This window comes from Heloderma suspectum, chromosome 3, assembly GCF_057233095.1.
Source record: "Heloderma suspectum isolate Gila_16-S chromosome 3, 16-S_ref, whole genome shotgun sequence".
NCBI lineage: Eukaryota > Metazoa > Chordata > Lepidosauria > Squamata > Helodermatidae > Heloderma > Heloderma suspectum.
In genome coordinates, this window is record NC_139460.1 from 74904959 (window position 1) to 75049137 (window position 144179).

Sequence of the window (144179 nt, forward strand, 5' to 3'; positions counted from 1 at the left end):
ACAAAGCTGCCTTATATTGAATCATACCATTGGTCCAACTAGCCTACTCTCTCTGCGTGGACTGGCGTTGCCCATCCAAGATGCTTGGCACAGGTCTTTCCCAGCCCTGCTACCTGATACCCTTTAAGTGGAGATGCTGGGCACTGAAACTGGGACCTTATGTATACAAAGCAAGTGCTCTGCCACTGAGTTTGGGGCCTTTTAAACACACTGGATGGATTGTAGCTACAGATCAGACGGTGAAAAATATCTTTACAAAGCTGAAAGGGGGAGCGACTTCCATGTGTAGAAGAGAAGCCCTCTTTAGTTAGAGGATGTGCAACAGTGTTAATAAACTATCTTGCAGATACACGAAGCTTTGGTAGACATCTCTGTTTTTAGAAACTGCTCTGCGGACAAGCAGTATGCGGTAGATGACTTTTCAAGCTGCAAATGTGACGTTAGCTGTCTGCTTATCTCTGATTAAAATCAAGATCAACAAACATGTTTTCTGATGAATGCTACAGCACAGTCTGCTGTCAGGAAGCTCTGTTCCGCCAGAGCCATCTTCTACCAGTAAACAGTTCAAGCTGAATTTGTTTCTTCCTGTCAGAATGTCACCTTACTGAACTGTCACAACTTTAAGACTGATGTTTAAGTGCTAAGGGTAGCCCAGCCTCAGTTGAACATGCGAAAGGAAATATTCATCCTCTCCCTCACATACAGTTTCATGTGAGTGTGGCACATTAGAACTTTAGGGATATTGCCCCCTGCCCTGCCACTGTCCTTTTATTCCTAGCTATTCTAATTATTCTATTTTTCTGTTTCCAAAATACAAGTCGTCTAGTTCCCTGTATATAAGTAGTAATATTCTTCTAACATCCAAAATACTCCAATCCTAACAGGAAGAAGACTATCGGCAACTGTACTTGAGAGAAGTAACAACTCAAACATCAAATTAATGTTTTCAGTTATGCTCCATGGGGCTGTTTTATACATCTAAATATTTGTAACTATTTGTGGTTGTGGAAAACAAACTTAGAGAATACCAATCTTCAGATACTGATGCCACTATTAATTCTACTACAGCTATTTCTACAACTTCCTTTCTAATTGTGACTTAGCAGAAAATGCATAGAGAGCAGAGACAGAAAAGGGAACGTTTATCAGTTGTCATCGAAATTCTGTTACTGGAACTAAACACAATTTAGCCTTATATAAAAGCTTAAGTGTTAAGCAATGCGCTATCCAGGGCAGTAGATTAGGAGCTGGTGGATAAGCTGCAGAGGTCTGTGAGGTGATGGGTAGCCTATGAGGTCATAAATGAGGCTCAGACATATGAAGAGTAAATTGCCTGCCTGTTTACTTCCGTTCCATTCCATGATGTCTAGTTTAAAAACAAACCATGCAATCTATGTGCCTGTGACCCAGTTCACCCATTTACTAGTCTGGCAAATGCCCAATGTGCACAACCCTTTCTAGGAGAAGTATCACATGTTGTGCATCTCTGTGAAGTGTTCACATCATAGGTGATGCTACCTGTATGGAGGTGGGGTGTGCTGTTCTTCTGGCATGAAGAATTGAAGACTGGAGGAGGAAAGAAAGTTAGAATGAAATGTATGTATGTCCCACATTCTAATATCTTTATGTTTGTTCCTATTCCACATTGATACTGGTACCTTCTTGAGGACAAGGAGGAGCTGTTCTTTGACCCCTGATATAGAATATCAGCCATATTGCATCATTGTCATATTACCAGGTGTCAGTATCGTTAAAACAAAGGCGCAAAACCAAGCTAATATAATAAAAGAACAATGGAAACTGCTGTGAAGGTTCACATTTTGATATACCTGCAAGCTATTTCCAAAATGCTGCAGTACCAAAATGTGCAGTGAATGTGAGTAGGGTAGGAATGTGAAGGACCTGTAACAGCAATATTGGGCAGGCTGGTTGAACAAAGGAATCGAGACCAAGAATATGGAGACATATCCTCAAGGGTATTTTAAGTGCCATCCTTGAAAGGACCTAAACCACACAACCAACACAACAGGCAGCTTGGATGAGAAAGAACAGTGTATTAACAGGTTATTTCCTTCCAAATGCTTAGACCAAAATTACTTCACTTTAATAGGGTTTCTGATCTGTGTTCTCTGAATACCATGGTGGAATGACCCAAAAATAAACCAACTTCACTTTTTTTGTACACATGTCACTGAAATGTTTAATTGCCCAGTCCACTATCCAAATTTGTCCAGCCCATAATGCTCAGCTGTATTACCAACTGAGAAACATTCCTCCAGATGTTTCTGCGTTAGAATGTACAATGAGGTTCTGCACATGTACAGTCAGTGCACCCAGAGCCAGCTGCTTTGTCGGCATGTGACACAGATGGGGAGCCACTGACCTCTGGCTTGGCCAAGCCCATGGAGCCTTTCAATCTGGTCCATGGCTCCTCTTCAGCCTACACTGTCCTCTCTCCTCTGCCCCTCCATGGTCATGTAAGTCTCTATTGTACTGGAGTTCCTGTAAGCCGTGTCCAGCTGTGGCTTCCCTACCTACCCACCTCCTCCTCTGCTTCCTCTGCTCTTCTACAGCAAGAACAAAGGAGGAGAATATGAGGGAGGGGGGCAGTGGCAGATTGGAGGCCTGACCACAGAATGGGGCAGCTAGAATAGCCATTGCACTCTAGCCATTGCGGTCTCTGGTAGACCTCTGAGTAGGGATGGACAGGCACTCCCGCCCTATCCAGGTTCTCCAGGCGCCCGCCCAGCCCCTGTCCCCATGCTTACATGCCGCAGAACCTGTGCTCGAGCCCCACACCTGCTTGTCAAGCCACCTGCACTCACCCAGGCCCCATCCTTCTGTGCTGTGATCACCATGTTGCAAAAAAACATGGTGATCGCAAAAATGCACACATAGACTTTTACATTAAGTGGCGCCGTCATTTACCCATATACGCAAGATTACAGTTGTAAATGGTTTCTTTTTAAAATGTTTTTTATTATACTACCAACAACAACAACAAAGAAAAAGGAAAGAAGAAAAGAGACCCTCCAGTTTTGTTTCTGTTCATAAACAGCACTTTCAGCAAGTTTTTTTTTAGAGCAGAGAAAATGGGGTATTATTTTTGAAAGAAAAAGAAAATGCTGTTTCCACTTGTGTTATTTGCCCTACTCTGCTATACCACAATGCCACTTAGAGGTTATATAGCAGAAAAGCAGGAAAGGAAATGCTCCTCATGTAATGCTCAGATCTCAGTTCTGCGATGAAACCAAAAGTAGATGCAGCAGATTAACAGCTTTATGTAGACAAGCCCATAGTTGGCAGAGAAGGAGATGTGGCCAGAGGATGGTGAGCCCAGAGGGATTTTTAAAGAAAGCTGGCAGGGGAAGCCACCTTGCACTGAGCTGTGGGGGAGTCTGATGGGTGGGAAGAAGAAAGAGATGATCATAACTGATTGAGATTGCAACTGACTATGTCTGTTTTTTTATTTTAAACTTGTCTGCTTAAAGAAATATGCTCTCTCTTTCTCTCTCTGTGGATGTGGAAAGTGAATGGATGTGCATGTGTATTAGAATGAATGGATGTGCAGGGTGGTGAGAGATAGAGGGAGACAAAGAATTGGAAGTAGCTCAGGCTCTATGTGCATGAGACAGAGACAGAGACAGAGAGAGGTATAGGTTGGTGTTGACTGTAGAATCACCACTAGCCCATGGCTTTCTACCCATGTACAAAGAAGATAGACTGGATCTTTCCCCACCCACCACTGGCTCTGGCCCCACCCACCAGTGGTTCATGCCCTGCCCACCACAACATGCCAGCCCTAACAGATTATCCCCAAGAAAATCTGGCCCTAGAATGAAAAAGTTACAGACATTCTGTAATGTTAATCCCTTACTCTCAGCAAAGTTCTTGGTAACTGCTATGAACTACATAACCAGACCATAAAGGTCATATCTTCTCTGGTGGTCAATCAGTTCTCTTGATTAGTTCTTACAAACGTTCAATGTGGTTTTGTTGCCTGTTCAGATTTAAAACACCCTCTTGTTCTTCGTGTGTGCTTATTTGGGGAGTAGTGTTTGGGGGTGGGGGGACAATGGCATTTTCAGGTGGCTATATGCATGGCTGCTGCTATGGGGTGGCCAGGTGGGGTAAAACCAGGCCACAATTTTCAAGTGGCAATATGATAATGAACATGCCCAGAGATCTACCAGTACATGTGCCAATAATTCATGCCAGGAGAGAACTCTCTGACACCTTTGAGAGTTTTCTTTCCTGAACCCATGCTGAAAAACTGAAAGTAAGAGCCCATTCTGAATTGAAACAAGGGTAGTTCACCCAACACTAACTTTCTTCCAGATTATTTAGTTGTTTTAGGAAAAATCAAAACGAAATTCACACATCATCACTAGTTACTTACTATAGGTCAGTACCAATTTGATGAATCTGTAATATGCATGTGACAGTGATCATCTCCCTTGTCAATGTATGGGAATCACAGAAGACAACTATGCAGGTTTGAGGCAGCGTTGTCTTCCAAGATTTTTCTTCTGTCCTTCTCTTCGGATGCTTCAGCCATGTCATAAGTCAGGGGTGCCGAACTTCTTTCAGCCCAAGGACAAGCTCTTCAGGGCCACCTTAGGAGAGGCATTTCAACCCCTTTGAATGAGAGAAAAATCTGCACGAAAGCCAGGAAACACCCAAACAACTGGTGTTTGGGGGAAAGGGAGTGGGCCAACTGGGGAACCCCAGCGGGCCAGATCTGAGCTACAGATCTGAGGTTCAATCAACACCCCTGTCCTAAATACTCTAGAATAACTGCCAGATATAATCCAACAGGTTTCTATTACTAAGCTATTTAATTGGGAAAAGGGCAACTTACCCATGAGCTTGGGAGATCCACGTCTGTGAGAGAGCAAGTAAGACGGGGCTGATGAGAACAGCAAGTACATTTTCCCCACTCGTCTATCCTTGTGATCAAGAAATCACAAGGGCATAGTTGATTATCCGGAAAGGGTTTCCAGTCACTCCAGAGGTGAAATTCAGTTTCTGAACAGATGGAAATATTCCCTAAGTTCAGTCTGGAAGTATAAGATCTGCCCAAGGAAGCAGAGATAAGGTCTGTTCTAGTCTCTGTTTCTTCCTTTCGCCTTGTATTCTCTTTCAATACTTTTTTGTCCTGGGATTTGATTAATTTCATACACGATGTTGGATTTTCATCCTCATCTTCAGAGAGAGAAACGTCTTGCGGTGGTGAATCTTTAAAAAGTTTTTTTAAAAAAGATTGTTATTTAAGACATTGTATTATTCCCACCCCTAACCACTCCAAAGACACAAAAGATCAGAAAGTATGGATGAAACAAATGTTGGAGTAAAGCAACAATGCTTGCGATAAGCCATCTGAACCAGTGGGGGGAGATAGACTAAAGGGAACTTGTTTTCTTCCTCCACTAGTTTCTTCTTGAAACTACACTTTGATGTAGATTGCAACTCTCAGGCTTTACTCCCTCCCTTCCTCCTTCTTCATTGGTAGTAAATGTTCCTGTTTTTGAACACTCAACCTTTACTTCAGAGATTATTTGTTTTCACAGGAGCTATGAACTCCATTGTTTGTTTTGAAGTAGTAGTGTGTGTGTGTGTGTGTTTCTATAGCACCTGCCTTGCACCAGTTACACACTGAAACTATGCAGCTATAACTTACCAAATACAACTCTAACAGAAAATTCCATATTAGTCATGGAGAGTCACGAACACATGGCCGATTCAAGTGATACCTGAAAAGCTTGATCCAGGGATGACTGCACAGTGTCAGTCTGTGGATCTAGCATGTTATGCACATACGGCCATATTTAGATGGACTGCTTTCACATGGATGGCTGAGGACCATGGAAGCAGAATAAGTGCTCCAGCTCCACAAAATGGGCTGGATTAGCTCTTTCATATATTGTCTGAAACAGCTCACAGATATTGTCCTGCTGAAGCAGAACATGCTCCACACTGATCTCAAAATGCTTTGATCTTACTTGGGAGACACTGTAGACTACCCAGTGCATATTTACAGAAGCATATTGACAGAGAATATTGTCATTTAAATTAAGGTTCAGGTTTTGTTGTGTAATTTACCTACATTCTGAACCTATGTTGAAAACCGAATAGAAAACTGTATGCGTACACAGATTCAAACCACGTTGCTTGACTTACTGCGAGATACCAAAACATCCTTGATGTCATCCAAGCTGTGTATACTGGCTTTCTTTGTTCGAACTAATTTCTGCAACCATTTTAAGGTTCCCATAGTTTCAGCTTTATTTTCATCAGATTCCACAACCTAGAGTAGTAAAGAAACAAATGGCAAAAGCACGTTTAAATGTTTTCCCCCATCTTTCCTTTTAAGAAGCAAAGAAGTATTGTTTCATTTCTTATAAATAAACTCTGACATGACTCTGAGATGTTATCGGGGGCACTACAAAAATTATTAATTAAATCAGTTTTCTCACTGATGCAACGGTAGCAGGACTGATTGAAAGCGTCGTTCTAAAAGAGCAACCTGAAAAATTGCCTTGTGGAAAAGGTTGGAGTCCCACAACCCTTTGTTCCATATGCATTCTCTTGGCCTTCCAGACTTCAGAGTGATGTAGTGCTGTGAAAATGTCCACTAAGGATGTTCATGGATTGGCTTCTCACATTCCAAGCAGCATGACACAATATCCTAGTCCCCAGATTATTTGAAAATGTGTCTTTGAAAGATGCTAAAAGTTAGAGTGAAGATGGTTAGCCTTTGGCCCACAAAAAGCAATGGCAGATTAGAGGGCCCTTGAGCATATTGTTTCTGAGGTCCTTAATTTGTGACAGAAAAGAAAGAAAAATGTGTAAGGAATGCTCCAGTTGTGCTTATGCAACTCATATTATTTCACTGCAAATAACTACGTAAGAGCATTTCTATGCTATATGATACTCATTTGTTATTGTAGTTTATTGGCAATAGCATGTCAGATGCCTCATGGAGGTTCAGAAGCTGGGTACACTGGCAATGCTCATCCTCTGCTTTCAATTCTCTGGATATGGTGGTCCAGGGCTGGCATCAAGGGGGGGCATGGTTGGGCACCTGCTGAGGGCTCACACCCCAGCAGGGCCCCACTGCCAAGAGCCCCCTGGATTTGCTGCTCCTCTTCACCACTGCAGTCCGCTTGTTCACCTGCCTTTCACGCTGGCCCAGACCATGGTGGTGGTGAGAAGGAGGAGCAGGAGATGCCACGGCCTGCTTGCTCCCTGGCTCTCTGCCTGCCAGGCAAACAAGTGCTAGGAATGATGAGGAATAGGAGCAGGAGCAGCTGCTGACAACGGAACTGAGAAAGGTGGGGCATTGAAGGTATCTTGCCCAAGGGCCCTCAAAAACCTAGAACTGGCACTGTGGAGGCCAGAGCTGTATTGTCTTGTGAAAACTCTCCCGCTGATAAGACCCCACAGCGCCAATGTAGCATCTCTGCAATCCTTGAAAGAGCACACTATCTCCCAGCCTCAACCTTGGCCTAGGGAGGGCTAACTTATTAGAGAGACCAAAACTTTCTCTATGCCCCCTACCCAATAAATCTGAAATAAATCTAGCTGCTAGCTTCATAACCTTCCCCAATCTCTAGGAAACAAAGCTTGCCTTGGTCATCATCACTTCTCACAACATGGACGTCCAGCTGTCATTCTTCCCTGCCTCTCTCACCCATGCTGTATATAAAGAAACCTCTGCAACTTGGTCTCTCTGCCCATCCTTGGCGTCCCAACCCCACCCATTTCTGAAACACCATAATCACTTTCAGGTGGAGTGACATCAGGTGTAAGCCAAACAGTGTCTCCATGCCCTCATATAACCACTCACATGTCCCACACGTGGGTATCTTGCTTTTTGCTATCAGTAGGCCTGTCTTACTTCGAATAAGTGCATCCTTTTGAAAAAGGATGGATGAAAAAGTGTCTGTTTGCTGTTTTATGCTGAAGAGTGGGTCTTGAATCCAAACCAGACATGGGAGAGGAACCTCTGGCCAGGTGGCCGAAAGTGGCTCACAGCACTCCCCCATCCACCTCACAGAACCTTCACGGATTGCTCCAGAAGCCCTGCCCTCCCCCCCACACCTGGAGGGATCCCTGGTGCTATCTCCAATCACAGATCAGTGATAAAAGGAGGGGATGTGGGGTGGGGTGGGGGACTCAGGCAGCCTTGGGAGCCAGCCAAGTCTGTTTGCACACTGCACCCATGGGAATGATGTACAGTGCGCAAAGCCCCATGGAAGTGCCCGCATGGTGCCTTCCCCCACTGGGGAGGATGCTGCACAGGTGAAGTGTCCCCAGCCGAACCAGCAACTGGAATGTTTCTCCAGCCGCCAACTTGGTCTGGGGGGCTTTGCCTTCATAGAATCCTTCCCAGTGAGGAAAGATGCTGCACAGTTGAAGCATCCCCAGCCAAGCAGGCAGGTGAAGCCCTCCTCCAACTGCTGAATCAGTCAGGGCAGCTTTGCTGAGCGCTAGCCTCCCCCAATGGGAACGAAATGGTGCCAGGGAGTGGGAACGTCAACCAGGAACCAAAAGATGTCAGCTGACATCATTCGGCCTATGGAGGGGTGTGTGGGAGTGTGGAGGTCATCCCGCCCCCATCCCCAATTTAGTTCGTCATCCCTGGGCTATTCACTTCATTGATCCAGGCAGTAAAGTCACTGCTTCCACACACTAAGCTATTGCGATGCAGCAATTCAACACTCAGATTAGGTGAATTTCTCCATCTGCACTGTCAAAAACTCCCTCCTCCAAGAGGTAGGAAGAAAATCTGTGCATCCAGTCTGTGTGCCAAGTTGTTGATGTATGGAACTAGCTACACATCAATATTAGGGATGTTGGAGGAATCTGTTTGGGGGGGTGGAGCTCGATGAGCTTTCATTGGCTCAGCCCCCCCCCCAGACTTCTGTTCATCTTCCGCTAGCTGGCCCAACTCAATCTGAAGCAAGTCAGGTCAGCAAGTGGATTTTCAGTGTTTTTTAATTTGCACAAATTACACCTGCAAATTGCTCAAATTTCAGCCAGAATTTGTGCAAACTGCAGCCAGAATTTGCACAATTTGCTCTTTGTGCGAATTACAGCCAACACACACACATAAAAAGTCCCCAGAGTCCAGGGAAAACCCAAAGCTCAGCTCACAAATGTAAGCCCCCAAAGGGCCAGATTTCCCAGCAACAGAATCCCTAACCAACAGGTTTCCATGTCCATGTGCTCATGTGCCATTGGACTCAAGAGTGAGAGTCATTATAGATATTTAAGACTTTAGATGGCAATATTTCTGAAACAAATGTGTAGATAACCATTACTGAGCAGTGTTTTTATGGAGTAATCAACTCTAGGAAATAAGCTCTCAATGGAAGCGACTAGAGTAATCTGTAAAATACGACGTTTTTGATTCAGCAAATGTTAAGAGTTGGAAAACAGACCGTTCTTCAACTTACACCATGGTTTTCAGAGTGTACAAATCATATGAGGAGTGGTCAGGGTCATAGAACAGGCAAACTGTAATGGAGAAGAGATTACAAAACAATAAGATCCTAAGATGTCATATAACATTACTGATTGTGTTGAACCAAGCATGACCTCCTGAAATAAAAATAATGATTTTACATATCTAACAAGTTTTCATCAGAGCACTGTTTGGAAAATGAAAAGCAGACTATAGTTTTGCATGCAATCTACTTTTATTTGATGCCATCCTTAGCTGGTGCACGCTGACACCACGCAAGTTATGTCTGAGTTTGTGGTATTAGAAAGGATCATGAAATTTCATTCATTCAGTCAGCAGTCTTAACAAGAGATGCAAAAGGCCACATCCGAGGGAAGCATCGCATGTTCATTCAAAATATCAAAGCCACTTGGTTGGCTGTGGCATGTTAGAGATTATAATGCCATTCTGTTCATGGAAGGAAAGTTCTGCAGAGAGATGGGGCATTGCTACACCAGCCTAAAATCCTGCTTTTAAAATGGGGCTTTCTGCTTCCCTTTTAAATGCAGGATCACAACTGACTCCCTTTACATGCTCTTCCTTTCCCTCCTCCTTCTCCCCATAGCTGAGTCTTCTATTATCTTTCATTGATCTAGCGCCTCTTCTTGCTGCTTTAACTCTTTTGATGGAGGGAACTGAAGCAGAACACAACAGGGTAATTTGATAGCTTATTATTTGCAATCTATTTAAAAACGGAACAATGGGCATTTAGTGCAGGAGACGCCCTGGAGGGTCACAGCGTCATGTAAAGAACCTGCAAACTTCTGTGAAGGAGCAATCTCAATCGCGGGATAAAAGCCCGGAGTGAAGGCGCCCATTGAAGGGATCCCTCCATGGGTGGAAAGAGTCCTTCCATGAATGGGAGCTCCTTCTGTTATGGAGTGAAAACAGTGGATACCTTTCCACCAAAAAGCAATGCGTACCTGTGAAGTAGCTTCTTAAAGGATACCTCACAGTGATATATGCAAATATGATCATGACGTTATGTACCTAGAATTACTCCTACCAAAATCAAGAGGTGTAGTTTGTTTAACATATGCACAAAGCCACCTTGAGTCCATAACTTTATGTTAATGTCAAATCATTATCACTCTTGCACTTGGAAGCCTTCCAGCCCAGGTCCCAAATGAAGAAACAAGCTTTTCATTTGTATGATTACAGATGTTTAGGACATTGATTCTCCTCAGATTTGACTCTACCTGCAAAATATGCATCAAGCTATTGTAAAATACTAGTAATTTAATTATGTAATGCTTAATAGTGAAATTGCACAGTTGCAATTATTAACTGAGAGTACCAGGGCCATCCCCTTCATGGATCACTGCCTTGTTGTGGCGAGCTATCGCACAAGGCTAAAAGATATGACACCGGAAGATGAGCCCCTCAGGTCGGAAGGTGTCCAATATACTACTGGGGAAGAGCAGAGGGAATTTCCAAGTAGCGCCAGAAAGAGTGAAGCGGCTGGGCCAAAGCCGAAAGGACACTCAGCTGTGGATGTGTCTGGTGGTGAAAAGAAAGTCCAATGCTGTAAAGAACAATATTGTTTAGGAACCTGGAATGTCAGATCAATGAATCAAGGTAAGCTGGATGTGGTCAAACATGAGATGGCAAGATTGAACATCGACAACTTGGGAATCAGCGAACTAAAATGGACAGGAATGGGCAAACTTAATTCAGGTGACCATTATATCTACTACTGTGGGCAAGAATCCCTTAGAAGAAATGGAGTAGCACTCATAGTCAATAAAAGGGTGGGAAAAGCAGTACTGGGGTACAATCTCAAAAACGACAGAATGATCTCAGTACGAATCTAAGGCAAACCATTCAACATCACAGTAATTCAAGTCTATGCCCCAAACACTGAGGCCGAAGAAGCTGAGGTTGATCGGTTCTATGAAGACCTACAACACCTTCTAGAACTAACACCAAAAAAAGATGTCCTCTTCATCATAGGGGATTGGAATGCTAAAGTAGGAAGTCAAGAAATCACTGGGATAACAGGCAAGCATGGCCTTGGTGTACAAAATGAAGCAGGACAAAGGCTAATAGAGTTTTGCCAAGAGAACACGCTGATCATAGCAAACACTCTTTTCCAACAGCACAACAGGCGACTCTACACATGGACATCACCAGATGGTCAATATCGAAATCAGATTGATTATGTACTTTGCAGCCAAAGATGGAGAAGCTCTATACAGTCAGTAAAAACAAGACCTAGAGCTGACTGTGGCTCAGATCATGAGCTTCTTATTGCAAAATTTCAGCTTAAATTGAAGAACGTAGGGAAAACCACTAAACCATTCAGGTATGACCTAAATCATATCCCCTATGAATATACAGTGGAGGTGAGGAATAGATTTAAGGGATTAGATCTGATAGAGTGCCTGAGGAAGTATGGATGGAGGTCCGTAACATTGTTCAGGAGGCAGCAACTAAATCCATCCCGAACAAAAAGAAATGCAAGAAAGCAAAGTGGCTGTCTGATGAGGCTTTACAAGTAGCTGAGGAAAGAAGGGAAGTGAAAAGTAAAGGAGAAAGGGGAAGTTATATACAACTGAATGCAGAGTTCCAGAGAATAGCAAGGTGAGACAAGAAGGCCTTCTTAAATGAACAATGCAAAGAAATTGAGGAAAACAATAGAATGGGAAAGGCTAGAGATCTTTTCCAGAAAATTGGAGATATCAAGGGAACATTTTGTGCAAAGATGGGCATGATAAAGGACAAAGAAGGGAGGGACCTAACAGAAGCAGATGAGATTAAGAAGAGGTGGAAAGAATACACAGAAGAACTATACAGGAAAGATCTTAATGTCCCTGATAGCCATGATAGTGCGGTCACTGAACTTGAGCCAGATATCCTAGAGAGTGAAGTCAAGTGGCCCTTAGGAAGCATTACTAACACAAAACTAGCGGAGATGACAGTCTTCCAGCTGAGCTATTTAAAATCCTAAAAGATGATGCTGTTAAAGTGCTGCGCTCAATATGCCAACCAATTTGGCACACTCAGCAGTGGCCACAAGACTGGAAAAGGTCAGTTTACATTCCAATTCCAAAGAAGGGCAATGCCAAAGAGTGTTCAAACTACCGCACAATTGCGCTCATTTCACATGCCAGCAAGGTTACGCTCAAAATCCTACAAGCTAGGCTTCAGCAGCATGTGAACTGAGAACTACTGGAAGTACAAGCTGAGTTTTGAAGAGGCAGAGGAACTAGAGATCAAATCGCCAACATTCGCTAGATCATGGAGAAAGCAAGAGAATTCCAGAAAAACATCTATTTCTGCTTCACTGACTACGCTAAAGCCTTTGATTGTGTGGATCACAACAAACTGTGGCAAATTCTTAAAGAGATGGGAGTACCAGACCACCTTACCTGTCTCCTGAGAAACCTGCATGAGGGTCAAGAAGCAACAGTAAGAACCAGACATGGAACAACCGATTGGTTCAAAATTGGGAAAGGAGTATGACAAGGCTGCATATTGTCGCCCTGATTATTTAATTTATATGCAGAATACATCATGAGAAACGCCGGGTTGGATGAATCACAGGTCGGAATTAAGATTGCCGGGAGAATTATCAACAACCTCAGATACGTGGACGATACCACCCTAATGGCAGAAAGCGAAGAGGATCTCAAGAGCCTCTTGCTGAGGGTGAAAGTGGAGAGTGCAAAAGCTGGTTTGAAACTCAACATTGAAAAAACTAAGATCATGGCATCTGGTCCCATCACTTGCTGGCATATAGAAGGGGAAGAAATGGATGCAGTGACAGGTTTTACTTTCTTGAGCTCCAAGATCACCGCAGACGGTGACTGTAGCCATGAAATTAAAAGACGCTTGCTCCTTGGGAGGAAAGCTATGGCACACCTAGATAGCATAGTAAGAAGCAGAGACATCACCTTGCCCACAAAGGTTCGTATAATCAAAGCTATGGTTTTCCCAGTAGTAATGTATGGCTGTGAGAGCTGGACTCTAAGAAGGCTGAGCTCCAAGAATTGATGCTTTCGAACTGTGGTGCTGGAGAAGACTCTTACGAGTCCCCTGGACTGCAAGGAGGTCCAGTCAGTCAATCCTAAAGAAAATCAACCCTAACTGCTCATTGGAAGGACAGATACTGAAGCTGAAGCTGAAATATTTTGGCCACCTAATGCGAAGAGAAAACTCCCTGGAAAAGACCCTGATGCTGGGAAAGATTGAAGGCAAAAGGAGAAGGGGACGGCAGAGGATGAGATGGCTAGATAGCATCACCGATGCAATGAATATGAACTTGAGCACACTCCGGGAGATTGCGGAGGACAGGAAGGCCTGGCGTGCTATGGTCCATGGGGTCACGAAGAGTTGGACACGACTTAAGGACTGAACAACAACAACCCGGGCCATGAATTTGGGGCAGAGAGGTCTGAACTTGCATGATCAAATTGAGGGGACATCTCGAAGTAAAACAGCATATAACCTACTCAGACAATTTACTAATGTATGACGTGTAATCTTCTATGTTTTAAAAGCAGATAATGTGGAGCGGGGAAGAGTTTTATGTTTAGATGAAATGTGACCAAAATAATAAATGAAGTGGTTATGTTTACATAAACAAGCTGCTATGAACACGTTGTTAATGAAAGGGACACTTTTCAAAAGGCTTGGAAAGGTTTGCCATTAAGCATAGCACCAAAATTGTATGGGGCTTCATATTTAAATGTTGCCGAGTTTCCATGATCTAACAAATCAAATGGACAATTTGACACAAACAGGATTCTGAAAAATGTCCAATCATCAAAGTGACCTGGTTCGCATGATCGCAGGGGGGTTAATAAGCCATGGTGGCTTGTTAACCACTCTGTGTGTGCTAGTGGCATGCCAGGGGTTTGCATAATTACCCTTGGCAGCATGGCTTGTTATGTCAAGCAAACCCAGCCAGGGTGGCTTGTTGCCATGGGTAACAAGCCGCCCCAGAATCCTACAAATGCCCATGGGTGGCTTATTTCCCCAGCAGCGATCATACAAACCAGGCATCATACGAGGGTGGAGGGGTGGGATATACAAAGTATCAACTGCTTGTACAGAAGGCAGTGTATGAAAATTAATGAATAAAAATTAAATACTGTATTCTTATCTGGGACAGAAAGTTATTCCTGCCTTTTTAGTTTTATTTTTTTAAGGCACTCAGGATTCCAAGGCAAGAATGACTGAACCTCAGGGCATGTTTATATCAGGATGGCAGACTTTGATGTGTTGACTCTCATAAGCCATATGGAATCTATGCCCACACAGATGTTATTTAATCATTTTCTTTGTTTATTGGTTTATGTTAAAGAGAAAATTAATAAAGAAAATGCATTATGGCATCTCACCATATTGCTGGATGAACTTGAAACATGATTCTGAGGTGGAATCCATTGTTCAAAAGTCATTACCTTGAGCACAAAAGAGTAAACAAAATATATTGGATGGTAGTTTTTCAATGTGAAAAAAGCAAACAAAAGGAATTGTACCAGTAAAGTCAAGATATATTATGAAATGAATTGAGATAGTTGGAATGCATTTATAATAACAGGATACAGATAATACAAACTAGTTTATTCTTTCTCACTTTCTTTGATATTAAGGCCCTTAATTCTGTTATTATTTAAACATTTATAAGTTTAAATAGGAAAATGTAGAAGAAATGGCAGAACTAAACCAAAATTAGAAATGGGAAAATCAGAGCAATGGGATCATTTAATTTCTCTTGAATTGATTTTCAATATAATCTCTCCCACATTCTGTAAAACATCTGAATTGTCAGGTAAATACTGTCAGAAGAGAAGAAGAACCAAAAACAAGGAAGCCAAAATTAATGTTGAGAATCAGATTTTAATATGATACTGCTTGTGGTGAGCTGTACCCATTAAAACGTTCAGCCTTAAGGATTTTGCCTCTGGCTAACACTTGTGTAGGTTTAAAAGTTGCTCTAACCCATTACTTCCACGTTAAGTCTGAACAAGAGATAGCACTACTCTAATGAAGACTACTTATATATGCAGTCCTACTTTAAAATGTGTTTGTGTGTGCCATTCACAACAGACACAACATCTTTGTATTTTGTCCAATAGTAGCTTAAAAGGTGGGCTTCAGATTCTTATATATTTGTTTACACAACCTCCTGGAAAACTTAAGCAGCTTTTAGACACTGCACACTTACTACTTTTACCAATGGGAACTCACACAACTGGAAGCGAATGCTTATGTTCAAGTAATTCCCATTTCCGTGGAAACATGTCTTCGCAGCACCTCAGCAATTTAGGTACAACAGGGATGGTGTTGGGTGTTGCCTACTGGGGTGTTGCCAACAAGGCTGATGTCGGTTGAGCACCTACTGGGGTCCGCAACTGTGCAGGGTGGCCACTGCTGAAAGCTCCCTGCTGCTGGTCATCATCATCATTGCCACTTGCTCACTCATCCACTCTTTCCCTCTGGCCAGAGAGGGCGAATGATGGCAGCAAGAAGCAGAAGCAGCAGCTGTTGGTGCCAATGGCAGTCAGGAGAGGCTAGGCCCACACTGAAGGGCATGCCCAGGGCCCTCCAAAACCTGGAGCCTACACTGTCCCTACGGATCTTCAATCAAGGATATCTTCAATCAAAGATATCTTCACTCCTGTAATTGTATGTAGATCTATAATAGCTCAACACCTGGTTTATGAAGAAGAAAAACGGATAAGGGAAAGGAATCCCCATTTCGTTTCTTTTAATTCCTCCACTGATTTCTTAGTTCATCAATAACTACAGCATCATTAGCAACACCTATTTCTGCTATGTCTTCTTGTTCTTGCTGTTCAGCAACAGATGAATCATTAATTCCTTTTATATTATGATGCACAGGCCCAAGGGTCAGGCTTCATTAATTGCTCATACTAGTGGGTTAATTAATGTAGTCTTCTGAAGAAGAGCGCCTGGAGACACCGTATATGTTTATAAAAAATGAGAAACATTCTGGACACATACACGAAACCGGAGCTTGCCAGATTGATCGAAGCGCTTAGTGTCGGTCTATGTCAGATAAAATTCCAGCAGGCTAATTTAATGGCACCCTAGTTTTATATATATTTAAAAGCATTAAATCCATACGGTCACATAAAAGAAATTAGTATCGTGCTGAATAAGAACATGGGAATCAAGGAGGATAATAATACTTTGAGTATTAATAATAAGTTTTAATAATAAGGATAATAAGTTTTGCTTTACATAGTTCACCAGATATATAAACACACCTAGTGTAATTGTGACATACTCATAGACCTTTGGTCTCTGGCCAATTGTCTGGAAGCAGTTCCCTATTTGCATTTACTTAGCAGAGGAGAGGAATGAAAGAAATAATCTGAACAGGCTTGGGGTTTTCCCCCCTGTCAGCCAGTTTTCTCCTTAGATCAAGTAGAAAAATACAAGCAGAAACAGTGAGGAGCTATAGATTTGGTTCTGGCACTTGGCAGCCCGCATGTAGGGGTGTTTGTGACCACCACTGAACAGTGGTGTTGCAGTAAATTCTGAAGTGCAGGTGCTCATCATGACAGCCCCCACAGCCACACCTCCAAAGTGAGTCCAAAATTGCAGGCAGCTGTGTTGATTCCTATCAACAAACCAGTTCTAGCAGTTTTCATCTCCACCAGGAGCAGCCCTTTTGTAAAGCGAGCAGGTCTTAATGCCCACTCAAGACCATGTATGTTGCATTACAAGAGGGAACAATACCTTGTTGCTGGGAAAATTCATTTCACCCCCAGCTACTTGAGGATTACAGCTAACTCAGAGGGAATAGGGAATTCTGAAGGGGTGGCAATTGACATCAGCATCCCTGCTAATCAAAAGGTCCTGTGAGCCTTGGCTCCACAACACAACTGCTAGCGAACTCACGATCTGGATCTTGTGGATTGTATGAATCAGCACATGTTGCAGAACCTGATAAAAACATGGTCACCATGATTTGCAAGACCACTGTGGATCAAAGAAGGACCACAAATTTCTATTCGGCAGGTCTTCCTCCGTTACGATGGGTTGGATCCAGACTTAATCATGGGACTTAAGAAATTCATGACTATGGCCGAGTCTGAATTCAGCCCTATATATAGTTTGGATATACAAGGATCTCCCAAAGCAGGGTGCTCTGTGGCCAAGGGAGACATGCCTAACTGCATTGTTGGTGGCTGCTATTCCATCAGTAGTACTTAGACAGAGTCTTATGGCCTCCATCAGCATTACAACACAATGTGCTCTATTGTTTGAGGCTGCAGGCCAGTAAGAAGCTGCAAGGCTGCCACTATGCTCGGTGGCTTACTGCTCTCACTATGCCACTAATAAAAAGAGATGGTGGAGGGTGGGAGAGAAATAGTGAGGCTAGAGGTTGAGGGTGTGTGTGTGAAACAACAAGGTAAAGGGTTAGAAGGGAGAGAAAGAGTAAAGCTAGAAGCTGGGAGGAAGGGGAAAACAGGAGGGCAATGGGGCAGGTGGGAGAGAAAGAAGACTACCACAACATTTTCAAGATGTACACACATACACACACACACACACATATGAATGACGGGGCAGGGAGCGGACAGCTTTGTGGGTGTGGCTGGAGGAGCCCGCGGGGTGCCATGGTGCCTGTGGGTGCTGCGTTGAGGACCCCTGTACTATTTCAAATTCCAGAGGGGTAACCATGTTAGTCTGAAGCAGCAAAGCCAAGGAGACGTGTGCTACTGTAAAGACTAACAAAATTATTATTGCAGAAGCTTTCATAGCAGGCAGGCAAAGTTACCTGACACATTGTTTCTTCTATCCTTGTTCCTTGTAGTAAATGAAATCTTTCACCAAAGAGAATGTCTTCATTTATCTCTGAGGAAATTATAAATATGATTACCAGGAAGAACCTAATAAACATTTTAAAACTATATTTCATTGAAAAGAAAAACATTTTCATATAATTTTTATAAGAAAAATGAATAACATATAAAAATAAAACAATTTAGGAATCTTCAAAATGTTTTTACTGCAATAGGGAATGGGAGATTATAAGATATTGCTTTTTCAAAATCGTTTCAGACTTATTTCCTGCTTCCTCTGGGCCTCTTTCCTTCAGTTATAGCAACGTGACAACTTTAAAAATATGAACTGCCTCTTCGGTATGCCATTGATATGTAAAGTAGCTGTGGTAGTGGTGAATCTTAGAGAAGATCAAGACCCCAAGAAGGTCAGAACATATATGTCCCTTGACTATAGCATACTGTATGTATTGTTCTTCAATTTTTCTTCAATGGGAATCATAAATATTTCTGATAATCATCATGAGTTTTTCACTGTTGAAATAAAGTTCCTCTTATGCCTTTGCTCATTTATTTTTGTTTTGTTTTGTATAAGTCAAAAGACATAACCAATAAATAAATAAATAAATAAATAAATATTCATTTATTCTGTAACACCCCAGTCCTAAACCTTTTCACTAGCAAGCAGGTAATTAATGTCAATGGCATTTGTATCCAACCAAGTAGGTATATAGCCTACCACAGCTATACTATAGCCCACTGTGTGGGAAGAAGGAGGGAGAGGGAAAGGGATAGAGAGAAAAGCGGGTGGTAGAAAGAGAAAAGAAGTGATCAACCCACTTTTGACTCTGGTCCTGACCACCACTGGTCTCAGCCCTGCTCACCACTAGTGCCAATATGCAGCCCCTGACAGATTACCCATAAAGCAATGTGGCCCTCAGCAGGGAGCCATACTCCCCTGGTCCAAACATTCTACTGTTCTAGAAAATATATGTTATTCTCCCTCGAAATGTTAATAACAGTTTCATTTGCTGTTACTAGATTTTCAAGAACTGTGAAGCTTTTATCAACCAAAATACTACTTTAAATATGCTATATCATCACCCTTAAAACAAAGCTTGGTGTTCACCTAGGTGATAACAACAACAACAACAACATACAATTATTATACCACTTTTCTTCTTTTATGGAACTCAAAGCAATACATATGTGGTCCCAGCTAGTATTCTACCCAGGCAGTGACCAGAACCAGCCTTGCTTAGCTTCAGCACATTCAGTTCCTATATAATGTCCCCTCTTCATTATCTAAGAGGACAGTGTACTAATGACACCTGGTTTGTGTCATGAGTTCAATTTTTCAAATTCAGTCTTGAGTTCTCTTATTTTTTTATTTAAAGTATTTTTATGCTGCTCCTCAGCCAAAATAAGGCGCCTGGAGCAGCTTACAATCAATCAGCAAAAATAAGACAGTCCCTGCCCACAGGCATACCATCTAAAAGGACACAACACAAAAGGAAAAGGGGCTGGGGAGGGAAAAGGAAAAAGTTAAGGAGATTTTCAGCAGGGCTGGTGGAATGGCCCTGGTTTGCCTCTCATCTCCCAGCGGGAAGGACAGTGGAATGGCCCTGATGTTCCCTCAGCCTGTTCCTGTGTCCCTCGCTCCTTCTTCAACAAGCTTGTTTCCAAGGAGAACAGGAATGAGCCTCCCTTTTCGTATTTCCATCTGGAAGCGAATGGACACGCACACATTTCATCTTGAAAGTACATAGTGGTGAATTCCATCATTAGCCAATGTCTGGATACTTCTAGATCATTTCTGCTCCTCAAATACATGAAAGAAAAGAGTTATACATGTGACTCCAAGCTGAAGGAGTATGAAAGAATTAGAAAAGGGGATTCTGCCACCAGGAAGAACTACAGTGAAAAGAATGATGCCCTTCTGAATTGTGCTATCACAATCTTGTATGATCTCCTGAGGTGCTTTTTCATGTATTCTGCAGAATGCCATTTGCATCTTTAGACGGAGCTGCAAATCCTCCTTCTGCAGAGGTCTAGCTCTTCTTTAGGGAATACCACAGAGGCTTTTTCCATGCTGGAGAAGGGCTGTAACTCAGTAGCAGAGCATACACTTTGCATGCAGAAAGTCCTGGTTCACTCTCTGGGATCTCCTTGAAGGATCAGCTAGCAGGTGATAGGATAGTCCTCTGTCTGAGACCCTGGGGAACACTGAGCTATGCAGACAATAGTCTGACCTGATATAAGGCTGCTTCCTATATTTGTAAGTCAGGACAAAGTACCTGGTGCCTTTTCCCGCTGTAATCTCAGCAGGAAGTAGAGCAAAAACCAAGTGAATTCTACCAGCCACAGAACCAACCTCCAAACACTCTTGGCAATGTAGGAACGCTGCAGAGGCACAAAGGGCCAAGCAGGTAAACTGGGCCCCAAACTTGGACAAGACTCCCATATTGTGTCATGGGCAGTTAAATGGTTAAGGAAATGTTGAAAGCTAAGATAAGCTCACAAATAGCCTATTTGAAATCTATGGCTTTAAGGTGCTTAAAGTTAAGCCTGCGGTTTAGCATTTTCATTCATCAGGTTGGAGCATTCTGTGAGGTCAAGTGCATAATCCTCACACCACCAGTTGTCTTTGGAAAGGAAGGACCAGGAAGGGGAAGGGGGGAAAACAACAACAACAACAACAAGAAGAGGGAACTTACTGTACTTCACAGAAAAGCAAAAAGGCTTTATGCTAAGGCACTAGAGGAGAGTTGCCATGATCTTTTGTCAACTGTCTCATCTAAACTGAGTAGACCACAACTCTGACAGAAGGTTTAAGAGAAAACCGCTGCTCAGGCTAATCTGGGCTGCCCACATATGCAGTGAGGTTTGGTGTTTCATACTTGCCCCCGTTACCAGAAGTGAAAAGGAAGGAACTCTGGAAGGACTTTATAAGAGAGATCTGTAGGAGCTGAAATAGAATCCAGCCTGTGGGCAGAGGAAGACAGCCACTCTGGGTTAAGTACAGCTTACGGTCAATGCTAGAAACTGGCTGTCAGTTTTACATCCCCTCCGCTTTTTTGTTCTTGTCACCTAGCTCTGGCTCAGCTCTGGCAATAGGCTCTTTTCAAACATACAGACCTTTAGAAGGTTTAACAGGCAATAACTAGGATCTAACTAGTTCTCCAGAAACTGACTTCGGAGCACAGGCTCCAAGGTCAGCTCCCGGAAACCCACATATCTTATGGCTGTCTAGCCGCTGACTAGCAGCCATAAGATTGCTTCCTCCCTGCGTCATTCCATTAGTGCAAATGACGTTGCACTAGCAGAAACTAGGTTCCAAACTATGCACAAGAGGAGAATCCAATTAAAGTTACATTTGCACAAGCACAGTTGCCTAAGCAGTTGTGCATTATGTTTACGCAACCCATTGTGCAACTGGTTGCGCATAACTCTTGCATAACCCATTACGCAAATGCCTGTGCATTCTGCTTGTGCAACCCATTGTGAAACTGCTTGCCCAAGCTTAATGGGCAACCACTTGTGCAACAGAAAGATCAGGCAGTGTTCTACTAGCGTTATTTGAGTTTGCAGAATGACATCATGGGACGCTGCCCTATGAATCCTGGGTTGTTGGGGGAGAGTTGTTGTATTTCCCTCAACAACCCAGAATTCCTGGTTCACATGCAATGCTAAACAAGTTTAGCCCCTCTCCCTTGTGGCAAGAGCAATTGGGCAGAGGGAGCCACTCCCACACATTCGCAGCAACCCAAGATTTAAAAGACAACAACTAGTTTATTGTGATGTGCAAACCAGGCCATTGTGTTCAAGCATCACAATACAGGAGATTGAGAGTAATTTGCTAGAGGTGGTGTCATAGAAATCTGATGATGTGCATGGTGGCACCTGCATTCAACTGGTTCTTAGCAATGCAACCAGAGACTTCAAATGTCCACTCTGCATCCTTGTTTGTATGAATTATTCCCTGCAGAGCAATGAAAGTGGGCTGGCTTTGGCAGAGACACTTTGGTGTGATTAGTTCAGTAGTTATCTAAGGCTGTGATCCTAAGCACACTCCGCAAGAAGTCAGCCCCACAGATATCAGTGAGGCTTCTAAACAATGAGACACCTAAACAAAAAGGTTTAGATTGGGACGAATCTCTAATTTTTTCTAATGTGGGCTTCCTCTGAGATTTTTTTGGGTACTTCTTTGTTCTACAGAGCACTTAGCATATGTTCCAAATGAATGTCAGAAAGCAGCTGTCGTATCGACCATCATAGTTCAGAAGAAGAATAAATTGACTGTGTGTGGGCCTTCTACTGATCTATAAGCTACAAGAAGCATTTAATATAAGCCATGCAATTCCTTACTTCAACTTCCTCTTTATTTAAAGTGCATATCTCTCCCTTGGGGAAGAGTCAACCCACCCCACCAGAGGCCTTGACAAATTATTTCACTGTTTTCCTCTGTGCCCTTTAAAATGTTTTGTGGAAAATGCAAAATCAGCTGAAATGCATTTTGCAATTACCTTCAGACTGACAGTGCCTTCCGAAGTACAAATCATTCTCTTGCTTCTTGGGAAGCTGCCCGAGTGTGCCATTCACATTTTTCCTATCTAAAAGTGAAACACAGAAATTCCGTTCCCTAAATCTGTATCATGCTAGTGAAGGAGCTGAAGACTGTTTAATTAGTACTAGGGTGCAAATTGACCGATTCTAATGGGCAATTTCCTTGAGGAAGCTTCCAAAGTGGAAAAGGTGTGGACTAATTGGCATCTGTGCACAACACTGACAGTTCTGTATTGCTGGCATAGGGGGGGTGGACTTCTGGCCCTCCCAATGGTTTGGCCTACAACTTCCATCAGTCTTAGCCAGCATACCCAATGGTGAGGGATCATGGGAGTTGTAGGCCAAATCATCTGGAGGACCACCAGTTGCCCACCCTAGCCTTACACTAATATCAGGGCCCATGCACTTCCTGAATAAGGGTTAGGGTACATCTGCAATACAGCGATGTATAGGGGCATGTATCATAAGCAGTGGAGGCTGGTGGCTCTGATTTCGATGGGGCAATGCATCCACTCTGGGTTTTAGTCAGAACCAACCAGAACTGTAAAGCAGCTATCCAAGGCGCCAAACCTATTTTGGGGATAGGGTTCAGCTCCTTTAGAGTTCTGGCTGGTTCTGACTGAAACCCAGAATGGATACACAGCCCCACTGAAATCAGAGCCACCAGCCTCCACTGATCATAAGATAAGTTAACTTAAGGAAGGTCATGGAAGGAACCCTTCCCTTCCTTTCCTCATCCCTGCAGCCATCTGCAATCCCACAAGAGCCTCTTCAGAGGGTGGGGGGGGGGCTCCTGAACAATGTTGTTTGGGGCGCATGGGGGTATCAGAAACTTTCCTTCCGTGAACTTCCTTAAGTTAACCTATCTTCTGATACAATCCATTGTCTATTTGGCATTTTAATACAAAAACAAATATGGAAAATGGACAAATGAGGAATGTGGAAAAAACACTGAGTGTGTAAGTACTGCCCTATAGCAACATGAGCTAAACTCATCCCACAGTTTCCCCTATCAGTGGTGTAGGAGGATGGGGCCTGGGCAGGAAAAAGTGCCAGCTGAAGTCACTGGTGTGACATGTGGACTACATGGTTCAGATGTGTATTGGATGCACAACTTTCACAGAGACATCCAGAGATTGTTGTTCAGTCGTTCAGTCGTGTCCGACTCTTCGTGACCCCATGGACCGACCATAGCACGCCAGGCCTTCCTGTCCCGCGCTCTCTCCCGGAGTGTGCTCAAGTTCATATTCATTGCATCGGTGATGCTATCTAGCCATCTCATTCTCTGTCGTCCCCTTCTCCTTTTGCCTTCAGTTTTTCCCAGCATCAGGGTCTTTTAAAGAGAGTTTTCTCTTCGCATTAGGTGGCCAAAATATTACAGCTTCAGCTTCAGTATCTGTCCTTCCAATGAGCACTCAGGGTTGATTTCCTTTAGGATGGACTGATTTGACCTCCTTGCAGTCCAGGGGACTCGTAAGAGTCTTCTCCAGCACCACAGTTCGAAAACATCAATTCTTCGGCGCTCAGCCTTCCTTATAGTCCAGCTCTCACAGCCATACATTACTACTGGGAAAACCATAGCTTTGATTAGATGGACCTTTGAGGGCAAGCTGATGTCTCTGCTTCTTACTATGCTGTCTAGGTTGGCCATAGGTTTCCCCCCAAGGAGAAAGCGTCTTTTAATTTCATGGCTACAGTCACCGTCTGCGGTGATCTTGGAGCCCAAGAAACTAAAATCTGTCACTGCTTCCATTTCTTCCCCTTCTATATGCCAGGAAGTGATGGGACCAGATGCCATGATCTTAGTTTTTTTAATGTTGAGTTTCAAACCAGCTTTTGCACTCTCCACTTTCACCCTCAACAAGAGGCTCTTTAGATCCTCTTTGCTTTCTGCCATTAGGGTGGTATCGTCTGCATATCGGAGGTTGTTGATAATTCTCCCGGCAATCTTAATTCCGACCTGTGATTCATCCAACCCGGCGTTTCTCATGATGTACTCTGCATATAAGTTAAATAAGCAGGGTGACAATATGCAGCCTTGTTGTACTCCTTTCCCAATTTTGAACCACTCGGTTGTTCCATCTCTGGTTCTTACTGTTGCTTCTTGACCCTCGTACAGGTTTCTCAGGAGACAGGTAAGGTGGTCTGGTACTCCCATCACTGTAAGAATTTGCCACAGTTTGTTGTGATCCACACAATCAAAGGCTTTAGCGTAGTCAATGAAGCAGAAATAGATGTTTTTCTGGAATTCTCTTGCTTTCTCCATGATCCAGCGAATGTTGGCGATTTGATCTCTAGTTCCTCTGCCTCTTCAAAACTCAGCTTGTACTTCCAGTAGTTCTCGGTTTGCATACTGCTGAAGCCTAGCTTGTAGGATTTTGAGCGTAACCTTGCTGGCATGTGAAATGAGCGCAATTGTGCGGTAGTTTGAACACTCTTTGGTGTTGCCCTTCTTTGGAATTGGAATGTAAACTGACCTTTTCCAGTCTTGCGGCCACTGTTGAGTGTTCCAAATTTGTTGGCATATTGAATGCAGCACTTTAACAGCATCATCTTTTAGGATTTTAAATAGCTCAGCTGGAATACTGTCATCTCCGCTAGCTTTGTTGTTACTAATGCTTCCTAAGGCCCACTTGACTTCACTCTCGAGGATGTCCGGCTCAAGTTCAGTGGCCGCACTATCATGTCTATCAGGGACATTAAGATCTTTCCTGTATAGTTCTTCTGTGTATTCTTTCCACCTCTTCTTAATCTCATCTGCTTCTGTGAGGTCCCTGCCTTCTTTGTCCTTTATCATGCCCGTCTTTGCACAAAACGTTCCCTTGAGATCTCCAATTTTCTTGAAGAGATCTCTAGTCTTTCCCATTCTGTTGTTTTCCTCGATTTCTTTGCATTGTTCATTTAAGAAGGCCTTCTTGTCTCTCCTTGCTATTCTCTGGAACTCTGGATTCAGTTGGATATATCTTCCCCTTTCTCCCTTGCTTTTTGCTTCCGTTCTTTCTTCAGCTACTTGTAAAGCCTCATCAGACAGCCACTTTGCTTTCTTGCATTTCTTTTTCTTTGGGATGGATTTCGTTGCTGCCTCCTGAACAATGTTACGGACCTCCATCCATAGTTCCTCAGGCCTATCAGGTCTAATCCCTGAAATCTATTCCTCACCTCCACTGTATATTCATAAGGGATATGATTTAGGTCATACCTGAATGGTTTAGTGATTTTCCCTACGTTCTTCAATTTAAGCTGAAATTTTGCAACAAGAAGCTCATGATCTGAGCCACAGTCAGCTCCAGGTCTTGTGTTTACTGACTGTATAGAGCTTCTTCAACTTTGACTGCAAAGGACATAATCAATCTGATTTCAATATTGATCATCTGGTGATGTCCATGTGTAGAGTCGCCTGTTGTGCTGTTGGAAAAGAGTGTTTGCTATGATCAGCGTGTTCTCCTGGCAAAACTCTATTAGCTTTTGTCCTGCTTCATTTTGTGCACCAAGGCCATGCCTGCCTGTTATCCCAGTGATTTCTTGACTTCCTACTTTAGCATTCCAATCCCCTATGATGAAGAGGACATCTTTTTTTGGTGTTAGTTCTAGAAGGTGTTGTAGGTCTTCATAGAACCGATCAACCTCAGCTTCTTCGGCATCAGTGGTTGGGGCATAGACTTGAATTACTGTGATGTTGAATGGTTTGCCTTGGATTCATACCGAGATCATTCTATCGTTTTTAAGATTGTACCCCAGTACTGCTTTTCCCACCCTTTTATTGACTATGAGTGCTACTCCATTTCTTCTAAGGGATTCTTGCCCACAGTAGTAGATATGATGGTCACCTGAATTAAATTCGCCCATGCCTGTCCATTTTAGTTCGCTGATTCCCAAGATGTCAATGTTCAATCTTGCCATCTCATGTTTGACCACCTCTAGCTTACCTTGATTCATTGATCTGACATTCCAGGTTCCTAAACAATATTGTTCTTTACAGCATCGGATTTTCTTTTCACCACCAGACACATCCACAGCTGAGTGTCTTTTCGGCTTTGGCCCAGCCGCTTCACTCTTTCTGGCGCTACTTGGAAATACCCTCTGCTCTTCCCCAGTAGTATATTGGACACCTTCCATCCTGAGGGTCTCATCTTCCGGCGTCATATTTTTTAGCCTTGTGATACGTTCCATGGGGTTTTCTTGGCAAGGATACTGGAGTGGGTTGCCATTTCCTTCTCCAGTGTCAGAACTCTCTGCCATGACCTGTCCGTCTTGGGTGGCCCTGCACGGCATAGCTTATGGCTTCACTGAGTTACGCAAGCCCCTTCGCCACAACAAGGCAGTGATCCATGAAGGGAATCCAGAGATTACTGCCAGTATTATGTCAATACTGATGTTGATTAGGCCTTTGCTTGCAATATGACATGACCTAGCAGCAATTGTGGTTCAGGTTTTTGGTTTTGTTTTGTTTTTACTAAAGGTGCAAGTCTTTAGTAAAAGATTTTTACTAAAATAGACCTATGCATGTTTGGACAGAAAAAAATCCTTCAAATCCAATGCTGCCAGGAGAATGCTGGGAGTTGTAGGACTTTTTCTGTCTCAGCATGCATAGGATTGCACCCTTCATGAGTTTTAACACCTGTGATTGTGATGTCTTTTATAAAAAGGTGGCTCCATCTCTTTCATGGTTTGCATAGATTTCAAGATTGTAGTAAGGTCTAGTTAATACTCTGAAATATTTGGGTTCTCCGTGAAACATCCTTTGTGATTTCTCTTGTAGACAAGGGGTACAATTCTTTTGGGTTCGGTCACACTTTACCTTGTTCTAAATCCCCTGTGTGTGGAAAAATAAAGGAAAGAAATGTTGATATGTGGTGGCAATTTTATATTTATTGGTTTTCAAGTAATGCCGTATGATGAAATATGCAGATCTTTGCAATGAAAATTCAGAATTGTGCCTATAGAAAGTATCCTCAGTTTAAATGCAATCCACTCATTGTCATCTAGTGAGACAGAATATGAATGGATGCAAATCCTTCTGAACTGCAAAACCCACTGAGAGGTCGATAGGCTCTTTATGATGGGATTGCTGTGTTTTTGTTTATTTCTATATTCAGCAAAATGTATTTTGAAATTTCTGAAGAAGTCAGTTATAGAACTTGGAATATATAAGTAGAAAATGATTTATTTTTGAAAGGTAGCTGTAAAAAATAGGATATTTTGACCACCACAGTTGAACGTGAAAATAATGATCTTTGGTCAATGACTCCAGAAATTTCACAGAAGGACATCTCTCAAATCATGTTGGTGTTTTTGGCTAGCAAGTGAAAATAACAGTTTTAACAACTGAAAATAAACAGTTTACATTAAATGTGGGACATACTCATAATTGTTTTGTGTATGCATCTACTAGAAGTTCCATCTGGTACTATGCAACATCCATCAGACAGTTGTTTTGTTTGTTTGTAAGTACTCAGGAGGAAATGCGGCCTTGCTTTATTTGCATGGTAAGAAACAATACAAAAGCCAAAATGGAACACAATTTGATTGACTTACCAAATGCTTCATTTTCTGACATGGACTTCTGGATGGACCTAGCAAAAGGGAAAGGAATGTAGAATCTGATCAGTTTTTAGTAGCTTCAGTCTGGTTCTTCCAAAGATTGAACAAGGACTTTAAGGGTGCAATTCTATCTAAATAGGCGGCCGCCTCCGAACTTGGAGGCGACTACCTATCCAAAGCAAGGCAGGAGAAGCTCAGGGGGGATCATTCCCTCCACGTTTCTCCTGCCCTGCTTTTTCTGCTAGATAGCCATTTTCGGCTGTCTAGCTGCGGGGGGGGGGGGGGGAGTGGGAGGGGAGGCTGCTGTACAACACATAGTATGTGTCATACAGGCAGATGCGCTCTCCCCACCCCGGAACGCCCCCAGTCCCGCCTGTTTTCGGCTGCTCCGCACTCCTCTTCCAAGTGAGGAGGATGGGGTTTCTCTGCGCTGCCTGCAAGGCAGCGCAGACCGCAGACGTGAGCAGAGGTCAGTTTTCCAGGAACCGACCTCAAAGTGCAGACTTCGAGGTCGGTTCCCGGAAAACAGAATATCCTATGGCCAACTAGCTGCTGTCTAGTGGCCATAGGATTGCTCCCTCTGTATGCTGTGTTTAAATGAAGGTCGTATACTCTAACCACAGTGAAGCTTTGTGATAAAACAGACTTTACCCTACAAGAACTCATACCATAATTTGTCATTAGACTGTATGTCATGGTCATCAACATTATATGTGCTAATTCAATGATCTGGGTTGCTCAAAAATTGCTGCCCTATCAGAGATATGTGTAGCAGTGCGGTCCCTCTCTGCCCCTCAAAATCCCTATAACTCCCCTTACAGCGCAATCCTACGTATGTTTAGTCAGAAGCAACTTATTCTCCCCATTCATGGATCACTGCCTTGTTGTGGCGAAGGGGCTTGCGTAACTCAGTGAAGCCATAAGCTATGCCATGCAGGGCCACCCAAGACGGACAGGTCATGGCAGAGAGTTCTGACAAAATGTGGTCCACTGGAGAAGGAAATGGCAACCCACTCCAGTATTCTTGCCAAGAAAACCCCATGGAACGTATCACAAGGCTAAAAGATATGACGCCGGAAGATGAGCCCCTCAGGTCGGAAGGTGTCCAATATGCTACTGGGGAAGAGCAGAGGGTATTTCCAAGTAGCGCCAGAAAGAGTGAAGCGGCTGGGCCAAACCCGAAAGGACACTCAGCTGTGGATGTGTCTGGTGGTGAAAAGAAAATCCGATGCTGTAAAGAACAATATTGTTTAGGAACCTGGAATGTCAGATCAATGAATCAAGGTAAGCTGGAGGTGGTCAAACAGGAGATGGCAAGATTGAACATCGACATCTTGGGAACCAGCGAACTAAAATGGACAGGCATGGGCGAATTTAATTCAGGTGACCATCATATCTACTATTGTGGGCAAGAATCCCTTAGAAGAAATGGAGTAGCACTCATAGTCAACAAAAGGGTGGGAAAAGCAGTACTGGGGTACAATCTTAAAAATGATAGAATGATCTCAGTACGAATCCAAGGCAAACCATTCAACATCACAGTAATTCAAGTCTATGCCCCAACCACTGATGCCGAAGAAGCTGAGGTTGATCGGTTCTGTGAAGACCTACAACACCTTCTAGAACAAACACCAAAAAAAGATGTCCTCTTCTTCATAGGGGATTGGAATGCTAAAGTAGGAAGTCAAGAAATCACTGGGATAACAGGCAGGCATGGCCTTGGTGTACAAAATGAAGCAGGACAAAAGCTAATCGAGTTTTGCCAAGAGAACATGCTGATCATAGCAAACACTCTTTTCCAACAGCACAAGAGGCGACTCTACACATGGACATCACCAGATGGTCAATATCGAAATCAGATTGATTATGTCCTTTGCAGCCAAAGATGGAGAAGCTCCATACAATCAGTAAAAACAAGACCTGGAGCTGACTGTGGCTCAGATCATGAGCTGCTTCTTGCAAAATTTCGGCTTAAATTGAAGAACGTCGGGAAAACCACTGAACCGTTCAGGTATGACCTAAATCATATCCCTGATGAATATACAGTGGAGGTGAGGAATAGATTTCAGGGATTAGACCTGATAGACAGAGTGCCTGAGGAACTATGGACGGAGGTCCGTAACATTGTTCAGGAGGCAGCAAAGAAATCCATCCCAAAGAAAAAGAAATGCAAGAAAGCAAAGTGGCTGTCTGATGAGGCTTTACAAGTAGCTGAGGAAAGAAGGGAAGCGAAAAGCAAGGGAGAAAGGGGAAGATATACCCAACTGAATGCAGAGTTCCAGAGAATAGCAAGGAGAGACAAGAAGGCCTTCTTAAATGAACAATGCAAAGAAATCGAGGAAAACAACAGAATGGGAAAGACTAGAGATCTCTTCAAGAAAATTGGAGATCTCAAGGGAACGTTTTGTGCAAAGACGGGCATGATAAAGGACAAAGAAGGCAGGGACCTCACAGAAGCAGATGAGATTAAGAAGAGGTGGCAAGAATACACAGAAGAACTATACAAGAAAGATCTGAATGTCCCTGATAGCCATGATAATGCGGTCACTGAACTTGAGCCGGACATCCTAGAGAGTGAAGTCAAGTGGGCCTTAGGAAGCATTAGTAACAACAAAGCTAGCGGAGATGACAGTATTCCAGCTGAGCTATTTAAAATCCTAAAAGATGATGCTGTTAAAGTGCTGCATTCAATATGCCAACAAATCTGGAACATTCAACAGTGGCCACAAGACTGGAAAAGGTCAGTTTACATTCCAATTCCAAAGAAGGGCAACGCCAAAGAGTGTTCAAACTACTGCACAATTGCGCTCATTTCACATGCCAGCAAGGTGATGCTCAAAATCCTACAAGCTAGGCTTCAGCAGTATGCGAACCGAGAACTACTGGAAGTACAAGCTGGGTTTAGAAGAGGCAGAGGAACTAGAGATCACATCGCCAACATTCGCTGCATCATGGAGAAAGCAAGAGAATTCCAGAAAAACGTCTATTTCTGCTTCATTGACTACGCTAAAGCCTTTGATTGTGTGGATCACAACAAACTGTGGCAAATTCTTACAGTGATGGGAGTACCAGACCACCTTACCTGTCTCCTGAGAAACCTGTACGAGGGTCAAGAAGCAACAGTAAGAACCAGAGATGGAACAACTGAGTGGTTCAAAATTGGGAAAGGAGTACGACAAGGCTGCATATTGTCACCCTGCTTATTTAACTTATATGCAGAGTACATCATGAGAAATGCCGGGTTGGATGAATCAGAGGTCGGAATTAAGATTGCTGGGAGAATTATCAACAACCTCCAATATGCAGACGATACCACCCTAATGGCAGAAAGCGAAGAGGATCTCAAGAGCCTCTTGTTGAGGGTGAAAGAGGAGAGTGCAAAAGCTGGTTTGAAACTCAACATTAAAAAAACTAAGATCATGGCATCTGGCCCCATCACTTTCTGGCATATAGAAGGGGAAGAAATGGAAGCAGTGACAGATTTTACTTTCTTGGGCTCCAAGATCACCGCAGACGGTGACTGTAGCCATGAAATTAAAAGACGCTTGCTCCTTGGGAGGAAAGCTATGGCCAACCTAGACAGCATAGTAAGAAGCAGAGACATCAGCTTGCCGACAAAGGTCCGTCTAATCAAAGCTATGGTTTTCCCAGTAGTAATGTATGGCTGTGAGAGCTGGACTATAAGGAAGGCTGAGCGCCAAAGAATTGATGCTTTCGAACTGTGGTGCTGGAGAAGACTCTTACGAGTCCCCTGGACTGCAAGGAGGTCAAATCAGTCCATCCTAAAGGAAATCAACCCTGAGTGCTCATTGGAAGGACAGATAATGAAGCTGAAGCTCCAATATTTTGGCCACCTAATGCGAAGAGAAAACTCCCTGGAAAAGACCCTGATGCTGGGAAAGACTGAAGGCAAAAGGAGAAGGGGACAGCAGAGGATGAGATGGCTAGATAGCATCACGGATGCAATGAATATGAACCTGAGCACGCTCCGGGAGAGAGCGCAGGACAGGAAGGCCTGGCGTGCTATGGTCCATGGGGTCACGAAGAGTCGGACACGACTGAACGACTGAACAACAACAACAACAACTTATTCTCAGCTAAGCAGGTATAGGATTGCAGCCTTAAAGCATTTTTTCCCCAACAACATGAGGTTGTGTCAGCAGTAACTGGGTGGAGATGCTCATGTATATCCCCCAGGATTCTACAGTACTGGCAAATCTACCCTCCTTCTACCTTTCATGCCACCACCACCCTGCCCAGTCCTTGGTGCAATACTCCTGGGTCAGGCAGGGGCTGTTCTCCAGCGCTAGTGATGAAGGGCTGTTGCCTATTGCTGGTGTTCTCCCAGCACATGGCGCTTGGCAAGCGTCCTCTATTAGATCAGGGGAACATGAGTGTCGCTGCAAAATAATCAGATGCAAAAGGGAACGGGACTCCATTACATACTTCATACAGTTGTATGGACAGGGGAATTTCAGCACTTTTCACCAGTATGAAAAGCTACTTCTCAAAACGTTGCCTTGTATTGATTTTTATTTCTGCTGCTGTTTTTAAAGGTTGTTGCTTTTAATGTGTTTGTTTCTACTGTAATTTTAAGGAACAAAGGAAGCTGCCTTATAGCAATTCGTCTGGCTTAGCGTGCTTCCAGACACAGGGCTCCTGGCACTACCAATTGGAAGGCAATGCGCAGCTATTGTACCTTTTTCTCTTTAATGGGTTTTCTCCAAAAAAAAAAGAAAAAAAGTTGGAAAAAGCAGTGGGAAAACTTGGTAAGGTTACGAGTGGAAGACCCTGATGTCTGGACCCCCACACACACATATTTTGTAAATGAAGCAGGGTGATTACATGATCAAAGCCTTGTCTAGAAGCACCTTTAATATTGTGTACATCAGCCTTCCAGATATTTTGGACTATAACTCCCATCATCTCCAGCCAGCAGAGCCATGGGCCGCCGTTACATTAAAGAAAACATCTGCAGTGCTACCATTGTGGAGCTTTTCCGCATTTATAGTGGGCTCTCAGACGGCGACCACATGATTGCTGAGGGGGGACGTTTTTAATGTTCAAGGTTCCATAGCACTCAATGAAACAGTGCCATCTAGTGGCTGTTTTAAGAGCACACCAATCCGACGTATTTTAATACCTCATTATTTCCTGATCTTTTAAACATGGAATAACCAGGAAATACCTCTGGATGTACCCTGGAGGTTGACGACGTCATGAAAAGGACCCACACACTTCCATGACTGAGCAATCTCAATAGCAGGATAAAACCTCCGTGTGAAGAAGCCCATGGAGGCAGGAGATAATTGAAGCAGTAATTCAACTCATCTGTTGGGTACCAGTTTGGGAAAGGCCCGTTTACACTGACTGCCAGTGGCTCTCTAGGGTTTCAGACAGGAGCTTTTCCCAGCCCTAGCTAGATACTAGGGATGGAACCTAGGATTATCTGCAATGCAAAGCATGAGCTACAACTATCCCCCCCCCACACACACACACACAAGAATCTGAGCTTTCTAAGCATCCCTGGGAACCAGTTGAGAGGTAGTGGTGGGAGTATAAATCCCTAAAATAATAAAATAATCCAACAGTGATGAGAAAAGCTGGATCTGCTGAAATTCCCTTTGCTTCCCAGTAATTGAAAACAAAGAAATTTCTCTCTTTTCACCCCAGCAGAAATCCCTACATGTGAGCCTGGCCTGCACAGTGCTGTGCTGTGCTGTGCGATAGAGCAGACCTGCTTTTAATCATCCATCACGAGCTTTCAGGATGAGATTTCAGTGGAAAGAAATGCACCCTATGAAAGCCTTGCCACAAACTCAAAGTCTTGTGGTTTAGCTCTTCTTCTCTTAACAAAAAATAAATATCAGTTTCTTACTGGTCATATATTAGCACAAAGCAAAAGATTGGCTCACACACATTTTAGTCCGGCTAAGCGGCTGTCACAGGAACGCTTGATAAGATATGCTGTGGCTCGGTGATTAATCCAAATCATTTTGCAAACTAATTTGTACTGAGATAAAGAGGGGGAGGGGAAACTCACCAGAAGATTATCAGGTCGATGGTAAAAACATGCTCTGAAATAGGTTACCATTTAAGTCTTTCAGAAAAACTGACATATGGTGAAGCCAAGCTCAGATTAATGACGTCTCTAATTCAGTTATTGTGGAGAGAAATCTTTGTGACTATAAACAAAATGGCTAATAATAATAATAATAATAATAATGAACTGCAAGCTTATTTTAATTTTCATACTGCCCCAGCACTGCCCCATTCAGGGGGCAATTACATATAATGTCAAAGGAATTGAGGCTAGACTAGTAAACAAAACTAGGAAACTGTGCACAGAACATAGCTTATCTGATGTCTACTTACTTTCTTTTTTTCATTAATGTTTTTTCAGTATCAGAAAATTCCTTTGGGAAAAGGAGAAAAGACTAGGTTAGTTCAAAACTTTAAAACAGTGCATCCTTTAAAAAGATTTTTTTGTAAAGCAACAACCTACTTTTGTTATTCTTACTCATTTGTATGCCAACTGTTGAAGACCAGCACAAAGATGTATTTATTATTCTGCTCCAAGACAAGAACTGGACCAGGGCTGGCCCAAGATATTTTAGAACATGAGGTGGAAAATCCAAATAGCGCCCACCTATTTTACAACTAGATAATGCCCATGAAGCTCCTTGAACACTTGAAAGCACTATACGAATGTGAAATGTTGTTATGAAGTTATTAAGTGGAACTCCCTCCCAAGGGAAGCTAGGTTTGCTCCCTCTCTGCTGCCCTTCTATCTCTTCTAGGTTTGCTCCCTCTCTGCTGCCCTTCTATCTCTTCTAGGTTTGCTCCCTCTCTTCTGTCCTTCTGCTGGCAAACAAAGACTGCTTTATTCAAGAAGGTCTTTGGTCCTGTAAGTGGATCTGCTGGATTGGGTGCTGCTTTTTATTCTGCAATTGTTATGGTTTTTATTGTATTTTAATGTGTTTTATTGTTTTAATCTATTTTAAATTTTTTGTAAGCTACCTTCAGTGCCTTTTTGGTAAGGCCATTTTTGGTAGAAAGGCAGGGTATAAATCAAATAAATTATTATTATTATTATTATTATTATTATTATTATTCAGTTCCTGACAATTTGCTACCCATTAATGGCCCTCAAAATCTACCGCCTCACTTTGTATAACAGCAGCTCCAGGTGGGCCATTAAAACCGATCTTCAAAGGTACTGAGAAACTGCAAGCCAAGAAACTTGGCACCAATTGTGTTCCCCCCTTTCTTAGCCCCCAATGGGGGGAGGAAAGAATTTAGGGAGCAAAGGCAGCTGGGTGGGAAGGTACAACCCTCTCCTACTTGCATGCAGTGATCCTGATCCACACTGGGCACCTGCACGCTTACACTAAACTAAAACTAAAGGGGGGGAAAGGTTAGAATCAACTAGATGCTACGCATTTAACATAGTGTCTAGTTTAGCCTGCAGTTTATGGCATTGAAGGATCCTAAATTACAGTGTAGTTCTAAGTGAGGGGGGAGGGGCAAAGTGGTAGATCCTCCACCACTTCCAAAGCCCTGCCTGTTCACTCCGGTCAGGGTGGGAAGTGTAGGGGGCAGACTTAGCTTTCATTTTCCCCCAGCATTCAGCTGCATTCCCCCCTTCCCCAACATGGAGGTATTAGATACCCCAGCTCCAGGCTGGCTTAGTTGAAGGCCCTGGTATGATGATGACGATGATTATATACCACTTCCCATAGTTAAAAAATATCTCTTGAGGTCCAGCACCAACTACCACCAGTAGTGGAGCTCCACTCTGCTGGCAGGAGGTTCACTGTAGCTAAGCTACCCTTGGTATTCTTAGGATATTTCACAAGATTTTGTTGAGTTCTGTGTCTTCTGGCCTTTGGCCAACTAAATGCAACCGCCCTTTTGATGTTTTTCCTAGAGCTGGGCTGAATGGAGGGCTCCTTGGCAACAGGCCTTAGAACTCCGCAAGCAGCTGGCCATCTTCGAGTGGCCAGGCAAAGCTCAGCCTATGGTGGCAGACTATCAGGATTCTTTGGAGGGAAACCCTTATGGAAAACCAGGGTCCAGCAGTAGATATTGCTTTCTCCCCCTCAGAGCTGTAGCAGCCTGGCTTGGGGCAGCCTGCCAGACTTTAAGTTAAACATTTTATTTCTATATGGGGAGAGGGGAGATTTCTAGCAAATGGAGGTGGGTGGTGGGTGGGAGTGTCATTGTCTTGCCCCCCCTCCTGAAACCCAGGGGAGAAGACCCTAACTCACCCCCCCTCCAGATACTATAAGCTGTTAGCTGAGTTTGCTACTGATGATGACTGAACTATACACACTAGGTACTGTATGGAAAGTCATAGGTACAATTTACCTTTGCTCACCCAGGCTTTCCCCAGCTTGTAATTAAAATTTAAATTAATCTTGCTGCTCCATCTTACTGCTCCTTGTAGTGCTCTTATTGTAATTGGAATTGTTTTTAATACTGTATTTTAAATGTGATGTTAATATTTATATGTAAACTGCTTAGGGATTTTATTATATTTAGTCGTATATAAATATCACAAATAAAGAAATAAATACCACCTGTTCATGGACTTAAAGTAATTCTCTCTCAAATGGTCACACAATGAAAAATATTTTCCCAACCTCCACACAGATTCCCAACCTTGTCCCAATTGCCAACCAGTCTGGAGGCAAAACAGAGCCACCCACAAAACTATGTCAGGAATTCTGGGAGTTGTAGTCCAAAACATCTGGAGGACTCCAGATTGGGAAAGGATGTTATATAGCATCCTGGAGGAAGGCATGGCTGGAGGAACGCTCCTGTTAAGGGGTGGCTATACAATGCAGCGTATTATTGCAGGATCCATTTGATAGAGAGAGACAGAGGGGTTCATCACACAAAGCTTTTATCCTGCTATTGAGATGGCTCTCTCTTGGAAGTTTGCATGCTCTTTAGATGATGCCGGTACCCTCCAGGGTATCTCCTGCCATTTCCTCCAGCCTATCTCATATTTTCCCCAAACGCAAAAAAATTGGTATTTTTTCCAGCCTGCAGAACAGGAGCGCCATGACCTCCTGGTGAAATCCTCCAATAGTTGAAGAAACCGCTGTGTCTGCCTGCTGTGGGCGTTTGTTTTCAGTTGTTGGGGGCGCAGTCAGGGTGAGATTTGACAGGAGCAAGGGCAAGAATTGTGGGCCAATTGTGTCTCCTGCCTCTGCATTTCTCAATTGGAGGGAGAAGAGGGTAAAATGCTTCCCTGCAACGAAGGGAGACACACTGATCCCCCATCCCACCAAGCTCAGAAGCAACATCCTCTGTAGTTTCAGAGCACCCCATTAAGTTCAATGGGGCTTACTCCCAAGTAAGTGTGCTGAGGGTTGCAGACTTACAGGGTGATCTTATGTCTACTCAGAAGTAAGTCCCATTGAGTTCAATGTGGCTTACTCCCACATAAGTGTGCCAAGGGTTGCAGACTTACAGCTCAATCTTACATTCTATGTCTACTCAGAAGTAAGTCATAGGTTTCCAGGGGGCTGCAAGAAAATGGTACAGCAGAAGTTAAGCTATGAAAACAAGACTCCCCCACCCCTCCTTTGCACACATGCCAGGGAGGGAGGGAGGCACTCCCCCAGTTCAAACCACGTGGCTGCCATGTAAAGAAGCCCTTCCTAATCCCGCAAAGAAACCGAAAGCAGGAAGCTCCAGAAAGAATGTGGGGTTTTGTGGGTTTTTTGCTTAATGTAGAAATACCCAGAGACAGAGGTAGGGATGGACGGAACACTTACCTTCCGTTCTGTTTCCGCGGTGGGGGGGAGGCGCTCCGTCCCTCCCCCCAGAATCCTCGACGGAGGGAGAGGCGATCCGGTCCTCCCCCCCGGAATTGTGCCTGGCTGGCTCCGCTCCACGGCCAAGCCGCGGAGCCACCAGCCAGCTCCAGCTGCATGCAGCCGGACATCCGGCCACTGGGCAGCTCTGCAGGGATGCAAATGGTGGCTGTCGTAGCCGCCACCATTTGCATCCCTGTATTTAGCCGTGATAGGCTACAGAAATGTTTACGTAGCCTATCACGGCAGGGGGAAAAAAACCCAGCGTACGCAAATGGCGGTAGCTGCCGCCATTTGCATACGTTGGGTTTTTTCCCCCTGCCATGATAGGCTACGTAAATACTTACATAGCCTATCACGGCCTCTGCAGGGACGCAAATGGCATCCCTGCGTTAGCTGTGGTAGGCTACGTAAGTATTTACGTAAGTATCTACCTAAGTATTTATGTAAGTACGTGGTAGGCTACGTAAGTATCTATGAAGAGGAGGAAGCGAATGGTGGCTGCAGGATGGCCGCCATTCGCAAAGCAGCGCGGACGGGAGCAGGTAAGTGCTCTGTTTCACGCGCCTTTTGTGGGTTGGGGGGGCAGGGGCTTCGTTCCGCAATGGATTTCGGGGGGCCGAATGAACTGGCATTCGGCCTCACCAAGATCCATAGCGGAATTCTCTGACATCCCTAAACAGAGGCTCTCTTCACACCTGGCATTTTATCCCACTACAAACTGGTCCTTTTGATTCCAGATCCTTACACTGGCCCTGTATACAAGCGTCTCTCATAGCGCGTCCCTGCGCATTATATCTTTTCATGGCTGGGCCAAGCTGCACAGAACAATCAGGACAGAAGGGGGCTGCTGGCTCCATGCCCCTCCCCTCCCCTGTTCATTGGCTCCTGTAACATGATTGATGGCTCCGCCCCATCCCTCCACTCCTCCACAGCAGGAGCGAAGTCGCAAGCCCTTCTAGTGATCTGGATGGCAGGCTATTGGAGCTGGTCCCCTTCTTCCTCCAAGGGAGAGAGAGTCTTCTCGGTGGCTTACCCCAAGGCTGCTGGTGCTACTAGTCCTTCTCCGCTAAATATGTAGGGGTGTACGAATCCCCGCTTATCTGACTCCACCGGGTTCCGCAGGTGGGGGGAGGTGATCCGTTCCTCCCCCCCGGAATCCTGCCCGGCTGGCTCCGCTCTGCAGCCAGGCCGCGGAGCCACCGGCCAGGCCAACCTGCAGTGGGGCCTCCAGCCACTGCCAGGCTGGTGCAGACACAAATGGTGTCCTGTGACGCCATTTGCATCCCTACGCCGGCCCATGATAGGCTACGTAAATATTTACGTAGCCTATCACGAAAAAAACCCAATAACAACAGCGAACGCAAATGGCGGCGGCTACGGTGGCCACCATTTGCATTCCCTTTTCTTTCTGCTATGATAGGCTACGTAAATATTTATGTAGCCTATTACGGCAAAACAGGGGTGCAAATGGCGGCCACTACGCCATTTGCGCCCCTCTGTTTTGCCGTGATAGGCTATGTAAATATTTACATAGCCTATCATGGCGGAAAAAAAGGGAATGCAAATGGCGGCCGCCGTAGCCGCCACCATTTGTGTTTGCTGTTGGTTGTGTGTTTTCTCGTGATAGGCTACGTAAATACTTATGGCATTAAGTATTTACGTAGCCTATCACAGCTATATGGAAGAAGCGAATGGCGGCCGCAGATGCGGCCGCCATTCGCAATGCAGCGCGAACGGCAGCAGGTACGTGCTCCGTTCCAGGCCCATTTCGTGGGGGGGGGGTGGGAGGGCTTCGTTCCGCCACGGATTTCAGGGGGCCAAATGCACTGGCATTCGGCCTCACCAAGATCCGTGGCGGACTTCTCTGCCATGCCTATAAATATGGCAGTGTGTGATGGAATTAAATGCAGTATATTGCTTGCACTACTGAGTTTGAAGGGTATACCGATTTCCGGGTTCCCAACTACAGAAGTAAGAAATCCACGAACAGACTTGTATACAGTCAATACACCAAGCCATCCCTAGCAGCCCCCCTCCCGCCAGGCGACCACTTCACGGCGGGACAGCTTCTTCATTAGACCCAGCTTGCTCCCCCCCCCCATGCTGTTGTTGCTCTTCCCCCTTATTCTGGCTTCCCAGTGACCCAGCAAGGTGGGCTAGGAAAAGAGATACTGGCTTGCTTCCCCCCTCCCCACACAGTTGTTGCTCTTCCCCCTTATTCTGGCTTTCTAACAACCCTGCAAGGTGGGCTAGGAGAAGACACAGTCGCTGGCTAGGTGGGTGGGAGTAGGGATGTACGAAAGGTACTTACCTTTCGCGGATTATGCTGATGGTGGGAGGGGAGGTGTTCCATCCCTTCCCACGGAATCCTGGCCGGGGGAGGAGGCGCTCTGTTCCTCCCCCCCCCCGGAATCCTGGCCAGCCAGCTGTGCTCCGCAGCGATTCTGCGGACCCACCAGCCGGCTCTGCCAGCAGCCAGACATCCAGCCGCTGGCTAGCAGGGATGCAAATGGCGGCAGCCATAGCCGTCGCCGTTTGCGTCCCTGCAGTCAGCTGTGATAGGCTACGTAAATGTTTATGTAGCCTATCACGGCTGATTAAAAAAAACAAAAAAACCTGCACATATTTTGGCACATTTTAGTCTATGTAAACATTTACGTAGACTAAGACGGCGAAAATAAGGGGAACGCAAATAGCGTAGCATCTACACTATTTGTGTTCGCCTTATTTTCGCCGTCTTAGTCTACGTAAATGTTTACGTAGTCTAAGACGTGCCAAAATAAGGAACGCAAATGGCGGTGCCCATGGGCGCCACCATTTGCGTACGCGCATGTGTGTTGTTTTTAGTCTGCCGTGATAGGCTACGTAAAGATTTACGTAGCCTATCACGGTGTTTTTTTAAAATCTACCTGTGATAGGCTTTGTAAATCTTTACGTAGCCTATCACGTTTGTTTGTTTTTTTAACTGGGAAATGGCAGCGGCGGAGCCGGTCAGAAGACCCGCCGCTGCCGCCGCACCGCCTCCGGAGCCGCCGCCGCCAGGAAGATCCGCCCCAGGTAAGTCTCGTCCTGGGGGGGCGGGGGGGCAGACCATTCCGCCACCGATTTCAGGGGGCTGAATGCGCTGGCATTCAGCCTCCCCGAGATCCGTGGCGGAATTCTCTGACATCCCTAGGTGGGAGTACTATGGAAAACCACCTCAGCATTACTGCCTTATCTAAAACAACTCCACACCCCTAAAGGAAACTATTAAAAATGACCGTACCAAGCTCTGCATAATGAATTTATTCAGGAGAGGAGAAAAGGTACTTTTAATACCCACTGAAATCCTGACTGTCAAGCCTTTCTCCTGCATGGCTGAGAAGGGAGACTCCCCCATCACCTGGGAGGAAACAAGCCCATCAAACTGGTGAGCAAAAGGGAGAAGAAGCAGTCAGTGAAGTCAATGGGAGGGGGAAATTCTAAGTAAATGCATTGAAGGGGATGCACTCCTATGCATGCCTACTCAGAAGCAAGACACACAGATTTCAATGGCACTTACTCCCAAGAAAGGAAAGCCTTACAGCCAATGGGTTTACTCAGAAGTAAGCATTGCTGTGTTCAAGGGCATCTTGGAGTGCATAGTGGAATGGGAGAGAGGCAGAAACAGTCACTGGAAGCGGTCAGTGACCTACCCCCCCTTCCCAACAATTTGTTATCATGACAATGTTATTCAACACCGCTCAGCAACACCCCCTAGCACACACCCACACAAAGTGGGACAAAGCATTAAAGGGGAAATACACAGGAGAGAAATGATGTTTTCAGTTGCAAGTAGGGATGTATGAATCCCTTACCATTTGCATCTGCGGGGGGTCTACTGGGAAGGGAGGCAATCCTCCCCCCCGGAATCCTCGCCGGCTGGCGTATCACTGGCTGGACTGACGTTCCGCAGATGCAAATGGTGTCTGGCGTAGTGGACTCCATTTGCGTCCCTGCTCTTTGATGTGATAGGCTACGTAAATCTTTACGTAGCCTATTGAGCAAAGGAACAGGGATGCAAATACGCCATTTGCATCCCTGTTCCAAATACGCAAATACACCATTATGTTATCATGTCAAAGCATAATGAGAAGACAGGATACCCTGGAGAAGATGCTGATGCTAGGGAAAGTGGAAGGCAAAAGGAAGAGGAGCCGACCAAGGGCAAGATGGATGGATGATATTCTGGAGGTGACGGACTCGACCTTGGGGGAGCTGGGGGTGGTGATGGCTGACAGGAAGCTCTGGCGTGGGCTGGTCCATAAAGTCACGAAGAGTCGGAAGCAACTGAATGAATAAACAACAACAAATCACGTCAAAGAGCAGGGACGCAAATGGCATAGCAGACGCCATTTGCGTCCGCAGTCCATCAGTCCAGCCAGTGATACAGCAATGGCGGCCGTATCACTGGGGCTTTGGAGCCAGCACCAGGCAGGATCCGGCCAGTGAGGGACTTTGCGGGGAGGCGGAGGTAGGAGATCCAATCCTCCACGGACTTCGGGGGGCCGGATTCAATAGAATCTGGCCTCACTGGGGTCCGTGGAGGATTTCTCCAACATCCCTAGTTGCAAGAACAGAAAATGCTGGGTTTTCCCTGTTCTCAGATAACACGGGAAGAGGGAAAGAAAGTTCTGAGATAGCAGGAAAGCAGCGGTGTCATCTAAAGCCCCCGTGAAAACCAGTGATTAAAGAAGAACGATCCTGCTAAAAATCTCAGGTGTGAAGACAGACAGAGAGACAGAGGCTGGAGGAGGGAGATGGAGGGAGGGACTTGTCAGGATGGAATTCTAACGACATTTTTCAGAGCTCTTAAAGGGACAGATTCCCTGTTGCTTTTGGAATACAGTTGGGCTGCCTTGAAAGCATGAAGCGACAGTGTTCAGATGGCGCCTGACTGAATTCAAAATGAGAGTACAAGTAGGCTAAGTTAATAAGCTTAGACTGCATGTAAGTTGTAGGCCTAATAACTCTCACGCTAGAAATAGCAGATAGAAGATTACACATTGTGCTTCGGCCTAAGCAGCATTTTTCCACAGGGTGCATTGCTGAAACGACTCCACTATTCTCGTTTTCCATTTCTAGAAACTATTTTATAAATAACCATATTGATTCTGCAGCTAGCAGAGTGACACGGCAGACAGCCGTTATTTTTAGTTAACTACTGTTCTAAACATTCCTTAAAACAAAAATGCAGAGATCCAAGAAGGCATTTATGTCTCTCATTAACACTAGTTGAAAGTGTGCAGTTTAACTGATTTAGCATTCTTCTTTTTCTGAAGAAGTATTTTAATTAGTGGTATATTTAAAAAGGAAGTGGAGCATTTTCAAAGCATTCCGTCTTCCTGGCCGTGAAATCCGTGATATCAGCGGATGGGAGCTGAAGTGACGGATTGTTTTGTTTACTGTGGGCTGTGCCTATTGTGTGGGTGTATCTTTGCAGTGCACCTGCTTGCTCTGCGCTGCAGGAACAGTGGAAAGCAGTAATGTCATTTTTGCAGAGTAACATTTTCTGATGCCCATCGAGAATAAATCCCTACCCGCCTCTCATTTCCACAGTTAAAAATCAAACACAAAGTCTTTCAGAATAAAATTATTATCCAGCGACACAAAGCAAGACCCAGCTCCATGTTAAAACAGGGAAGCAAATCCAATCCTAATTCAATGTCCTTCTGCTATCACCACTGGCCTTTTAGGGGATGCTGTGGATATAATGCAGCATGCAACCTCCTGGTTTGTTATAAACCATTAGGCAGAGTGAGGCAGCTGCCTGAAGCAGCAGATGCTGCAGGGCAGGGAGCGGTATATATCTGTCCTAGACCCCCTACAGCAGGGTTCCCAACATGGCACCCACAGGCACCTCCGATGGCACCCAAAAATGGGTTCCCAACATGGTGCCCGCGGGCACCCAAACATTTTTTAAAGTTTTTTTTTTATTTTTTACATTGTTTAAATATACATACATGGATTTGTATGAAATGCATACAACTTTCTAGTAATTATACATGGGCCTCAACAAAAGTGGACCAAATATCCAAATAAGTATCCATTTGAAGGTGGTGTCTATAAGACACCTCTTCAAATATTTAAAGCATTGAAGGTCCTCCAGCCATTGCATTATAGGAGGTGAGTGTTTCTCCTTCCAATGTTGTAATATCAGTCTTTTACCTGTCAAAAGGGTGCAGAGAATCCATTTATGCTGACCATTTGTTAATTTCCATGAAGTGGGTAAATAATTTCAAGGAGCATGTACATCAGTGAATATTAAAGACTGTTCCAATACAAAATTTATCTGTGTAATAATCTCCTCCCCCAAAGAAGCAACTATTGGATATTGCCAAAACATATGTTTAAAAGAAGCATTAGCTGTATTTTATCACCAGCAATTAGCCAAATTAGACAATCCCTTATTAAAGAGATGTTGCAGCATCCAATAGACATGAAACAAAAGTTTTTGCTGAGTAAGATGCAGCCTAAGATCCATAGACGTGACAGGTAGACAGCTAAGTGGCGATCCACTGATTAGGCATTTTGTGGTGGTGCCTACAGCATGGTCTCAAATTCCCAAATGTGCCCATGGGTCCAGAAAGGTTGGGGACCCCTGCCCTAAGGTCTCTGGCTATTCTTAGGTGCGGTGGAGGGTGCTGATTGGTCACCAGTCTTGAAATAAGATTCAGCTGCCAGTCTGGTTAGCTGCTGCTACAGTCACTGGTACACACAATATTCCAATGTTCAGAGAAGCTGTTGCTCACACTTAGTGCCCAGGTTCTCACGACACGAGGGTGGTTAATAAGCCATGGTGGCTTGTCAACCATCCCTGCATGTGCTGGTCATGTGCTGGCTGATTTCTCTAATTACCCTCACCAGGCACGGGTTGTCACGACGTCCAAAGCTGGTGAGGGTGGGTGGCTGGGGTAGTTAACTAACCACCAGAACCCATGAACTGTTGTAGGGTTGCTGCATTCAGATGTCACGACAACCTGCACCCAGCGAGGGTAATGAGGGAAATGAGCTGGCATGTGACCGTATAAGGCAGCTTCCTATGTTCCTAACCCACTAGGCTTATTGCACAAGTTCACTGTTCACAGACAAACAAAAACAGAGTCTGCAGATCTGGAAGCACATATGTAAAGGAAATGTACAAAGATTTGGGACAATGAGAGACCCAACTGAAACAAAATAGGGAAAGGCTATAATTCAGTGGTACAGCAACACATATTTTGGATGCACAAGTTTCCATACTGAATCCCTGGAGTTTTTAGTAGAAAATATGCTCTGGTTAAAGGGCTTGGAAAGCTCTTGCGGAGCCTCTGCCAGTCAGCATGGATAATACTAGGTTAGACCAAACCATAGTAAAGACACAACCCTACGTATGTTTAGATAGAAAAAAGGCCTACAGCTCCCAGCATTCCCAAGCCCTTAGAGACAGATTTGCATGCTCAACACAACCTGTCAAGGGTGCTAGAGCACAGTGTCTACTCCAGCTCTAGAGCTTTAGAACATGACAGCTTGCACGTTTTAACCGTATACTTTTCTCTGATTTTTATGACATTTCTAAATCTAATTTGATTTTGAAGCAGCTGGATTTCACCTGCTGCTTGAGTTCATACATTAGCACCCAGGTACTAAATATATTTACTTAGAAATAAATTCAACTGACTTTTAAAGAATCCAACTTAATGTCAAACTTATGCTTAGGACCAATCTTGAATAGCAAGACTGCTATGAAAATTCCAGTCCCGGCTGTAGAGGAGGTGGGAAAGTTTTTTGGGGGTGGGACACATTGGCCCCGTGCAGAACTCTTGGGGGCCACATACCCATTCAGGATCAGGATCACTGGGAGAGGGAGTTCCCCCCCCCAGTCACTGTTTCTCTGTTGCTATTAACATCTGGTTCCTGCAGCCCAGCTGATGCCTGATCAGCTGGGCAGTATGGAATAGTGGGCAGAGCTCCCTGGGCCACACAGAGAATGATGAAGGGCTGCAGTTGCCCACATGTGGAATAAAGGAATGACAGAGAGTTCAAAACAAAGGATGTGGGTATCAGGGAGGTGAGCTGAAGGAGTCAAAGGGTTCAAAGAGGAGAGCTTTGGGTAGAAGTATGAACCTGACAGCCCTGCTTACTTCAGCAGAATTATTTGAGAATAAGGACAGAATATTGACATTTGGACTTCATCAGCAAGACAAGGTACTCCGTGTCAGAGGGAGAGGACTGCGAATGACACTAACTGAGAAAGAATTCTAGTGGGAATCTATTAGTACTAGTATTAAATATCAGTGCTGCTTTATTTCAGAGGCACTGATCCTTGCAATAGGTCCAAAAAATTATTTATTTTTATTCAAAGCCATTTGACCTTGCTCATTAGCCAGAAAGGCTTCCAGAGTAGCTTAGACAGTTCAGCAGAAAGACAGACTCTGCCCTCAGGCTTACAATCTAAAAGACATGACGCACAAGGAAAAAAGGACGGGAGAGAGGAGAGAAGGCAATTAACATTCTTGAAGTTTAATTTCCTATAACTATCAGCTGGGATGAAAACAGTTCAGGTAATCTGATGGAATGGCTGCAGGTTACCTGACACTTGCAGGAGACAGCCGGTCACTCAGCAGCAATGGCGAAATAGCCCTGCTTCTCTTCTCTCCCTCTGCTCTGCAGCTTGATGGAATGGCTGCTGGCCAGACTAACAGTAGGTACAAGGCCAAATCTGCTACAGTGGCCCTCATAAGGCCAAACTCAGCATTCTTTAAACATTCTCTACTCTCCTGTAAGCACATGCAGCCCCAAGTCAGATCAGGACCATGGCATTCCCGGAGCACAGGGTTTAAGCTCCCCCCCCCTCATTTTTTTCATGAAACCCCCCACCCTACAGGGAGGTTAAAAAGAGGAAAAAACCCTCCATTGACTGCATGGGCTTCACTATGCTTGGTTTAACTAACACTGAGTTCTCCCTCCGCCACTGAACTCTGCCTGCCCATTGTGCAGTTGGCCATTCTCAGCTACATCTCAAGATCCAGGGGAAGGGAACATTCAGCTCTGGGCTGATTCAGAGGGCTGAACGTTGGTCTTAGCCATACATTGGCAGTTTGGATGTTCCCCATCTGGGCTTATTAAGCCAAGATATGCACAGGCCTGTTGCCTGCGCACACTGCCCTTCTCTTCTTTTCCAACTTCAGTTTAATGTTGGTTTTCCCCAGCAAACAGTGGTTAAGAAATGCTCATTCAGAAAACAATGGCAAAGCTAAATCTAACGTAAGCTATCTATCTTCTCTGGCTGCCCTTTGTGGCTGCTTGGCTGTCCCTTAGGCTGCGACTTTAATTTTAGTAACATACATTGACATGGTGACCTGATTTCCAACAGATAACAGAAATAGGTTCATAGTAATACCACGTTCTGTTTGAAAATAACATCTGTTGATTCATACTGCGTTCAACCAAGATCTTGCGTGTTTTCTTTAAAATAATATTGCTGCTGAGCATTGCACAGATGGCTTGTAGTTAGGTTTTATTGGAACTAGAAAGGCCTTCAGCAAGTCAACTTTCAAAGCAACATAGGAAAGTGAATGAGACTACATCATTCAAGCACTCAGATTATTAAAAAATTGATTCCCCCCCCACACTTCCTGGTTTGTGCATTCTTTGTTTTGTCTAGTTATATTGTTTAGACTATTGGCCCAGGTATATGCATGCACCAATGTATATGCACAACTGATGTGGTTGCATGTCTGCACTCTAGTGTTCATCTGACGTCACACATCACACTGAGCACCACTATTTGCCGTGCATGGATATTTGCACGTGACTACAGCTGTAACTGGTCAGCGCTTTCCATTATATTGATCATATACTTGTCTTTACAGGTATTACACAGATTCTTCAAATTAAGCCCAATTCAAGATGGATAACTCTCTAGGGAACGTTAATTAGGAGTCGACTAATTTGGAGAAAATCTCAAGAAGCCACGCCACTGCAAGTGTACAGACTAAAGATACATCATATACATTATGCACAATTTCTAGCAAAGGGAAGATTCAGTTTTGCTCACCTACTCCAGTTTCTCATTATTACAGTTTATTATCTTCAGAAACAAGAAATTACTAATGTAATCCTATAGATCAGGGGTAGGCAACTTGTGGCCCTCCAGATGGTTTGGCCTACAACTTCCATCAGCCCTAGTTGGAATAGCCGATGGTGATGGAAGATAGGAGTTGTAGGCCAAAACGTCTGGAGGATCACATGTTGTCCACTCCTGCTATAGTTTACTCAGAAATTGAATACATCCCACTGTGTTCCATCAATTTTATTCCCTGATAAGTGTGTTTAGGATTGCATCCTAATTCCTGCATGGGCACGTTTAACCCCCGTTCTTCTGATTAGGGATGTGTGTACAAGCAAAACTTGAGCTTGTCAAAGTTCTCCAAATTTCACCTTGAAGCTCATTCCCTATCAGACTGCGAGCTTTGGTTTGTTTGTTTTTTTCGCATAAACATTTGTCTGTATTTTTGTGCATATTTTTCCAAATGTATGCATCATTGTACGTATCTCTGAAATGGATGCATTCTTCTCTCATTGATTACAGTGTGCTTTTCATGTGCATTTTTCAAATGTATGCATGCTGTCCAATGAGTTTATTTTTGTTCCGCAAATCACATGGCCGGCTCAGAAATGTATGGACTTCAATCACAGATGGAGTCCAAGCCCATGTTCTGTCCAGGAGGTATAAACTGGACAAATCCTTATAAAAAACCAACTGAAACAAATTTCTCATACATCCCTACTTCTCATAAACTGCAAGTAAAGGGAAGACTGAGAAGACAGAATAAGACAATGGGCCACTGCAGAGTGGAAGTGAAATAAGAAATGGGTGTCATGCGAAGCACCCGACTAACATGCCTTACAACTGCTTCTACGTTTCTGATGTTAGAACAACAAAACTGTTTACCAACCTTGATAAACTAATATACTTTGAGCATGTGCAGTTTTACATGTAACACACACTTAAATCATAGCACCATCGTGACTGCAGGAATAAAATGGAGTTTGCTTCTGCTGCCCTGATGCCCTCATCACCTGCTGCTCTGGGGGGTCATTGGGGTGGGCGGCTGGGCTGCATGGCCTTGGACTTTGGCCCCAAGGTCCAGCCCTACAGTGTAGGTTGGTGGCTTTGATGTCAGTGGGGTGGTGAATCCGCTCCAGGCTTCAGTCAGAGCTCCAAAGAAGCTATCCAAGGCTGCACCTTGGATAGCTCCTTTAGAGTTCTGACTGGTTCTGACTGAAACCTGGATTCATTGCTCCACTGACATCGGAGCCACCAGCTTACACTGCAGGCCTAGCTGTACCACTGCTTCAGTCAGAGAAGCTCATGTATGAAAGAGAGGTGCTTGTTAAGTCTTAAACTTTTATATTATATTTGCTCATGTTGTATTTTATGGTTTTAATTGTTGTGAAACTCCCAGAGAGCTTTGGTATTGGGCAGTATAGAAATGTAATACAATAAAATAAATTATGCCCCATGGGGGATGCCCAGGCATGGTTGGAACTTCTGCTTCTCATAAGGCTGAGTGGCACATCCCGTGCACACGGGGTCCTAGATCTTGGCCAGCATCTTGATCCAGTGACTACAGGCCTTTATGGAAGTGACCGTGTTTGTTTGTATAAACATGCCACATTTCTTCCTTCTTTTTTCAGAGGTCTAAAGGTTTGCAGAGATTGGATTTGTACATCTGTAAGTTTTAAACTTTATGCCAGTTAGAACAGTTCCATTCCAAAGCAGCCCAAAGGTTTAAAGGAAACACACTGGACATAGACCAAATGACTGTAGTGATTTAGAATCACTTACCAAACACTGAGATCTTTCTGGAGGTCCACATTTCACAGAGGCACTTACTGGGGTGTTAGCCCTGCTGGTCATGCAAATGGTTTCTTGTGGGTCTTGATTTTCTTTAACTGGTTCATATAAGTTGTCCATGGAGCCCTCCTAAAATTTGAGAGTATCGTTAAGTGTCATACTAAAGCAAGTTCACACAGGACTTTGTCCTATTTCTGATATATCTTAGGGTAAGGAGCAATTATCACATATTTCTAGTTCAACAAGAATAGCATACCAAACAGTTATTATTACCCCAGGACTCATGTATAGATTTCCTGGGTAAGAAATATTGTGCCCAATGTGAAACACTATCTTCAAAGATGATCGGAAATCCGTAATTAGTTTTACATTTTGCAGTTGTTTTAAACAGTATTTATCTTAAAGTCCTGTACTCATGTAGAGGCCTTGCCTCATTGCCTCACATCTCCAGTCTTGGGCATCATCAGGCCTTGACATGGCTATCCCTGGTATGTCAAATGTCGATCACTTTTCTTATCTTGGCAGCCATCTCTCCACAAAAGCTGACATCGACGCTGAAATTCAGCACCGCCTGAGCTCTGCGACTGTAGCATTCTCCCGAATAAAGCGTAGTGTTCGAGAATTGGGACATTTGCAGGGAGACCAAAAGGCTTGTTTACAAAGCCATTGTACTACCAACCTTACTGTATGCCTGTGAAACATGGACCATCTATAAACGCCACTCCCAACTTCTCGAAAAATTCCACCAACGCTGCCTCTGAAAAGTTCTGCAAATTACTTGGGAAGACAGACGGACTAATGTGAGTGTACTGGAAGAAGCAAAGACCACCAGCATTGAAACAATGATTCTCCAACATCAACTTAGCTGGATCGGCCATGTTGTTTGAATGCCTGATTATCGTCTTCCAAAGCAGTTACTCTATTCCCAACTTATGAATGGAAAACGGAATATTGGTGGACAGCAAAAGAGATTTAAAGATGTTCTTAAAGCTAATCTAAAGAAATGTAACATAAGCATTGAGAACTGGGAAGCTCTGACTCATGAGCGTTCCAACTGGAGGTCAGCCTATATTAAAGGCACTATGGACTTTGAAGAAGCAGGAATACAGGGCGAAAGGGAGAAACGAGCTCAGCGGAAGGCACGTCAAGCAAACCCTCACCGTGACCGCCTTCCACCTGGAAACCTATGTCCTCACTGTGGGAGGCTCTGTAGATCCAGAATCGGCCTTTACAGCCACCTGCAGACCCACTGCTAGAGATTAATGTGTTGATTGACCTATCTTCTATGAATCTGTCTAATCCTTTTAAAGAGTTATCTATATAGACTCTATCTTTGGAAGACAATCTTACTCGGTCACGAGTGATCGCTGTGATGATGATGGGTATGCCCCACTTGTCTGGCTGAGGTCATGACAGGGCATTGATCCAGGGACAGGACACAGTAGAGGTGGACTGGACAGAACAGTGCTCGTCTTTGATCCATTCCAACTTACATAAAAGGGGAAGGTATTCTGTGCAGGGCATTCTTCCCAGTGCACCATCCAACAGTCCTAATTTTTGGATTGCTGTTTTTACCATGCAAGACTTCATGGTAATAGATTTAAAAAACCAATAACACTGGGACTGGAGCTGAGTATTTTTGCTTTCCTCATAAAGATCCTTTTTCAGTGGAGTCATGTCTGTATACATTTGGAGAGAAACCATCATTCAGTGGTAGAGCACATGGTTTACACGCATAAGGCCTCAGCTTCAGTCCCAAGCATTTCGTATGAAAAGGATCAAGTAGCTGGTGAGATGAAAACACTGAGATCCTGGAGAGCTGTGACCAATAAGATTAGACAATACTGGGCTAGATGGACAAATATTCTGACCAAGTCTGAGGCCGCTTCCTAGGTTCCTATACATTGTCAACATTGACACATCTGCATCGGTGGGGTTGTGGTGGTGGTAAACTGATTTGGGAATCTCACAGACTGCACCGGGGGGCCTCCTCACATGATCTTGGAGCTTCAGACACCCCAACCATTCCAATGGCTGGGAAGGTTTTTTAAACAATGCACCACTCAGGGGAACTGGGGGGAGGGGAGTTGGCCAACTATCAATCTGTGTCATCCTCTTCTTCTCCTACTTCTACCCACGCCAAGGTGTTTGGGATGTTATTATTTAATTAGACCGATCTCCTCTTTTCAATGAGTTCAATAGCATTGGCGCTCCTTCATGCCTCCCTTCTTCCACTCCCTTCTTCCACTTTGCCATCAGCTTTTAGGAGGTGGACTACACTGGTCACATCAGCTGCACTTCCCAACCTTCTAGGATGAGCCAAAGAGCTAATCTCAAGTGTTTAGGAAAATGAGACAACCCCTTAAAATCATGAGATTGGCATGCAAATAATGGGACTGGCAAATAACATTGGAGGGTTTGTTTGCTTTTTGATCTTTGAACTCCAGGGACATTGTGATTTTAAGTTTTACTATGTGACCACACACGCTGGAATTTTAATTTTCAAAAGCAAAATGTCAGATATCTAACAAGAGCCAACAAGACATGCAAAACATGCAAAACATGTTTTAGGTGTCACATGAAAATGAAAAACTGTTATTGAATGAATTTAAGTTCATTAAGTTTGCAAAAATGCTCAGCAGTATTTCAGATATTAAAATATCTGCTCCTTAAATCAAACAAAACTTTTTCAGCTCTAAAACAGCCTTCCCCATCCTGGTGCCCTCCAGATGATTTAGACTACAACTTTCACCATCAGTGGCCATGGTGGTGGCAAATGGGAGTTGTAGTCCAAAACATCTGGAGGGCACTGCGTTGGGGATGGTTGCTCTACAAAAACCAGGAACAAAAGACAGCAGAGCCCTTCAAACAATAGAATTAAAAATGCCCCCCAGGCAACCAATAAATTTGATGCAATGTGCCATAAAGAAGAACCATGAGGGAAAGGAGAGTTTCCTGATTTACATCCTCTCCTCTCCCCCAACATAAGTGTGTGAGAGAAGTAGTAAAAGATCCGCATACAGACCTTCACCCATTCTAATCCACATATGACATTATACAGAATGAGGCAGCAGAATCCTGGACCGCTTCGAAATCTAGGATTCATATTTAGAATGCTCCCTCATGTTAAAAATTCCCTACATGTAGTAAGCTATTGTATCAGGGGAAAGGGTTAGCCCCCTGCCTCATGGAGTGCAAAGTTCTCCTCAAATGATAGCATATTTCAAAATACAATCTCTGCTGCCTGCGGTCTGTCGGGTATAGTCCAGAATTTTATCACCTAGCTCTGTGTCACTCAGGCTGGGCCTACACCCTGGAATGGGGTGATGGAAGCCTGAGGGAATGTATAACACTTCAGCCTCTGGGAAATGAAAGTGAACGGAGTAATGAAACAGAAAAAATAAAATTCTACGCCTAGGAACAATCCTATGTGATTACGCAGCCACCTCCGAACTCAGAGGCAACTGCCTATCCAATGCAGGGCAGGCTGAATGCAGAGGGGATCTTCTCCTCTGTGCTCCAGCCACCTTGCATTGCCAGCTAGATGGCCAATTTCGGCTGTCGAGCCAGAATGGATTGGGGCGGCGGGGGAGGGGGGGGAGGACGGACGGCACATAGGAAGCCTCGTAAAGAGGCTTCTGCTATCTCTGCCTCTCCCTACCCCTGGGAACGCCCTCTTTTGCCCTGCTCTGTGCTGCTCTTATGAGCATGGAGCCTGGGGACGATCCATGCCACCTACAAGGCTGTGGGAGAGGGGCAGGGAGGTGGTTCTCTGGGAACCGACCTCGGAGCATGGGCTCTGAGGACAGTTCCTGGAAACCAACCAATCCTATGGCCATCTAGCTGCTGGCTAGCAGCCGCAGGATTGCTCCCTACTTAAACTGCCACACTGTATTTAATATTAGGATTTACCAGTAAAATTAAGAGCTAACATATGGAACAGCAATGGAGAAATGCAAGAAATCTTATTTGGGTTAATTCTTCCAGCTTCCAGCTGATGCAAACAGACAGTGTATCTTGTCTGCAGGATTTGAAAAGGACATTCCTCTCTTCAGGTTTAAACAAGCCACAAACATGTTGTGCAGTAGCCAGGATAATATCCCCCAGTCTCTCTCTGCTCCACAAGCTGATTTCACATTGGATGCAGAGCCTGACCAGTGCTTCAAGCCAGGTGGATGTGCAATTACAACTTTCTTCTATTGAAAGGTCAACCACACCATTCGAGAACACTGGTTGGTTGGGGACCTAATGGAAAGCATCACTGTACAAGGACAAGGGTTCTACCCTTCAAGGCGGCCTAAAAAAACATTTAAAATAAATAAAGGACAATGAGATCCAGCAGCATCCACAACATCACCATTAAAGAAATAGATTTCTGTCCCTGAACAGACAAATTGTTTTCTGGGCCTTTCTGTACAGAGTTATTGTAAGGAGTTTATACGTCATCCAAGCTGCAGTGTTGAGTGTTCAGGTTAAATGTGGTTGCGCGCACAAATACAGACAGAGCCACTTCTCTGCTTCTCATCATGCCCTCCTTAAATGGCTGTTTCTGTAAAACAGCCAAACAAGGGCCCTGCGTGTATCATCCATTTGGAGCTTTAGGCAATGCACCCCCAGGAGATAATATCGGCTTAGTGCTTAAGGTTGTTGTAAGACTTATTGACATAATGCATTGTAAAGACGTGCTTTGAACATTCATGAAGTGCTATATGGATTTTATTTATTTATTTAGGGAGCAATCCTATGGCACCTAGTCAGCACCTGGGGGCCATACACTCCACCACCACCACCACCCCACAGCTGGCTATCTCTCTGAGGTCAGGAACCCGACCCTGGAGAGGGGCTCAAGGGGGCCTTCCGGGGGGTAGAAAGGGAGGGGACTGGAGAGGCTGGTATATGAGCTATCCTGAAGCCTCTCCAGCTCCCTTCCTCCCCCTCTGACACACCGCAGCTAGAAATGGGAGAACTCACCGTGGTCAGGGTCACGTACCGTTCACCAGACCCCACCAGCTCCCTCCCCTTGCTCGCTGAGTGTGGCAAGTCGCCAGGCAGTCCACGAGCGCCCTGTGAGTGGTGCGCAGCTGCCCGATCCCTTGCTGAACCACCATTTTGTGTAAAAATGGCAGCTTGGCCTTTTTCATAAAGGCCGATTTTACACAAATGGTGGCCGTAAAGTGGCCATTTATGCCAGATTACAGGTGTAAATGGCCATTTACATCTGGCAGTCATTTACCCGCCATTTTGTGGCTCGGCAAGGGATCGGGGAACCCTGTGCTTGCTCAACGTGGCACGCGTCAAGTTAGGCAAGTGTGGGGATCTGCAGACTGGCGTCTAGGGGTCTGAACCAGCAATGTCTCGCCAGGTTTTGAGCCCCGGCCAGATGCCCGTGACATCCGTAACCCGAGCTAGATTGGCAAACAAGCCCATCTAATGAAAATGCACTGGATGTTTGTAAGCCTCTGAGTAAGTCATAGGATTCCACCCTTCTTTATTTTATATCTTGCCTTTCTGCCCAAACTGGGACTCAAAGAAGCTAACAATAAAATATAGATTTAAAACAAATTCTTAATTAAAACAGAACACAAAAACAAAACAAAAAACACAGTTAAACACACACACACACACACTAAAATAAATAATTCTATGTGTTACCATATTGTACTTGGTAGGCGGGCGTGTTCCTGCTAAATCCATATATGGGAAGTAGGTTTGTGTCTACTCCACAGTAGACAAGCTCAGGCTAACATAAACAACAATATCTAGTAAGATGTGTTGAATTAATCTGGAATAGCCATCACACATAGTTCAATGCTGGCAGTGACATAGGGCACAATCGTGCATATGTTTAGACAGAAAAAAGTCCTACAATTCCCAATTGTAGAACTTTTTTCTGTACATGCACAGGATTATACCTTTATAGGGTTTAGAATTCCTGTTACACATGCATGTAAAGGTTAGAGTAATATTAAATGTACAACCTTTGTTATGTGTGGGGAGTCTTAAACACTTGGTTGGATGTTGTTGTTTTTTCTTTAACTGAGGACATTGTCTGTGTTCACCATGGTTTATCATTATGGGAACATGCCTAGTCCCCCCACCCCCCAGGGTTGTGTGCTTCCTTTCTCCTTCTCCGGAATGATCACAAGGAGGAGACTGAAAGCTTTTGCTTCTGTTTTTGGTTAACTGCAGTTTATTATGTCATCTGAACCCTAAACTGTGTTTTGTTGACAAAAGCAAGCCTCATAAACCACAGTTTGAAGTTGGCTTGTTTCAAACAAACCATAGCTACAATTCACCACTCCTTAGAGTTCAGACAACAAGACAAGCCACAGTGAAATAAAAATGAAAGCAAATGTTCCAGACTCCTCCTTACAGCTCTGCCAGAGGAGAGGAGGGGAATGTGCAAGAAGGGTTGGGGGACCCTGTGCCACAGCAAGGGAGGTGGCACTGCAGGCTGCATGGGTAGAAGGGAATCAGCAAAGATGGCTTCCCACCCCACTCCCACTGGCTGGAGTGTCATGAGAGGAACTCCACTCAGGGAGTGCATCGATTGGCGGGGGAAATGCTGGTTCCAAGCCATAGTCAATCAATGGTATCTAAAGTGGAGAAGTCTTTACACTGACTTTGCAGTATCCAGGCCAATCCATGTGCATTTATCGAACCTGCCTCTCTCCCTATCATTTCCATCTATTTTTTGCATCTGAGAGACACAATAGGCAATCCATAAATTAATCATGAAGATTTAAGCCTACTGTTATTATGAGAGGAAATATTTTAGTTTTGACTTTAGTTTTGTAGGAAACTCATTGTTTGGACTTCCTAATTTAATTCATCATGCTACTTTACTTTGTTGGTGGTGTTGTGGGTGGGTGGGAAAGCTCTCAATGGAGTACTTTGCTTTTGGTAGCTAAACGTTGTCAATAAGCATTTCCCAAACTAAAGAGCTCTGTTTTGAGAAAGACTTAGGGGGTGTTTCCATGACAACAGAATGAGAAGTGAATGGAGGAGTACTGGATTTTTAAAAAAGGAATCAGATTTTCTGCGCTTTGGTCCACGCAGGGCTCCACGAGCAGGTTCTCTGCACCAGTAAAAATCACTGCACAGAACACACTTCTGGTGGGGGCGGGGGTTGGAATGAACATCATCTGACTGCTGGGGCTGCTCAACCAATAAGGGAGGCTTCTCCCCCCCCCCCCGGCTCTCCCCCACCATCACTTTCTTCTTTTCCCTGAAGCTCCAAATGCACCTGGATTTCAGGACCAAGTTCATTAAGCACAATGAGAGTTACTTCTGAGTAGACACACATATGCTTGTGCTGGGAAAGGGAAGGGGAATGCAGGGATGGGAAACTAGCCCCCTTTCTAACCTGATGCTGTGTAGGATCTCTATAACGAAGGTGTGAAGTAGTTACTTCCTAAGGCAATGAATCGGAGCCTCGAGATCGCACTTAATCACACTTAAGGAATTGGGCTTTAAAATGTGCTGTGTCATTTGAGGGGCTTCTCTGTTATTTCTGTGGGCATTCAGTGGGCGAGCCTCATTCAGCACAATGGGAAGAAACACCCCCTTGACTGGGGTCACAGTGAAAGGCACCTCCCTGGGCAGGGCTAGCATGCCCGAGGTCAATGCGGGGGTTGGGGCACACAACAGCAATACCACGGAAAACCCGACTTAAGGAAAAGAATCGGACTTTAAGCAGCCTCAAAAATCTGGTTTTTCCCTGATAAGCTCCAGGGTGCCTGTGCTGGATGGCCACGATGTCATATATCCTTAACAACCTCCAAATGCAGCCTGCTCAGAGTAAATTGCTCATGGAGACACCCCCCAGATCTTCACTGTGTAAGCAAGGAAGGGTACACAGCAGTTCAGCTTTCATGATACATGGTATCTGCTGACCAAGGCTATTAACATAATCAAGGAGCCCATTAAATAAAACTAACTGCTCAGAATCAAACTTTAGTTATTAATTCTTTTGTACATATTTCAGATGGAATTTATTTCAACAGCCTCTACCTAATAAAGTTTATGCAATAGCTTCAGTTCTGTTATAAACGCAATCACATTATGAGTCATTGGAAGATGTCCTTTTACGCTGGGCAGGGTTGTCCTAATGTCACAGGCATTCCAAATTGGCTCAGCAATACTTTATGGATGCCAGGAGATGTGGGGCAAAGGGTCCCTTGCAATATCATATAATATGATGGGATGCTAGTCTTGGATTGCAAGGGCACATACAATCCAAGAATTTTGGCCAGCATCCTGGGACATGTTACATACAGCTCAGTGTAGAGGACAAAATACAACCCTAGGTGGGAGAGGAATGCTTCCTTAAAAATTACAATACATTAAAATTCTTTAATGTAATTTAAGAGAGATGATTGTACAATGAAAGACAGGACACTGACATACATTCCTCAGCCACCTCCTAAGTAAGGTAAGCACAAGAACCTTGAATCCAGCCCATAAGAATTTCTCCAAAATTTTCTTCTCCTTTGAATTTCTTTTCAAAAGCAATTTCTGTCATGTTAGAGGGAATGACAATGGTCAAAAGAGCGCTAATAAAGACCATGTCAAAGGAAGGTTTACAAGGACCTAGCTTACGGGCTTCTCCACACCAGGCTTTTTATCCTGCAACTTACCAGGGCTCCTGCTTCTGGATTCTTTGTGGGATTAAGTTCGGCTCCTTACATGGGCTGATACGTGCTTTTTTTCCAGGACCTCCTTTGTCTGCAAGTTCTACATGTTTCATTATACAGCCACTAAATGGCTCTGTGTTATAGCAGAACAGCACAATTTCACACAGCCTATGGGGATAGTTGGCCTTCTCCGAATTCGGAGATGGCCAACTATCTAATGCAGGGTGAGTGGAGTGTGGAGGGGATTTTCTCCTCCGCACTTCACCCGCCTTGTATTTGCGGGTAGTTGGCCAATTTTGGCTGTCTAACTGGGGCGCCTCAGAGCGACGGGGGGGAGGGAGGCCACACAGTGCTTAGGAAGCATCGTAATGGCATTTCGGCAGTCCCCTCGCCACCCCCAGGAATACCCCCTTTTGGCCGCTCCGCCCTGCTCTTTCAAGCATCGAGCTGGGGATGAACCGCACTTCCTACAAGGTGGTGGGGAGGGGTTGACAACATTGTCTTAAGGACCTGAAAATTTCCGTGACTGACCAATCACAAGCATGCAATAAAAGCCTTGTGTAGAAATGCTCTACATATCCTGTGGATTATGTAGTATGTATAGCCACTTGGAGAGGGCAAAATGGCCTGATATTGCAATTAGATGTGCCTCCTTTGTAGTGGAATGCTAAATTTCACTAGTAGATGCAATGCCAAACTTTTAAAAATGTGTCTTTTATGATGATCCCTGCAATGGAAATACATCAAGCCCTCTTGATGGTTAGTTGTTGTTGGGGTTTGTTTTGTTTTTGAAAATTAGGAAGTCCAATCTCATTTATAGGATTTGGAGAACTAGGAGCCACCTTAATGTGTGCGACTCGATCTTTGATCTGACTTCTTAGCTGACTTCTTCATATTCTTAATGCGTTGTTGGTTTATTTAATACATTTGCCATTGTAGTTTATAATGTTTATATGTCCATTTGAGATGTAAGACACTTTGAGGGCTAAACAGTTTATCAAAAACAAATAAAAACAAAATACTTGCAGGTACTAAACTAGATCAAAATGTCACTGTCTTTCTGTATTTCTTTTCCATAAATAAATAAATACAGAATATACACTTCAATAAATATTTCCAGGGCAGGAAGATGATTTTTTTTCCCCAAAAGCGGTAAAGGAGACTATCTTTAAAAATAATTACATTTTGCTTTCACCATACCAAAAGATGCATCTGATCTTTAAAGCATAAACAAAACTGCACATAAAAGGAAATATATTCTATGGAAAAGGTGCATTTTACTGTAGTGCTCACAATGTAACTGTCCAATCTACATTTTAAAAGCTTGTGACATTTATATTGTGAGCACCAGAGAAGTCCGTTACTAGGTCATGATGCAATTGCGTAAGTCTCAATATTCCCAAAACATCCTGTAAGAAATTGAATTCAAATAGCTTTTTTAATACATGCTACAAGCAGAAATTGTTTTATCTTCATGAATAAAAAATGGCTCCACCTTAAGCACTGGGGGGAAAACATCAGTTTCATCATTACCCCACTACTTCTAAACCAAGCCCCTCTCATTCCTAGTTTTATTGTAGGTGTGTTTGGTTTTTAAATTACTTCCTTTACTGCTTTTAAGACTTATTCCCACCTTCCGTTGTCGAGATAGGTAGGTTCATCTACTGTACTCTGACAGTTCTCTTTCTAACACCTTTAATCTCTGTCACCTGACCAAAGCGTACATTTACAAACTCAGTCATGCAATCAGTTAAGCTAAGGAAATACTTACCAGTGAGAAACAGAAAAGATTCATTTTGCTGAGAAAGGCAAATTCTATAGCATTTACAAATATTATCCTGTTTCAAGTCATTCCAGCCACAGAATGCAGCTTCTTCTTGTCCCTCCCAGCTGTTTGAACATTTCTCCCTAGAGATTAGGGCAAGATAAAATCCCTGCAATAATCCACTGATTCCGAGTCCATTATCAAATGAGACGTAGGCTTGCCTGGGCCAGCACAAGCAGTCCCCTAAATTAATGGACAGTGTTTACCAACAAATCCAGGCCATAAAGGGATGGCAAAAGAAGAGCTGGTCTTGGATTTGATTTGGTCTGAACAGTATGCCTTTGTAATTCAAAGGCAAATCTGATATGCTCCTTGAGTGGGCTACAGTTCCACGACCAATATCTAAAAAAGTGTGCTGCCTTTCTACTGGGAGGGCTTCAGAAAAGCAGACATTCAACAGGTATAGTATGGCTGTGCATTCATGCTGGGGAAATCAGGACCTGTTGAATTTCTACCTGCCATATAGTGTTTAAAGGCAAAAGGGTTCTGTCGGGGGGGGGATAACATTCCTAATTACATAGGAATCTGCATTTTATTTAATCGGGCCATTGGTCCATCTAGCTCTGTTCTGTCTACACCAGCCTTCCCCAACCTCATGCCTTCCCAAGCATGAGGACAAGGGGTTTCTCTACACGAGGCATTTATTGTACTCTCATCATTCCCTACTCACAGTTGTTTATGGGATCTTTAGACAATGTCGTGACCCTCCAGTTTCACTTCTGTTTGTAAACAGCACTGTCTGCTGTTGTTGTTGTTTTTTTAGAGCAGGGAAAATGAGGTATTATTTCTGATGGCAAAAGAAAGTGCAATTTCCTCTTGTGTTTTTGTGCTATTCCACTATACGACAGGGCCACCTAGAGGTTACATAGTGGAAAAGCAGGAAAGGAAATGCTCCTCATATAGTGCTCAGATCGCAGTTTTGTGACAAAAAAGAAAGTAGCTACAGTGCATTGACAGCTGTCTTACACCTTCATGTAGAAAAGCTCTGCGACTCCCCAGCATTCCTGACCTTTGGCTATGCTGGCTGGGGCTGGTAGGAATTGATGTCCAAAACATCTGGAGGGCACCAGGTTGGGGAAGACTGCTCTACACTGGCAGCAGCTCTCCACCATTTCAGGCAGGAACCCATTTGGCTCTGCTGCGGATTTCTTCAACATCCCTAATCACAAGCCTGAACAGGAAGGAGGCATGTGACGAGGAACAACGTTTGGAGGATCCTAGCAATCTTGAAGATCGCTCGTTCGCCCGTCCCTAATTCAGTCTCTGGGCCTTTTAAGTTTGGGGCTGGGAGAAAGACTGAATGTTGACACATGTTGGTTATTCAGATGCAAAAGGCATTGTAGTCTTTCAGTTTCTAAATCTGTTACTGTATTTTGAATCTTAGCACTGCTGCCAGGTTTTATTTGGTTTTTATTTTTATTTTATACTGTAGTTTTAAACTTTTTCATTTTTGTATTTTATTATGTTGTATTTTATGGTTTTAATTGTTGTGAACCCCCCCCCTCCGAGAATTTCAGCTATTGGGCAGTGTAGAAATTGCATGTATGAATAGTAGGGCTGGAAGGGGCCTATAAGACCATCAAGGCCACCCCCCCGCTCCATGCAGAGATAGCCTGGTGACTGTTACCCATGCTCTGATAACCTTCTTGTTGGATTACAGCAATACCTTTGAAGATGGCTCAGAAACTTCAGTTGGTTTAAAATGCAGCTCCTAGGCTAGTAACTGGGACTAGCCAATATGATCGTGTGACACCACTGCTCCATCAGATGCACTGGATTCTAGTTCATTTCTGAGCTCAATTTAAAGTGTTGGTGTTGACCTTTAAAGCTCTAAATGGCAGAGTATCTAATGGAATGTCTCCTCCCATATGTACCTGGTTGTTCCCTTAGGTCATCTTTGGAGGCCCTCCTCTAGGTGCCCCCACTAGAGGAAGTTCAGCAGGTGGCTATAAGAGATAGTGCCTTTCTTGTTGTGGCACCTGCTTTATGGAATGCCTTCCCAATGAGGCTTGCCTGGCACCTATTTGTTATTTTTTTGGTGCCAGACAAAGACCTTTCTTTTCTTCTAGCTTTATATAATCAACCCAGATAACTTTTGTTATTGGGTGGATTAAAAATATAATTAAAAAATGTAAATAAACATTTGTATCGCCTCTGGCATAGTGCTTTTCAGTGGAGTCAGCTGCCAACCACCAAATTTAGACAAATCAAGTGACAAACAGGCATGAGTAAAATAGGCCATAGGCATCTATATTTTAAACCACCAATTCAGTATTTCTGATTCAGACATTACTTAAGACACAATCCTATGCATATTTAGACAGAAAAAGCTCTACAACTCCCAGCGTGCCCCAGCCATGTAGGACTTTTTTCTGTCTAAACATGCATAGGATTGCACTCTTGGAAGCCAGAATTCCAGAAGTGAGAATCACTAGCAGAAACTTATGTTTCTTCCCTGCAGCGACTGTTCACAGTGTGTGAGGTCCAAGAATCTAGAATCAATGCCCTGGACATTAGATTAGTCTCACTTGCACTTCTGGATGCCCACTTCTATAAAACATTTGAGTTGGCACTGACTGTATAAGGTCAGAGGGCTTGGAACATTTTGTTCCAGAATGCAAGCATACAACTATCGGCCCTGTGCTGCACTCTGCTAAACCATTTGGAATGGACCCATGGAAGTCTAACTCTTAAATGCCATTGATTTTTTTTAAAGAATTCATTTCCATTTAAACAGCTTTTTAAATTTCTTCTTCTCCTACTCAGCATCAAATTGAACATGGTACAAGGATAATTTTAATAACTTTTTGCTTAAAATATTTCACATAACATTCAGACAATTTACAACTCCACTGATAGGGCTGCTATACTGACCAATCCTGGCAGCTGCTAATTAATTCAAGAAACCCACCCTATTCAGATTCAGAGTTACTTCTAGCTAAATTCAGTAATAAAAATGACACTAATTTTGCAAGATGAGCCAATTATTTCTAGCTAAATCCAGACATTAAGAAGACACTAACATTGCAAGAGGTCCCATTGGTGCTATTTATCATCCCTGCCCTGGTTTGAGGGGGCACATATTTATGTGGAGATCCTGCCTCACACAGGAAGTTATCTGTATGTGGGCGGACGAAGTTCACACTACTCCTCCACCTACTGTTGTAGTGTTCTCCCATGTACTGGGTGTATGGATGAAAGCTAAGTCATCACCTATCCCAAATTTACCATCAATTTTATTGGCATTCAGCTCTGCCTAGGGTTTGCTAGTTTATTCAGAGTCAGAGTATAAGGTTCTAAGAAAGTGATGCAGAACTTCTGGCTTGTGGGCCCAGTTCAGACTTCCAGGTTCCCCACGCTGGCTCACAGAGTCTCCCTGGGTTCTTCCTGTTTTTAATGGATCAGTTTTGGTCACTATCAATTACAAAAGAAGATGGCTATGTAGATGCAGAGGGTGGGTTTTTGTGGGTGCGCAAGTGGATTCATTTCCGTCTGACCAGGTGAGGGCCAGCTGAGTCCTAACTGGAATAATCAATGTATGTGTTAGGGAGAGGAGGCTACAAAGCTGCCCTAAATATGTGACCATTCAAGCCAAATCATGAAGCTGGTTTTCCAGTCAGTTACCATTTTGTTTCTGTCCTTCCCAAGATTTTGCAGCTTTCCCAACACCACAAAACTATAATGGTAGAGAAAAGTTGAAACTGGGGAACCTTTTGTTTGCCTCAGAGACCTTAGGGACAGAGTCACTGCAGTTTGGGGAAGACAACATATATAGGACACACCCATAGCACATTTCATTAAGGTGTTGTTGTTGTTCAGTCATGTCCGACTCTTTGTGACCCCATGGACCATAGCATGCCAGGCCTTCCTGTCCTCCACTCTCTCCCAGAGTGTGCTCAAGTTCATATTCATTGCATCGGTGATGCTATCTAGCCATCTCATCCTCTGCTGTCCCCTTCTCCTTTTGCCTCCAATCTTTCCCAGCATCAGGGTCTTTTCCAGGGAGTTTTCTCTTCGCATTAGGTGGCCAAAATATTTGAGCTTCAGCTTCATTATCTGTCCTTCCAATGAGCACTCAGGGTTGATTTCCTTTAGGATGGACTGATTTGACCTCCTTGCAGTCCAGGGGACTCGTAAGAGTCTTCTCCAGCACCACAGTTCGAAAGCATCAATTCTTCGGCGCTCAGCTTTCCTTAGAGTCCAGCTCTCACAGCCATACATTGCTACTGGGAAAACCATAGCTTTGATTATACGAACCTTTGTGGGCAAGGTGATGTCTCTGCTTCTTACTATGCTGTCTAGGTTTGCCATAGCTTTCCTCCCAAGGAACAAGTGTCTTTTAATTTCATGGCTACAGTCACTGTCTGCAGTGATCTTGGAGCCCAAGAAACTAAAATCTGTCACTGCTTCCATTTCTTCCCCTTCTATATGCCAGGAAGTGATGGGGCCAGATGCCATGATCATTAGGGTGTACACACAGGGAATTAAAAAAAATTTTTTTTAAGGAGAATATTTATTGAATACTCAGCCATAAAGGCCATTATTTTTATTCATCAAACAAAGTAAAGAAATTGAAACTTAACTAATTTTTTTTTTAAATCTAACAACTAAACTTAACTTTAAAAATGCAAACTGAAAAAATGAGATACAAAACACCATTTTTTTTGCATCTTCTTACATAGCTCAAAGAATTTTCTAGAATAGCAGGAGGGGGAGTGGAGGACCAATGGTAATGTGGTGCCGTAGTAGTGAGGACACATACTGCAAGCAAACACAGGCTTCCTATACATTTCTATAACATCTATATTATGCATTTCAGCACTTATTGCATAATACATAATAATACAACAATCCATACTTTAAAACTAAAAGAGCGTATAGTGCAATTAAATTAAAATTAAATTAAAACGCAAAGCCACTTTTTTAAAAGATATTTTTGAGACATTAGGATGTGCATGGGCACACCCAGTACACCCTGTATGCATGTCTATGGACACATTAAATGTGCATAAAATAAATAGGATTGACAAATAACATCTGAACAAAGACAACAGACCATTGGTGGGTTTTAAAATGTGGGAACCTCAATTTTATAGTCTGTAGGGACTATAAAAATGCTAAAGTATAGAATTTTCCAATGATTGTATAGGTTATCAAATCAATGAAAAGGGGACTTGTACTGAATATAGCTTTATGTATGGGGGAGCATTTTTCATTAGTAAAGCCACTGGATCAAATTTTCTACTTGTGTAGCTCCACCGAACCCTAAGAAATGTAGCCCATAATTTTGTTTTGCAATAGAGTGAAAACTGCTAAGTTCCATCTTCAGGCCAATTTATATATTACCTGACAAAACTGATGTCTACCATGAATTATGGGTATAGCAGTCATTATCTTCCAGGAGCACCTTGGAAACGAGATGTCTAATCTCAATAATGCAAGTTTCCTGGTTAAATAAATCCCCTGTGCTCGGCAATTCTGTGCATTTATAGAAGACATGTCAACTCCCCACCTCATCAGACCTTAAAAAACATTTTAAAGCCTCAAGGGGATTTGCATCCTCACTAAACAGAATTGATTTCTGTACTTTACTACTTAGTATTCTCTTAATCACATAGTTCATGCATTTCTGTTCTGTAATGGACTGGAAAATCTTGAAGAGCCAGTCAGTTTTGCAAGCATTTGCTGCAAGAGGTTGGCCTCCTTCTTGTACTCCACCTTTTCGGCACTTGAAATGTCATTTTTTTTGCTTTTTGAATGCAATCGTCAAGAGCATCAGTTTAGTAAATGCGCGCGCGCGCGCGCGCACACACACACACACACACACACACACACTAAGCTTAGACAACAGGCACCTGTCTTTTTAATCCAGTACTAGGCCAGGAATTGGGAAAGTGTTTAAAAATAGACATTTGAAAGGTGTTCGGAGGTATTCCACTCCAGTCTGGAAGAAGGCTTACCTCTCTTCCCCTCTATGTATTTAACTAGGTTAGGGCTTTGTGAGTATGTCCTAATAAGCAGGGCCTGAAGACATGAAGTTTCTGATTTTTCCTGTCAGTGCCATTTCTCACATTACTGTGACAACCCATTAACTGTATAACATGGTAATGGGTGACAAATGCATGCACATGACTACTCACAGGATGCTCTGGAACATAGGAAACTGCCTTATACTGAGTCATATATTGGTCCATGAAGCTCAGTACTGTCTGCACCCTACACTGACTAGAAGTGGCTCTTCCGGATTTCAAACAGGAGTCTTTCCCAACCCCAGCTGGAGATGCCAGGAACTGAACATGAGACTTTCTGCATGCTAAATGTGTGCTCTGCCGCTCGGCTACAGCTCTCATGGGGAACTAGGCCAGACAACAGCAATGAAAATGCTGCACCTTGAGCACTAGAGCAACAGGAGTGGAGGCAAAAGGTGCCTAAAACAGCGCAGGGGTTTTAGATGTTTGTTTATTGTTTGTTTATTCACAATTTCTATACCTTGTACCTCCTCCAAAGCAAAAGCACAACTGCTGGAACACCTGCTGTTGGACTACAACTCCCATCATCCTTGACCTTTACACTTCCGAACACAGGTTGGTTTATAATGTGTGTGTGCGTGCACCACACAGAGTTCTTCACAACTACATACAAAAACTTAAAATTTGAACTCTGCATATAAATGTCAAGCCTGATCTTCCTAGATCAGGCCAAGAAGAAGCTGTTCAGTTCGGCCAGCCAGATGCTTCTGGGCATTCATAAGCAGGTGTGACAGGGATGCCCACCCTCAGATGCTTGTCCTCAGCTTCTCACTATCATGGCTAATAATTACTGAGAGACCTGGCCTCCATGGCTGTGACCCTAGACAACCATGGCACAATGTAACCGTAGGCATTTTGGAAGGTTTTTTTGCTGCAGCCAATCAATCATCCAGCAGAACAGGGAGATGACCTTTTCATTTATATCTGGCTTGTCTGTTCAGTCCCATGATCACCTTCAGTAAAAACTTTCAAACTATTTAGCTATTCTTAAAAATATTTTTAGGGAACACAACCCAACAACATCTGGCTATGTGAGTGCTTCTCCCCAAATGTCAGGGTCACAGCCTGTCATTTCATCTAATATTTTTAAAATATCACCATGACCTTGAGTAGCGATTCCACAAATGCATTATGTTTTGTGTGGAAAAAGTACTTCCTTTTGTTTTTCATGCACCCATTGACCAACAGCTTCATTAGGTGACCCCCAACTCTGGATTATGAAATATGGGGGTGGGAATTATCCCTTTCCACTCTCTCCACACCATTAAGAATTTTGTAATCCTCTATCATGTTTTCCTCAATTAACTATATATCTATTCCCCAGTCTTCCATAAGATCAATGGTCCAACTTTACAATATTTCTGTTTTTGACATGGGGCGCTAGAACTATACATAATATTCCAAATGTGGCTGCACCATGGAGTTATATATAATGGCATTATGAATCTGAAACTTGGTGTTTTATCATCAGTCTAGTCCCTGATCATTCCAAATATTGAATTCATCTCTTTCGGTGCTGCACGTTTTGGCAGGCAATGCTTACTGAGGAAAAATAACTTGATAACAAAACAACTGTGCAAATTAACTCAAAGTCAAAGGTTCGTTGGGAGGTCCCCTTAGTAAAACACTTGGGAACCTCTCTACTACAATAACCTTAGCAAATAGGGAGCATCATGAAAGCAATGCATTGTTAGGCTTTGGGTAACAAAGGTTCCCTCCACAAGTCAAGAAAAATGCATTTCCTGGACACAATCCAAGGTGGAGTCAAGAGTGGTTAAGCCTATTCGTGAATTAAAAATGCTCTCAGTTCATTTCCATAGTATCTTGTACCTTAATGCTTCAACCTAAACTCAGGGAGGAAGAAGAGAAAAACACTTGAAGGAGAAGTGGGAGAAGCTTACTGAGATCTTAAAAGGCTACAGGCAGTTGAGACACTCTAGATCAAAGCCTTTTACATCAAAGGGGTGACCCACCCCCTTTGCTCTTATTTTACCATAAGCCTTCAAAGCTGAGCTCATTGGAATAATATGACATTTTTTATCCTGGATAACCAAGAAGCTGCCAATATTTTCCCCAACTCTATTGAAACAAGATGTAACCCAAACCTATGTTGTTGAAATACACCAAAGAAAATACTGGCTCAGGTGGATGAGGATGTCCACAAATAACTTGCAGACATAGTTTCAGAAGGGGATAATGGAACACATACCTATTAGCTTAGTGCTGCAGAGATATTCTACAATTGCCCAGGGTAGCCGGTGGTTACATATGGCTACAGTGGGATGCCAACAAGGGAAGTTTTTATGTTTGGTTGGTGGTTTGGAAGCAGATGAGATTGGAAGCAGATGTTATAGATAGGAATTTCTTTGTAACTGGTTTTTATAGAACAACATAGAATAAAAACACTTCAGTATAATATAGTATAGTATAATATAACCTTACAGTTAAAAGAGGAGGAAATGCACTGATTATCCTGTTCGAGGCTGGGTCCCTCAAGATACGGTAGCAAGGCTAATCTGGAATCCAGGCTGCAGTGGTGTAGGGGAGCCAAGGCTCACAAGGATACAGTGCTGAATTTTCCCAACAACAATATATTGTTCCCCATTGTAATGCAAAGTATTTGGGGGGTGGCTTGGTTCTGAATGGAGATCTATCAATTAAGATCTCTTAGTTTTACAAAAGACCTACTCCTGACATACACGAAAAGTGCTAGAATGGGCTTGTTGATATGGAACAACTCAACTGCCTGAATTTTTGGAACTATGGAGAATGTTGTGATGAGCACCTGCAGAATTTACCACGACACCACCTCCAGGCTAATTCACACCACAGAGATCAGGATCACAGTCACCTCATATTGGAGCAGTTTACAGAATCAGGGTGGATATGAGGCAACCGAAAGAAGAAAGCCTGAGATACTCCCAGCAATACTCCCGAACCAATTGAGGGCTTAATTCATCCCCCAGCTGTGGCACCAGCAAGGGAACTAGCAATAGTGTCTAAGTACCAGTGCCAGGCGGGCCAGTTGATTGGCTGCTCTCTTAAGCTCTGTCTGCTGTGAGTAGACTGTTGGGACTTCTGGGGATGTGCCCTAATCCTCAGGTGGCAGCTATGGTGGACCAGAGGGACTTACTGCTGTCCTTGGTTGTGGGGTGGTGACAAAAGGTGCTTTTCCACACTGCTGAGGGTTTTGAGAAGGGGTCTTCTGAGTCAGAAGTGATCTTATCAGGCCATGCACCAAGGGAGTCTCTGGTGTGACAGGTAGTTCTGAGGCTGTCTGTGGGGATGGTTCCTGCACCCAGTCTTCCCCATTCTCCACGTCATCAGACCTCTACCCTGGTAGCACGGAGTCTGATAACCAGACCATGGCACTGATGGGTGTTCAGTAATGAATACTGGTAAATATGGGAGGCTAGCACCTAACCTGGTTGAGAAGTCACAACCCAGTTCAAAGCAGGGATGGGTAAATCTGTCAGTTTTGGTTTCTCTCAGTTTTCATTTTTTGTAAGTTTGGTTCATCCCAAACTTTGAGGTTTTTCTTTTTTTTAAATGAATGAAAAATTTAAGCATTTTTATCTATGTTTCTCCTATGCATTTTGTGTGCATTTTGCCTAATTACATATTTTTGCAAGCAATTTTCTTAATAGAATGCATTTTAATGCTATTTCCCCTAATATACACATTTTCACATGCATTTGTTTGATTGAAGAAATCCATTACAAAATCCAGAGGAGTGCAAATTTCAACAGATAACTGAGCTGCAGTTCACATAGTGCTGCGAAAGTGAGGAATTGGGCAAGCTTACATTAAAGTGTGAACCGAACGAATTTCTCCCTCATCCCTAGTTCAAGGCTGAAGTACTAGAATTGCATTCCTTGGACAAGTACCACTGTCAGTGATGTCACTTTCATCCACTGATGCACCGCAAGCTGTAGCATTGCCCAAGGGACAAACGCTGGCCCTGGGCGAGGATGGCAGCAAAGCAGTAGCATCAAGCGCCCCAGCAATATCATTAATGCGCCAGTGCCAGGTGGGTTAGTACACTGAGTACACATGGAGGGGGGACACAGACTGGGTGAGATGCCAGTAGTTTCCCTTAGCAAGTGCATCCCGGATGGATCTCGTCTGGGCCTCTTCATTCCATTGGATGAATTTGACACAGCCTTGAAAGAGATAACTGTTTAGCAGTGGCAGGGCAAGGACTGACAGAGACAGGAGCTGATTTCCTTACCAGATATAAGATGCCATGGTAGCTGCAATGAGGAGAACCAGTGTTTAGAGCTGTGTGCAAATGGCCTCTCAAAATTCTCCAGCCTATTTGTAGGCAGATAAATTGGGGGGCGGGGAATTTAACTGAATTTCTCCTAGGGGAGGAGACATTCTCCAACAGTTTCTCACAGTTAGAGATCACTATTGGCAGGCGTTGTAGCACAGTTTCTTTTTTTCCTAAGGGTTTTTGGTTTATTGCACAGCTCCTGCAATTGGCAACAGCATCAGCTAAGCTGAGGCTTCCACTTTACTGAGACAGAATTTTGAATTTCTTTTGGTTTTTGAGCTTACCCAATCATTGTGAGGTGGCCGAGGGTGCTGTGTGTGTTTTCTCTGTTACACGTCTTTCCATTGATCTGCAGCTTCTCAGACGACCTGCCATTCCTGAACTGAAAAAGCCCCGTGGGAGGATTTACCTCATGATGTCTTCTTCATGATAACTTTAATTGAAGTGTGGGAAGCTGAGGAAGCTACAGGCTGCCACAGAGTTTACTGTACAATGAAAAATGTACACTCCTCAGCCACCTCATAAGTAAAGTAAGGACAAGAACCCCAAACCCAGCCCATGAGAATTTCTCCGAAATTTCTTCTCCTTTGAATTTCTTTTAGAAAGCAATTTATTTTCTATCAAATTGAATGAGAATGGTCAAAAAGAAGTGGGAGAAATTTTCAGCACAGCACTAGTTTATACAGCCAAAGTACTACGTCTGGATAGAAATGGGCGGCCTGACCAATATACTTCAGGGGGTCTATATCAACTAATATCTATGTACTTCTGACATGACTGGGTTATGGATCAGGCTGGAAGTGATTAAGTATTTAAGTGATCGGGCTATAGGCAAAATGAAGAAAGCAATGACTCAAGGTGACTTTCACCTTAACTGGTCATTTCTATGCTTTGAAGTATTTTTGAATTGTTCAGCAGTGTGTGACCTGATACAACCTTAACTCTCACTGAACACATTATAAGTGAAAGTCAGGTTGACGGGAAATGATGTGTTCATTATTTTTTATGCTGTAAAACTGGCATAAACACCAAGATAAATCAAGGTTTTGAAACATAAATTATCTTTTAAAGGGACTTGACCCCAAAATGCCTGTTTCATTGTAAAATCTTTCAGGACTAGGAGATGCATTAGAAGTTACATTGTCATCTGCAAGAGGCTAGTTTGTGACGTTTGGCTTGGTTTGTATTAACAAAATTCTGGCAATGCCACAATTTGCTTTCATTTTCGTTATAGTCTATTATCGCGAATAAAAAAAATCTTCACACTTTCCGTCTTTTATCATGTATAAGCAAGATAAATTGTTAACACTCGACAACTCCCCAGGCAGTAATGAATGACATAGTTTCCTCTGTTTTATCCCTGATAACATTTAGGATATGGAAAGCAGCATAATCCTCTTTCTGCACATTCCCATCTGTACTTTGAGCCAGCATAGTGAATTACTACATTCCATAGCACTGTCTGTAGGCACCATTTCATATTTTTAAAGCCTAGATAATTTATCTCCACAGTATATTTGTAATGTACTGCAAAAAGGTAACATGTCTAAGAAAGCCAAAGCAAATAAAACTGTTGCAGTTAAGAGATAGATGGAGGCTTTCGAGAAAACAGACCATCATAAACATTGATTGGAATACAGTGCTAAGCCAAACTAATCACTTTGTTTTCAGAAAAAACTGTATTGCAAACTCAGACATAATCATTAATTATCTGTAAGCTACTTCAGTGACACAACTGTTGCTGACAAATATGGCTAGGGAAAATCTTTTAATTGTACCTTAAGTGTCCTATCACCCATGCCTAGACGGCACCTTTACTCCACTTTTAACACTATGGCATTCTCCTTTCAGTTTATTTTAATCACATTTTCAGCCTGATCCTCAAATTTGTTGCTGGCCTGGCATATGTTCTTTGGATGGTGTGGACAAGCATGGCATTATACCAATATTGCTGCAATGTTATGGGTGTAGTTGCAGCCAGCCATAGGAGTGGAAATGTTCATGACATTGATGCCAGGGCTATTTTTTCTGAGTAAAATTTGAATCTGGCTAGATTTTAATAGAGTTGTTTAGATATGTCCTTCGTAGGCCGTGTTTCATCAAAGTTAATCAGATGTTTTGGCCTACACCTCTTATCAGCCCTCATCATTGGCTATGCTGGCTAGCCTAGGGCTGATGGGAGTTGTAGGCCAAAATGTCTGGATGTCCCCAAGTTGCCCATCCCTGAAATAGAGGCAAGTGAAGGCAACTAAATCCCTCACTGTGACTTGAGAAAGAATTGGATAAAACTGAAAGGGTTGGATACAAACTTATTCACTCTTAGAGTGGACTCATTAAAAACAATGTGACTTGTTAGTTATGACTAACTTAAGTCCCATTGACTTAATGGCTCTAAGTATAACTAAGTCTAGATTCAATTCAAAATATGTATGAGCCACATATAATCATTAGCATTTTATTTATTGCTTGTTTATACCACCTTCCTCCAAGAAGCTCAGGAGGGCATACAAACCTTTCTCTCCCCATGTGATCATCACAATAAACTTGAGAGGTAAGCTAGTCTGAAAGACAAAGAGTAACTGGCCCAAAGTCACCAAGTAAACATCATAATGGGGTGGACTTTGAACATGGTTGATGAGGTCAGACTCCAAGGTTGTAATTACTGTACCAAACTTCCTTTTCTATATATAGGACATGTTTCCTTATTTATTGACACACGTGTAAAATTCTCCCTTTCCCCAGGACTCTTCAGGGTGGTTTGTATAACATTATATCATTCTAATATGATTGCCACTGAATTTTGTCCAAGGAGAAATTTGAGGTGAAATTTCCCTAGGAATGTTGAAGGAAGTGAAAATAGTTCTTTTAAGGTTAGAAAAAACATTAGGGGAGATACCTTATCTGTAGTGCAGATTATACTGTGAGGGAGTGAGTTGCAGCTATGCGCTTCATGGAGCTGAATCTGGGTTTTCCACACTGAAGCCTAATATACTGGCCACTAATATCATTCTGGTTATTTCTTGGTTACTTCCATATAGTGGATTGGATCCAGATTAAGCAATGGGACTTATATTAGTCATGACTAACTGAAGGGGCGTCTTGTGACTATGCTCCAGTGACTCAGCCAGGGCGTAATCTATCTGAGCCAGTGCTCAGCAGGGCCTAGACTCAGAACATATTTCCCCAACTGTGTCAGATGAAAAACCCTGTACGTTATACAAGCAATTTTGAGTTGTATGGAATTGTGGAGTAGAAATTTGATCCCACTTGCACTCCTTATTATTAAAGCTCAAGTGCAAGGGCAAATGCTTTATGGTACAAAATTATGAGGTTACAATGAGGTCAAAGAACTGGAGGTTGTCCAAAATACATTTCTGAGGGCAGTTTTATGCTTCTCCCAAATACCTCTGCAACTTTTCTAAGGCCAGAGGTGGGAGAATCTTCTATCTCAAATAGCAAGTGTGTGCTTTATTAGACACTGGCTTGAAAGTCAGGAAAGAAGTCTGGCTCAGGTAGCATTCCTTCATGGGACAGCTTCACAAATCTGAATCAGTAAAAGACAGCTGGCTTTCATGGCCAAGTAATTAGTTAATGCTCTGTGGTCTTTCACAAGAACATTTAGGGCTCTTTGGGATGTCAGTTTTAGTGGGGCAGAGGCCATTGCAGCACAGCTTCTTCCTATGCTGCTTCTTGACAGCCACAACTCCATCCACAGAGCAGCCGCTCCCATACTTCTAAAGAGAATGGCACAAAAGAGTCCTTATTTCATTTCAATTATGCCGCACAAAATTACCAACTAATTTAAGTCCAGAATATGGAATATAGATGTACAAATTAGTTTGGTAATGTATCACTTTTTAACATTCATTTATTTAAAAGAAAATTACCCTGCCTTCAGGACACACTGCCCTCACAGGGCAGCTTTCAATATTACCAAAACATGAACGTACAATCATAATTAAACACACATTCAGGAGCAGCCACAGCAGCTAAAGATTTTTAAGCACCAAATGCAGACTGGAATAAATGAGTCTTCAGAGTTGTTTTTTTTAAGGCACCAATGATGAGACCATCAGGTATCTCCTTGGGAAGCATTTTCCAAAGGCAAAGGGGCCACCACTGTGAAAGCTCCATCCCTAGCACTCACCTGCCTAATGATTATTGCTGGTGGGCCAGACAGGAGAGCCTCCAGTGCTGATTTCTGGATATTCATTGTGGGTAACATTTTACAGAGAAACGTACCAACTGGAAAATGATTTGATAAACATTTTCAGTTGAGAAATGTTTCTGTGTACTGCATTTGGTTTTAATTAGGTCTATAATATTTTTGGATAGCTAATTATCATGCTACTTTGACTTATGTTTACATGTTTCTGGAAGTGGCCTAGCGGGAAGTCTCCCTTTTTATTTTTATGTGTTGCTTATAATACACTGAGGTTAAATATGATTTGGTATCAACAATGTTGGATGAGCTTTCAACTTGTTGATAAGGTTCAAAAATGATACCAATGTTTACCACATTGATGGCTTTAGCATTAACAAAAATTAAAGCATGGTTTATAACAGATAACTTATACTTAATTTTGTACTATATGTATTGGCTTATTTCCTTTTTCATCATCCTTGTTTGGCAACGCAAATTGCAGGTGATTGTTGGATGAGTGGAGTGTATGTGTTTAATGGTTGAATGTATATTTGCATGGTGGGTGGCTGTTGAGAGTGTGTGGGTATTTTTACGGTGGTAAGGATGGGCCTAGGAAACTCTGATACAGGGACCCATGGAGGGGGCACCACTATTCCAGTGACTTCGGGCAGAAGGAGATACGGCAAGAGGAGGGGGTTGGGACATCATCGTAGAATGGGTCACAGGTGTTTATGCACTGTTCCTCTTCTACCCTCCTGTTCTAGCTCTCACATACCTGGAAGCTCTTCCACTGAGCCTATCTATCTATCTATCTATCTATCTATCTATCTATCTATCTATCTATCTAATTTATTAATCCTGTCTTGCTGTGCTGCTATTTAACACCAGATCGGTCTGCAGTAAGACTGCACTCATTCACTATTTAATCGTAGATGAGAGGGCTGACCTGGCATGTATTACTGAGACTTGGGTGGGTGAGCTGGGTGGGGTCAACCTGACTCAGCTCTGCCCACCTGGGTACTTGGTGCAGCACCAACATAGGTTGGAGGGTTGGGGGGGGGATTGCCATGGTTCATAGAACTTCCATCTCACTCACCAGAAAACCACTCCACCTTAGAGCAGGCTTTGAGGGGCTGCACCTGGTGCTGGGCCAGAGAGACAGACTGGAGATGCTGCTGGTGTATCGCCCACCTGCTGACCAGCATCGTCCCTGACTGAGCTGGCGGAGGCAGTCGCAAGTGTGGTTTTGGAGGAACCCAGGATGGTGGTTCTGGGTGACTTCAACTTCCACGCTAAGGCTGTCTCTGCAGTTCCAGCTCAGGATTTCAAGGCCTCCATGACAACCATGGGTCTGTCTCAGTCATTAGGGGATTTGGCGCTAAATGCCATCAGTATGCTGATGACATGCAACTCTATCTCCCTGTGACATCTGAATCAGAAGAGGCTGTGCAAGTCCTGAATCAGTGCTTAGACTCAGTAATGGGCTGGATGAGGGCCAATAAACTGAAACTGAATCCTGGCAAGATGGAGGCCCTGTGGGTGAGTGGTTCCTGGGTCCGGGAGATCAGCTCATTGCCTGTTCTGGATGGGGTTGCACTCCCTCTGAAAGATCAGGTCCGTAGTCTGGGGGTACTCCTAGACCCATCATTGTCACTGGAGGCCCAAGTGGCCACTGCAGCTCAGAGTGCCTTTTACAGCTTCGGCTGGTTCACCAGCTATGGCCTCTCCTGGACAGGGATACCATGACCACTGTGGTACAGGTATTAGTAAGACTGGATTAGTGCAATGTGCTCTATTTGGGGCTGCCCTTAAGGCTGGTCCAGAAGCTGGAGCTAGTGCAGAATGCAGCAGCTTGGCTGTTGCCAGGAGCTGCCCTTTTTCAGCATGCAACTCCTTTGCTGAGAGAACTGCATTGGCTGCCTATTCACTACCAGGTCAGATATAAGTGTACATTTGAAGTGTACACTTAAGTACACTAGTACTAGTGTACAAAGACCTAAACAACTTGGGACCAGGATACCTGAGAGATATAGGAGCACCTCCTTCTTTACCAACCTGCCTGGTCATTGAGGTCATCAGAGGGCTTGCTCCTGGTGGTTCCACATGGACCCATGGCCTGGTTGGAGTCCACCAGAAAAAGAGCCTTCAGTGTTTTGGCCCCCTTCCTGTGGAATTCCCTGGCTTTGGAGGTCAGGTAGGCGCCAATGTTTTGTTCCTTTCAGCCTCTGCTGAAGACATTGTTATTTCGAGAGGCCTTCCTTGTGTGACCAGCTGCAGTTTATTAAATTCAACCTTATTAGAATTTTTTTTAAAAAAAATGTTTTAACTGTTTTATCCTGATGTTTTATTCTTCTACCTTTGTTGTTCACCATTCCAAAATCTTCTAATGTGGACCAGTACATAAATATCGTAAATAAATAAAATAAATAATATGTGGATTGGAACGCATTTAAAACTGAAAGGTACATCAAAAGAAAAATGTGAAAATACCATACCTGAAAAAGAAAAGTTTTAATCTATTTTGTATTGCACCTGCGGCAGTCAAGCTTCTGATGTGACTTGTGGCAATGAAGCTTCTGGGAGGGGCCGTAGCTCAGTGGTAGAGCACCTGCTTTGCATGCAGAAAGTCCCAGGTTCAACCCCTGGCATCTCCAGATAAGGCTGGGAAGGATCTTGCCTAAAACTTTGGAGAGCCGCTGCTAGTCAGTGCCAACAACATTGGGTTCGATGAACCCATGGTTTGACTCAGTATAAGGCAGCTACCTCTGTACCTATGATGCTGATTGCTGAAATGGTGGTGTGGTGGCTTAGAATATTCAGTTGTTTTGTTTGCTTGTCTTTGTTTGTTTAATTTATATCTTGCTTTTCCACCAAAACATGGCACTCAAGATAGCTAACAGTAAAATACAGGTTAAAAACAAAAAATCTCAACTAAAACATAGCATTAAGAGAAGGACCTTCCCAGAAGATCTTAAAACTTAGGCAGGCTCATATTGGAGAAGGTGGTCTTTCAGGTAGCTTGGTCCCAAGTCTGTCTGTGAGGAAAAGGGAAGTTGCCCTGGGATTAAAACCTCACACAGAAGGGATGCCTGAAGACTTCAAAGATATCCTGGGACTTAGAGGTGGAAAAACTGATAGGGATCCCAGAGGCAATGAGGTTGAAGGAAGGATAGAAGGTCCTGTTCTGAGAAAGCAGAACCTGGAGGAAAGGTAGCTGGAGAAGTAGACTTTGGGGAAAAGTTGAGCAGACAGTGAACTGAGCTAAGGAGGGGCTAATTAGAGAAGGGACTCTGAGAAAAACCACAGCACTTAAAACCAGACTGTATTGTAAGGGAGGGAGGGAGGAGTGCTGTGGATGCTGGAGAAGAGATAGTATACCGAAGGAAGTGGAATGACGTAGGCAGTGGGGTAAAAGCAAGAACATGAGGAATGGGGGCATTGTGACATGAAGGCAGCAGGAGCTGAGGAGTAAGTAAGAGCTGGGGAAAATGGAAAAATAGGACTTGAGCTGTGCACAGGAAGTGGTCAGCCAAAGGAGGTTGGAAAGTTGGGCCAGGGAGCATAGAGTTGGGAAGTCTAACGTCTAGAGTTTGGCATGGCTGTTAGGCTGCACTGTTTCTAAGAGTAGCACAGAAGGGAATTCTGGCAGTTTCTCTCTACTGTCATTGCAGCATTGTGAGCTGTCAAACCAATGAGATCAATGAAAAGCAGAGTGGGTGTATGGGACTGAATTTCACATATTGATTTTAACTAACCAGCCAGTTCTTCAGCTGCAGGCTGCTAGTGAGTTCCAATAGCAGCTTCTATTTTCTTCTTGCTCTCTAGCTACTAGGCAGACACTTACGAGCTTGCCAGTTTTATTTGTGCCAACACTTTTGGCCAATTCAGCTCTAAGGCCCCGGCTAAGAATGTTGTAAACACGAGAACAGCATTACAAAAGCATTTCCGTGGTGTGACTTTTGAAGAAAAGGAATTCAAATGGTTTCTTTAAATCAGGCATGGGGATTTGGCCCTTGAACTTTTTTCAGTTCAAGGGCCAAATTCCTATCTGGAAAAGGACTTGTGGGCCAAAGGCAGAATGGGCAGGGCCAAAATGTGATTCTTACTTTATCAAGCCTCCTCAGAAGCAAGCAGAACAACCCTCTGCATATGGTATACTCAGAAGTAATCATGACTGAATCACTCAGCAGGACTTGGCATCCCCAATTTAAATGGTGGGGTGGGGGATGCCTATTCTCCTTTCCTCACATGTTCAGAATATCTCCAGGTTCTTTGCTTTATTGGGAATTCGACCTACACCACTCCTTTTCTTCTTATAATGCTGTGTTTGGAAAGCAAAATATGGTACTCAGTGTTTGAAAGTCCGTTTGAATTTCACAGGTGTGGTTAATGTTCAGTGCTCTCCACTGAAAATGCTGCTGAGCACATGACCGAACTGCAGTGGATCAATGATATTCATAGCTGGGCTTTTCTCAAATGAATTAGTTCATTGTTATACTGAGATCCTGTAAAACAAGCTCTATTTTTCACCTCCCACACCTTGGTGGCATTACTGTTCCATCATTCGCCAGTGTTTGCATCACCCTGTATAAACCTTTGATCAGCAGTTTTAAATTTTCTGCTTCCTTTTCTCTCCCTACAATAGTTGAGTAGTATATATTAAAACAATGATGGGTTTACTTACCTATGAAACCACTTCCTTTCTTATTTTCCATTGCAGCTGACATGGTTAGGAAAGAACAGCCACCTGTGCTTGAGACATCCGTTTGGAACCACGGTAAAACACCCTGGTCTGTGAAAATGACGAAGACTGCCAAATTCATGATGGCATAAGCTTTCGTGGACGTTCTGATGACATGGACTGTATTCCATGAAATTGTACACCAGGGGTGGGGAACCTCTTTCAGCCCAAGAGCCAAAATCAGTTTCTCAGGGGCTGCATCCCAGTGGGGGGGGGGGGCAAAGGCAAAGGTGGCAAGGCCAAAAATCAAAGGGGTAGGGTTAAAAATGCAAACAAAAATAATACAAAAAATATCAGCATATTGTCGTGTAAAGCTTCTGCTGCCAAGAACTAAGCTTTAGGAGAGGCATTTCGACATTTTAGAATGGGAGGAAAACTAGACCAAAGCCTGGTTGGGGGAAAGGAGGTGGGGCCAAGGAAAGGGACCATGGCCATGTGGGAAGCCTTGGAGGGGCCAGATTGGGACCCCCAGGAAGGTCAGACTTGAGCCCCAGACTTGAGGTTCCCCACCCATCTTACACCATAATAAATGTGTTTGTCTTTGAGGTGCCACAAGAATCTGTTGTTTTTGTTACAACAGATTAATATGGCTACCCCTCTGGAAATTGTTCTGTGTAAGTCTCTTCTACTGTTCATTTTTAAAAGTCTGATTTTTAATACCTACCCGAAGTGATGAATATGTAAATACTTATGGATCAGCAGCAACCTTGTAAATAAAATTCTTGTAACTAATATCTCTATTTTAAAAGCTACTGTTATTCTGATGGGCAGAAGCTCTTCAAGGTTTCAGGAAGTCTTTTTTGGTAGGGCTATTTGAGATCCTTTGACAGGAGATGCTGGGGATCAAACCTCCCAATATACCTCACAGCGGTATTTGTGATGATTCCCCCAAAATGCCATCAACATGATTTGAGGAAGGGCAGAATACAAATGTAATAAAACAAATGAAATGCATATTTTTCATGGGTACTGTTGAAATAATTGCTTATGGGTTGGATTCACACTAGATTAGTTGCACTCAGTTTCCATTGAAATTATTATTATTATTATTATTATTATTATTATTATTATTAAATTTATTAATCGCCCATCTGGCTGGTCACCCAGCCATTCTGGGTGATGTACAACATACAATAAAAACAGTTTAAAACAATAAAATTCTACAATAAAAACATTTTCTAAAATACCCTAACCCACCCCAAATGCCTGCCTGAACAACAACGTTTTTAATGCACGACGGAAGCTCATTAAAGAGGGGGCATGACGGAGTTCCCTAGGGAGGGAGTTCCACAGAGTGGGGGCCACCACAGAAAAGGCCCTCCCCCTCGTCCCCACCAGTCTAGCTGTCCTGGCTGATGGGACAGAGAGAAGGCCATCCGAGGCTGATCTTGTTAAGCGGCCTGTCTGGTGCTGCTGGAGACGCTCCTTAAGATAGGCTGGGCCGGAACCATATAGGGTTTTAAAGGTCAAAACCAACACCTTGAATTTGGCCCGGAAAACAACTGGTAACCAGTGCAACTCCTTCAGCACTGCAGTGATGTGATCTCACCGGCGGCTGCCTTTAATCAGGCGAGCCGCCGCGTTCTGTACCAGCTGCAGTTTCCAAACCGTCTTCAAGGGTAACCCCACGTAGAGCGCATTACAGTAGTCTAAACGAGAGGAGACCAGGGCATGTACTACCGATGGGAGCAGATGGTCGGGAAGGAAGAGGCGCAGCCGCTGTATCAGATGGAGTTGATACAGCGCTGTCCGGCTCACAGCTGACACCTGAGCCTCCATGGACAGCTGGGAGTCCAAAATGACCCCCAAGCTGCAGACCTGGTCTTTCAAGGGTAGCTGTACCCCATTCAACACCAGGTCAACATCCCCCAGCCTCCTCTTGTCTCCCACCAAAAGTACCTCGGTCTTGTCAGGGTTCAGCTTCAGGCTATTCCTCCCCATCCAGCCACTCACCGTCTCCAGACATTTGGACAGGGATTCTACGGCCAACCTTGGTGAAGATTTGAACGAGAGGTAGAGCTGCGTGTCATCCGCATATTGATGACACTGCACCCCAAACCTCCTGATGATAGCCCCCAGCGGCTTCACATAGATGTTAAATAGCATCGGGGAGAGGATGGAACCCTGTGGCACCCCACAAGTAAGTGGCCACGGGTCCGAAACCTCCTCTCCCAGTGCTACCCTTTGGTACCTGCCGGAGAGGAAGGACCGGAACCACCGCAATACGGTGTCCCCAATGCCCAACCCCTCCAGGCAGTCCAGGAGGATACCGTGGTCAACGGTAACGAAAGCCGCTGAGAGGTCGAGGAGAACAAGGAAGGAGCATTCACCCCTATCCAGAGCCCTCCTCATATCATCTACCAAGGCGACCAAGGCCGTTTCTGTCCCATGCCCAGGCCTGAAGCCTGACTGAAATGGGTCTAGATAATCAGTTTCTTCCAAGTGTGCCTTCAACTGCACCGCCACCACCCGCTCAATTACCTTGCCCAAAAATGGCAGATTTGAGACTGGGTGAAAGTTGTTCAAAACTTGAGGATCCAAGGAGGGCTTCTTTAAGAGCGGTCTTATCACTGCCTCCTTGAGGGCTGATGACATCACTCCCTCCGCAAGGGAGGTGTTCACCACCGCCTTGATCCCCTCACCCAGTCTCTCTCTGCAGCTCATAATGAGCCAAGATGGGCAAGGATCAAGTAAGCAGGTGGTCGGCCGTACCGATGAAAGCACCTTGTCCACTTCATCAGGAGGAAGAAGCTGGAACCGATCCCACAAAACCAGTTTGCCACAGGCCGCCTCTTGCTCACTAACTGTATCCACAGCGTGCAGAGTAACACACCTAATCTGATCAATTTTATCTGCAAAGTGCCTTGCCAAGGCCTCACAGGAGGCCTTAGAATGCTCCAGTGGTTCCGGAGCCACAGGACCGACCAGGCTCCGGACCACTTGGAACAGCCTCCTGGGACAGCACTCTGCAGACGCGATGGAGGCAGCATAATATTCCTTTTTTGCTGCCTTCACCGCCACGTGATAGGCTGAAGATACAGCTCTAGCCCGTGTCTGATCGTCTTCGGAGCGAGACATCCACCACCGGCGCTCTAGCCATCTCACCTCCTGTTTCAGAGTTCGTAACCACGGATTGAACCATGGTGCAGTCCGAGCCCTGTTCAGGGGGAGAGGGCGTTTTGGAGCCACCTGATCTAATGCCCCAGTGATTGCGGCATTCCAGCCACCCACCAGGGTCTCGACCGAGTGGCCGTTGGCATGCCCCAGAGAATCCCCAAGCGCGTTCAGGAATCCATTTGGATCCATAAGACGCCTGGGGCGGACCATTTTAATGGGTCCTCCACCCCTGCAGAGGGGTTGTGGAACCGAGAAGTCCAACGTCACCAGGTAGTGATCTGACCATGACAAGGGGGTGGTGGATATACCCCCGACTTCCAGATCACTCCCCACTTCTCCAGAAACAAACACAAGGTCTAGTGCATGACCGGCTACATGGGCGGGCCCAGTTAGAATATGGTGCAGCTCTCAGGAGGCCATGGTCTCCATGAAGTCCCGAGGTGCTCCTGTGAGGATGGCCTCCGAATGTATGTTGAAGTCCCCCAACACCAGTAAGTTAGAGGACTGTACACACACTTAACTTTTCACACAGCAGCACTTAACTTTTCACACTGATTTCAATGGGAACTAAGTGCAGCTAACGTAGCCTGGATCCAACCCTATGAGATTATTTTAAATAATTTATAAATATTTTATGAACTTTTTTCCAAATTAATCCTTTAGCTATTCTGAACTTTTCTCATTACCATCTTGAATATTACAGCACAGAAGAGGGCACATTTATTTATTTATTTATTACATTTATATCCTGCCTTCTTTCCTCTTGCAAGGAACCCCAGGCAGCTTACATGGGCCTCCTCCTCTCCATTTTATCCTCACTACAACCCTGTGAGGTAGGTTAGGCTGAGAGTCAGTGACTGGCCCCAAATCTCCCAGTTGGCTTCACAGCTAAGTCGGAACTAGAACTCAGATCTCCCCAGTCCTAGTCTAACACTCTGTCTAATACACAACACTGGCTCTCAGTATGGAGGCTTACAAGGCCATTTCATTCAACATATTCCTATATCCTCCATTTACTTTTCCTCCTGCTCTTCAGTTTTGCTGTTCTTTGTATTGGTGAAAAAGAATGTTACAAATATTGGGAGGATCTGGCATTATACTAGCGTAGTGCATGAAGATGAAATGAATGACGGTGAAACCTGTTGTTGATGAAATGTCAGGGTAAGATATTCATGCTAACATTCTGTCTCCCTAGAACATTAGATTATATGGTAGTTTGAGATGGAGGTGTAATATTATTTATTATTTATATATGATTACATACATGTATATACTGTTTTCTAGTAAACTCCTGAAGTGGTTTAAGGGATAATAAAAATGTAACATATAACAATAAAAACACAATCAAATGATATCTGGTTGATTATAGCCATACTGGCTGGATTATGCCTCAGGGAAAGTCTGCATGTAGAGGTAGGTCTTGAGCAGACATCTAAAGATCAACCCTAAAGATGCCTATTACATTGCTGGCTTCTTTAAGTTTTGCCTTAAAGGGAAGGGAACTATAGTCTATGTAGATTCTGACTTTCCCATAAGAATTGAAAATGATCTACTGTTCAAAGCTTTGGAGCAAAATGGTTCATTAGCTCTCCTCCCCTTGCATATCTGAGGAATGTCATGCCCTCACAATGGCACACATTTTGAACTCTTTCCAATTTCAAATATTTCCCATCTCTTTTAATACCTCGTTGCTTTTGCATCAATTACATCCTGACCTAAGCCACACTGGAAGTAGATACGATATATAGCGGAATCTATTTAAATGAATTTCTGATGAAAGTATAAAACTGTTAAAAGAATAAATTTACTGCCCACAGATTTATACAAATCCAGTATATGCAGTGAAATCCTCTTAAATGAAAAACTGATGAAAGATTAAAATGTTAAATGAATTAAAACCCAGCATCCCGGTGATATATAATGATGATTTGACCTATCAAAGGAAAGAACCAATGAACGCACTGAAGCGCTCCAAGATGTCAGGTTTAAATATGCAGTGAAACTCTGCAAAGTAAATACATGATCAATGGATATCTCTATTAAAGACTAAATTTATTATAGACTAAATAAACAGGAGACATTTATTGCTCTTGTTCATTCATTGGATAAAGGCTTGTTCTCCTCTGTTGCTAATGGAGCAAGGAGCGCGTGCTACAATCTGCGAACGATTTAATTCGGAAGTGTGAATTGGGGGATTGTTCCATCTCGAAGATACCCAGCCCATTCACCAAGCTGGGCGGAATGGGAAGATGGGGTGGGGGTGGAATCAGCACAGTGTACCTGATGGGCACTTCACTTAATGCAGCGCACCAATGGCTGTACAGTGAACAATCGCAGCAGGCTGGAGGAATCCTGTTCATGTGGTACAATAATATGTATAGCATACAGCAGGGGTGTAGAACCTCAGGCCTGGGGGGGCGGTATCTGGGCCTCCAGCCCTATGGGGTTCCCTAGTTGGCCATGCCCCCTTCCTTGGCCCTCCTTCCCCCAAGCACAGATCGTTTGGCAGGTCTACAGGTTTTGAGGAGTTTTTCTCCCATTCTAAAAGGTGGAAATGCCTCTCCTGGCTATACCACCATTTTGCCTTCAGCCCTGCCCCCTACTGGAAGGCGATCCCCAAGAGCTCCTCCAAAATGGAATTTGGCCCTCAGGCTGAAAGAGGTTCAAGGCACCTGGCATACAGGATAACGTTTGATGTATATACGTAAACTTCCTCGCTGCAGTTTGTTATTCATGTCACACAGCACGCTGGTACCCACATTATTTTTGAAAACAGCAAAAGAAAATCCCTTTAAAAATAAACGCACATGCGTGCAACCAGCCATTTAAAATAGTCCTGTGCTGAAAATTTTGGCTCTTCCATTTTTGGCATTTCAGGGGTGTGGGAGGGACAAAAACTCTGGAGAAAGAGGCTGGGAGAGGTGAGATTTTCAGAGAATTTTTGCCTTGGGGAGGGGGACAGGGTTTCCACATACCTTTTTAAATGTAAGCAATTCTTGAGGGGTTTTCTTTCTATTTTTTTAAAAAAAACACCACCTGCACTTGCAGGAGCCCAGACCTTTCCTCCAGCCGGGCAGTTCTTTCTGAACTCCCAGGAGAGCATGTGACCTCACCCTCTCCGATAGGCATTCAGGAAGAACTCCCGGCTGGAGAAGAGGCCTCAGCTCCTGGGAGTGCAGGGGGTGTTTTTAAAAAAGTAAAAGATAGGCAGAAGGCCCCTCAAGAATTGCCTACACTTAAAAAAAGGTATGTGGAAACCCTGTCCACCTCCCCAAGGAGAGAATTCTCCAAAATTCTCCCCCTCCCTGCGAAAGAGGCAGAAAAAATAATGCCTCTTTAACAAGGAGAGAAAAAAATCCCGAAAACAGGGGGAAGTTTTTGGCACAGCACTAATTTAAAATAAAACCTTTTAAAAATGTTACTTGGAGGTGCCACACTGAGCCACAGCTAGTGGTAGTGCCAGTGCAATGGAGAAGAGTCCTAAATACATGTTCAGGATTCTTGCTGCCCCTATAGAGGACCACAGAGCACTGAACAGATGCCTCCTCTACCACAGACTGGTGGAGAGGTGATGGTAGGTGGCTGTTGACTAGATGGCACTTGTCCTTTGCATGCCCAACCTCTTTTCTGCCTCTGCCCATTCTTTAAAGAACAGGCTGAGAGAGAAGTGAGGATCAAGCTACGCTGTCCAGGAAGGAAGTAAAACAAAAACAGGGAACATTTTGTCCCTTTTCCTGAGGAGAAATTATGACTTCGGGAATAATAGAAGAAAATGTGATTTGATGGGAACTGGTTAGATTATGAACAGCAGCTGAGGAAACTAATTGAAGGGGAGATGAGGAAAGGAATTGCTTTGGGGATGATCATGGTGGGAAATTAACTGATTTGGTGGACCCATCAGGCTCTGTCCCCTGAACTGTCAGACTCCACCTCTTGACCCAGTAGGCTCTGCTGCAGGCTTGGAAGGATGAGGGAAGGGACAGAACATCATAATTTGGCAAGGTATGCATGTACAGCCACCACTGAAACCACTGCTCACCTAAAAATGTGGTGGCAAAGACACTGTATTCAGTGCAGGGGCAGGAAAGGCATGGCCTGTGGACTGCACACAGCCCCCATGGCTATTTTTGTTCCCCCTACTCTGTTCTGCTGCCACCAAAATCACACCACTGGCAGAAACTGTGGTGAAAATTGCAGCCTTGCAGAAGCACGATTCTGCCTGGGAGCCAGGCACATGCTTCCCACATGCCTTGTTTTCCTGCAGAAACACCACAACTTTGGCTCCCACAATGGGGAATTCAGCAGTGGGGGTGGAATGTGGCCAGGGCCAGTGTCAAGGGTAGGTATGGTTGGGTCAGCTTCCAAGGACCCACGTCCCAGCAAAGAGCCCCCTGGAATCGCTCCTCCTTTTCATCATTGCAGCCTGCTAGTTCACCCGCCTCACACTCTGGCCCAAACAATGGCAGTGGTGAGGAGGAGGAGCAGTAGATGCCACTGCTTGCTTGGTCACTGGCACTCTGCCTGTCAAGCAAGCCGGTGGTAGCAATGGTGAGAAAGAGGAGCAATTGCAGCTGTTGGCAAAGGCGGTTAGACTCACTGAAACAGGGGTCCTGCTGAAGGAGTCTTGGCTAAGGGCCCTCAAAAAACCTGGAGCCAACACTGAATGTGGCCCCTTGGGGGCATCCACGGGGGCAATGCAGCCCCTGATCCCTGGAAGTTGCCCACCCCAGCTTTAGTGCCTCAAAAATAAACATATGAGTCACCTCTGAGGTAGCAAGGCAAGAGGAGCACAGCTAATGTTCATGCTTATACCAGTTTCCAGAGGGGTAGCCTTGATAGTCTATTGCAGCAAAAACAACAAAGGGTTTGTTGGCACTTTCTGGCACTTTAAAGACTAATCAAATCATTATGGCATAAACTTCATCTGATGAGGTGGACTATAGTCCATAAAAGCTTATCCCATCATAAACTTGTTAGTTTTTAAGGTGCCACAAGAACCTTTGTTGTGTTTGCTTACACTATTTGAATAGGCTAGATTTTTATAGACCTGAAAATATAGATGTTACTTCCTCAGTACTACCACTTCTACTTCAGTATGGGTCTACCATGCTGAATTCTCTGACATATGTTGAAAGAAAAAGAAAACATCAACCACTGTTGTCTGTCATATCTAGACAGTGCAGGAGACCAGAAAGATTAGATGAATGTAATAAAAGTCTACCAAAATGATTCTGAGCTTTGCAAATAAGAGTTTTGACGAAAGGTTAATCAGTCTTGCCCTTTATAGCTCATGTTAAGGAGACTAAGAGGGCTATCTCCTTGAGACATGCAAGTTGGGAACAAATTGTTCCTACCAACAATCTGTTTAAGACAGCAACTAGCTAAAATGAATGAGAGATGGATGTATAAAGAGAAGGCCACCTAAAATCAATACGGATTTGATGGGGCTCAGAGGAACAATGTGATAAAATCCAATAAGGGCAATGGGATTGGTGAGTGAGCCTCAACAGGACAAACACTTCTGTTATGTTAACCAGTAGACCTCTCAAAATAGCATTAGAAGTAAGGTTGATATAGGGTGGGAACTGACTTTTCCCATGGATCAACAGCCTTTCATAGGAAAAAGGTTTCCCATCCCTTCTTTAGGACAACTAGTTAGATTTTTAATGTCCTATGTTTAGAAGATTCTAGGGAATGACAGAAAATCAATTCAAAAAGATTTTAGTTATGAAAGACCAAACAGAAAGAAAGTGAGCTTATCTTCTGAGGGATCCAAAATATGTCTTACTGTAGTCACACTCCAGGAAGGGGAAATAGGACAGGGTTGCAGAGACAGCATTTCAGTAGAGAGTATGTTAGTGCAAGGGAGGGGAGGGACAAGATTCACAAAAGTAAAAGGACCTGGTCTTGGGTGCATTCAATATTAAATTCGATGATGATGATGATGAAGCTGAAGAGGAGGAGGAGGAGGAGGAGGTGATGGTGGAGGAGGTGCAATGTATTTTGAAAGCATTTGCTGAAGTTATTTTTAATGACTTATCATAACTATAGCAATCTTATCAACACAGGTTTAAAAAAATCACCAGAGATTTTGATGCTCTTGAGGACCAATCAGATATAGGTCCATGATTTGTGATGAGATGTGCTGCAGCAAGCCAAAGGCTCACATATTCCATCTCCCCTTCTCCATGTGCAGTGGGTAGCAATTTGAAGCTGTTGCTTCTGGTCTGGAATAGACTGCAGTTTCCAGTTTCATCCAAATATGGGAAACTGTGGTTTATTCAAATGATCATTCAAAATAATTGTCTCCTAGCCCTGCCACCTGACAGCCATGCATTCAGCACATAGGGACCCCCCCCCCCCCGCCCGCTTCTAGCATTGGATAGAATGCATGGACCATACAGTCTACCACTATCTCACTCAGCCCTTCATGCATTCGGTATGTGCATGCAGGGAGGGGGACGGTATTCTTCTGAACAGACCTTAAGGTTTGTGTGCTGTTTTTTCCCTTCTATGAAGAAGCAAGATCCCTGATTTTTATTTTTAAAGAAACAACATTATTGATAAAATTGTAAAGATGACATTTACTGTGCCGGCTACTCTCTATATACTAGCTAGCTAATGAGTCTAAGTAGCCTCTTCCCCTTAGGCATGAAAGAGGAGATAAGGGAGGGGGCAGCTCCGGTGTCAAGAGTAGGCATGACCTGCCGTGGGCCCACATCCCAGCAGGGGGCCACTGAAAAGAGCCCCCTTGGAGCTCCTCCTCATCTTCACCATTGCACGCTGCTTGTTTATCTGCCACTTGTCCTGGTCCAGGCAATGGTGGTGATGAGAAGGAGGAGCAGTAGATGTCACTGCCTACTTGCTCTCTTGTTCTTTGCCTCTCAAGCAAGCAAGGGTTGGCAATGATGAGAGAGAAAGGATGAGGGTCTGTAGCAGCTGGTGACAATGGCAGTGGGAAGGTGGACTCACTGGGGGAGGGGGCTTATTGAAGGTGCCTTGCCCAAAGGCCCTGAAAAAGCTGGGGCCTGGGAGGGAGAATGTGTGAACCTGAGGCCATAGTGTCATGCCTGACTCTGACATTAGTCAGGATGATTCCGCAAACGAAGAGCTTGACCCAGCAGAATGCACGCTCCCCGTGGGGCTCCCTGATACTAGCGAGATCCCAAGCGCCTCTAGGGTCAGTAGAGAAGATGCTTCATCCCCCTTCATGGTAGTGGACTGTGAGGGACCCTTAGATGGGATCCCTGAGGACTGTAACTTGCCCATGGCAGCAGAAGGGGAAGTGGAAGGCCCACTCAGCACTCGAGCCCAATGGCTCCAGAAAGTGGAGGTCTCAGTTGCCATGTGGAGGCAGAGTCTCAAGAATCGTAGTAGCCAGACTCCTCAAGTATAAAGGCCTCCCCGTGAGTAGGACATTTGCAAAAGGCCTGAGATGAACTGCATTTAAGCCCTGAGTGGGGCTCTTGTTACTCCTGACACATATTCTAGGCACCTTTGTGACAGAAATCCTTGTCCCCTATGTCAGCACCTTTTCTGCAATTGGTCTGCTGGGATTGCCGGCTCACAAGAGAAACCCTACCCCCACAAGCTGCATCAGATTGTCAAATGTATCCTTCTCCTCAGAATTTTCTGAGCTCTTATGAATTCTGTAATACATTCACAAACATATTTATTTATTTATTTTTCATTTGGGGTCTTGCACAAGTGCTCAGGAATGCAAAACTGCCTATCTACTATTTAGCCCAGCATACTGATATCCTCCTCTGGGCAAAGTCTGTGTCAATGTCATCCTCCATTTTGGTGCTTGCCTTGCTAGCAGCACTTTTTCTTTTAAAGGCCGCTTCATGGACTACTGAGGTAATTATGCCTGCCCCAAAAGGTCCTTGTCTTGCAGCCGCCAGCTGCTTTTGGCTTCCCCCTGCCCTCGTGCTTGCTGCTTTCCTCCACTGGTCTCTGATGTTAGCTGTCAGATATACATACGGGTTACAGAGCAGTGAGTGGGTTCTGTAAAAATGCACAAAATTCAAGGCAGAGCAGTGAGGTGGATGGTAAATATATGAACATTTCGAGGCAGAGCAGGGAGTGAGGGGGAATCCTAGGCCTATCCCATGGCTGCTTGTGCATGACAGTATGCACATGGGGATCCTGCACTGGCTTTGCCATGTGCTTTGTAGTAGAGTGTCAGTTCTGAGCTAGCCTAAACAGAGAAGAACGCACAGAGGTTCCCTCTATAGAAATGCCTGGGAAAGGCCTTGCAAGTATTGGATTTCTGTTTGTGATTCAGAGCTCCCCCCCCTTACAAAGGCTGGCTTTATTATGGTATCTGTGTTGCCAGCATTTCTCCAACATCAATTCCGTCAGTATTGCTAAAATCCACTGATACCACAATCCCTTCTTTCCTTCCTGTGCTTCTTGTTTTTCTGCTAGTTATCTTCATCCTTGCTGAATTCTCTATTATCTTTGTCTCATCATGACGGAGTAAATAAATCACATTGATTTGATTTTCTTCATTTTGTTTGTACAGGGTGGGGGATGAGTGCTGGGATTTAAGGCTTCAGGAAAGTGGTTTGCAGTAGGCTAATCTGCTTTAATACAGGAAAATCAGACCAAAGCCACACAGGCTCTGAAGTGTTCTTTGTTCTGGGTTCTCTCCCACCCCCACCCCGCAACCGCTCTATGAAATCTGCAGAATTCTTGGTACAGTACAGCAACAGTAACAGTGTATAACTATCAATTAGATGTATATTACTTAAACTGATTAGAAAGTATAGGCTTTCATGAGTTATTCAGGAAGATCAGAGAGGTGGTGGGAGAAAAGAAAGGAAAGAAGCAATGTGCAAACTGGTACTAAAGAAAGTGTTCCAAGTTTCAACATACACCTTTCCTCATTTTCATCAAAATTATTGGTTCCGCCTTCCTGTAAGTCAAGAAAACTTGCCAGAGTAATTAATACAGATCTGGACAGCGGGGTTCATGATTCTCTCAAGACACCTACAATATTTATGACATATTTATGGCACCCTTTTTTTCAACTCTACTTTTGGAATGTTTAAATTTAGCCATTAAGTTTATGGGTTCTATGTTATTTGATACAAAAGTGGAGTGTGTGTGTGTGTGTGTGTGTGTGTGACTTTTTACAGAAATGAAGCTTCTTTTTTGTTTGTGTTGTTTTCAACAGAACACTGAGATTCTCAGGATTCAATGTTGAATATAATATTTCATACTTTGAGGCATAATCATGGTTCTAAAGATTTCCAGAGCCCTCGCCTCTTCATATTTATGCATGACTTCGGCTTCACCTCTTGAACCTTTTCAGCATACTGTCAAGCAGACTCTGTTTTCTCTGATTATCCGAGATTACTTTCTATCCTCTCCAACATAGTTCATTACTTTCTTCAGTGGAATTCCAAATCTGTGCTCTAATAGATTTCTAAACCTTAGCAAACCTGTACATTACCAAGCCTTCACTGTGCTTGCCATATGGTTAACCTGATTCCTGTGACCCAAATCACATAATTTTGATTAATGACGTGTAATTAGAAAAAGACCACATCAGCAGTAATGAAATCCCTCATGAGCTGATCTCCACCACCCATGTAAGGAATATCATTTGACAAGCTGCAGCTCCCATTAAAAAGGAAGGGTATGAATCTATTCCCCAATATCAGTTAAGTTTTGTAAGGCTGTCATACTAAGGACACTTATTGATATGGAAACATCCCTAAACTCAATGAGACTAGGATTGATCAATCAAAGGGATCTGGATCTGTTATCCATAGCTATGCACACATCACATTGATAACATCCCTACCAAAAGAAGAATAGAAGAGTTCTCCATGCATCACTTTCTGGATCAGGAACTGTGGCATCAGTTGGAATGTGCACTGGAATGTGCATCTGAATGCCTGTCTGACTGTGGAGACGGTCTATCTGCACTGCATTCAGTGGACGACCACTTGAATGCACACTGAAATCTGCTTCCCCATCCATATTCTGGCAAACCAGGCACACATACATACCATGTTTTATAAGCAACTGGAGGTTGTTGGGGGACTGGAGGTTTCAAGCCATTACTGCTTCAGAATCTCTTCCAGTTAACACTGCAATTGATTCTTATATGGCTCCCACTGTGATAACAGACAACTATATGGACATACCACATTAGGTAAGAAATCCCACATGGTTCCTGAAATGAGTCCTCCCTGCCACTGCCCCATCTAGGTAAGCAAAGATATGGAAGGGGTAGCAGGAAGGCTGAGTGCTGGTGGCAGCGGTAGAAGAACAAAACATTTTTGGATCAGCCTGGACTGCAGAAGTCACAACTCTAAATAGATCCAAGGGGTGGACCCAGAAATCTGGTGTGCCACCCTTCATTCCAGTTTTGGCACTGCCTTATCACTATCAATAGGGTTTAATCCTGGCTAATTAGCGGGATTCTGTTCACTCTATTTTTTGAGAATAATGTTCTGTCTTGTTGTGATGCTTGCTCTGTAATGGCTCGTTCACATGCAAGTCACCATTTGATGCTTCAGTGACCAAATGATATGACAACTATGATCAAGAAGGGTCATTTTCACATATCAGTGCCATACATTAGCATAATGGGTTGCATCCAATGGTTGCGTGAGCAGAGGGCAGCCTGTGCAACTGAATTTTCCCTTCCCCTCCTCCCCCTTGCAGCCCCTTGTACCCTCCTGAAAGCATGGCCTGTGTCACACAGTGGGAGAGGGAATTGGCCAAAATTGGGCAGAGTAACCTTACACAAGAGGAGCTCTCCTGGTGCAAGAATTCTCCACCCGATTCCAGATGATTCTCCTCTGGAAAAGATGGTGAAAGGAAAGATTGGTTGTGCAAGCTGCCTTCTACTTGCACAACCATTGGATCCAACCCAATGTGGTTGTTGTGCGGTATCTTATACCCCCCAATATAAAGCTTTTTAGAATTTAAAAACTCTGTAATTGCCAAATCCTGTTGTTAAGAAAGACAGAGTTTTGCCATTCAAACAAGGCACAGATCAACTGCAATATTAGGTACATTAACATCACGCACACGCACGCACACATACACACACAGACAGTACGAAAAGATATACAGATTTGTCTGGTGGACATTTTCTGTAGTGGAGTCATTTCAAAGGTTGTCAAAGTGCCTCCTTCCACATAGATACAAGCCTGTATCTTTAGCCTGCAGTTCTGCTTTCCTCACTGGCTTCTGTTCTACAACTCCTGTATACTCATATGTCAATAAATAATAAAATCCAGTAATTCAGAGGTGAAAGTTGAACAACAGTTGAATTATACTGACATTACAATAAAACAGAGTGCATGGTGTGATGCATCCTTTATGTTCGATAATGCTCTGCAACAGTTTTTATTTGTCACAACGTTCATACATTTTCCACTACATAACATCACCCAAATTTTGCCATGGTATTTCCCTGCCTTCTTTGTTTCCAGAAAGAATGCCATGCCTCTGAATGCCTCTGTGTACTGCATCCCCCACAGATGCAAACAGGAAACTATTGGATTACTCTTGAAAATAATGTGGGAGCTTTTGGAGGTAGATAAGGAACAAAGTCCAGGACTTGCATTGGCCTGGCTATTGAAAAATAAATTATTTTTAAAGAACTTGAGTTATTTTGAAAAGCAAAGTTTGCCTAATAAAGGGGGACATGATGCAAGGAGTTGCCTTGGGCAACTATTACATGCTGTCTAATTGTTTATTTGGTTGGTTGGCTTCTAAGCTGCTTTTCAACCAAATTTTCCTCAAAGTGGATTGCAGAAAATTGATAGCATGATTAAAACCAATTAACACGCTCCCCCCTCATCAAATAATTAAGTTTTGGCTAGCCTTCCGAAATGTAAGAAGTGAGCAGTCCTCTTGAGCTTCCTGGGAAGGAAGTTCCATAATGAGTGTGCCCTCCTTTTGGCCCATCAGCAAATGCAGAGGTATGGAAAATATATGTTAGAAGACATATTATGGTATTAGTAGTGCACATTTAGGGAACAAGCCTAATTGACCACAATGGGACTTACTTCTGAGTAGACATACATAGGACTGTGCTTGGAAACACAGGAATGGGAAATGCTCCTTGACCAGGGTCATGGTGAAAAATATACCCCTGGACAGGGCTAGCATACCCAAAGTAAATGCGGGGGCTGGGGCACCCAACAACAAAAGTGCAGAGAACCCGACTTAAGGAAAACAGTCAAACTTAAAGTAGTCTCAGGAAAACTGCTTTTTTCATGAAAAGCTGAGGGATGGCTATGATGTCATGTGCCCTGAACAGCCTCCAACCACAGCCAACTCTCAGCAAATCACCCGTGGAGACACCCCATAGAAAGGACATGCTGAACTGGACCAGGAACTGGTGATAGGTAGATATCACATCCTTTGATGAGAACTTGGGAGGAAGTTTGGTTTCAGAGAGAGGTATTTCTTGAAGGATTGTAAAGGAAGGCCCATGAATGTTCAATACACTTAAAATAACTACTGTATGAAAGCCTGAAAAAGCAGTGCAGTGGGTTTTTCCCCTTCTGCACCGGCCATTTAACGGTACTCCACATCCAGACACAGTACGTTAAAAATTTCTGTGGTGTGGGAAGAAGGGTGGCCCAGTTGTTGTTTTATTTTTTATTATTATTTTTTTACAGAGGACATTCCTCTATTTGAAGGGCTGCCAAAGAACCATCCTCTATCTGAAGGCATCCTCTATTTGAAGGGCTGTCTAGTCCAAGTCTAGATTAAAGATGAAGAACCCTAAGAAAGAATGGCAGGGGGACCTTGAAGTTGTCAATCAATAGTTAGCACCTAGACAACAGACAGAGGAGACACACAGGTCTTCCCCACTATGGCAAAATTGTATTTCAATTGACATTATAACAATTATTTCTAAATTTGCATTTATGCATATAAATTAGCATATGCAAATTTTATGCCAATCTGTGACCTCTTTGGTCCTCTTTTTTGGTGAAGCATAAATGGCCATCTTAGTGGGAAGGTGAGGAGAAAGAAGGTACCAAAGATGTTTCAGGGAGCCTCCTACGGTCCCATTGGATCAATTTACTGAGCCTCCCTGTCAATCTTCATTATGTTATTCTTATCTGCAAGAAAAGAGAACAAGGTTACATCATCCTTTGTACCTAAACGAGCAAGCGAACAGGACAATGTAGTAGACTAGTCCCGGAACAATGATCACATTAGTATTTGTTTGTATGATACTGCAAAAGCTCTGTTTCAGCTAGGGATGGGTGAAAAATTCATCTGGTTCATTTTTAAAAAAACATTTTACCAAATATGCAAATTTCTTCATAAACTGGATGAAAAGCACTTGAGATTTTTAAAAAAACAAATGTGGGAGAAAGTGAAGCTGACAGATTCATCTTTCCAAGTCCAGGGCTTCGAGTGCTTTGCTCTTGAAGGTGAGGTCCACCTGGTGCCAACATTGTTATCTTTTCGTCTTCTACTCCGGGGCATTTGATGGCATATGATGGGACTCCTTAATTTAGTTGTTTTACTGAGTCTTGGCATTTTAAATTGTTTTTAGATGTTTTAAATTGTTTTAACTTTTTGTATGTTTTAATCCTTGCAGTAAGACGTCTCGAATATTTTTTTTTAGAGAAAGCCATCTAATACATTTAGGGTGCAATCCTGTGCATGTTTAGACAGGAAAAAGTTCTACAACTCCCAGCATGCCCCAGCCATGGCTGGGGTATGCTGGGAATTGTAGAACTTTTTTCCTGTCTAAACATGCATAGGATTGTGCCCTTAAACATCAACAACAACTCTAGGTTTGAATCCCTGTGTATTCAACCATGTTTGTGGGATGAATTGGAGTTGCCACCTCTTTTTTTCTGACAGTCTCCTCATCCTTAACAGCTACATGGCAGGCAGGTGCAACATGAACATGCTGGGATTAGCTGTACCTCTTAAATTTAGCTGGTGCAGACGGGTGAGAGTTATGTTTGGTTAGTATTTGATTAGAACACTTACCAAAATTCTCCAATTTCTTCATAAATGGGATGGAAAGAACTTGAGAGTTAAAACACTTGAATGTGAGAGAGAAAGTGAAATGGATAGATTCATCCACCCTTCATTTCAGCACATAGCTGATGTGAAACCAAGCTGCAGTGTGGTATGGATTTCATCACTCGGGTTAAAGGGACCCATGAAAAAATGCCAGAGAAACCCCAGCCTGATGGTACTATAAAAACCCATTGTATCACCCAATGTATATTCCTATTACATGTGAGTAAAATGCATGGAGGTGAACCCATGCCTAACTTCAAAGCCTTCATTTTAGATTTGCCTAATTATTAAAGTCCCCTTTTGTGTGCTGTGACACAATCTCCTTGGGGAGGGGGGAGGAATCAAGAACACCTGAATGACAATGCTATTGTCACAAATGCAATGTGTTACATTACATAGATGACTCATAGGGAAGAAAGAAATGAGCAGATAATGAGGCATTCATCAAATAAATTACTCATTTTGTATATATTTCCAGCTCTTCTGTTCCTCTACACATTGCCAATGGAGGCAGAGTAACATCGTGCCAGACATGCCAATTTATTTTAAGTCTATTCATCCATCATTTTTACTTTGCCTAGAAAGACTTTGGGCTGGTATGGTTCTATGTACTTCTTTCATGTCTTCTCACTCATGCCTTCTGTACAACTAGCTCCATATTGTTCAGTGTTTCTGCTATCAAGTTTCTTGTCTTTGATTATGTACATTTTTGCTCATAAAGCAGATCTGATAGCTATCCATATAAAAACAATGTAAGACTAACCAGTCAATAGGGAGACTCAACATTTGCCATCTCATCTCATCTCATTTTATTTTAATTTAATTTAACTAGCTTGTAGGGGCTTGAAAAAACACAATATTTCCCCCCTTTTGATGATTAGTTCTAAGTTTAATTTGTAATGCCAGACTATGACATTTTCACATGTAAAATAAATCTTTATGCCTAGGTAAGGTATGAACATGTTCCATGTTAGAATCTTTATGGTGTTTAAGCAAAACATAACATCTGTTGGTATCTTCTATGCTGAGATGGGATATTTCTAATTTAAAATTATCTATTTAACCATGTCTATGTTTATCATGAGTCATACCAGCTTCCATATATGAACATTCTGGGAAAGATGGAGGTTAGCTGTAGCACACTGCCACCTACAGTCAACATTGGGCTACAGAGAATTTCACAACTCTCAGGATGTTGGGTCTCCTCTCCTCTTATTCGTCTTCCACCAAAGTTCTTTAAACAAAGTTCAGCGGTAAAGAGCAATCCACTTGGAGAGATTTTCTCAGTACTATATTCAGAGTCACTGTAAAAGATATCTGTGGTCAGTACAAGTGCTTTGCATACCGATCTGTAGAGGCAGAATGTGCAGGAAAGAAAGGGGCCCTTTTGCTGTTTGAACAGGTAATGTACTTAAATTACAATAGAATAAGAACAGGCAATGTCCAGACAATGGTAAATGCAAAGGATAAAGTCTAGGTCTTGAATGGCAGCCAAAGATGTTTTGGTCTTAGGGAATGTATAAAGATGGCATCAAGCCGACTTTGTGTTTTGTTGATCCAGCTCCAGTATGCAGCCCATCCAACTCCCAGCATGGCTTGAAGCAACCTAAAGACTGGCTTCAATTGAGTTGCTTGTCCAGGCTCCAAGGGACCATTATGACAGCCACAGGGGCAATGTTGCAAGTCCTTGGGGAACATTCTGATTTTGTCCCGTTCGCTGCAGGATGTTGAGTGGGTGTAAGAAAGTTCATGGCATTTGATGTAAGAAGTTTGTGGCATTTGATGTTTTTTGACAGACAGTTACACTGGCTGGAGGGCAGCTATACTGTCTGTCACCAAATTGACAGCCTGATCTCCCCCCCACACACACACACACATTCTTCCTTGAAGACTTGAGATTGCATGCCAAAATGCTCAGTAATGCTGTGAGTAAGAGAACGGTCTTGAGTTGCAACATTCAGCACCAGCTTATAAAAATGCCAGTTTTTGAGAGGCATTTTAATCCAATTTATTGAGATTGGCTGAGACAAAATATTATTTTTAAAGACAACTCACTCTAGCTGGAAGGTTTGGGTTTGAACTTGGTTCTGGCTGAATAAGAAGATTGGCTGAATCATAATGCAGTGATGTGGCACAGTTGCATCAGCGGAAATATGCAAGTATATGCTTGGGGATTTTAGCATGGTTACCCAATCCTAGGGATGTTTACTTGAAAGAAAGTCCAACAGAGTTTAATGAAGATTACACCTAAATTACCGTGGACAGGATTGTAGCCTAAGTACTATTCATCATTAGCTGTCAAATCCATATAGTTCCAAGATGCAACAACTCAATCCAGGCAGGGGCGCACATACAAGGAAGCAGGTTTCTTCCCTTGCCTTGCCTTGCCTTGCCTTGCCTTGCCTTGCCTTGCCTTGCCTTGCCTTGCCTTGCCTTGCCTTGCCTTCCCTTCTTTGAGGGTGTGTGTGTGTGTGTAGCTTTTTGGTCCAATGGGCCTTTTATTTTATAAGAAATGTGGAGAGGGCCAGTAGTGCAGATCTTTCCCACTCAATCATTGTCTGGATAGGATCAGGGAACTGAGCCGGAAGGACTTATGCTATTTGACCCCACCCCCACCCCCATGGTGCTGGGTGTTTAAGAGCTACAGGAGTGTTGTGAAATCAGTCCATGCAAAAGGAGTTCCAATGCTGCTACAACAGCACTGGATCCAAGCTTAAAGTAGACCTACTGAAATCAATGGGACATAAGAAAGTGAACTTAAGTCCCATTGATTTCAGCGGGTCTAACTCTCAGTATAACTAAGGCTGAATCCAAGCTGTAATGTCTAAAAGTCACCTCTGTGATTTGCTTCCAATGACGGAATGAGACAACAATGAAGTTAGGATTTGAAGCCACTCTAGTTTTCTAGATCCATGTGCAATACTGACCCTTGACAGTAGCACATTTCATCTAATCCTCCACATTAATCTCTTAGATAGTTATGTACCCTGAATGTTCTAATAATTAAAACTATTCCCCACCGGGAGCTATGTTTCTCAACAAATGCCTTTCCTTTCTCCCTTTTCATATCTCCAGGTTATATTTTAGGCCACTGTCATTTTTCTTACACTCAAGGCTAATATCTTAGATTCCTGTGCAACTTGCACTCATCAGGTCCCTTGCTGCTGCAGGCCAATATCATTTATGTTATGGTTCCTGTTCTTGCATATGCCTTCTTTTAGCACATGAATGGGTTGTTTCCTTTATCATCTTTTTTCTCTCTAGATTGCATCAATCTTCTACAATTCCTTCTAAGCCATTTCTGGGTGGGGTCAACACTAAGCTCTGCCCACCTGGGTACTTGGTGCAGCACCAACATAGGTTGGAGGGTCGGGTGTGGGGGCTCGCTGTGGTTCATAGAACTTCCATCACCAGGAAACCACTCCACCTTGGAGCAGGCCTTGAGGGGCTGCACCTGGTGCTGGGCCAGAGAGACAGATTGGGGATGCTGCTGGTATACTGCCCACCCTGCTGCCCGGCAGCCTCCCTGACTGTGCTGGCAAAGGAAGTCACAAGTGTGGTGTTGGATGAGAAACCCAGGACGGTGGTTCTGAGTGACTTCCACTTCCATGCTGAGGCTAGGGGTGGACGAAAGTCACTTACCTGTCCTTGAAGCTTGTTCGCGGTGGGGGGGAGGTGCTTCGCTGCTCCCCCCGCGAAGTTCAGGCCGGGGGAGGAGGCTTCCCGCCTCGCCTGGCCGAAATTCAGGCCGGGGGGGAGGCTTCCTGCCTTGCCCGGCCGAAATTCAGGCCGGGGAGGAGGCGCCTTGCCTGGCCGCGAACTCCAAAGTTTTTTTTTTTTAAAAAAACGCCCCCGTGATAGGCTACGTGACGATTAACGTAGCCTATCACGGCTAGATCTGCAAAGTCAGCCGTGATAGGCTATGTTAATCGTCACGTAGCCTATCACGGGTGACGTAAAAAAAAAAAAAAAAGCGCGTACGCAAATGGCGGCCCCCATAGGGAGCCGCCATTCACGTTCCTTATTTGGTCGCTGTAGTCTACGTAAAGATTTACGTAGACTACGGCGAAAATAAGGGCAACACAAATAGCGTTGCCCTTATTTTCGCTGTAGTCTACGTAAAGATTTACGTAGACTACAGCGACCAAATAAGGAACGGGAATCGCGGCTCCCTATGGGGGCCGCCATTATCCGTACGCGCTTTTTTTTTTTTTAAGTCACCCGTGATAGGCTACGTGACGATTTACATAGCCTATCACGGCTGACTTTGCAGATTTAGCCGTGATAGGCTACGTTAATCGTCACGTAGCCTATCACGGGGGCATTTTTTTTCTTCTTTTATTGGAATGGCGGGGGCGGCAGCTGGTCGAAAGACCGGCTGCCGCTCCCGCCCCGGATGAACACCTGCCGAACCGCCGGCCGGACCCGCCGCCGGGAGGGACATTCGGCAAAGGTAAGTCCCGTCCCGGGGGGGGGTGCGGGGGGCGGGGGGGTGCGGAGAATTTCTCCCCGAAACTTGTTCGGGGGGCCGAACACGTTGGCTCTCGGCCCCCCGAAGTTTCGGGGAGAAATTCTCCGCCATCCCTAGCTGAGGCTGTCTCGAGTTTCAGCTCAGGACTTCATGGCCTCCATGACAACTATGGGGCTGTATCAGTATGTCATCGGCCCAACACCTGAAGCAGGACACACCCTTGATTTGGTTTTTGCTCCAAGTTGTGAGATGGGTAGTCTGAAGATTGGGGGGGGGGGTCCAAGTAACCCAATTGTCATGGTCAGACCATTTCCTGGTGAGATTTGAACTCATGGCATTACTCTCCTGCTGTGGGGGACCTATTCAGATGGTCTGCCCCAGGAGACTGATGGAATCCAATGGATTTCTGAATGCTCTTGGGGATTTTCCAGTGGAGAGAGCTGGTGATCCAACCGAGGCCCTAGCCTTACTGTGGAACATTGAGATGAGAGGGCCATCGACTTGTTTGCATCTGAGTGCCCTCTCCAGCACTGTAGATCCCACTCCGATGCTTGGTATACCGGGGAGCTGTGGTCAATGAAGCAGGCTGGATGTCGAATAGAGCTCAAATGGCGCAAGACTCAAAGTGAAGATGACCAAGCATATTCTAGAGCACATGATTGTGTCTATTGTGTGGCAGTGTGGGCAGCAAAGAATGCTTATTTTGCTGCCTCCATTGTGTCCTCAAGTAGCCAGGATCAGTTTCAGTTCCTGCGGCCTGATGATGTGGACAAGGTGCTTGCAGCAATGCGACCGACCACGTGCCCTCTCAATCTGCCCCTCCTGGCTAATAAAAGCTAGCCAAGAGGGTATGACTGTGTGGGTCCATGGAGTGATAAATGCTTCCCTATGGGAAGGGATAGTCCCTGCTGTCCTTAAGGAGGCAGTAGCACAACCACTCCTGAAGAAGCCCACTCTGGACCCAATGATATTAGACAACTACTGCCCAGTCGCAAATACTCCTTTTCTAGGGAAGGTACTTGAGAGGGTTGTAGCGGAGCAACTGCAGGCACTCTTGGAGGATACTGATTACCTAGAGCCATTCCAGTCTGGTTTTCAATCTGGTTATGGGATTGAATCAGCCTTGGTCGCCCTGATGGATGACCTTTATTGAGAGAGGGACAGGGGGAGTGCAACCCTGCTAATTCTGCTCGATGTCTCATCAGCTTTTGATACCATTGACCATGGTATCTTCCTGGATCAACTCCATGGAATGGGTATCAGAGGCACTGTGTTACAGTGGTTCTGGTCCTACCTATGAAGCCAATTTCAGAGAGTAACATTGGGTGACTATTCCTCAGACCCTGGGCAAGTGAGCAATGGAGTGCCACAGGGCACCATCTTGTCCCCAATGTTGTTTAACATCTATATGAAGCCACTGGGAGCGGTCATTAGGGGATGTGGAGCTAAATGCCATCAGTATGCTGATGATACGCAGCTTTATCTCCCTGTGACATCTGAATTAGGAGAGGCTGTGCAAGTCCTGAATCAGTGCTTATACTCAGTGATGGGCTGGATGAGAGCCAATAAACTGAAGCTGAATCCTGGCAAGATGGAAGCGCTGTGGGTGAGTGGTTTCTGAGTCCAAGAGGTAGGCTCATTGCCTGTTCTGGATGGGGTTGCACTCCCTCTGAAAGATCAGGTTTGTAGTCTGCAGGTACTCCTAGATCCATCATTGTTGCTGGAGGCCCAAGTGGCCATGGCAGCTCAGAGTGCCTTTTACCAGTTTTGGCTGGTTCTCCAGCTGTGGCCTCTCCTGGACAGGGATACCTTGACCACTGTGGTAGAGGCATTAGTAACCTCAAGGCTGGATTACTGAAATGTGCTCTATGTGGGGCTGCCCTTAAGGCTGGTCTGGAAGCTGGAGCTAGTGCAGAATGCAGCAGCTTGGCTGTTATCAGGAGCTGCCCCTTTTCAGCATGCAACTCCTTTGCTGAGGGAACTGCTCTGGCTGTCTATTCACTACCAGGCCAGGTTTAAGGTATTAGTACTAGTGTACAAAGCCGTAAACAATTTGGGACCAGGTACCTGAGAGAGCACCTCCTTCTTTACCAACTTTCCCAGTCACTGAGATCATTGGAGAGCTTGTTCCTGGGGTTCCACATGGACCCATGGCCTGATTGGAGTCCATCAGGAAAAGAGCCTTCAGTGTGCTGGCCCCATTCCTGTTGAATTCCCTGCCTTTGGCAGTCAGGTAGGAGCCAACGTTGTGTTCCTGCTGGTGCCTCCTGAAGATATTGTTATTTCAGGAGGCCTTCCTTGTATGACCAGCTGCAGTTTATTAAATTTAACCTTATTGGAATTTGTCTTTTTTTTTAAATGTTTTCACTGTTTTAACCTGGTGTTTTATTCTTTTATCTTTGTTGTTCACTGCTCCAAAATCTTCTGATGTGGAGCAGTATATAAATATTGCAAATAATAAATAATAATAAATACATTTCTACTTACCCTCTCAGCGATGTTGACGTCCATGTTTCAAATTTTGGGTAGTGTTTTGTATGTCTGTTGTTCCCCAAGCAAAGGATCAGTGCCATCTTGACTCCCCACCTCCCTCAGCTCCCATGGACATCAGTTTCCTTCAACTGATTTTCTTAAAAACAACATCCAACTATGTATTCAATACAACAAAGATATTGCTTCTCTTATTTATATTGCTAAACTCCAGTCCCATTTGAAGTAATGGACCACAGAGCACATGTCACTTAAAGTGGTTTAGGGTGAAATCCTATGCATGTTTAGACAGGAAAAAGTCCTCCAACTCCCAGCATTCCCCAGCCAGCATGGCTGGCTGTGGGATGCTGTGGGTTGTAGGAATTATTTCTGTCTAAACATGCATAGGAGTGTGCACTTACTTGCATTCAAACTGACATAGGCTATGATCCTAAAGTAAATTTCATTAAATTCAATTAATTTACTTTGCCAAAACTTTAAAATGTTCATTACAGTCAGCCCCCATTCAATAAGCCCATCACCTGAATCTCACAAACTGATGTAGCACCCTTTCCCTCACTCCTTGCAATAGCCTTCCAATCCTTAACTCTTACCTGAGTCCAGAATCTCTTTCATGCTGAGGAAGCTCCTAGCTTAAGTCCTTGCATTGCAGCTACAAAAAGAAATAAATAAAGAAGACATGTCTGGCTTCATTATTTATTTATTTCATTAAAATATGCAACCAGGGTCTCAAGATCAGCTTCCAAACATTTAATTAAAGCAGTCCATAACAAAGGACATAAAAATACTTGGGGTATTATTAGGTTTCTTCCCCCTGGAACAGTTTGACTTTTAAAAAAAAGCTACATCCAACCACATTTACTTCTACAAAAAACAAAAAACAGCATATGGCAGAATGCTTGCAAGATATTTTTGAGAACACAAAAGATAGATTGAGAAGTGTGTGTGTGTGTGGGGGGGAGAGATTGTATTAATTTTTAATGAAGCATAGTAGCGATATAATTATAAGCAATGGAGCTATGAAAATGGAGCTCAAAATATCCAATCCCATTTGAAAAAAAAAGAAGTGGCTGCAATCCCAGTCCTATGAGTCATTTTGTCACACACTTCCTCTTCCCTTATAAGACACAGCAGCTGGTTTTACACAACATGACAACCCACGCTCAAGGTTGAGTATGGGTTGTTAATAGGGATGTACGAATCCCCTTACCTGGGCTCCTCAGGGGGGTCCGCCGGTGGGGGAAGGTGATCCGTTCCTCCCCCCCGAAATCCTCGCTGGCTGGCTTCGCTCCGTGGTGAGTCCGCAGAGCTGTCGGCCGGCTCCGTTCCACAAGCAATACGGCCACCATTGCCGTCCCGTATCGCTGCTGATGAGAAACAGGAAGTGATCCGGATGCAAATGGCATCCACTATGCCATTTGCGTCCCTGTTTTTTCTTGCGATAGGCTACGCGTCTGTATTTACGTAGCTATTTATGTAGCCTATCGCGTGAAAAATGTCCCTGCCATTTGCGTTCAGATCACTTCTTGTTTCTCATCAGCAGCAGCAATATGGATGGCAATGGTGTCTGTATCGCTTGCAGAATGGAACTGCCGGCGAGGAGGATTTGGCTCTTCATTGATCTGGCGGGAGGCGGAGGTGAGTAGGAACGTTCTGCCACATACTCCAGAGGCCGAATTCCCTGGAATTCAGCCTCATTGGAGTCCGTGGCAGAATTCTCCACCACCCCTAGTTGTTAACCACAAACAACTGATGAAAAGAACCCATGGTTTGTTGTTGGGTTGTGAACTGTTGGTTGTTCATGGTTAACAAACCATGGTTGGTTAGCACAGCTGGGTTCACATAACAGAACTACCCAATGTTCAGCAACAACCCATAGTTCAATGACAACCCACTCAACCCATACTTAACCTTGAGTGTGGGTAGTCGTGTTGTGTGAACCCAGCCAGTAGCTCTGCCAAAAAGAGTAGAATCTCTAGTAGAGAGGAAGCAGGGAGACCACCAAAGACTGTTTCTAGCAGAGAGGAGGTAGAGTGGCCAGCAATGGTGATTTATGCTTCAAATTATATGACAATAAGGCTGTGAACAAAGAATAGTTGTACAGAGAGTTCCAGCCATTCTTGCCAGTGCTGTGCATTTTCATTTTGCTATCCTTGTATGGTCTCCAGACAACAGGTTTTGTGGTTTTTCGAAATGCTTCAAAATCTGTTTGTCCAAAGGCCATAGCAGGCCTGAATAAATGGATGCTTTGATAGCTCTTTTAGAATAAATCTGTCTCTTCTTGGTTACATCTCCCTGCCACACAACCTTCTTTGTGGAAAGACTGGCTTGCATGAATCATAGAATCATAGAATAGTAGGGTTGGAAGGAGCCTATAAGACTGTTGAGTCCAACCCCCTGCTCAATGCAGGAATTCAAGTCAAAGCATCCCTGACAGTTGGATGTCCAGCTTCATCAGAGTAAGCTGAGGTGGAGAAGGTGCTGGACAAGTGCCTGGAGGCTATAATAGGTTGGATGAGGGCCAATAAACTGAAGCTAAATCCTGACAAGATGGAAGCTCTGTGGACTGGTGGTTCCTGAGACTGGGAATTGGGTAAGCGACCTGTCCTGGACAGGGTTGCCCTCCCCCTGAAGCAGGTACGTAGCTTGGGAGTAGTCCTAGATCCATCCCTGTCACTGGAGCCCCAAGTGGACTCTGTGGCCTGGAGTACTTGGGGACAGCTTTGGATGATCTGCCAACTACAGCCTTTCCTGGACAGGGATAACTTAGCCACAGTAGTCCATGCGCTGGTAACTTCCCGAGTAAACTATTGCAATGCACTTTACATGGGGCTGCCCTTGAAGTCAACTCGGAAGTTGCAGCTACTGCAGAATGAAGCAGCTAGACTGCTGACCAGAACACCTAATCAAAATCATATAACACCAGTTTTAAAGGAATTGCACTGGCTGCCAATACGCTTCTGGTCGGAATTCAAGGTTTTGGTGATGACATTTAAAGCCCTAAGCGGCTTGGGACCTTGATATTTGAGGGAGTGCCTTTCCCTATATATGCCTGCCTGAGGGCTGAGATGTGTTGGAGGGGCCCTCCTCTGCGTTCCACCAGTACGAGACATACGCTATGGTGGGACATGGGAGAGGGCCTTCTCTGCTGTGGCACCCCGGTTGTGGAATGCCCTTCCCTTGGAGGACCAATTGGCGCAGACATTGGTTTCATTTTGGCGCCAAGAAAAAACATGGCTTTTTACGAAAGCCTTTGAGGGCTAAATGCATTCCCTAGCACATTGTTTTAACTGTTTTATTGTTTTAGATTTTAACTGTTTTTAGCTTGTTTAATAGATTAATATGTTCTAGGTGTTTAAATTATTTATTGTTTTATACTGTTTAAATTGATTTTATCTGTATGCTGCCCTGAGATCTTAATGATATAGGGTGGGATAGAAATGTTTTAAATAAATAACATAAATAAATAAATCTTGACTGCCTCCAGCGTGGGAGAGCCCACCACCTCCCTAGGTAATTGGTTCCATTGTCGTATTGCTCTAACAGTCAGGAAGTTTTTCCTGATGTTCAGCCGGAATCTGGCTTCCTCTAATTTGAGCCTAATGTTAATAATAGCCATATTTACTATGTTCTTTACTTACCTGTCTGATCTTCCTTCGGCAGCTCTCTAGCCTTCTTTTATTCTTCAGTGTTCACTTTGACTAACTTAGGGCACAATCCTATTCAGATAGGCAGCAACTTCCAAACTCAGAGGCGACCGCCTATCCAATGCAGGGCAGGAGAAGGATGGAGGGGATCGTTCCTTCCGTGCTTCTCCTGCCCTGCATTTTCAGCTCTCCCACACTGGAGGCATTCAAGATTTATGGCTGTCTAGCCGTGGGAGGGCTGAGCAGGGGCAGAGTCTGCTGTATGACACACAGATGTGTCTTACAGGCATTTCCACCCTCCTCGCCCCCTGGAACGCCCCTTTTTGGCCTCTCCATGCTCCTCTTGCGAGCACAGAGAATGGGGCTGTTCCACACTGCCTCTGAGGCAGCATGGAAGCATGGGGAGGTCGGTTTTCCAGGAACCGACCTCAAAGTGTGGGCTCTGAGGTCGGTTCCCAGAAAATCAGATATCCTATGGCCATCTAGCCACTGTCTAGTGCTCCTAGGATTGGTCATTAGTTAGTTAGTTTGTTTGTTTGTTTATAATACTTATATGGCACTTAATATTTTAAAAAATCTCCAGATGGTTCACATAATAATATTAAAAATCACATTTAAATACAATATTAAAACACTATTAAAAACAATTTCAGCTACAACAAAACAAATACATTTAAAATATACTATTAAAAACAAATTTAAAACTACAACAACAACACAGAAACAATACAAAAAGTAGTAAAATGGTGCAGCATACAATCAATTGTGATTATTTACAAGCCAGAAAATGCCTGGGTGAACTATTCTTTTGTTCATTTTAATCTTGAACGTTCAATAAAAAAGTAATTGGAAAATGAATAAATAAATCTGTGCATGCAGCTACAACTGTACTCCATTGTTCATTCCTGTAAAGTGTAGACTGTGGCCCCCAAGGCATTTCCCATTTGGTCCTCAGGCTGAAAAAGATTCCCCAGCTCTGATACAGACTATCCTCCTTTAGCTGTCAAATCATTTCTTTCTTCAATCGCAGTAATCAAAACAATTTATAGAATTGAGCTGCCTGTAGATAATATGCCCTTTTGGGCCCCTTTTGGGCCCCGTTACTGGGATGGTGTGCTTTGAAACACCTGACCAAACTGCATGCCTGTGGTGTGTAGGAAGGAATTCTTCCTAGTGTGACTTGTATTCTCTTTATCCTTTTGAACTGTAGAAGCCATCTTTTCCTCCGAGTTAGCATGATGGAAGGTCTTGCAGCAGTGAGATATATAACAGAACAACTTTTGCAAATGTACTAGAACAACATTTTTGAAAGGCTAACATCGCTTGTTTATCTTCTCGCCATTTCAAATCTACATCTCTATATTGTTGCTATGGGTTAGATAAATACATAAAAAGGATGTGGCTGCAAAAGGATGCGATGCTGAGTGAGCTCCTTTGCTCATGGGACACGCCTGCCAGTGGAAGGAGGAGAGACGACTTTCACCGATTCTCCCCTGCAGCACCTTGTGCTCCTTGAAAATCTGCTCCAGAGGACTGGGCCGGGGGCCGGCGGGACTCTCTGGAACAGTTTGTGTGTCGGGGGGGGGGGGCGGCTGAAAAGGGAGGGGAGAATCAGTGAAAATTGCTTTTCAGCTTTTCAACAGAAGGATCTTCCACTGAATCTTGGTCCTGTCCATGAAGTCCTTCATAGAAACCCTGTTAGGATCCAAGCCTATGTAAAAGTGATATTGAACCAACTATGACATGAGGGTGTGTTCTATGATCATATTTCAGGGGAGATTTCAAAATGAAATCTAAACTGTGGATAGCATATTAGAATCTTTATCTGGATTTATAACCATGAACTGATAAGGGGCAATAAGTCTGCAGTACTGAATTGTCTGGATTAGTATCAGGAGAAATTTCAGCAACTTCTACTGCATTTCTTTATTACTGGGATGGTGTGCTTTGAAACACCTGTCCAAACTGCATGCCTGTGGTGTGTAGGAAGGAATTCTTCCTAGTGTGACTTGTATTCTCTGTATCCTTTTGAACTGTAAAAGCCATCTTTTCCTCCAAGTTAGCACAATGGAAGGTCTTGCAGCAGTGAGATATACAACAGAACAACTTTTGCAAATGTACTAGAACAACATTTTTGAAAGGCTAACATTGCTTGTTTATCTTTTCGCCATGAGTTGCTGGACCCAAGAGAAGCATTTTGTCAGTTGGTGGAAAGAGGAAATCAGTCTTCCATGAACTGGGCATTCATGGAAGGCTGATTTTCATGTTTCCAGCAACCGACAAAAAAGTCTCTCTGGAGCCTGTCTCATCGCTGGGAAGCTATCAAGCCATTTTAATATTTCAGGCCAGATCCATCTGGTTGTTTTTAGTGTGTATGCCTAATATCTACCATAAAGAGGCATTATGGGCATGATAGTAGCCCCAAATAGTTCTCAAGAATATGGCAATTCTCAATATGTAACCCATTCTAAAAGGAGGGTAAGTCGGATTACAGTCCCTCCCCCACCCCCAATTTCCTCTCAGAGAGTACAAATCCTAACAGCATGCTGCATGCAGTTGATCAAAATTTCAGCACCCTTAGAGTGGCGAGAGATGTCCATCATTAACCAGGGCCAGATGGTTACACCTCGTGTCATGTCGATTCAATCCCATCATGGTGACACTATGTTTGTCTTGCGCATTTATACCTCATCGCACACACAGTGACATCTGTTGTGGTATTTTGGATAATACGGAATAAAAAGCAGGAAATAACTCTAGAAAAGCAGTATGTGGAATGCACGATGTGCCCCAACAGTTATTGATGCACTTCAATACCGATAAAAAGCACTAGTGTAGATCTAGCCCAGGTCCACCTAGTTTTGGAATATTATTATATAAGCTGCCTGTGTGCCAATAAATTCAAAGCCTGTCTTGGTTCTGAAAAGAAAAGGGAGGATGAATGATAGGGCACATCCCCATGGCCCAAACTCTAGTTTCTTAATTTTTCACATTATTTGCATATGCTTTTTTCACTTCAGCAATTTTTAATTTTGTGAGATGAACCCCATTTACATACAAATCAGATCTTAGGTCTAAAAAAATGATGTTACTTTCTGTGGGGCTTGGGAAAAGCACAATTATACTTTCATTTTTGAAACATTAGAATACCCTCTGGCTATATTCTCAAACTTTGTTCTACAGCCATGGGACCTAGCAGCTTTTCAAATGAAAATGAATACAGATGTTTTTATGAACTGAAAAGCCAGAAATTTAAAGGTTCTCTAACTATAACTATTATAATGTATGCTGTTCATTTGCTTGAACTGTTCTTAGTCTATCAGTGTCTTAGGTGTTTAGAGTAGAACTTGCTGAGGAAGATCACACTGAGAATGCCCACTAATTTCAGTGGCTTGGATCCAGGATCTGCCTTCTGATGATGGCTCCACTCATGGAAAGTGCCTCCATCCAATTTTCAGAGATCTCCCCCCACACACACACACTACAGCTCAACCCATTCAGCAGGCTCCCTTTAATCCTCTGGTGTAGCATTTTCAGGGCTCTGGAAGGGCAGTGATGGGGAGGAGGGGGTGAGGAAGTCCACTCCCATCCGTGTAGTTGCCCATGCCTAAATCTGGACCCAACCCTATACCTCTACAAACCTCCAGTGAGAAATATGGTGACCACCAAATGGGGATGGGGCTGTTTTATATATAAACTGTATAAATAAAAATGAATATGCATTCTGCAACCCATTTGTTGTGAGCATTGCTTTTTGAGAAAGTATCAACGGCATGATTTCTCCCCAGTAAATGAATGGAGGAGGAGGAGGAGGAACAGGAAGAGGAGGAATGATGTAATGCAACAATCCTCCCATATTAATATTGACAAATTAAATGCATTGACTACGTTAAACACTGCAGAACCCATCTGTTTAACTGTGGGCGTACAAACTGTAATCTCACCTTCCTCAGTATGAACAGCATGAAAAGTTCTAACTACTTCATTGGATTGCAAATGAGGTAAAAAAACAAACAACAGCTTGTCTCTGACATAGCAGGCTGGTCTGACTTTGGAATCTAGGCATACTTTCAGCCAAGATTGTCACAAAGCCCTCAAGTGATTGTTAAGTGTAAGTATAATTTTTTTGGTCTCTGATGAGTCTTTAGTAAGCCAAAATAGAAAAGAAGAAGAAAGAACAAAAGAAATAAGAATAGTTGGCAAAACAATGTGAACAAGAAGACGTAAGTGGAGTGGGTGCTGCCTTGACTTTTCCTCCTCTAGGTTCCCAATAAGAGCTGTAAGTTGGGCATGCTGTGGGATAAAGAAAAAGAACTATGTTATATAGGAAGTGTGGGTGCTGCTGGAAATCACTTCCTCACAGTAGGAAATCCATGCAGCTGCTATAATATAAAGGTTGGATCCAAATGTAGGCATGCTTAGGGTAGACCCATTGAAATCAGTGGGACCTATGTTAGTCATGACTAACTTGTCCCATTGATTTCAATGGGCCTACTTTAAGCATGACTTAAACCTGGATCCAATTGTAGATGTCTCTCATTTGCCTTATTTTAAAGACGGTCTCCATATCAGAGGCCTCCAAGAAGCAATGACATTGGCAGAGAGACATGTTCATGTGATAGGTCCAGTCAACAGGTCATATATAATAGCAGAACTATGGCACCCCTATCACCCAGACATGGTTTTGTTGGCAACCATGCCACCTGATAAATGTATGCAATGGACATTGAATAAATTCCCATCTCTCAGATGATCCATAATCTGCAGTAGCTTTCCATTTATCAAGGCTTTAAACATCCATAGCATCTTTCAGGGTTCAGCCCTGCCCAGACTTGGAATCTGGGGTCTCCTCAGAGGAGGAGGAGAAACAGGGAGAGCAGGACCTTCTAGCAACCCCTAGTGCTGCCAGTGGCTCTGAGGAGACCATCATTCCTGCAGGGCCTTCAGATCCTGACATTCCAGCTTTAAGACAGGAGATCTCCACACCAGTTGCCTGGGCGCCTGGATAGCTCTTGGACACTTTCGATCACCCACAGAGCCATGGGAGCAGAGGAGGTGATAAGCCAGGCAGGAGCTTCAGAGCCACTAGTTACCCCTTCTGTGAGACTATTCAGAAGGATGAGAAAGCCCTTGTAGGAGTCTACCTGAAATGGCCTGGCTGACAGCCAGGAAGGGTTGGAGCCTCCAGCTCCTGTATAACTTCTCAGCCTGAGCCAGACCATTGCAGAAGCAACAGCTCCACTGGAGTTCCAAGCTCCAAAGCCTGTTCAGACAACTGTCAGGTTTATATCTGCAAGCCTTTTCAGAACTGTGGAAATGGACAGAATCCTTAAAAATGCATTCACAGGATGGATTCAGATCACCAGGATGGATTCAGATAAACTCACAAGGTAGCACATGTAACCACTAACCACAAGGAATGATGGTGTTCGAAGCCTGCTACCAGACTCTGAAACCCAGTGTCACCATCCACTGCAGGCATTCAGGAATTCCATGACTTGGGGGGTAGTAATACTGGAAATAGAGGCCATATTGTCAGATGACACAGATATCCACGTCTCCATATGATACATATTCTAGATAGTAAACTTCTAGGTTACCATGTGGCTTGCAGTCTCCTCAACCCACCCTTAGTAGCTCAACCAACATGAAGATTGTTTTCTTCATGAATTTAGGATCCAGCTAACTTGCTTTACCAATAGGTTTATGATGGAAAAACACAAATATCCCACTGGATTTTGAATCATTCCACACGAAAGCCTCTTAGTGCTAAATCACATTGCATAGTACTGTAGTCAGGCACATAAGCCACACTTTCCGCCCATGCAACTGTGTCTGTTTCAACCAGATGCTTATTTATTTCCAAGACTGCAAAGCCAAATTTCTTTTGTGGCTGAATAAAAGCAACCAGTGTTCCCCATTATTTTTTCCCCTCTATTCACCCTCTAATTACTCATCAACACATGTACAAGATGGAGATTTTGAAATCTCCCCCTTAACTTTCTAATTAGCTAGCACCAGGAAGACTGTGTACAGGAAGAAACAGGGAGCAATAGAAGTTTCAGTACTGACAGTTATATGAGAATGACACAATTTAACAAATGCCTCTACCATTTCCAAAGGGAAATTAATATCGATATCTAATTGAAGTGACCTTCTAAATTTACATTTTTAACATTTTACCAGCTATCCTTCCCACCAAAAACCTAATCTGTGGGAGACGGGCTCTGGGGAACATCTGAAAAACATCAGATTTTATTTTTGGTTTCTAGAACCCTCAGGTATGCCCCCACAATAGTTTTCTGTCCAAGGGTCCACACTTCCACTTGCCATGTTCACCACAGCAAGTGTCCTACCAGTCCTTGGCTAGCTAAGCCCCACCTTTGTCCATAACTAGGAGCTGGAGAGGGTATAATATCCACGTTTGTGCTGTGCTTCTGAGACCCTCTGAGCACCTCAGAAGCAGAAGCTGGAGGAGAGGAGCAGGAAATTGTCTGTGACCTTTTGGGTTATCTCTACAAAGACCAGCCAAAATGTGTGTGTGTCCACCAGTATACCTTGTTTTAAAGTACTAAAGTTCCAAGAATCAACCCTGTACCAAACTTCAGGAAGACTGTCTATTTCATTTTTAAAAATTCATTTTATATCCCCTCTTGTGATTGATGTAACCTTAATTATTCAAGCACTCACATAGTACAAAAGCACCTCTTATCTTCCATTATCTTTAATTCACAAGTTCGTAAAACAGGTCCACAAGCAGTCTAAGCTATTGTGCTTCTTACTTCCCACTTTTCAAGAAGCCATGAAATGTCTGTGTTTTACTAAAGAAGGAACAAAGCAATTTGGTTATGTAGTAGGATTAGTAGAAGAATTCAAATATATTCAGATTCATGCTTTGACCTGTTCCCAGGACAGTGCTTCTAAGTCTAGGAGGGAATGTAAAGAAATCATGATAGGGTCATGCACTGAGGGCCAAACTACATGTTCTACTAATTGCATCAGGCTGCTATTTTTCTTTACTTTTGTGTAACCATGTACAGTCCCAGTCTGAATCAGAACCAGATTGGGACTGCAATGGCACTTTGGGACAGGAGGGTTTAAGATTTCCCGCCACCCATTTTTCTCTGACATTCTATACCCCCATGGATGGGTTGGGGGTTACAAAAAGAAAAGAAAAATCTGAATTGGAATCACAACAGTAAAGAAAAACAGCAGCCTTGGCGGATGTGATTAGCAGAATGTGTAGCTTGGCCCTGAATGTGAGCCTCTGAAAGTTCCAGAACCTTGCCTGTACAATTTATACAGCCACTTTCAGCGCAAAGGGGCTATTTCCTTTGTGTCTTCTTTGAAGGAAGGATAATAATCTCCTGGAACCATATTTTAGCATTTTAATTAGACCCCAAACATGCGCTAAACATACCCTCAATAAAAGGGCACACTGTAATAAAGTCAGTACAACATGCTTCTATAACCTAGCAAGGTCGCTACCTGAGAAGAATTGGCAACAAGATAATTGGCAAGCTGCCAGCATAGCCAGCAACACTGTCACGTCCCACTCCTGCAAGATGTTGCCTGCAGCTACTGAATGGGAAAGTACTACAAGTGAGAATGCGGAAGTTCCCTCCTTGTCCCACCAGCAAAAGGTGGTGGTGGGGAGTCTGTATTTGTTTTTGCATCACTGAATTACAAATTTGTGTAAATTTTGTCTTCATTGTCAGTAGCGCTAAGCCAGTGTTGACAACTCATGAAGTAACCACAACGCTGACTTGCCATGCCAGCATTGTTGAGCTCAGCCCTCCGATTTCTGCCTTAATGCTGTGATCCATCTTCCTCAGCACAAAGGATGGTCAGAGCTCCAGAATTAATGTAAAGTGGCTTTTCCCAACTGGCCAGATGTTTCGGACTTCACCTCCCATCAGCCACAACCAGCATGGCCAGCAGTCAGGAATGCTGCAGTCCAAATCATCTGGAGAGCTCTAGGTTGGGAAAGACTGATGCAAAAGCTCCCAATTGCTTTCGCATCATGCAAGTACAAGGACGCATGTAAGAAACTACAAAAACTTTTGCCAATACTTTCTTGGCAAAAGGTGTATTATTTCCATTAAACATTTGATTAAACATCACCAGCTACAAAGGATGATTGCATTCAAGACCTACACACAACAAATGAGTAACTTTCCAACCATGATCAGATACATTCTTTTGCTGTTTTCATTAGGGATCAGTCCCCCCAAATCTCAGCAAATCAGCAAAGGGGGACCTCTCACTTCTCTGCCTCAAATAGCCTCAAAGCCCTAGCTCAGTGGAACTGGTGAGCATATCATAGTATACAATTCAAAAGACATTAACCACAGATATTCCCAGCTAGAGATACCACAAAAGTATAGACTTACCCCTGTAAGACACTTCATTTGGTGAAATGTCAAATCTTCAAATACAAAAACAGCAGGAAAGACCTTTCAGTTCTCTCAGGTGGTCATTATTTCTGACAATGTATAAGAAAGAATATGTGCTATGCTACACCATTAATGTGCGTAGTTTCAGCCAGAATCTGTAACCCACAAGCTAGAAGTGACATCAGCTTTGGTTTTTGGATCTTCAGGGAATAAACTGAGCAAATTGTTGGTAAATAAATTACAAACTTAATTGTAGAAGATTTTAACTTAAAGACTGTAGGATGTGGGAATGGGCTGATTTTTTCTTATGTATTTCAACATTCTTTTCTAAGAATGTTGAAATACATAAGAAACCTCCATGATCTACTAATATGTTTTACATTTATAATACAAGTGTGCATACTCAGGACCTCTTAACAGTTAATGTATAACTAATCGGTGTTAAGTGACCATGACCCATTCCAGATTATTATATCTTGATTTAACAATCTGAGATATTAGCAAACATTTTGTCCATGCATGCAGCAACTTTGCTTGTCCCTTTGCCACAATTAAACCAGGAAGCATCTAATTATTCCTAGTTTCCCATTTTATAAAAATTGGAAAAGTATAATTACCAGCTTTGGAACAAGCCAAGGTTTTAAACCAACTTCAAACTGTGGTTTAAGAGCCTAGTTTATTCTGAAGCTGCTAACCATGGTTATTGGTTCAGATAAAATGGGAGACTATGGTTAATCAGATTTGTCCTGGTTTGGTCGCTCACAGCATAAATGGAGTAGCAAAGGAGTGGCATGCATGGGAAAAATGGTTATTCTTAGTTTAAGGTGCAATTTTATGCATGTTTAGACAGAAAGAAGTTTGGCTGGCTGGGGAATTCTGGAAGTTGTAGGACTTTATTTCTGTCTAAACAGGCACAGGATTGTGACATTGGCTTGTTAAGCCAAGATACGGTTGTCTAAAATGGGCCATGGAGTATGTGTCCAACCTTTACTGTATTCTTTGCAAAAATTCCAGCTCTCCGTAGGTGCTAGGCGGTCCACCAGAAATTGGCCCGCAGTCTATCTTTTGCCCATGCAGCTGTTGGCAGCCCATTGTAGAACACACTTTAATACTCCTGTAAATTAGACATACATTTCATACACTGTTAAAACGATTGGATTATTGTTGTTGTTATGATGATGATGATGATGATGATGATGATGATGATTTACATTTCTATACCTCCTCATAGCCAAAGCTCTCTGGGCAGTTTACAAAGGTTAAAAACCATTGAAAATATATTATACAAAATGTAAAACCATTTACATAAAAACAGACAGCACACACACATACAACATATATCTAAAATAATGTTAACCAGTCAACAATATTATTATTATTTTATTATTATTAATTTACTAGTTTATTATTATTTATTAATAACATTATTATTATTTTACTATTATTTTATTAGTAAAATATGAATATTTTACTAGTACTTCTTTAAAGAAGAATAAAATATAAATGATCTTCTATTAGATGGTTCAGTGTGTTTAAACATTCTCAGCACAAATACACCAGGACATTGACCTGTGCAAGCCTCATTAAAATGAATGTGAGTTACACAAGATCACTACCCATTTTTGTGCTGTTCCTATTAGTTTCAATGGAACTGGCATAGGAGAACTTTTAGTAGATTGTGGTCTCTGGCTGCAGTCTGAGAGCCATTAAAGTTAATAGCAAGAGTCCTAAAGATCATGCCAAATGTTGATTAGCTAGTGAATTTTGAATTTTATTTAGATATATTTGTACTACATATCTGACCCTTTCTCAGTCCTTATGGCTGTCCACAATTAAGATGCAATTGGATGAAACCAAGTGTACAATATGCTACAACGATGGATAAAAAACTATATGTCATCAGTGTCGGAGGTTTCTGCACTCCTGTGGAGATTAGTAGGATATACCCAACAGTTTACTATTCATCACATTGCAGGGGAAGGCCTCAAATTTCTGAAATGAATGCCTTTCCTCCCACTGACACTAAGTAAAGATAAGATGCAGTTGAGTACCGGTTCATTTCAGAGACAAACCACATAACTGGTCCAAACCCAAACCTATCACTGAAGCTCTATAGTGGGAAAAGAGTCAACAAGAGATAAGAGAACATTTTACCCTGATCTCTCCATTAATGTAATACAGCACATGAATGTGAAAATCTCCGATTTTACACTAGTAAGGTTCTTTATCTTGACAACTGTCCTTCTGTGACTCTTCCAGAACTTCATTCCCTTCATCTAATTTCTGAGCTAAATTTATTCAGACTGTACCCATTTGTCCTTGCACTGCACCTATATTATCTTTTAGCTAAAATATGTCATTCCCTTTCTTATGAGTATCCTTCATGTACTTGGAAAGCACAGTCATATCTCCTCTCAAACATCTTTTTGCTAAGCTAATCAGGTCAAGCTTTTAAAGCGTAATCTCAAAAGACAAGCTCTTCATCCTTCCAATCATCATAATGCCTTTCATAAGGGTAGCTGAGTTAGTTTGCTTTAACAATAAACCCCATAGGGTCTTGTGGCTCCTTAAAAACCAACAAATGTATTGTGGTGTATGTTTTTGTGTGCGAGATCAGCTGATGACATGGACTCTGTAGTTTTTGAAAGCTTATGCATAATAAATGTATTAGTCTTTAATGCAGGGATAAGAAATGCCTGGCCCATGAACCTAATCTTTCCTGTTCCCAATCTGCCCCATCTAGTCACCAAGCCCTCCTAAAGCCCTGTCTCCTGGAGGCTACCAGGGGCCCAGGAAGGAGGAAGGAAGAGAAATCCCCATTATCTTCAGCTATTGGGTGGTATGGAAATGAAATAATAAATAAATAAATCTAAATCTCCAATCTGTGATTGAAGATAAAGGGGCTTTTCACACAACATGCTAACCCACACTCAGTGGTTGAGTGTGGGTTGTTGTTGAACCATGGATTGTTTGTTGAACCACGGCTTAGTGTGTTGTCTGAACCCAGGACATTTTTCACAGAGTGGCTTGTTAATCATGCAGTGTGGCTTGTTAACCACCCTGAACAACACAACAACAAACCATAGGTTCTCAAGGTGGCGTATTCAAGAAAAATAAGCCACATTGCATGGTTAACAAGCGACAGAAAATGTCCTGGGTTCAGAAAACATGCTAACCCACAGTTCAAACAACCCAAAGTTCAACCACAATCCACACTCACCCAATGAGTGTGGGTTAAGGAGTTGTGTGAACCCAGCCACTGTGTGTATTCCCCAGCTTGCTGCTGTCCCTCCCAATTTATCAGACATAACAGCAGGGATTCCCTGTAGTTTGCTGCTCGCTAAAGTTTAAGGTGTCACAAGACCCTTCATTGTTTCTGATTATCATAGTATCCTTCTTTTGTTCCTGCTTTCCCTAGTCTTCAAATAGTTTACCCACATTCCAAATCTTTGTTATAGTCCTGATCTTCCATAGTTCATGGTTCATTTTCTATTGCTGTTATCTGACTCTTTGGATTATTATTGTTATTATTATTATTATTATTGCATCACTTCACACTGCAATAAAGAGTCTCTTGCACACACAAATACATAAATCCATTATTAATATAAAAGAAAAATCCCAAATCAATATAAACCATTATCAGCACAATAATGCAAATACAAATAAAGTCCATAAAAACATGGTTTTGAAACAATACAATATGAAAAGTGTTCATCCACAATAGAGACAAAAAGCCTAGAACCAACTCCACAAAAGAGGCCCGCAACAATTGGGCCATTATTAATGTACAAATGCCTGGGGAAATATGTACATCTTGGCCTGGTGCCAAAAAGGTGATAGTGATGGTGCCAAGCAAGCTTCCTTGGGGAGGTCATTCCATAATCTATCATGGAAAACGCCTGTCCTCTAACTGCCACCCCTGAAGATCTGTCAGAGGGGGCACACAGAGAAGGGCCTCAGAAGCTGATCTCAAGGACTGGGTACGTGCATATGGAGAGAGATGGATCTTGAGGTATTGGGATCCTGAGCCTGGTAGGGCTTTATATGTTAAAACTCATACTTTGAATTTGGCCTGGAAACAAACTGACAACCAGTGCAAGCAAACCAGGACTGGACTTATATGTTGTTATTATTATTATTATTATTAAATTTATTAATCGCCCATCTGGCTGGTCACCCAGCCACTCTGGGCGATATACAACGTACAATAAAACAGTTTAAAACAATAAAATTCTACAATAAAAACATTTTCTAAAATACCCTAACCCACCCCAAATGCCTGCCTGAACAACCACGTTTTTAATGCACGACGGAAGCTCATTAAAGAGGGGGCATGACGGAGTTCCCTAGGGAGGGAGTTCCACAGAGTGGGGGCCACCACAGAAAAGGCCCTCTCCCTCGTCCCCACCAGTCTAGCTGTCCTGGCTGATGGGACAGAGAGAAGGCCATCCGAGGCTGATCTTGTTAAGCGGCCTGTCTGGTGCTGCTGGAGGCGCTCCTTAAGATAGGCTGGGCCGGAACCATATAGGGTTTTAAAGGTCAAAACCAACACCTTGAATTTGGCCCGGAAAACAACTGGTAACCAGTGCAACTCCTTCAGCACTGCAGTGAGGTGATCTCGCCGGCGGCTGCCTTTAATCAGGCGAGCCGCCGCGTTCTGTACCAGCTGCAGTTTCTGAACCGTCTTCAAGGGTAACCCCACGTAGAGCGCATTACAGTAGTCTAAACGAGAGGAGACCAGGGCATGTACTACCGATGGGAGCAGATGGTCGGGAAGGAAGGGGCGCAGCTGCCGTATCAGATGGAGTTGATACAGCGCTGTCCGGCTCACAGCTGACACCTGAGCCTCCATGGACAGCTGGGAGTCCAAAATGACCCCCAGGATGCAGACCTGGTCCTTCAAGGGTAGCCGTACCCCATTCAATACCAGGTCAACATCCCCCAACCTCCTCTTGTCTCCCACCAAAAGTACCTCAGTCTTGTCAGGGTTCAGCTTCAGCTTATTCCTCCCCATCCAGCCACTCACTGTCTCCAGACATTTGGACAGGGATTCTACGGCCAACCTTGGTGAAGATTTGAACGAGAGGTAGAGCTGCGTGTCATCCGCATATTGATGACACTGCACCCCAAACCTCCTGATGATAGCCCCCAGCGGCTTCACATAGATGTTAAATAGCATCGGGGAGAGGATGGAACCCTGTGGCACCCCACAAGTAAGTGGCCACGGGTCTGAAACCTCCTCTCCCAGTGCTACCCTCCTCTGGTATGCCATTTGCATACGTGCTTTTTTTTTTTTTTCCCCAAAGTCACCCGTGAATGGCTACGTAACGATTTACGTAGCCTATCATGGGGTTTTTTGTTTTTGTTTTTTCCACTTTTTCTTTTGTGGCCGGGGAGACGGGGCGCTTCTCCCCGGCCTGAATTTCGGGGGGAGAAGCGAAGCGCCTCCCCCCCACCGCGAAGCAAGCTGCGGGACAAGGTAAGTCCCTTTTGTACATCCCTACATGTGATAGGCTGAAGATACAGCTCTAGCCTGTGTCTGATCGTCTTTGGAGCGAGACTTCTGCCACCGGCGCTCTAGCTGTCTCACCTCCTGTTTCAGAGCTCGTAACCACGGATTGAACCATGGTGCAGTCCGAGCCCTGTTCAGGGGGAGAGGGCATTTCGGAGCCACCTGATCTAATGCCCCAGTGATTGCGGCATTCCAGCCACCCACCAGGGTCTCGACCGAGTGGCCGTTGGCATGCCCCAGAGAATCCCCAAGCACGTTCAGGAATCCATTTGGATCCATAAGACGCCTGGGGCGGACCATTTTAATGGGTCCTCCACCCCTGCGGAGGGGTTGTGGAACCGAGAAGTCCAACATCACTAGATAGTGATCTGACCATGACAAGGGGGTGGTGGATATACCCCCAACTTCCAGATCACTCCCCACTTCTCCAGAAACAAACACAAGGTCTAGTGCATGACCGGCTACATGGGCGGGCCCAGTTAGAATATGGTGCAGCTCCCAGGAGGCCATGGTCTCCATGAAGTCCCGAGGTGCGCCTGTGAGGATGGCCTCCGAATGTACGTTGAAGTCCCCCAACACCAATAAGTTAGGGGACTGTACACGCACATCAGAGACCACCTCAAGCACCTCGGCCAGGGAGTCAGTCGTGCAGCGGGGTGGACAGTACATGAGCAGAATCCATATGTTCACATTGCCTAGTCCAAGTCAACAACCTGGCTGTCGGATTCTGCACTAGCTGCAGTTTCTGAACCATCTTCAACAGCAGCTCAACCCCTAACCTAGAGGTTACCAGAGCACAGACCACTGATGCCAGGCTACCCACATCATAGTAGAGTCACAGCTGGGCTACTCGGCACCACTGAGCCTCCAGTGACAATGATGGACCCCCAAGCTGTGCATCTGCTCCTTCAGGGGGAGTGTGAACCCATCCAAAGCTAGTTACACTTCCCTCATCCAGACAAAGGAACCACCCACCAGCAGAGGCTCAATTTTGTCTGGACTGAGCCTCAGTTTATAAGCTCTCATCCAGCTCATCACCATGTCCAGACCACCAGTTCAGCACATCCACCACCACATCTACCCGAGATGAAAAGGAGAAGTAGAGCTCTGTGCCATCAGCAGACTGATGACAATGCACCCCAAAACTTTGGATGACCCCACATAGTAGTTTTATGTAAATGTTAAACACCATGGGGAATAGAACTGAACCCTGTGGAACCCCACACTGGAGGTTCCATGGGCCTGTGCAATACTCACCAAGCACCACCCTCTGGAAATGATCATCCATGTAGGGGCAAATCACTGCAAAGCTGTGCCCCTCAACTCACACAGTCGCTCCAGAAGGATACCATGATCAATAGTACTAGATATTGCTGAGAGGTCAAGGAGTATCAACAAGGCCACACTCCTCCTGTCTCTTTCCCAACACAGGCTATCATACAGGGTAACCAAGGCAGCCTTAATACCATAACTGGGTCTGAAATCCAACTGAAATGGATCCAGAAAATCTGTCTGGGTCTGATCAGCACCTGCTCAAGGACACTGCCCAGGAAACAGACCTGTGTAACCAGTCTAAAACTGTTCCGATCTTCTGAATCCTGGGAAAGCTGCTTCAAGAGTGGCCTTACTGCCACCTCTTTCAGGCAGCCTTTTTTTATACCCTCTCATAAAAAGGTGTTTATCATCTCCCTGGCCAAAGGGCTGTCCCTTCCCTGTTAGATTTCACCAGCCACAAAGGGCAAGGATCCAACACAGAAGTGTTGCAAGCATCTTGTCCATGTTCTTGAGTTCTACTGACTGAAACTCATCCAATAATACTGGACCAGATGACACTCTGGACACCTCATGAGCTTGATTTGCTAAAATAGTGGAGTCAAGGTCCCAATGGATTCCAGCGATTTCATCCTCAAAATAATGAGCAAATAAACCACAGCAGGCCACTGAGGGTTCAACCACCTCCTTTGGACCAGCATGTAATAGGCTCCAAATTCCCTGGAACTGCTCCAGCAATTGGCATAGGGAGAACACAATGGAGAAACCATTAATAAATGATGTATTACAGCAGTGCACAGTAGAAAATTGTCCACACAATAAAACTGAGCCAACCATGGCTCAATTTTGTTGTGTGATAATACTCTATGGTGACAGAGATACTACTAGACATACCTAGCTGTAGGGTTGGGCTTAATGGCATGGCAGTTGGTTTGAACCCAATCATCTCTCCACCATTTTTCATTTATCTAGACATTATGATCAGACGGGGACTGATACATCTACGTTTATTGACCACTGTGTATTTAGCAGAAATTGTACGTCTTTCTCACATAAACCTCACATTTCATATTTTCCTTATATTTGTATATTAAATGGATTTTTGAAACATTTTAGTAGAATATTATTATTAAATTTACTGTTGTATGCCTATTTCATATTATATAAGCCATATTGTGGCTGTCATCTTTTGTAATGCTCTAGCATGGCCAACACATGAACAATTTCAGGCATGGCATTGCTGCTTAGAGAGTGCCTAGAGCTTCCCCATGAGTTGCCTGCTACAGCTGCTATGCACCACAACTGGGAAAATAATGGAAGCTTCCCCATGCTTACCCCACACAGCAGTAATGTTGTTCCTGAAAGGGACAGAGTAGACAATGACAATTGCCTGAAGATATGGTTTTCAAATTATAGTCTAGGGAACACTAGAGTTCCTTGGAGCTCCCCAGAGGTTCCTAGACGAGAAGATCAGTAATGGCAGGCATGTTTCCCTGAAAGGCAACGTGCGCATCACTGTCAATCTTCACCCTCAATGCACAGCTGCCAGACAGCTGTAGGTGTGCCCTCATCTTTATCCTACAGTTCATGTAGGATAAAGATGAAGCCTAAAAGGCCTGACTGGGTAACCAGGTCAATGGAGTGTGAGCCCTAGAACATGCTCAAGAATCCTCTGAAATGCACTGGCATCTCATGGAAGATGTATAGGAGTTCTTCAGTAGACATGTCAATGTGGAAAGGGGTCCCCAAATGTAGAAAGCCTGAAAACCCCTGGCCTTGAGCATCAAACTCACTAGAAACACTGTCATGACAACCCAGAGTCCCCGTAAGCAGGACTTTTGCTATTAATGCCACTATGACTGGGGTAGCTAGCAGGGAAAGATGCTGCTGGCAGCTGTGCTGTGCAGACAATGAAGGATGCGTTTAGTGCATTGGGATGCCATAGTGAATCCATTTCACATCAGTTAGAGGAAGAGGCAAATGGAAAGAAGCTAATATGTACAGCATGGAAGAAATCTCATGCAGATGACCAGATAACAGAAGAAGGCAGGTCATAGTAGGAGTGAGGACTGAAGGAGGTAAACGAGGTAGGCAGAGCCCTCTCATCGAACACATCCCCTTCCTCCTCTCAAATAGCTTAGCTAGTTGTCCATAAAGACTGATAAGACTAATGCTTGTTTTTCTGGAAAAGTCAGCAGGATAAGAATGATCTGATCATTCTTACATGGTCCTTCTGAGTCTAGTGAGTGAACATAAATTAACACATTTGGTCATTACCTGTTCAAACGAGGATGAATGGTGAAGATATTCTAAATTGGGGCACAATCCTATGTATGTTAAGATAGAAAATAGTCCTGGGAATGCTGGGAATTGGAGGACTTATTTCTGTCTAAACATGCATAGAATTGTGCCCTCAGGAGCGATTTTGGGAAGACTTCACAACTGAGCCAAGCTCTTATCTCATTGCATTTTTGTGAAATTATAATGTGCAGTAAGAATGGTGAAAGACACAGAAACAGCAATGCAATATCTTCCTTATTTTCTTTTTATTTCTTCCCCCTGCCACCTCCCCCAATGACAGATGAGCTTTGGCCTCCTGTGCCGATTTTCAAAACCACTGAACAAAATATGGAAGAACCCTTTATGGCTATCAATGTGCAGCTTGATCCAATGTATGTTTATTATGAAGGAAGGGCCACTGCATTAAAATAAGTGTGCATAGGATTGCAGTCTTAGGCATCCCTTAACAAACCATTTGCTCCATTTAAGCTTACAAAAAGAGAAGAAAACTGCTGTTTCATATTCCTTGAGGTATTTATGAGGTATTTGGCACCCAAAAGAAATTTATATCAACTTGTTATGACTTTATACTTTTCCATCAAATAATGGCCTTGTGCATGGAACAGAGACCTGAAGGAATATATTTGACAGTGAAACAAATAACAGCCAAGCAACCCATAATATTTATAAGACTTCCCTCATGCAGTTACAGGGGATCAGCTAGTTCAATTTCTTTCTTGCTTTTATATTATTTCATAGCGTGATCCATGAGGCCACTTACCAAATTTGTACATAATATGTGTGAAAAGTATTATGTTTTCATTTATAGATTGAGGCTTTATCATGAGTCTAACATTTTTATGACCCTATCCTGTCAGCAACTGTGCTGAGAGAACAGCTCTTATGACTGGATGTACAGGGCTAGTCAGTCATCATGGCAGATTCCAGTCACTGACACAGAACCTGTGAGCTGCACTTTCTAACACATGATTTGAAGAAAGGAGAGGCCAACTGATAGTAAGGGAAGGCCCTGGTACATGGTATATATGTGATACTGCATCTGTACATCAGCTTATAGTGGTATGTACAGGAAGATAAGAGAATCCACCCTGTTTCTGGGTGAACAGGTGCTGTGCTTTTGAAGTCCACTATAGGCCTCTGCAACTGTGTATCCCATTCTGTGGTACCTTGAGGCTCAGAGGGAGAGTTGCAGGCATCTGATGGATGGCAATCAGATCAAGGCAAGAAGAAAACAGGACCTTGGATAGCTCCAAGTGGGTCCTGGTGGGTAGGGATGGCGGAGAATTTCTCCCCGAAACTTCAGGGGGCCGAGCACCAATGTGTTCGGCCCCCCGAACAAGTTTCGGGGAGAAATCCTCCGAACCCCCCCGCCCCCTGCACCCCCCCCCCCCGGGACAGGACTTACCTTCACCGAATGTCCCTCCCGGTGGCGGGTCCGGCCGGCGGTTCGGCGGGTGTTCGAGCGGGGCGGGAGCGGCAGCTGGTCTTTCGACCGGCTGCCGCCGCCGCCATTGCAATCAAAGAAAAAAAAAAAACGCCCCCGATAGTCTACGTGACGATTCACGTAGCCTATCATGGCTAGATTTGCAAAGTCAGCCGTGATAGGCTACGTCAATCGTCACGTAGCCTATCATGGGTGACTTAAAAAAAAAAAAGCGCGTACGGATAATGGCGGCCCCCATAGGGAGCCGCCATTCCCGTTCCTTATTTGGTCGCTTTAGTCTACGTAAATGTTTACGTAGACTACGGCGAAAATAAGGGCAACGCTATTTGCGCTAGCCTGCCCGCCTGCCCGCTTGTTCATCCCCCCACTCACCTCACCTGCCTGTTCGCCCACCCGCCGGCTCGCTCACCTGTCCCCTCGCTTACCCGCCCACCCGCTCGCTCGCTCGCTGTTTGCCTGCCAGCCTGCCAGCAGGCAGGCCGGCTCTCGGCCCGCCTGTTGGCCGGCCTGTCTATCTGGCCGCCGGCCTCTTCCTTACCACACCTTCCGCTGGCCTCTGGTGGACACGGCCGTGCGCTTGTGCCGCCGCGGCCTCGGAGGCATTAATACCGGTGGGGAGCATCGGCGGTGCGAGGGAGCGCGGCGCCGGTGTTTTCCAGTGCCAGCACTCGCAGCGGCGGCGTGCCTGCCCCCCTCTCGACAGCCGAGACTGCCTGGTTGGGAGGGGCGCCTGGCTGCTGATCCAGAGTCTGGGCGTTTATACCCCCAGCGCCAATTGGTCGCCCCCCAGGGGCTCGGGACGTCCTCCCCCCCACATATAATAATAATAAATAAATAAATAAAAATAATTAATTAAGTATTTAATTAATTAAATTGTGAAACAGCTGCGGCTGCTTGTTTGGCGCCTCCCGAGCCAGGGCGCCCTCAGCTGGGGGCGTCCGTGCTCAAGTGCAGCTCCATCACCTCTGGCCCCTTGCTGCGCCCCTTGAACTCTGATCTCCTACCTAAATGGTAGTAGCGGCGCTCCCATCTTCATCCCCAGGCCTCTCTGTCTTGGTCTGGAACTCGTATCCGCAGATCTTGAAGACTGTGGAGTGGCTGCCTGTTGCCCGGGGTTCCCAGTTGCTTTCTTAATTCTTTGATAGCAGCTAAGCTTAATTCACTTTCTGCATCATGCCTCCCAAGAAGGGCCAAGGTGGTAAGAAAGGGAAGGGGAGGGCCCCGCCCCCCCTCCCCAAAAGACCACTGCCAAGGCCCAATTTTGAGTCTGATGAGGACGCAGACCCGGTACTGGCATCAATTCTTTCTCGTCTGGAAGCTGCTGAGCGTTCCTCGGGGATCCTTCCCCCTCCCCCGGCCAGGCCCAAAAAACCCTCAGTGGTCCAGCCGAAGTGAACGCGACAGCAGACCCAACGCTCGTTGCTCCTTTCTATTTCAGCTCGCCTTGACGCTATTGAGGCATCCACCTCCTCTTCCTCGGCTCTTCCAGAAGGCTCACCGCCTTCAGTGGATCTCCTCCCTTCTGCAGCCTCATCTTCCCTGGGCACACAAGCAACAACATCGGTTTTTCCAGCTGGGGATCAGAGCATGCCCATTATTGATACAGGTGAGACTGCTTTGGCACCTCAATTCGCCTGGCCGGGCATGGGGCAAATCAACCCCTGGGGTTGGGCGCTGTGGTTTACCCTTCAGGGTGGCCCAGTCCCCCCTCTTCCACTTCCTTCAGTTACTTCAGCCCCCGCAGTTAGTACTCAGCCCGTTGCTTCGGCCTCAACTCCTAGTTTAACTGCTCCGGTGGCCAGCCCACCCAGTTCATTGGGGCCTAGCGCCACATTCCCCTTACTACTACCGGCAGGAGACGCCATCATGCCTGCCCTGCCACTAGTCCAGCCTCATCCGCTTAATGTCACCTCCGCCAGTGTTTGGCAGGGGCCTGCTGGTTCAGTTCGTGACCCCCTAGCTTCCCTACCTCCTCCCCTGCTAGCCCCACAGTTGTCCTAGGTTGACACATGCGCCAAACTGAGTCGATGATCTATTCCCACAGGTGCTACGTCCTCCCCTATTGGTTTTCACTTAACCATTGCCACCAGAGAAAAGATTTTGTGGGGTGAATTTATCGATGTCTTTGCCCTGCTCTTTCGTGAGCCCGAACCCAGCGACAAAGAGGACCCGTGACTGGGATCCTGAGTGGAGCAAAGCTCGCAAGGTGCCTCGCATCTGGGCGAATTGGTTGCCAGGTTTTTTAATTTATGCTGGCATCCTCCAACAGAGATTCCCTGAGAGGGCTTGGGTTCTCACCAAGTACCTCGACATAATACAGGACTTACTCCGAATATGAAGGGAGCACATGGCTGGCCTACGATGAGGCCTTCCGAAGGAGGGCCGCCATTGACCCTTCCATGTGCTGGGATCTGAAGGACCAGGACCTTTGGCTCCAATTCATGACCCCTTCCAGGCCAGGCTTCAGCGACAGGTCCGACAGCAGCCACATCCTGGCCAAGCTGTCGCCCGCAATAGCTGCCAGGCCTATTGCGGGTCCAGGGGTTCAACACCGCTGGCTGTGCTGGGAGTTCAGCTCCAAAGGTTCCTGCTCCCATAACCCATGCCGCTTCCGGCATGAGTGCTCCCTTTGTGGCGGTCAACACTCCTGCTCCTCTTGCCCGAGAGCCAGAGGTTGGAGAGGTCACCCAAGGGATGGCCATGGTGGCAGAAAACGGGGCGGTGGGCATCCTCCCCCTCCCAAAGGGCCCCAGCCCAGTTAAGATTCTTTCACTCCTTCAACTTCTAGGGCGTTACCCAAATCGGCGGGCAGCGATCTACTTGGAACGTGGCTTTACACTGGGTTTCAGGATCCCCTTTAAGGGTCTGCGCAAGCCATATTTGACCGGTAACCACCGGTCTGTTCTTAGCACGCGGCGTTTGGTGCAAGATAAAATTAACAAAGAAGTTCAGTCAGGTCGGGTCATCGGCCCCTTTTCCTCACCCCCTCTACCCAACCTGAGGATTTCCCCTTTGGGAATTATCCCCAAGATATCGCCCGGTGAGTTCAGGTTAATTCATGACCTCTCTTTCCCCAAGAGCCAGTCGGTTAACGATGAAATCCCAGTTTACCTATGTTCCGTGTGTTATACATCCTTTGACACTGCGGTAGCCATGATAAGAGCCCTGGGTCACAGGGCATTGATGGGCAAGTGTGATAACAAATCCGCTTTTCGCATTTTGCCTATCAATCCTCTGGATTTTGATTTGCTGGGATTTTCCTTCCAGGACAAATTTTACATCGATCGCGCCCTCCCTATGGGATGCTCCATCTCTTGTGCCATGTTTGAAACGTTTAGTACCTTTCTGGAATGGGCCATACGGGATAAGACGGGCTGTGGCAATGTGGTCCATTATTTGGATGACTTCCTGTTTGCTGGACCCGGGGGTGGCAGTCAATGCTCTGACCTAATTAGGGCATTCATATCCCTTTCCTCAGACTTGGGTGTCCCTGGCACACGAGAAGACAGAGGGCCCATCTGTTATTTTGACATTCTTAGGGATCGAGCTCGATACCCTCGCACAATGTTCTCGTCTCCCTCACGATAAATTGCTGGTACTTAAAAATAAGCTCCAGTCCATCTTGCACCTTTGTAACGTCTCCCTTAGAGCCCTCCAGGAAGTCGTTGGCCATTTGAACTTCGCTTGTAGGGTGGTGGCCCCCGGCCACGCATTCCTGCGACGGCTCTGCTGGGCAATGTGGGGTCTTCAACTCCCGCATCATCGCACCAGAGTCACCTCCGCTGTGCGCATGGACCTGCGGGTATGGCTTAAATTCCTGAGGGACTTTAATGGCATCTCCTTTTGGAGGCGCAAGTTACTTCTACGAGCCGACATGCAGATCCATGCGGACGCTGCTGGCACCTTTGGTTTTGGGCTAATTTGGCGAGACCGGTGGTGCCTCGGCCAGTGGCCGGAGACCTGGGCTGCCGGCTGTAGCTGTCGGGACCTCACCTTCCTGGAATTCTTCCCCATTTATGTGGCTGTACATATTTGGGCAGACTTGATGGCCAACTCTGTTGCCCTTTTTTTTTTTGGTGCGACAACTTGGCTGTAGTGCACATCATTAATACATTATCCTCCAGAAACCAAAGGGTCATGGACTTAGTTAGAGCATTTACTAGGAGTGCATGAAAGCCACTTACCTGGTCTCGCAGCTTTTCGTGGTGGGGGGGAGGCGCTTCGCTGCTCTCCCCGCAAAGTTCAGGCTTGGGGGGGGAGGCTTCCCGCCTCACCCGGCCGAAATTCAGGCCGGGGAGGAGGCGCCTCGCCTCGCCCGGCCGCGAAATAAAAAGTAAAAAAAAAAAAAAAACGCCCCCGTGATAGGCTACGTGACGATTAACGTAGCCTATCACGGCTAGATCTGCAAAGTCAGCTGTGATAGGCTACGTAAATCGTCACGTAGCCTATCACGGGTGACTTAAAAAAAAAAAGCGCGTACGGCTAATGGCGGCCCCCATAGGGAGCCGCCATTCACGTTCCTTATTTGGTCGCTGTAGTCTACGTAAATCTTTACGTAGACTACGGCGAAAATAAGGGCAACGCTATTTGCGTTGCCCTTATTTTCGCCGTAGTCTACGTAAAGATTTACATAGACTACAGCGACCAAATAAGGAACGTGAATGGCGGCTCCCTATGGGGGCCGCCATTAGCCGTACACGCTTTTTTTTTTTTTAAGTCACCCATGATAGGCTACGTGACGATTTACGTAGCCTATCACGGCTGACTTTGCAAATCTAGCTGTGATAGGCTACGTTAATCGTCACGTATCCTATCACGGGGGCGTTTTTTGTTTTTTTTTACTTTTATTGGAATGGCGGCGGCGGAAGCCGGTCGAAAGACTGGCTGCCGCTCCCGCCCCTGACGAAGACCCGACGAACCGCCGCCGGGACCCGCCGCCGGGACCCGCCGCCGGGAGGGACATTCGGGAAAGGTAAGTCCCGTCCCGGGGGGGGGGTGTGGGGGGCGGGGGGGTGCGGAGAATTTCTCCCTGAAACTTCTTCGGGGGGCTGAATAGGAAATTCTCCGCCATCCCTAGCATTTACCCTCCAATGCCTACGCCACAACATATGGTTCAGCGCCTGCCATGTGCCGGGTCTGGGGAACCCTGTAGCCGAGGCTTTGTCACGAAACCAGATCGACAGGTTCCGTGCGTTGGCTCCGTGGGCACGTCCGCTGCCAGACCCCATGCCAGACGAACTGTGGGAGATTGGCGCTCTCAAGTCGAACACTCTATCCTGAACTCTATAGCCCCCAGCACTAGAGCTGCCTACGAGAGAGCAGGTAGGGAGTTTTGTGCCTTCAGGTGCGGACTTCAGTTGCAGGATGTGTGGCCCTTACCTGTGGACCACTTGTTACAATTCTGCATACATCTACATAACAAGGGACTGTCTGCTAGGACCATTTCGGGGAGGCTCGCCTCTTTGGCCTTCTGGGCCAAAGCGCGAGGGGTGGAGGACTCCACCTCAGATTTCCGAATTAGGAGGGCTGTGCAAGGCTGGGCACGGATGTCTCCCGCCCCGCCAGATTCCAGGCATCCTTTGTCGCCAGTTATTCTTGTAGGGCTTCGGGCATTGTGGCCCTCCATTTGCTCTTCTCCATATGAAGCCTCCCTCTTTCTCGCTGCAGCTTTAACAGCCTTTTTTGGGGCCCTCAGGATTTCAGAACTGGTCTGGGCGTCCAAATCCGACACCACCGGGAGGGCCTTGAGGTACTCCGATATCCAGATCCATCCTAGCCTGATTCACCTCCATATTCGATGATCAAAAACCGACCAGTCAGGCAAGGGAGCATTGGTGGCCCTTAACCGGGCCCAGGCTGATGAGTTATGCCCTGTCAGGGCCTTGCGGACTTTCATTGAGCACCGTGGGGCGAGAGAGGGTCCCCTATTTTGTCATGTTGACGGTTCACCACTGACAAAGTTCCAATTTTGGGCAGTCACTAAGTTAGCCTTGACCACACTGGGTCTGGGGCATTATCGTTTTGGGACTCACTCATTCCGTATTGGGGCAGCCTCTACGGCAGCTGCCATAGGTTTTTCATCCAAGCAAGTGAAAGCGGTAGGAAGATGGCGCTCCAGGGCCTTCCGCTCTTACATTCGCAAGTTGCCGGATGCTTCATGATGATTCTCTTTGCCTTCCCCAATGTTTTATTTAGATGGGATTCGACCGACGCCGGTACGGGTGCTCATTTGTGGGCACAGTATGGTTTTTTGGGCTGCCCGCAGAGCTTCTACGTCGGCCTTCGGATCCTGGCTGCAGTTTCCCCAACAGGTGGCGATACAATGGCTCGGCCGATGGGGTATGCGATGGGACGGTCTTCTCCCCACACTCTTTCAACGAGGTTTGGTCAGTTTCCCTCCACAGGTCCTGGTGTTACACCTAGGAGGGAATGACCTGGGCTACAAGCCTGGAAAGGGCTTGATCGAGCAGGCATTGGCAGATCTGCGGACAATCAGACATCGCTGGCCGGGGGTGACCATATTATGGTCCTCAATGCTCCCGAGAATCATGTGGAGGGCGCAGAGCAATGCGGCCATGGAACGGGCCCGGCACAAGGTGAACAGAGAACTGGCACGTGGGTTGTCAGATCATGGTGACGGTTGCATCAACCACCAAGGAATCCATTGGACTAGGAGGGAGCTTTACAGGCAGGACGGCGTCCACCAGTCAGACATAGGGAACGACTTATTTTTGGCCGATCTGCAAAGGGGCCTGCGGGAAGTTCTTCTGCGCAGGTGGGGGGAGTTTCACAAGTAATAGGCTTGTGACTCCTGTGGCAGCTAGGACGGGCAAAATAGGAAAGGGAGTAGGGATGGTGTGCATGCAGAAGCACCTTATGGTGACAGGTGATGCCTGAGGCCCCCCGAACAGGTTGTACAGCTCGGCGGGGGGATAAGGGTTGCCTGGGAGACCAACCCTACTCACTCACCCAGGTGTTGTGCGGCACCGGGTTGGGGGTGACACTGGAAGGTCTACCTCCCCCAGAAGGGGCAGTCCGGAGGGATGGCGAGATCACCGCCACCCCTCAGGCTGGGTGTGTTTTCGCCCAAGAAGTGTCAGCTAGCCGCTGACACAGTTAGATGCCTGTCCTAGTTACCCCTTTGAAAATATTTCAATAAAATGTGGCCCAATTTTCAACCCAGGCTTGTTGTCTGCGTCTTCTTTGACCCATCTCCGCACGCAAATGCCCTACCCGGCGCCAACTTGTCTGGCTAAAAGGGGGGGGCATTGCGGGCGGGTGGGGTGACAAGACGTAGGGGCCTCTGATTGGTGCACCCCAGTGGCACCAACATGCAGGGAGGGGCATGCTGAGCTGCCTTAAACTCAGCTCCCCCTCCCAATCTCAGCTCTTTGGTGCATCACAGATCCCTCCCACCCTCCCCTTAGCAGTGTGGGTTTTTGCCAGTTGCCCCTTCGGGAGCCATGCAGGAATTTTTTGGCTCACAGTCCGATTGGCCTAGGACTGTGGGTCTTTTTTGCCTACATCACACTGTTAGTTGGGGTGGGTGTGTCCTGTAGGGGAATACGGTCTATATCATCGGTCACATTCCACTTGGTGGCTAGGACGGGCAAAACAGGAAAGGGAGTAGGGATGGTGTGCATGCAGAGGCACCTTATGGTGACAGGTGACGCCTGAGGCCCCCCGAACGGGTTGTGCGGCTCGGCGGGGGGATAAGGGTTGCCTGGGAGACCAACCCTACTCACTCACCCAGGTGTTGTGCGGCACCGGGTTGGGGGTGACACCGGAAGGTCTACCTCCCCCAGAAGGGGCAGTCCGGAGGGATGGCGAGATCACCACCACCCCTCAGGCTGGGTGTGTTTTCGCCCAAGAAGTGTCAGCTAGCTGCTGACACAGTTAGATGCCCGTCCTAGTTACCCCTTTGCAAATATTACAATAAAATGTGACCCAATTTTCAACCCAAGCTTGTTGTCTGCGTCTTCTTTGACCCATCTCCGCTCGCAAATGGAAGCTGTGCCAGATTTTATTTTCTTGGGCTCCAAGACAACCGCGGACGGTGTGACTGTAGCCATGAAATTAAAAGACGCTTGCTCCTTGGGAGGAAAGCTATGGCAAACCTAGACAGCATAGTAAGAAGCAGAGACATCACCTTGCCGACAAAGGTCCGTCTAATCAAAGCTATGGTTTTTCCAGTAGTAATGTATGGCTGTGAGAGCTGGACTATAAGGAAGGCTGAGCACCGAAGAATTGATGCTTTCAAACTGTGGTGCTGGAGAAGACTCTTACGAGTCCCCTGGACTGCAAGGAGGTCAAATCAGTCAATCCTAAAGGAAATCAACCCTGAGTGCTCATTGGAAGGACAGATACTGAAGCTGAAGCTGAAATATTTTGGCCACCTAATGCGAAGAGAAAACTCTCTGGAAAGACTCTTCAGTCTTTCCCTGATGCTGGGAAAGATTGAACGCAAAAGGAGAAGGGGACGGCAGAGGATGAGATGGCTAGATAGCATCACCGATGCAATGAATATGAACTTGAGCATGCTCTGGGAGAGAGGGGAGGACAGGAAGGCCTGGCGTGCTATGGTCCATGGGGTCACGAAGAGTCGGACACGACTGAATGACTGAACAACAACAACAAAAGCCAACTGAAGCCTTATGTAGGCTGACAAGACCTGTGGTGGTGTAGCGTGGTCAGCTCTCCCCTCACTCCCAGAGGATCTGTCTAGACTTGCCTGATTTTATAGCCTGAGACTCTGGGAAGCTGGGGGAGGTGCAATTTCTGCCAGGAACTCATCCTTCGAGCCAGGATGGCAACACTGTGTCCTCTGAACAGGAGGGCCCTAACTATCCTACTACCCACAAGGAAGTAGTCTGTGCCTCAGTCTCATCAGAATCCTGTTCTGCATGCTGGAATGCCCAAGGGCTGGGGGTCAGGACACCATGTAGCATTACCATGTCTATTACACTATGCAAACTGGGCTTCTTCCTCTCAGTTGCAATAATGGTGGTGCCTACTAAGTTGAAGTAGCTGCATCTCCTCCTCAACCTGATGTTGGCAGATGTGAAATACACTACATACAGGGACCATGGGACTCACTGGTTTGGGATTACCAAATGAGAGAGGGGAAAGCCAGCCTTTCCCCCTTTGATTAACTATTTAAATGTTTTTAAAATGTTGTTTGTTTTGTGCATGCAGTTGTTCTGTATGCGAACTGTGCACTTGTTGATCCTGCCCATGTGTAAAATTTGAAATGGTTGCTCCAGATGGCAGGGTAGCAAAAAGGAGCCTGGATGGCTGCTAGGTTCACTTGGACTCACTCACAGCTGCACCAGCAGTGAGCTCATATTACATGGTGGTGTGCATGGCAAGCTGCATGGGGAAAATGGGAAGGCAGGTAGCCACATTGACTGGCTGGCTGGGTCACCTTCATCACTCATGGTCACTCTGATGAATGGTGGCAAAGGGAGCCCAATACCACTGCTACTCGAGAGATGAGCATGCCATCTGCTCAGCCAAAGCCAGTCCAGTGCCTGTTTCCTGTTTGTCTATCTGCCCTGGTGTGATGCCTGCCCAGGATCAGGTCAGTGTCTGTCCAGATCATGCTAGCACGTGCTGCCAGCCACAACAGAAGTGGCAGGCAAGCTTGTTCCGTGTGTGTGTGTGTAAGAGGGAGTGAAAGATCACATTGCATAGGTCTCAGTCTCAGCTGGACCTGAATCTCTCTCCATTGTCTTCTGCTGTTGATTCACTCATTAACCTTATGCAAGTGATCTGAGCCTTGAGCTCCCTGGAGGAGTGATGGGATACAAAAATGATTAAGAAATATCAAGTATGTTTAAAATGACGATGATGATGGCAGATGCAGCCTTAGGTAAAGGTCTGCTTTTCCTCTAGAAAAGAATTTCTCTAGCCACAGAATGTTTTGGTTTTATACTGCTATTGAAATTTTGTTGTTATTATTATTATTAAAATTTATTAAATGCTTAATAAAATGAATTTCTCTAGGTGAGAAACTATATTAGTAGTACTAGTAGTTGTATGTGTATGATTATTATTCCCAGTGAATGGAGAGCATTCACTGGCTAAAGTATGGGCTGGTCTTCCATTATGAGATTCTAGACACTGAATCATATGGGCTTTGGATACTGTATATATATACACACACACACACACACACACATATATATATATATATATACACACACACACACATATATATATATATATACACACACACACACATATATATATACACACACATACACACACACACACACACACACACATACACACACACACACACACTTCAAAGATGCAAAGTCTTGGTCAATTAGCTTTGGATTGCTTGACTGGGCCCTGAAATCCGAGTATGTTACTACAGTGGAGAAGTGAGGTGCTCTCTAAAGGAAACCCTCCTCAGTCATGCCAAATAATAGCATCTTAACTTCAGGATTGTCCCATTGCTTCCAGTGTAAGTCATTCTGAAGAATCTAAGACAGGCATTTCCTGACAAGAAAGGTCAGCATATATTCAAAGGAGAATGCTAACTGGAGCTGATGCTGTTTCTCCCATGCAGGTGAAGCTACTCAGCTGTTAATTCATAGAGACAGAGCATCTTAAGGCAGAATCACTGGAGGATGCTTTGGCTTGTCATTTTGTGGTTTCAGTAGCTGCTCTGAGGATATGGCTGCAATTCTGTGTAAGGGACAAAATGCAAAATCTATTCTATGTGAATATATAGCCATGGTTATCGATCCTCCTGCAGAATGAGCAATTTCATCAATAAAGGTGTGTGTGTGGGGGAACTAAACCAGTCCATCTTGTAGAAAAAGTCAGTATAGGACCAGTAGCAGCGTTAGATTATTATGGGTATACTAAAAGCCTATGAGCTGGCACATCAATGAGTAGTTAGGATGGGGATGTAACTAATGCATCAGCTAGTTACTGATGTACTGAATGTAATGACCTGGGGTACTGCACCAGAATTATATAGTGTGGGACAGGAACTTAAGAAAAGCCATGTTGGATCAGACCAAAAGCCTATGTACCACAACATTCTGTTGACACAGTGGCCAACCAGATGCTCATGGGAAGCCCACAAGAAGGATATGAGTGCAACAGCACCTGCCCCTCATGTTACCAGCAACTGGTATACAGTAGCATACTGCCCCTGACACTAGAGGTAATATATAGCCATCATGACTAGTAGCCACTGATAGCCCTATTCTCCATGAATTTGTCTAATTCCCTTTCCAATCCATCCAAGTAGGTGGGCATTACTACATTTTGTGGGAGTGAATTCCACTGTTTAACTGTGCACTGTGTGAACAAGTACTTCCTTTTATCTGTCTGGAATCTCCTACTACTCAGTTGCATGGTATGACCCCGGGTTTTAATATTATGAGAAACAGGGTGGGGTGGGGTGGGGTGGGGGAGGCGGGATGTATCCCTATCCATGTACAGACATCTGTTTAACAGACTGGGTTGGGAGACATTGGAAAAAGCCATCAGTCAGAAACATGTCAGTGTGGTGTGATGCAAATCAGCTACATGGCCCCCAAATGGAAGTAGATGTGGTGTAGCAGGATTACGCTGCAAACAGTTTATATATACACCAAAATAGCAGCATCGGGCACACCACAGAATCATCTATGTTGGTGTAAACTTCTACATCACATGCATAGTACCTATTGACCAATGGTATCGGATGAGTTGCTCAAAAGAGTAACAGTGTTTTACTCCATTTTACTCCATTGTTTTATTCCAAAGGATGCCATGGCAGTAATATCAGTTTATGCTACTATGGCCTGGTTTCTTGCTTGCTTTATCGCTAAGCAAGATCTGTCTGTTCTGTCTGACTATAAAGCACTATTTCATTTCAACAGGTTGTATCCAGTGTTAATACATTTTAATGGGTCTACTTAAAGGAGACCCATTAAAATGAATGGGATTTGTTAGAGTAACATTGGACACAACCCATTATCTCCTCAGTCTATGCAGAAGGTTATTTATCCTTAATATATGCTCAGTATATGCAGGATAAACTCATTTCAGAGCCTGTTCTGATGTTACCTTTACAACAAGGAAGCTTTTGCAACTTCTACAGCACAGATTCCTCCTGCATTGTTTGGGTAACACCAAAGACCAAGGCAATGTGGTAAGAACACATTATCCAGCACTTTTCCACACCAGTGTCACCCATTGTGAAATTGGAGCATTGTTTTTTGTGGGGAGAAGCTACATTGTAGACACGTCTCACGTAGTTAGGGCTTCTGATGCTACAATAGTGGTCTGGAAAGGAACCACACGACAGTGGATCCAGTACAGTGAAAGAAATATAAGAATGAGCCCTCTGTTGACTTAATGAGACATATATAAACTGTGAGGCTTGGAGAAACCATAAAGCCATTCATGCAATTAAAAAAAAAGTAAATTGCAGGCATTGGGGGAGTGGGTGATATGGATGGCAGGTCTAAGAAGCTGTACCTCTTTGCCTCCACTATGATCCCAATCTGGAACAGGTCCCCTCCACCAGCAATTTGCGATGGAAGGAAAGGTCTCCTTTGCAGCAATGGAAATTTAACCTTTAAAAAAGCATTCACGCAATGGTTAAATGCCTGAATGGTATCACATCAACATGGGCCCTTACCATGCCCTGGATATTTTGAAGAAGTGTAAGTCCTTCACACTGAATTATTACAAACAATGCTTCTGAGGAAGATTTGGATTGAAACATGTTTTAATTTTATGAAGCTGCACTGGGTAGATCTATGAACATCATTATCCAACATTTGATATTACTACAGTAATCTAGTGATATTTCTATTAATGAACTATGGCCTGCATTTAGATGTACATATAACCCACTGTTATGTACAATGTACTAATTATGTACTATCTATTTGTGATTAGAAAAAGGGTGTGTGTGTGTGTAGTTATAATTAATTTCTTTAATTTCTGCAGAACTGAACATTTGGGTCCCACTATTTTATGATAGGGTTTAACTATGTCTCCAGATCTCTGCCTTGACTGTGTATAAAGTGCATTCTTTAAATTCAGATAAATTATGAACTACTCATGTCAGTCTTGGTGTAATCTTACCTTTAAAAAAAGGATGAGGTTAATTAAGAAAGGATCTCAGCCTTCTAAATCCATATAGGCTTAACATAATAATGGAGAGATGAGATCAATTACTAGTGGAATGTCAATGGTACAAACTTATATGGTAATGATTCAGTGTCTGGCCTTGATGTTCAAAAGTCAAGGTTGGAAATAAGGCAAGGGCAGATTTTAAATGTCTTGATGTGAATGGCAGATGCCTAGACAAGGTAAAAACCCCTATGAGTGGGACTGATGAGTAAGCAACCTATTGAACTGAATCTTTTGCAGTCAAGTTCAAAAAGTGGATGTAAATCTTGCGCTATCATACTTAATTCAGAGAGAAACAAGGGGTTAGAATACCTGGAAAAAATTGGTTTGCTTCAGATGTTCAATCTTTCCATGAAATATATGGATGTAATACCTAACAAAATACATAGGAACAACTGATTTATGTATAACATGTCCTCTCTTTTGCAGCATATTTTGCATCAATTAATTAGTTAAGAAGGGCCTGAGAGAGAGAGATTCAGGTGATACTGCTGCTTGCTCCATCAGGCAACCTTACTCCCCCATCTCTGTAGACCAGCCTTCCCCAATCTTGGGTTGTTGGACTACAGTTTCCATCATCCCCAGCAAGCATGGTATATGGTATGGGATGATGAAAGTTGTAGTGCAACAACACCTGAGGATCTAAGGTTGGGGAAGGCTGCTATGGAGATACATGAACCCCACTAAGAAATTTTGCTCCAGTAGCATACTGTCGTTGAGGCATGTTGGTATGTTCAGCTCTTACAGAGCAAGATGGCAAAGCTTGGAGCTCTATAAACATTGATTGGCAGGTGGCATTATCCATCATACCAGGCGACTGTAAGGGAATCGATTGGAGTAAATGATACCAACAGACTAGGCATCTTTGGCACAAGGAAAGGGTGCCTTACCAACCCAGAAATGAAGGAAGTTTACAAAATAGATTCACCCTGTAGAATTTACAAACCACACCGAGCGCATTGCAGTTCAGTATAAGATTGTACCTCATGTAGATTCCAACGTATTGCACATTATTGCATTTGGTAATGTAGGATCAGCTGTTTTAATTTTGTGATGTGTGAATTATAAAACTCATTTTGTTTACAATTAAAACAGTAATATAAACAGGCATCGTGTTTAATTCCATAATAATCACTTCATATGGAATATTTTAATAAATTCAAAATGCATTCCATCCCATGTTTCCCCTCATAGCCAAATGATGACCAGGAGAATGAACAGCATGCTGTTTAATGAAAATGAGGAAGTTTTTAAAGGCTTCATATGTTCATTTCTTTGGCCACATAGAAAAATGATAGATTGAGCATCATTACATGCCAGTATCCTGGGAAAATAAGATAAATCAATATTGGTCCTAAGAGATTGGGGGGCGGGGTAGGGGAGGAAAGTGTTGAAACAATGGCCATCTCAAATGGTCCTCTCTCTCCCTTTTTTTCCTACATGTTCTACATCACTTGGCAGAGAGCCCCAAAATGATTGGAACATCAGTGAGCACAACTCGACTCAGCCAGAGCTCATTGAAGGTCTCTCTCTCACTTGTGCATTTTCTAAAAGATAATACTGCACTCCTAGCGAGTACTCCAGCCAGTTGTTACATGAATGCAAAGATTACCAAACACGTGCTAATTACTAGTCACGTCACATTTTTCAAGGGTGTACACAACAGAAAATTGTCTCAGTTTCCACCAAGTGTCAAACGAGGCACCATTCACAGTTTTCTAAATAGTTTTTTTGTTGATGGATCCAGTGACTGGTGTTCCTTATTACTCACCAAATGCTGAAAAAATAACTGAATTAACTGTCTAATGGGGAAGTGTTCTTGAGACAAACAACTAAACAGTAACTCCTTTTTGAATCACTCTTGAGAGATATTTTCAATTAGCCATTGTGCAATTTCAGTTCTGTGAAATTGGTGAGGTTGAGGCTCTCAAACCAGTTATGCTGAAATTACTTCATTTATTGCAAAAAACGTTTCCAGAATGAAAATTTCTGGCTTGCAGACATTATATGCATTCCGAGCATAGAATGACTAAAAATATGGTGCATACAATAGCAATGCCGCATCGTATGAAATGAGAAATGACAAATAGGCATCTGCATTCATTTATATTTTATTTTATTTATTTATATTTAGGATTTATATCATGCCAATTTAGAAATGTTTAAAGCAGCTAACAGTAACATAAAGCAGCATAATAAAACCACATTATTTTTTTAAAAAAGTGACAGGCAGCACAAAAACAATAAAATAACAGAGCAGGAGCTATTAAAACAAAACAAAAGAGGAAGGAAAAGGGGGAACAGATACCATAAAAAGGTAGCTCATGTGCCATTAAAAGCCCTAGAAAACAGACTTCTCCTAAAAGACAGTAACAGAAGTGCTGGGCACACATGCTTAGGGAAGGAATTCCATAATTTGGGTGCCACCACTGAGTAGGCCTTCTCTCTGTTTGGTAGCCAGTCAGCTAACCTCAGAAGGCAGGGGTACCTGAAGAATGGCCTCTGACTAAGATCTTACTTGCTGGGCAGGTTCATGTGGGGAAAGATGATCCTTTAGTCCCCAACCATATAGGGACTGAAAGGCCAACATCTTGTTCCTATTTTTCTTTCTTTGTTCCTTCCTTGCTAATTGAGGGTTGTGTATTACTGTCTGTGAGAATATTAAATAATCTTTTAGTAGGATTGTTTCACTCTTCCCCTAATACAATGGTGCAGAACCTGGAGGCATGCACCCCTAGGGTGTTTTGTGTGAGCTGTCCCATGACATGCCCCCCGCCCCCGCTGACGTTACCACCAATTTTCTTTGCAGTCAGAACTTTTCCTGGAACCGCTGTAGGAAGCCAGTCTCACAGGGCCAGCCTCATAGCCAACTCTCCAGCAGCAGCTGGAAGAGGACTCTATGATCCTCCGAGTGTGCCTGCCACTCTAGGGAGCCAGTTGATGGAGGCCAGAGCATTTTCTAGGAGATACTCTGGCAGGTACTGTGAAAGGGCTCTATGACCCTCTGAGTGCCGGTGCTGCACCTGCTGCTGCAGTGCATTGCTTTCAAAGAGGGAGAGCAAAATGCAATTGATGCTGGAGGTAGAGGGGAATTAAACTAAAGTGGGCAACTGGTGGGGCATGGCGTTTAAACAAAATAAATCGCTATTAGATTGAAACAGAGTAAACTAAATACATTCAGATGAAATTAAATCAATTTTCTTTCACAACTGTTAATGAGATCAAATTAATCTAGACGAAATAACACAGGTAACTGGGAGGCACAGTGGAAGTGGCAGGAATGCTTCAGGAAAGGAAAGAAAAGCAATGGGAAATTGCTGATCAGGTCTCTAATGCGGAAGGCCATATGGAATGATGTTGTTATGTGTGTGTGCACGCATGTGCGCGCGCACACGCGTGTGTGGCCCCTGCCCTCTCCCCACTGATATTCGATGTGGACCTCAGGGCCAGAAATGTTGTGCTCCCTTGCCCTAACGAGAGGAAGAGTGAAGCTGCTGCCCTTATGGGAATTATGGGAGCTGCAGTCCAACACATCTGGACAGTATCAGGTTAGGGAAGCTGATCTAGGGCATCAGCAACATACATTCTTGGTGCTGTGTATGAACCACAAGGTTCAAAGAGATCAAGGACTACAAGATGGGTAAAAGCATGGTAATCAAATGATTGGCCCCCATTCTCTTGGCCCTTAGAAAGAGTATGAAGAAGCATCTCATCAATTTAGCCCTTTAAAATGTGTAGTTTTAACATTTTACTTTTTCTTATGTTCCTGTTTTTATTGTTGCAAAGATTTAATGTTTTAAACTGATAGCTTTTTAACAGGTGAGCTGGTAGATAAATGTTAATAACAAATAAAATCAAATGTGAATTTTAAATCACAAGAGAGATTCCATTTCAATCATATTTTATTGAGAAGCCTTGAATTAGAACAATACCAGATAGTTGGGATAGAGAGAAAGAGTAAGAGCTACTTGATATTCAAAACAAAGATCACCAAGAAGTAGGCAAACTTCAGGAATAAACAGGTCAGAGGATACTCAATATGAACAGGAAGTCATCCAAACCTGGGCAGCTTGGAAAAGGCTGGAAAGACTGACAAGAGATTTCAGAGAACGAGGATTTGACAAGGAACTTTGATGAAGAGTGTCTTTGTCACCCGCTGATAAGAATTCTGTCAAAGCCAAAGACTGACAGACTTTCCTTACCAGACCATCCAGGGGAACACATTGGTAACTGCCCAAGGAATTATCCAGTTATTGCATTCAAAAGCAAATCAGCCCATCTTGGCCAAGACAAGATGTGTATCCCTGCAATTGGCTTGAAAGAAGCTGTTAGCCAATCAAGGAAATTGAGCAAGGAAGGGCACACCATCGCTTTGCTATTTGTCTGCATGGGCTTATGCTTTGTTAAAATGAATTATCTTCTTATCCCCAGATTGTGAACCTGTAACGGCATTAATCACTCCCTTTGGAACTGGATATGAAAGTAAATAGCCCAAAGTGTAGTTTAGCAACTGTACACAAGATGGCGTGAGGAAGCTCCACCAGAATTATCTAAGGACAATGAGTACTTGGTGCAACAATTGTATGCCCTTACATGACTCGGCTGTGCTAGAAAAAAGGATAGGGACA

The 144179-nt window shown here is 44.3% G+C and overlaps 1 protein-coding gene across 1 annotated transcript; it reads right to left on the reverse strand.

Moving 5' to 3' along the window:
• Positions 1-2968: 2968 nt before the first annotated feature.
• On the reverse strand, positions 2969-46875 carry LOC146349804 (uncharacterized). Its single transcript, XM_084843521.1, has 8 exons — positions 46797-46875; positions 34753-34793; positions 28372-28409; positions 22797-22883; positions 18267-18343; positions 6181-6307; positions 4862-5238; positions 2969-4616 (listed from the first exon to the last, which is right to left on the reverse strand). Exons 2-8 carry the CDS (start codon positions 34764-34766, stop codon positions 4587-4589), a joined length of 750 nt encoding a protein of 249 aa, XP_084699647.1. The 5' UTR covers positions 34767-34793; positions 46797-46875; the 3' UTR covers positions 2969-4586.
• Between the last annotated feature and the right edge of the window lie 97304 nt (positions 46876-144179).

Excerpts from the sequence above, each read along its gene's own strand:
- LOC146349804 (XM_084843521.1), bottom strand. Across the intron at positions 18,344-22,796 it reads AAGGCACTGTCAGTCTGAAG|AGATAAATGAAGACATTCTC; the intron begins GTAATTGCAAAA and ends TAATTTCCTCAG. Across the intron at positions 6,308-18,266 it reads TAGAAGAAACAATGTGTCAG|GTTGTGGAATCTGATGAAAA; the intron begins GTAACTTTGCCT and ends TTACTACTCTAG.